The sequence below is a fragment of the Heterodontus francisci genome, chromosome 9 (assembly GCF_036365525.1).
Source record: "Heterodontus francisci isolate sHetFra1 chromosome 9, sHetFra1.hap1, whole genome shotgun sequence".
In the NCBI taxonomy this organism is placed as follows: Eukaryota; Metazoa; Chordata; class Chondrichthyes; order Heterodontiformes; family Heterodontidae; genus Heterodontus; species Heterodontus francisci.
In genome coordinates this window covers 52924125-53035862 of record NC_090379.1, presented here as the reverse complement: position 1 = coordinate 53035862, position 111738 = coordinate 52924125, and the positions used below count along the sequence as shown (strand labels likewise).

General features: G+C 41.2%; 3 protein-coding genes across 9 annotated transcripts; 2 read left to right on the top strand and 1 right to left on the bottom strand.

Moving 5' to 3' along the window:
* The first annotated feature begins 3524 nt into the window (after positions 1–3524).
* cdkl1 (cyclin dependent kinase like 1 (CDC2 related kinase)) lies at positions 3525–44285 on the top strand. 2 transcript variants are annotated; one of them, XM_068039082.1, is made up of 9 exons: positions 3525–3887; positions 21208–21329; positions 22492–22564; positions 23549–23639; positions 34297–34497; positions 38393–38475; positions 39585–39641; positions 40904–41053; positions 42890–44285. In XM_068039082.1, the coding sequence occupies exons 1-9, from the start codon at positions 3720–3722 to the stop codon at positions 42989–42991; spliced, it is 1047 nt and encodes a 348-aa protein (XP_067895183.1). In that variant the 5' UTR covers positions 3525–3719; the 3' UTR covers positions 42992–44285. The 2 variants fall into 2 exon arrangements, with proteins under 2 accessions (XP_067895183.1, XP_067895185.1); XM_068039084.1 differs by lacking the exon at positions 39585–39641.
* Positions 44286–44462: 177 nt separating this feature from the next.
* Positions 44463–58712, bottom strand: dmac2l (distal membrane arm assembly component 2 like). 4 transcript variants are annotated; one of them, XR_010975687.1, is made up of 6 exons: positions 58613–58712; positions 58151–58267; positions 57862–58070; positions 52800–52971; positions 50526–50810; positions 44679–44848 (listed from the first exon to the last, which is right to left on the bottom strand). XR_010975687.1 is itself a non-coding variant. In XM_068039085.1 (5 exons), exons 1-5 carry the CDS (start codon positions 58681–58683, stop codon positions 44734–44736), a joined length of 684 nt encoding a protein of 227 aa, XP_067895186.1. In that variant the 5' UTR covers positions 58684–58712; the 3' UTR covers positions 44463–44733. The 4 variants fall into 4 exon arrangements, 1 of the variants encoding a protein (XP_067895186.1); XR_010975688.1 differs by having other exon boundaries at positions 58411–58699; XR_010975689.1 differs by having other exon boundaries at positions 58515–58699.
* Positions 58713–58746: 34 nt separating this feature from the next.
* l2hgdh (L-2-hydroxyglutarate dehydrogenase) lies at positions 58747–104181 on the top strand. Of its 3 annotated transcripts, XM_068039080.1 has the most exons (11): positions 58747–58898; positions 61102–61217; positions 62819–62970; positions 68767–68898; positions 78687–78849; positions 80322–80356; positions 82509–82676; positions 88877–89034; positions 89605–89736; positions 93550–93621; positions 103612–103686. In XM_068039080.1, exons 1-10 carry the CDS (start codon positions 58804–58806, stop codon positions 93614–93616), a joined length of 1218 nt encoding a protein of 405 aa, XP_067895181.1. In that variant the 5' UTR covers positions 58747–58803; the 3' UTR covers positions 93617–93621; positions 103612–103686. The 3 variants fall into 3 exon arrangements, with proteins under 3 accessions (XP_067895181.1, XP_067895180.1, XP_067895182.1); XM_068039079.1 differs by lacking the exon at positions 93550–93621 and having other exon boundaries at positions 103612–104181; XM_068039081.1 differs by lacking the exons at positions 58747–58898; positions 61102–61217; positions 62819–62970; positions 93550–93621 and having other exon boundaries at positions 68777–68893; positions 103612–104181.
* Positions 104182–111738: the final 7557 nt, after the last annotated feature.

Genomic DNA, 111738 nt, shown 5'->3' with positions numbered 1-111738 from the left:
CTCTGCATCTGCTTGAATCTGAGCTGAGTTTCAATCCCCAAATCCATTCTAACATCAACACTCAATTTTCATTGTAGTATTGCAGGAATGCTAAACACTCAGCTGCAGTCTTTTGGATGCTATGTTAAACCAAGGCCCCATCTCTCCTCTCAACTGGATGTAAAAGATTCCACATCACTATTCATAGAAGAGCAGGGAAATTTTCCCTGTGTCCTTGCCAACATTTATACATCAACCATTACCTAAATCAGATTATTCTTTGCTTGCTATGTGCAAACTGGGTGCTGCATTTCCTACATTACGATAGTGATACCACTACAAAGGCACTAGATTGGCTGTAAAGTGCATTGGGACATCCGGAGGTTGTGAAAGGCACTATATAAAGGACGTAATTGCACTAGAGAGGGTACAGAGGAGATTTACAAGGATGTTGCCAGGACTGGTAAAATGCAGCTGTGAGGAAAGATTGGATAGGCTGGGGTTGTTCTCCTTGGATCAGAGAAGGCTGAGGGGAGATCTGATTGAAATGTACAAAATTTGGAGGGGCCTGGATAAAGTGGAGGTGAAGAGCCCATTTACCTTCGCAGAGAGGTCAGTGACAAGGGGGCATAGATTGAAAGTGATTGGTAGAAAAATTAGAGGGGAGGTGAAAGAAAATTTCACCCAGAGGGTGGTGGGGGTCTGGAACTCTCTGCCTGAAAGGGAGGAGGAAACTCTCAACTCATTCAAAAAGGAGTCTGGATATGCACCTCAAGTGCCATAATCTGCAGGGCTACGGACCAAATGCTGGAAGGTGGGATTAGAATGGTGGATTGTTTTTCGGTCTGCACAGAACAATGGGCCAAGTGGCCTCTTTCCGTGCCTTAAACTTTCTATGATTCTATACAAGTGCAAGTGTTTCATTTATTTTCAACTCCAAAATACAATCTGCCGTCAGCCTCCCCTCCCCCATTGCTGCCAGAAACCTTCATCTATACTTTTGTCACCTCTCCAATATCTTCTCAAGCTGCATGTTGCACAAATCCAACTTCAACCAAAACTTTGCCAAACGCATCTTATCCTACATCCTTTTCTGCATTACAACAGTGACTACACTTCAAAAGTACTTAATTGGCTGTAAAACACTTTAGGATGTCCCGAGGTCATGAAAAGGGCTATGGAAATACAGTTTTTCCCCCCTTTGTACCAATTCCTCCCTCCTGTCCCACCCTGCCTCAGTCCATCATCCCCTCAATGGCTCCTTTCTCCAGCACATTAACTTAAAAATCCTCTTGCTCATTTATAAATTCTTCCATTTTCAATTTCATGCTATATCTGCAACATCATCCAGTTCTGTATCTCAGCTCATACTCTCCACTCTTCAGAGCCTACATTACAGTATATGCTCTTTCCCTCTGCTCTCTCAATAGTGGTAGATCCTTCAGCCATCACAAACCTACACTCCAAGAACTTTCTTTCACCGCCTCACCCCACCTCTCCCCAACTTGAAAAGCCTCCCTGAAAGCATGCTCTTTGACCATACCCTGTGCCACTGCTTCAACCCTTCCCCAATTTACATGCAGTGTCATATTTCCTCCCCCCAACAAAAAAAAAGTATCTTGCTGTTTCATACCTTGCAAGGATTTAAAAAACACAATAAGACCATAACATTTCTGGTTTAAATAGTAGTTGGGTGAACAAAATCATGGAATTTACAATGTCAGAGCTTGTCTGGCCTTGGAGTTAGACCTTCACCACTGGCGAGGTGCAGCCTATATAAATACACTATCATAGGTTGAGACATTCAGTATCTTCTTTGGCAGATATGGAGTACCACCCTATGCCTGTCCTGGAAGTGCTTTTTTTTTTTAGAGATACAGCACTGGATACACAAAATGGGAAAAGAACATTTTCATAGAACTGGTATGATATACTTTGCATGCATGAACAGTTTTCTTTTTCAAACACATGTTTTTCGTTTCAAAGACGTTTTGAGGTTGAAAGGTATGTAACAACTATTAAAATGTCAGGTAACTTTCAATTTAAAACACCAATCCGTTTTACCATAAGCCTTATATCACTGCCCCCCCCCCACCTTGTTCTTGACTCCTCAACTACTGAATGCAGTCTGCTTCAATATACCCTGTCCCATCATTTCATCATTTTAAACACTTATAGGCATCTGCGAATCATCTGCACAAGATTTCAAGCAAGCCAAGATATACTAACTTGGGCAGGAGATTGAATCTAATAAGACTATATATAAATACATGAGGGATAAAGGAATAGGTTATGCTGATGGGGTTAGATAAAGAGTGGTGGGTGGAGGCTCGTGTAGAGCAGATAACCAGCATAGACCAGTTAGGCTGAATGGCCTGTTTTGCTGTACATTCTATGCAACGTCAGCCCATAATCCATGTTATAAATATTTTTGGTATTTGTATTTCCTCATATCAAGCAAAATCCTAGTGAATCTGCATTGTACTCTTTAAGGCCCCAATATCCTTCCTATAGCATGGAGCTCAATACTACATATAGTACTACCTACCTCAGCTCAACTGCTGCTGAAATAGTCATCCTTGCCTTTGTTACCTCTAGACTTGCCTATTCCAATGCACTTCTGGCTGCCTCCCATCTTCCACTCCATAAACTTCAGCTTACTCAAAACTCTACTGCCCATCTTGTGCTAAGTCCCATTCACCCATTACCACTGTGCTTGCTGACCTACATTGCCTCCCACTCTGACAATGCCTTAATTTTAAAATTCTCAACTTTGTTTTTAAAAACCCTCCATGGCCTTAGCCCTCCTATCGCTAACTTCCTTTGCCCTGTAACCTTCCTAGATTTTTGTGCTCATCTAATACCGGCCTCTTGAGCATTGCCGATTTTAATTGCTTCACCATTGGTGACCTTGCCAAGGCCCTAGGCTCTGGAATTCACTTCCTAAATCTTTCTTTCCTCCTTTAAACCGTTCCTTAAGACCAAGCTTTTGGTCTTCTGGCTTAACATTTCCTTAAGTGACTTAGTGTCAGTTGTTTTTTATAACATTCCTGTGAAGTGCTTTGGGACATTTTAATATCTTAAAGGCACTTTATAAATAGTTATAGGATCATAGAATGTTTCCGGCACAGAAGGAGGGCATTCGGCCCGTTATGTCCATGCCGACTCAGCCTAGTCCTACTCCAATGCCCTTTCCCCGTATTCCTGGGCTGATTTCTGAAACGCGTTGATTCTGCCGTTGGCGATCTTATCTCTCAGAAGTATGCATCAGGAAAAGGCTCAAATGTACAAGCACAGATATTGAAATGAATGAACCGCTGGATGAGCACCTGCTGCACTGTCACTCTGAAGCGGAGGCGGCTCCGCCCGGGTAAAGGGGGATTGACGGCTCCTGCTTCAGCCAAGCTGCTGTTCACACGCGACAGGGAACTCCTCCGACTGGGGGGTTAAAACACGGGAGCAGGTGAGATTCCCATCGCCCCTTGGCAAAGGGCAACAACAGCAATTCCCCGCTGGGTGAGGGGCAGCCACTCTGCCCAGGAGCCGCAGGCTCGGCTCGGCTAGGCTAGCCCCGGACACGGCTACAATTCCCGGGCAGCCCCGCCTTTTCCAGGAGGCTGCCCGCCGCCCTTTCCAACACTTCAATCACTCACTGGGCGGCGAACGCGCCATTTTACCCACCTTCAGCGTTGAGCTTCAGGTGGAAGTAGCAGAAAGTAGCGGCGGGGGGACCTGCCGGCATGGAGAAATACGATAAAATTGCCAAGATCGGCGAGGGCTCTTACGGTGTTGTGTTCAAATGCAGAAATAAAGACACCGGCCAAATAGTGGCGATTAAAAAGTTTGTGGAGTCTGAGGATGATCCTGTTATTAAGAAGATCGCGCTCAGGGAGATCCGGATGCTGAAGGTAATTCAGTCAGTGCTGTTTGATGATACACAATCTTAACACAACATTGAGTGCGAAGCCCTTTTCACATAAATAAATAACAACATGTCATTATCTTGCGTTGGACAAATACTTTTTTTTTTAAGATGTTCGGGATTGCCCACGGTCGGGAGGTTTTTTTTTACAGGTTGAAATCAAAGTCGCTTCACATCACTAAAAGTAAAATGCAGACATTGTGTGTATAAATAGAAATGTGTTGCTTTGTTGAAGTAGCGATGAACAACTGGACTCTCTGGTTTTCTCCGGCCTCTCTGAGATGCAGGGAATTGAGCTTCTTGTCCTGTTTAAAGTTTGTTTTCATTAAGTTGTGTGAACAGCTGCAACTTGCTGTACCGCGCCTGCTGCTCTCCACTGGAAACCTGAGAGTCCCGTGTGGGAACCGAAGCTCTGTCATTAAATCACATCGCTGCGGGGCTCGCTGTTATCAGTCAATGATTATTAACATTCACCTCTCAACAAAATACATTTTTAACGACTTCCCAATCGGCAGAATACGTGCACCATACTACTCTCACTGTGTGATGTTTTATTTGGCTGTTTATGTTCAAAGATCAGATCGCTTCTTGACATTGACCTACGGTACACAACAAAAATTGTCATATGTGCTTAAATAACGTAAGCAAATCATCTGCTTCTAATTTTTTTTCAGTTCAAATCCTTCAACCATAAACTGCCTTGACAGCAAGTTCCAAATGATTACGTGTTTGAAGGCGTTCCCAAGCTGTTTGTAGCCAATCAAATGCTCTACTTTTTGTTGTAATGCCAATTTGTACACAGCAAGCTCCCACAAACAGCAGTGAGAGAAATGACGAGATCTTCTGCTTTTAGATGTTGGTTAAGGCGAATTACACTGCTCTTATTCGATCTCATCTGAAACAGGGCAAATGAAACATTCCCATCACTGCAGCAGTGTCAGGTTAGATTATGTGCTCAAGTCTCTGAAATGGCACTTGAACCCAAGACCTTCTGACTCAGGCGAGACTGCAACCACTGAGCCAAGACTGACAGGTATTTTTGGTGTTGGATGTGTCCAAGTAGTTCTCCTTCATGGTTTAGAACTGCTAGTCACAGAGAAAGAACGTTTGTGAGATCCAGGCCTAAGTTGTGAGGTGGATTTGTGGCAAAAAGGAGATATCTGGACTCTGCTAACAAGTGACATAATATCCTGGAAGGAAAATCGGTTTCATTTCAAGCATGCCTTTTTGTAAAACCCCTCATGTGACCTGGCTTAAACTGTTGATGAGTAAACCTGGTATGCAGCACTGGACGTGGAAATCTGGAACAAGCTAATCTATACATTCTTCCATCGTGCTGTACGTCATGTAACTAATGAGGAAACTGAGAATTGGGTTGATAGCTGCTGGGAAACACCATCTGTAGGCCATGTTCAAGACCCTGCTCATATATCCAGGGATTGGAGCCTACCATGATTCGGTCACAGAAACTGTACTGCCAAATGGTGGAACCACCAACCAGTGGGGTATGGTGTGTTCAGGAGGATGCTGGCAATGCTTTCATACATGGTGACATTTATGAGGACATACTGGTTCCTACTGTCCACTTAGCTTGGATCAAACCTATGTTTGTCACGCATTTAATGACCAATATGTAACTGACTTTTCTAGCAGGGAGGTTAAGCTCCTTGGACTCAAAGTGGCTACATGATCGCATACCTGGCAGTGGAGGTTTGCAACCAAGTTAATGTCTGTGGCAGAATCAGTGCAGGAGAGCATGCCAGGAGCACCACCAGACATACCTAAAATGAGGTATCACCCTGGTGAAGCTACAACATAGGACTATGTGCTTGCTAAACAGTGCAAGCAGCAGGTAATAGAGCTAAGCAATCTCACAACCAATGGACCAGATTAAAGCTCCGCAGTCTTGTCACATCCAGTTGTGAATGGTGGTGGACAACTAAACAACTAACCAGAGGAGGAGGCTCCACAAACATCCCTGTCCTCAATGATAGGGAAGCCCAGCATGTCAGTGCAAAAGACATTTGCAACCATCTTCAGCCAGAAGTGCCGAGTGGATGATCCATCTCAGCCTTCTCCTGAGGTCCCCAGCATCACATGCCAGTCTTCAGCCAATTCAATTCACTCTACATGATATTAAGAAATGGCTGAAGGCACTGGATACAGCAAAGGCTATGGGCCCTGGCAACATGCTGGCAGTGGTACTGAAGATTTGTGCTCCAAAATTAACTACGCCCTTAGCCAAGCTGTTCCAGTACAGCTACAACACTGGCGTCTACCCTAAAATGTGGGAAATTGCCCAGTTATGTCCTATCCACAAAAAGCAGAACAAATCCAACCTGGCCAATTACTGCCCCGTCGGTCAACTCTCGCTCATCAGCAAGTCATGGAAGGTGTAGTCGACAGTGCTATCAAGCAGCGCATACACAGAAATATGCTGCTCAGTTTGGGTTCTGCCAGGGCAACTCGGATCCAGACCTCATTACAGCCTTGGTCCAATCATGGACAAAAGAGCTGAATTCAAGGGGTGAGTTGACAGTGACTGACTGCCCTTGACATCAAAGCAGCATTTGACTGAGTGTGGCATCAAAGAGCCCTAGTGAAATTGAAGACAATCACCACACTATAGGAAGGATGTGATTGCACTGGAGAGGGTGCAGAGGAGATTCACCAGGATGTTGCCTGGGCTGGAGCATTTCAGCTACGAAGAGAGACTGAAAGGCTAGGGTTGTTTTCCTTAAAGCAGAGAAGGCTGAGGGGAGATATGATTGAGGTATATAAAATTATAAGGGGCGTAGATAGGATAGATAGGATGGAACTTTTTCCCTTAGCAGAGGGGTCAGTAACCAGGGGGCATAGATTTAAGATAAGGTGCAGGAGGTTTAGAGGGGATTTGAGGAAAAAAATTTTCACCCAGAGGGTGATTGGAATCTGGAACGCACTGCCTGAAGAGATGGTAGAGGCAGGACCCCTCACAACATTTAAGAAGTATTTAGATGAGCACTTGAAACGTCATAGCATACAAGGCTACGGGTCAAGTGCTGGAAAATGGGATTAGAATAGTTAGGTTCTTGATGGCCAGCACAGACATGATGGGCCTAAGGGCCTGTTTCTGTGCTGTATAACTCTATGACTCTAATGCGAATCGGGGGAAAACTCTCCACTGGTTAGAGTACAAACTCTCCACCTGGTACAAAGGAAGATGGTTCTGGTTGTTGGAGGCCAAACATCTCAGTCCCAGGACATCACTGCGGTAGTTCCTCAGGGTAGTGGCTACAAGGGCAGGTCAAAGGCTGGGAATTATGCGGCAAGTAACTCACCACCTGACTCCCCAATGCCTCTGTCCACCATCGAAAAGGCACAAGTCAGGAGTGTGATGGAATACTCTCCACTTGCCTGGATGAGTGCAGCTCCAACAACACTCAAGAAGCTCCACACCATCCAGGACAAAGCAGCCTGCTTGATTTGTACCCCATCCACCACCCTAAACATTCATTCCCTCCACCACCGGCGCACAGTGGCAGCAGTCTGTACCATATACAAAATGCACTGCAGCAACCTGCTAAGCCTCCTTAGACAGTACCTTCCAAACCCGCGACCTCTACCACCTAGAAGGACAAGGGCAGCAGACATGGGAACACCACCACCTGCAAGTTCCCCTCCAAGTCACGCATCATCCTGACTTGGAACTATGTCGCTGTTCCTTCACTATCACTGGGTCAAAATCCTGGAACTCCCTTCCAACAGCACTGTGGGTGTACTTACAGCAGATGAACTTCAGTTCAAGAAGGCGGCTCACCACCACCTTCTCGAGGGCAATTGAAAGAATAAAAAGTAATCCAATATCTGAGCAGGCAGGCAAGTTGACAGTACTTCAGGGCAACATTGACAGCCTTCTTACTAATGGAACTTGGGGTAATCATTGGAGGCAGGGATTCTTCCCACTTGGCTCCAGATTTTGGCTGGATAAGAAATGGGAAATTTAGAAGTGTTCTGTGCTGACCGGCTGCACGATTTTACCTAGATAAAATCTAGTAATACTCAACACACAATTGGAGGCCCTAAACCTTGTCTGTGTCAACTATGCCAAGCTTTCTGGACTTGGGTAAGTGGGGTTGCCCCTCCAGGGAGAGAGTGTATACTTCGTATCAGGTAATAGAAACACTTCCTGTGTGGATTTCTCAGTAGCTTGGTTTAGAAACTCCTAAATATGGTGATTGGCTTGTATGCATAACAAAAATCCTTTCATGATTGACAATATCAATCAATTCAGCAGCTCCTAATGCTTGATAATTATGGAATAACATTTCATAAATAACTAATAATTTGCTGTAGAATCTGATCAAAAGCATCTGGTTTGAGTATTTCAAGTTGAAGAAATATTATTTGGAAAATTTCTCCCCTCCACCTTAATAGGTGATTACATTATCATTTATTAAGGCAGAGTTGGAATTATAATGGACTGCAAAGGAACACAGTTATTCAGTAAGACATTATTTTAAGTCTAATTAAAATTGCAAATGCTAGCAACATATATTTTACAGAAACAACTTTTTGAACAATTTTTGTTATTTATAACTAGCTCCAATGACAGCCACTATGGGTTTGAGCCAGATATATCAAAGATGGTTTCATTCCCTTGGGCATTGCACTTCTGGAACAATTCAAGTGGTTGGTTGTATATTTCTAGTTACATACATTGCTAACTGAAGTGAGTGTATGCATGCTGCCTAATGTGGTGATGCTCATGGTCATTAAAACTAGATAGGATTCAGAGAAAGGCACCAAAGGATGATTCTCAGATGTAAGCTGTGGGGAGAGAGACAGAGCTGAACTTTGTTTCATTTGAGAAAAGATTAAAAGGGGGAGGAGAGAACATGAATCATGTCCTTAAAATTCTGAGAGGCACTGTTTATGATCTATTTAGACCAAGTGAGACTAGAGGTTGGGAGTTTTTTTTATATAGTGTAGACTTGTAGAATAAACATCTAGCAAAATTAGCTGATGTTCTGTCAACTGACTCATTCAAAAAAGCTGAATAGTTATCTAGTCATTCTGGGATGATCAAACATATCAAACTGTAAATTGTTGCCTGTGGAGAGCAATAAACCAGGACTGAATTGCAAAGATGTGGGAATCAAGTTTGTTTGGTGTTATCTCTCCAAAGCACTGTTTATTAAGAATCATAGAACACCACTTTCTAGCTTGTAAGAAATTGACAAGATGAATTTACAGTCAATAACTATGGCAATAATTGAACAAGGATTTGAACTTCAGAAAGGAGAGGGTAAGGCACTGAAGTAAAGGTGTGAGAAAGGCAGAATTGTAGAAATGTTCTTAACTGAAGCCTGCTTCTGGCTTTGAGGGGAAAAAATCCAGATCACTTGTGTTTTGTTTGTGTCCAAAGATTAAGGTGCTGGTGCATGGAAGATTAAAGCCAGCATGAATTCTGTTTCTATTCACTCTAAATTTACCAAATCAAGTTGCTCAATGGATAATAAAAACCGACCAAAGTTACTTCCGCATTATCAGTAATTTGAGTCAGGTGCGGCTTCATGTGGGGTTTAACAAGAGATTCAATGTTGCTACGACTCTTTGGAAACTAGATTGGAAAATAAGCTTGTTGGAGAGTTCTTTATGTAAGCATAGCTGTGAAGTAATATGTCATTTGGAGCTTGCTGGTAATATGCTCATCCGGCCTCAGAATAATATGGTGCCAGCATGTACTTTTGATAGTGCTCGTTCAGTTTTAACAAGGCAGCTTGAAGGGACAGGCACAAAATAGAGACTAAACATTTTACAGGCAGTAAAATAAAGTCCTATTGAAAGTCACCCTGGGTGCCCCTTGCACACTTCTAACAGCTGTTTTAGCTGCCCCTCCCAATCTCTGTAACCTCCTCCAGCTCTACAAATCACCGAGATCCCTGTGCTCCTCCAATTCTGGCCTCTTGTGCTTCCCTAATTTTCTTCGCTGTGCCTTCAGCTGCCCCGCTCATAGCTCTGGAATTACTCATTAACCTCGCACCCCTCCTTTTTAAGGCATTTCTTAAAACCTACCTCTTTGACCAAGCTTTTGGTCACATATCCTCATATCTCCTCATCTGGCTTGGTGTCAAATTTTGTTTGATAAACAATCCTGTAAAGCGCCTTGGGACGTTTTACTACATTAAAAGTGCAACATAAATACAAGTTGTTGTACATGTCTGTGTCCCATAAAATAGCTTACATTTGTTTTAACTAAGATACAACCATAATTAAATTACAGTAGTTAATAAAATCACCTGGAAGGAAGGCAATAACAAAAATTGGTGCTAGTTAATGGTTACCTGATTATAGCAAGGTGAGAAGGACAGCCATTCAATCCAGCAAGATTGGCCCCTAAATTAAGTCCATATGCAAATCCAACTCATACTAAATTTGTCTCTCTCTCTCCTGTCTTCTTGGTAAACATATATCTGTTTATTGTTTTACCATTTTGTCTCTGTGACATTGTTCTAAGTTAAGGGCACTATATAAAATGCAAATTGTTGTACTGCCTGTTGAATCAGGGATCTGTCCGTTTCTTTAATTGATTATAAACTGAGACCATATTTGCTATGTTTGAGCGCCAACTATTATTTCAAAATTATTATCTTGGACTAGTAAGCCAGAGCCTAAACTAACCCACAGAATTTGAGTTCAAATCCCATTTGAATTCAGTTTAAATAATCTGGAAATAAAAAGCGGGTGTCAGTAAAAGTGATCATGAAGCTGTTTGATTGTACTAAAACCCCATTAGGTTCACCAATGACCATTTTTGAAAGAAACCGTCTATCCTTATTGCTTTGTCCTATAAATCACTACTGAATGTTGCAGACTGGCACATTCCAAGGTCCAGGACTACGTGCTGAGGGACGCACTAAAGCTTGGGGCAGCCGCAGCAAAGGCTCAATGGGGAAAGACCACAGTGTAAGGTTCCCCCACCAAGCTGGACTGAGGGGCTGGATCAATGGGAAACCCCTCGAACTGTATCGTTAATATTCTCAATTGCTGTAAATGTAAAACTGTAATTGACATGACAATTGTGAAACAGAAGGGTTGGGAAGAAACTCATGACCGTATTGAAGGAAACTGATCTCCCTTGCAATGTTTGTATTTTTTGGTGCTGTTTGGAAACTGTTTGGCAATGTAATTTTTACAGATTTTTATGAATAAAGTATATTTTGAAAAAAAAAATAAATCACTCCAGTCCCACACCAAAGTGCTTGACTCTTAACTGCCCTCTGAAGTGGCTTAGTAAGCCACTAGGTTGTATCGAGCTGCTCACAACAGGAGCAGTTCAAAACAGAAATCCACCACCACCTTCTCAAGACAACTAGGAATGGGTAATAAATGCCACATCCTGTGAATGATTTAAAAAAAACTTGAGTGTAACATATTTACTTCAGAAGATATGTTATGCTTATGGTTTTGTTGGATTATAGTTATATCTCCTAGATCACCATAGTGTTCAAAATTCACCTCACTGATTTCCTCAGTGATTTTAATAGTTGGATCATATTTTGCTCTTTAGTCGATTCACAGGAGTGGAAAGTAAGTGTATGTACATGGGTGCCGTGCCTATTCATGTGGAGCAACTATCTTCTTAATTGATGAAAGTTGGACCGCAGGAAGAGATTATTCCTTGTAGGTAACTGAAATTCCACATCCTTCCTCAACTCTTTCCTCCCTTCTCCTTAGTCATAGAGTTTTATCTTAATCTTTATTTTCCTTGGCAAGTCTGCCTTAGCCTCTCCTGTATTGTTTATGTCCCGGCATTATCTTTATTACTCCTCTTTGAACATTTGCCAATGGCTAAGTCTTTTCATGAGTGGACACCACAATTGGACACAGTACTCAGTGTGTCTTTGCCAATGCTTTCTAGAGTGTCAGTCTTGTGTCTCCAGCCCAATAAATTATGGATTTACTTGTATAAGTGAACATTCTGTTGGCATTGGTATTTGTTACTTTATAATGTGATACTTTCAACAGTTTTCCCACTGACCCATTTTAACGACTCTACAAATGTTTTTGCTGTTTTAATGATATGAATGGTCTTAAATTTCTGAATAATTCATGCCATTTACCTCATTGCTAAATGTCTGCAGATGCCTTTGAATAACATATTTCTTTTCCACACCATTTTCCCTATTGGGCTGCTCATTATTAATCTTTTTGTCATCACAATTAAGTATCATCTTTACAGTGATTAGATAATGGATTTTCAAAAGGACTTCATGGAATGCAATACGTGTATCATTTTCTAGGATGGAAAAATCAATCAGCTAATTTTACTTGTATTAGCAAAGGTAATTTTGATACATAATTTTTCTACCAATCCATCGTTTCCTGCATTATTTGTTTTAATGTTAATTTTTCATATCTGTATAGATGTTGACTAGCAACCAAACAACAAAACAGATTTCCAAGTAGTGTAGTCAGTACATGTTTGTCAGTAACTGCCAGTTGCGTTAAATATTGCATTAGTCTGTGTGGATACTGTGAATGTAAACATAATTAATTTTTCTGATCAGGAGATGAATCTGTATTTTTATTAAAGTGCTGAAAAATATTAGAATGTATGATGTATTTTTTGGTTTCATTATCTAATGTGAACAGGAACACCAATCCAGAACTACTTCTAAATAAGCACCACTTTGGAACCTAGTAATGATCTGTTTTCTTAATGCTGCTGTTGCTAAGAATGGGTTGGCATTTGCAGTAAATATGCCAACTTGTAATGAATAAGTTTTTTTTATAGTGTGTTTGAGAACATATTAAAAGTTTATGGGAGTGTCAAACCAAGCCAATTGCTGAACTATTGGTGTGTATCTGACACAAACTATATACTTCCGTGGCACCACCTTTTAATTCAGATATGCGTGGATTGCGCGGTATTATTATATTCAGAAAGTAGGTTAATGGCAAAATTGCAAGCCCACACTACACGTAAATCTTATTTACTGGTAATTTATTCACCGTAGTATATACAACACAATGTAAATAATAACATGCTGTACTCAATTGTTAAATTATGTAGTTTGAAAAGTGCAACACAATCTACATTCAGTGCAAGTCTTGCTGATAAATAGTTACTTTGTACATAGAAAGTATTTGGGAACACTGATTTTTATTTTCTAAATAGGCAAGAAGCATTCCTCTTCTGTAACAACATTCTGATCTTTCCTATTTACACCTGTACAAAGTGTCCTGGCTGATATCTTATGAAGAGCCCAATTGTGATTTTTAAATTTTTTTTTATCTTATCCCATCCAGGTTCCTTTGCGTACTACACTGACACCCAAGTTTCCTTATTCCGTGCACTACTTTATAAACAAAATAATGTGTAATGACTTACTGCCTGAAATTGTCTCAGTGCCACTTTGTAAATAGTCATTCACTAATAGGAGTGTAGCTGAAGATGACACAGCCATGGGGAAAGCACTACATGTTTTGACACTCCGCAATGACCCAGAATGTTGCCCTGTAGAGAATTGTAGTTTTGCACCTATAGGCTCATTCCATTGTACATGTTCAGTTTTAAACTGAATATTTAATATATTTGATCAGAATGAGCAAAATTAAATGTGTTGGCTCTTACTTCAGTCATACTTAGATTGGAGCTATTTTAGCGACTTTGTTTTGCCATCTGTACGCAAATATTTGTGTCAAAATTGAATCCAAGTTCTTATAATTGCCACTAAATAGCTTTTTACATGATATGAAGAGCTGTACTGCAACCAAGTGAGCACATCTAATAATAGAAAATGTGCAATATTTTGATGTTTATTTTACTTTCTATTTGTAGGATTAATTTAAGAAGACTTAATACTGAGTAGCAGTACTTCTTTGGGGAGTTTTACTACAACATTGAACTTTTAATGTGAAGTTAATTTAATATATTATTGGTTAACATACTACAAGAATATTGGTTACCTGTTTAACACTCAAACCTTTGTTTTAGAGAGAAACAAACCTATTTTAATTCAATGTTATGACAGTATTCAGATGTAGTAACCTTTGTACTCAAAGCTTTGGTCAACTCTTCTGGACTTGAGAAGGGCAATTAGGGATGGACAATAAATGCTGTTCTAGCCAGCGACGCCCACATCCCACGAACGAATAAAAAAAACTAGATGAAATATTGGTTATACAATTCTGGAATGTGAAAGGGAGTCAAGTAAAGGCACATCAGGGCAAAGGTAAGTACATCAGAGTACAATTACAATTTATAAATTGTCCTGGAAAATTAAGAGTTATCATGTTTCATGGTGCACATACCAGGCACTGCTCTGCTTGTTGGGATGGAACTAGTGGTCTTGGCTAAGAGTGCCTTGCTTTTAAAAAAAAAAATTCTAGAAAGTCATAATATTTAATATCGATGGCAAATAAATGAAGTAGAGGAACGAAGTGAACAATTATTTTGGGTGGGGAAATCTTAATGCAATATTCTTATATGGATTACAGTGTTATTTGTTGTTCATTGTAGATTTTAATCAAATAGCTGTTTTTAATCAGTAATCTTTTGCCTGCCAAAGAGCTTTTCATTGTAATGTGATGCCTTTAGTCTTTGCTAATCAGCAGTCCTTTCCATTTATCATCTTGTGAAAGGACCTGTGTGGTTCCAAAAGTTCGGAAAAATAATCAGTAACTCAATAGTTCACTGAATAAGTAGTATCACATTTACTACAGAACAACTTATTTATATCAAATAACTAGTACTTCACCTTGTTCACAACCAGTTCAGATTCAGATCTGATGTTTATGTCTTTCAGCAGGTGGGCAACTAGGAAATCTCATTAGAAATAAAAGCACTGATATTTACAAACGGACAAGAGAAGGGAAGTACTTGGATTCTTTACGCAGGAGAAATTAGTTTTTCCTAACAAAAATTAAACTGTTAAGTTTGGAAACTTGAACATATAAACAGTTCAAATTACTGTGTTTCAGTCTGATCATAAGAACTAGGAGCAGGAGTAGGCCGTCCGGCCCCTCGAGCCTGCTCCGCCATTCAATAAGATCATGGCTGATCTTTTCGTGGACTCAGATCCACTTACCCGCGCTCTCACCGTATCCCTTAATTCCTTTATTGTTCAAAAAGATATCTACCTTAGCTTTAAAAACGTTTACTGAAGAAGCGTCAACTACTTCACTGGGCAAGGAATTCCATAGATTAACAACCCTCTGGGTGAAGAAGTTCCTTCTTAATTCAGTCCTAAATCTGCTCCCTCTAATCTTGAGGCTATGCCCTCTTATCCTAGCTTCGCCTGCCAGTGGAAACATCCTCTCTACTTGTATCTTATCTATTCCCTTCATAATTTTATATGTTTCTATAAGATCCCCCCTCACTCTTCTGAATTCCAATGAATATAATCCCAATCTACTCAGTCTCTCCTCATAAGCCAACCCCCTCAACTCCGGAATCAACCTAGTGAACCTCCTCTGCACCCTCTCCAGTGCCAGTACATCCTTTCTCAAGTAAGGAGACCAAAACTGCACACAGTACTCCAGGTGCGGCCTCACCAGTACCTTATACAGCTGCAACATAACCTCTCTGCTTTTAAACTCAATCCCTTTAGCAATGAAGGACAAAATTCCATTTGCCTTCCTAATTACTTGCTGTACCTGGAGACCAACCTTCTGCGATTCATGCACAAGGACACCCAGGTCCCTCTGCATAGCAGCATGCTGCAACTTTTTACCATTCAAGTAATAATCCTTTTTACTGTTACTCCTACCGAAATGAATGACTTCACATTTATTAACATTGTATTCCATCTGCCAGACCTTTGCCCACTCACTCAATGTATCTATGTTCCTCTGCAAAGTTTCACAGTCATCTGCACACTTTGCTCTGCCACTCATCTTAGTGTCATCTGCAAACTTTGACACCCTACACGTGGTCCCCAACTCCAAATCATCTATATAAATTGTAAATAATTGCGGACCCAACACCGATCCCTGAGGCACACCACTAGTGACTGAATGCCACCCAGAATAGCACTCATTTATCCCCACTCTCTGCTTCCTGTTAGTCAACCAATCCTCTATCCATGCTAATACTTTACCCCTAACGCCATGCATCCTTATCTTATGCAGCAGCCTCTTGTGCGGCACCTTGTCGAAGGCCTTTTGGAAATCTAGGTACACCACATTCACTGGGTGCCCATTGTCCACCTTGCTCGTAATGTCATCATAGAATTCCAAAAGATTTGTCAAGCATGACCTGCCCTTCATGAACCCATGCTGCGTCTGCCCAACGGGACAATTTCTATCGAGATGCCCTGCTATTTCTTCCTTGATAATAGACTCAAGCATCTTCCCCACTACAGAGGTTAAGCTAACCGGTCTATAATTCCCCATCTTTTGTCTACCTCCCTTTTTAAACAGTGGCGTCACATCTGCTGTTTTCCAATCTGCTGGGACTACCCCAGAGTCCAGCGAATTTTGGAAAATTACTGCCAGTGCACCTGCTATTTCTCCCGCCATCTCTTTTAGTACCCTGGGATGCATTCCATCAGGGCCAGGAGACTTATCAATCCTTAGCTCCATTAGCTTGCCCAACACTACCTCTTCCGTAATAATGATTGTTTCCAGGTCCTCACCTACGTTTGTCTCTTTGTCAATTACTGGCATGTTATTAATGTCCTCCACTGTGAAGACCGATACAAAATACCTGTTCAATGCCTCGGCCATCTCATCATATCCCATAACTAAATTCCCCTTCTCATCCTCTAAAAGACCAACGTTTACTTTAGCCACTCTTTTTCTTTTTATATATTTATAGAAACTTTTGCTATCAGTCTTTATATTCTGTGCTGGTTTTTTCTCATGTTTTATCTTACTTTTCTTTATAGCTCTTTTTGTGGCTTTCTGTTGACCTTTAAAGTTTTCCCAATCTTCTAGTTTCATGCTGTTTTTGGCCACTTTGTATGCCTTCTCTTTCAATTTGATAGCCTCCCTTATTTCCTTAGACACCCATGGCAGGTTACCCCTTTTCTTCCAGTCCTTCCTTTTCACTGGAATATACTTTTGCTCAGCACTTTGAAAAATTGCTTTGAAAGTCCTCCACTGCTCATCAACTGTCCCACCATAAAATCTTTGTTTCCAGTCTACTTTAGCCAAATCCTCCCTCATTCTATTGTAGTCCCCCTTGTTCAAGCACAGTATTGGATTTTATCTTCACACTCTCCATCTGTATTCTAAATTCAACCATACTGTGATCACTCCTTCCAAGAGGATCCCTAACTATGAGGTCATTAATTATTCCTGTCTCATTACACAGGACTAGATCTAGGATAGCTTGCTCCCTCGTCGGTTCCATTACATACTGTTCAAGGAAACTATCACGGATATACTCAACGAACTCCTCCTCAAGGCTACCCTGACTGAGCTGGTTCAACCAATCTACATGTAGATTAAAATCCCCCATGATAATTGCCATACCATTTTTACAGGCATTAGTTATTTCTTTGTTTATTGCCCGCCCCAATGTGATATTATTTGGTGGCCTATAGACTACGCCTATCAATGACTTTTTCTTCTTAGAGTTTATAATTTCCACCCAAATGGATTCAACCTCATTCTCCATAGAACCTATATCATCTCTCAGCACCGCCCTGATGTCGTCCTTGAATATCAGAGCTACACCACCTCCCTTACCTTCCTGTCTGTCCTTCCAAATAGTCTGGTACCCCTGGATATTTAACTCCCAGTCGTGACCAACCTGCAACCGTAATGTCTCCGTAATGGCTACCAAATCATATTCATTCGCGATGATTTGTGCCGTTAACTCAACAACCTTGTTATGAATGCTACGAGCATTCAGGTAAAGTGCCTTTATGCTAGCTTTCTTACCCTCATGATTTCCAACATCTCTAATAATAACTCCTGAGTTATCCTTCCTTTCTGCTTCTTTCATAGTCTGCCTTGAACTTAAACCCTCCTGCACACATGTTAACCTGCTGCTTACCTTTTTATTTACCATCATACTCCCTGTCGTTTTCCCTTTCCCTTCCCCCCGAGTCACTAGTTTAAAGTCCTAGAGACCACCCTATTTATCCGTTTCGCTAGAACACTGGTTCCAGATCGGTTCAGGTGGAGACCGTCCCATCGGTACAGATCCCCCCGGTTCCAAAACTGATGCCAATGCCCCATGAAATGGAACCCCTCTTTCCCACTCCACTCCCTTAGCCACGTGTTTACTTCCCTAATATTCTTATCCCTAAACCAATTTGCACGTGGCTCGGGCAGTAATCCGGAGATTATGACCCTCGAGGACCTGTTCCTTAATTTCGTTCCTAGTGCTTTATAATTCCCAAACAGGTCCTCCATCCTAGCCTTGCCTATGTTGTTAGGCCCAACGTGGACCACAACAACTGGATCCTCCCTCTCCCGCTCCAATATCCTTTCAAGCTGGTCAGAGATGTCCTGCACCCAGGCACCGGGCAGGCAACACACCATGCGGGACTCCCGATCCGGCTTGCAAAGGATACTATCTATTCCCCCTAATTATAGAATCCCCTATAACTACCACTTGTCTTTTTGCTCCCCCCTCTTGAATGGCCTTCTGCACCATGGTGCCATGGTCAGTTGGCTCATCCTTCCTGCAGCCCTTTTCCTCATCCACACAGGGAGCAAGTATCTCGTACCTGTTGGATAAGGTCAAAGGCTGAGGCTCCTCCACTCCTGAACTCAGGATCCCCCTACCTGCCTCACTTGCAATCACACCCTGTTGTCCCTGATCACTAACTGAATTTGAATTACTTAATCTACCAGGTGTGACTGCCTCCTGAAACAAAACGTCCAGGTAACTCTCCCCCTCCCGGATGTGCCGCAGTGTTTGAAGCTCAGATTCCAGATCATCAACTCTGAGCCGGAGTTCTTCCAGCAACCAACACTTGCTGCAGATGTGGTCCCTGCCGTTCACAATGGGGTCAGCCAGCTCCCACATCATACAGCTACAGCACATCACCTGCCCAGCCATCTCTACTTAGTTAATTACTTTATTACTTTATATAAATTTATGAGTTAAATACTTTCTGATACTTCTGTGCTATGGTCTTTTTCAAATAACCAATTAATAGATAAATCAAAAAAAGAAAGTAAAAAAAAAAGTAAATTTTTAACCAATCACACGATACAGGAGAAATAAAAAAGCTTACCTTATCAACACACCAGAGTTATTTTTTTTTGGTTAGAGGAGGAGAGCGGGTGGGAGACACTATACGTGTAGTGTCTCGGGTTCAGCCACTGCCCAAATATATAGGTTGTTGCTTTGGTATTTTGAAGTGCTCTCCAACAAAGTTTCTTGTTCAAAATGTAATAAGACCCTCACTGTGCAAAGGAGTGGCTGAAGTGGAAATTGAGTTGGTTCCATTCCCAACTGAATAACATTGGGAGTATTCATTCAGCAAATATACTGAACATTGATGTTGAAAATTGGATCTCAGCTAAAAGATTTTTCAGAATTACAGTTTCATTTGGGTTGCTAATTGGTGTCAGTATTGATCAAAGTGAAATGTACCATGCGTCCTCCATTTCTATATTTTTATATTTAGTTTACATACTTGAGCTAAATTGAACCTTTTTGGTCTGTTTTGTACTGAGCTTATCCAGGGGATCGTCCAGCTTCGGACAAAGAAAGGTTTGTTCTTTATTTTTTTAAATAGGATAATGTACAATAGAATTTGTATGTTTGAGGTAGTTTGTAATGACAAAATAAGTTCCAATATTAATGAAATTACTCTTTATTTTTATTTTCAATAATTTAACACAATAATAGCAAAGCAGCGCTTAGTGTTGTTTATTATCCCCTTAGTCCTCGTCTGAGGAGTAACAACTGGTGTACCGTCCCACTCTGACACCTCATCCAAATATTAATTTGGACAATGAAGTCAGCAGGCTATTCACAGCTGAGATAATCCTTGTCCACATGTACATATTTCAGTACAGGTCACTGACTAGTGATCAGAACTATTACCACTGTTCCCTTTCCAGAAACTCTGCTCCAGCTGAAATTAGCTATCTCTGCACAAACCAGAAATTGAACTTGAAATCCTCCTATGTAGCTTTAGTATTGCAATACACAGTGCATTACCCACAAAGGCACCAGGAAGCAGAATCTTGTTAAATTATTGGTATATTGCTAAAATGTAAGCAGTCAACTTTGTTGTGCTTTTGTAACGTAATGCTTCAGTTGTCATGAATATTTCGGTATTTCTTAAAAAAAAGACATAAAGATTGATTTGAAACATAAGATATGGTCAACTGTGGCCATTATTGCCACATTCTGTGATGATCCACGCCTTTCAAGTCAATCAACAACATTTCTCTAACTATGAATTTAATTGATTATCCATCCAGGACTCAATAAACAGCTTTAAGCAACTACCAATGCTAATAAGACTACTCTGTGTTTGTAATCCAGACCATTCTTTATTCTGCATTGCCCAGAACTGGGTTTGGAAAAGTATCTGTCTTAAGGGCATTTTTGCCAAAGTTTTTTAACTGCATTCCAAGAGGCCTTTGCCTTTAAATAGTCTAACTGGGTGGTGCAGAGTAGTTTTGTCACACCATGAACAAAGGCTGATAAAGGGGAACCAGCTTGCTGTTAGTTATTGATTTTTCATATGCCAAAGATTTTTTGGCTAAGCGAAGCAATTTTCCTGACTGTTAGTGTTACCTTTAATATTTATTTTCAATTCTGACTAGGGAAATAGTTAATTTACATTGTATACAGACTGTGATTGATGAAAGCGCCTTGGGACATTTTATTACATTATATATGTCACATCTGTAGAAAAATTAATATTTGTATTAAAAATACAGTAATTTACTTATCAAGAACAGCTTCCCCTTAACGATTTACAGCTTGTGCTCTTTTAAACTGTACTATGGTAGCAGGTAGGACTGATTAAACTGATGCAATGACGACATTAAGAAGAGCACTAGAAATCTAAAGGAATGAAGACTCTAAGGTGTAATTTTTATTACTGTGTATCTGTAATATTCTTTCCTCCTCCTCCTCCCACCTTGATGACTTTATGAATGTACAAAGATACTCTGCCAAGCTCCAAGTATATCTGTAATTAGACAAGTGTCATTGATGTATAATCATTAATCACATGATCCCTATATCCACAACTGCAATTGGCTCATGATTACATTTAACAAAATCTATTTTATTATTACGAAAGGGGAGAATTACCAATAAAGGTCAAGTGACAGAGTTTAGATAACCTTGTGCATACATAACTCTAAAAGTTAAATAATATTTTATTTTTCAGCAACTCAAACATGCCAATCTTGTCAACTTGATTGAAGTATTCAGAAGAAAACGAAGGCTTCATCTAGTTTTTGAATACTGTGACCACACTGTGTTAGATGAACTGGACCGATACCCTACAGGGTAAGTAACATTGCCTGTGGTATACACAGTAGACCTGACATGTGAACAGAAGCGGAATGTGGAATTCTAAATTTGAAAACTAGACCTTTATTAGCCAGTGGCCTGATTTTTGAGATCTGTGGCACTGATTTCTTCTCATCACTAATTGTACTGACCAGTCTGAAATCATTAATAGCAGTTAATAGCAAGAGGAGAGTAGGAGCAATATAGTAATAAATTTACCACAATGTCAGCTTAAAAACTATTTTCCAATGTGAGCTAGTTAAACTTCCCTCACTTTTCTTCAAAACCATGCTAATAAAAAAAATGGATTAATAATGCATAACTCTTCAGGCAAAATAATTTTGTGTACTATTAATCACAGATGTTCTCAGCAAAGCTTGCTTAGTAGTTAGTTACAGTTTGCTTAGCAAATCTTTTTAACACTCCAAAGCATTACATTCAATGAATTACTTTTTGAAGTATAATAACTGTTATGTAGGCAAACATAGCTAATTTATGTCACAAAATCCCACAAACAACAAATGTAAATTGTTTGTTTATTTTGTATTTTCAAGTACTGACTTCACTGAACAGAAAAAGATTATCAGTTCTTTTCTACTACATGTTCGCATATTTAATGTATGTGGTCAAAATCACTTCTCGGTTATATGCATTTCAGTCTAGAAAATCTTACAAGTTTGAGTCACTAAGTTTGTGGTAAACATCAATTCTGCAGGACTTATTGGTTTCCAGCATCTTTTTGCAGGTTTCACTTTATCTGATCTTGACTTACTATTGCGATCTATGTCTTTACTGTGAATATTTCATTGAACCCGTAATTAATAATGCATGTTATCTGAAGGAATCTATGCAAACCACAGAGGACAGAGAATAATATCATCCATTTTTAAGCACTTGTTCCTCCCTTTCCAGGCTTTTTGTTAGATTTATGTGTACTTCCATTCCTGACGATCTTATAAAAGCTAATTAAATCACAGTTCCTTTATTCTCATGCTTATTAAAGTGGAACATGGGTTCTTTAATAAATGGTTGTTTACGAGTGTGGTTTTACTTTGTGTACTTTCATTATTAAAACTCTCTGTGCCAAATTTAAAGTCACTATAGTAAGTAGAAAGGGAAGAAAAATGTCTGATTTGTATGATGTTTTTCTTTTTCTTAGGGTACCAGATCACTTGGTGAGGCGAATTACTTGGCAAACACTACAAGCTGTGAACTTTTGCCATAAGCACAATGTAAGTTCACACATACTTTTGTATATATGAAGTATTTTACAACTCATCAAGTGGTGCACTTAGTGTACTATTTTTACAATGCTGATTCATTTTGAGAATGTTTAAAGCTTTTATTTAGATTCAAATGCTACAATTAAATAAATATGAAGATCCTAGAATGTGCAATTCCTCATTTAGACCAAAGCCTGATGTAAAAAATTACATACTCAATTTGCTAAACTATTAAATTACTGCTGATTGTTTACTTTCAACTAATAATTGCAGTGCTTTGTATAAGTGTATAAAAATAATAAAAATAACCAGGCCACTCATTGATTTTGTCTAAGCAATATAAATCTTGCATCATATAATATGATAAGTAGTTCAGGTATAAGTGACTTTTTAAATGGAAGGCATATATTTATGTCACAAAGCTTGCAGAACAAATTTGTGTCCTCCATTTTTGTCAGCTGAAACAAAACGTTTTACTCAATAAAATAAAACTACCTGCAGTATACCATAATATAAAGATGGGTAAACATACAGAGTCTGTTAGGAAAATCTTTTTAGTGCAATACTATCAAATGTTCTATTCTACTAGCTTGAGGTCAAATTTTGCAAATGGCTGAAAGCCCAATCCAATTCCTTTTGCATCATTTGGATTGACTTTCAACCTTCAAGATGAATCAAGTGGTAAAACATAACAAGAGTAGTAGAAAATAGATTGTAAACCCAAATGCAAAATGTATTAAAATAACAAACTTCTGAGAAGAAGTTATGGAGATATAATTAAAAATTGGTTGTAAGATCAATATCTGTAATGTTATCAGAATTCCCCAATTAAATTAAAGCTTTTCAACACCCTCCAGGATTTTAAAAAAATGGTATTGAGCAGTTACTTGATCTACACTTTATTTATAGCCTGGCATATTCTTGCCATTCATGCAACTGTTTAGTATCCTTGATGTAATCACTTTTTGATTATATTTACTTATATTTTTACAGTGTATACATAGGGATGTAAAACCGGAAAATATCTTAATTACAAAACATCACGTCATTAAGCTTTGTGATTTTGGTTTTGCCAGGATATTGAGTAAGTGAAAGTCCTATATTTTCAACAGATAATCGTTGGTTATTTGTTAATTTTCCCATTTTTGCAATGAAAATAAGATTTATGGCAACTATTTAGCAATTTTTTAGTAATATTACAGTACTGTTAAAAGCAGAGAATTGTGTGATTGAATGGACAGTATACATAAAACTGAGGATAACAGTTGAGTTGCTATATTTCACAATTGATTACGAGTTCATTACAATACCAACAACAACTTGCATTTTTATAGTGCCTTTAATGTAGTAAAAGTCCCAAGGCGCTTTATAGAATTATTATCAGACATTAATGAACACCGAACCACATAAGGGGATAGTAGGATAGATGACCAGGAGCTTGGTCAAGAAGTAGGCTTTAAGCAGCTTCTTAGAGGAGAGAGGTTTAGGATGGGGATTCCTTAGCTTCGGGCCTAGACAGCTGAGGGAAAACAACAACTACTTGCATTTATATAGCATCTTTAACATAGAAAGATGTCCCAAGGTGCTTCACAAGAGTGATTTCAATAAAAACATCTTTGACACTGAGCCACAGAGGGAGATATCAGCACAGATGACCAAAAGCTTGGTTAAAGAAGTAGATTTTAAAGAGCATCTTAAAGGAGGAGAGAGAGGCAAATAGGTTTATGGAGGGGATTCTAGAGCTTAGGGCCAAGATAGCTGAAAGCACAGCCCCCAACAGTGGGGTGAAGAATAGCGGGGATGCACAAGAGGCCAGAATTGGAGAAAGCAGAATTCTCGTAAGGTTGTAGGGCTTGAGGTGCAAGAGATAAGGAGGGGACAAAGCCATGGAGGGATTTGAATACCAGGATGAAAAATTTAAATTTGAGGCGTTGCTGGACCAGGATCCACTGTAGGTCAGCAACCACACGGGTGATGGGTGAACAGTACTTGATGTGAGTTGGGATACAGGCTGCAGAATTTTGGATGAGCTAAAGTTTATGGAGCGTGAACGATGAGAGACCAGCCTGGAGAGCATTGGACTAGTCGAGTCTGGAGATAACAAAAGCATGGATGAAGGTTTCAGCAGCAAATGGGCTGAAGCAGGGAATGAGATAGACAACATTATAGAGGTGGAAGTAGAGGGTCTTGGTGATAGGGAAGATATAAAGTTGGAAGCTCAGATCAGAATCAAATAGGACGCCAAAGTTGTGAACAATCTGGTTCAGCCTCAGATTGTGGTCATGAGGAGAATGGAATCAGTGACCAGAGAATGGAGTTTGTGGCGGTGGCCAAAGACAATGGCTTCAGTCTTCCCAATATTTAATTGGGGATATTTCTGTGTTGGATATCAGACAAACAGAGTGTTAAATTGGATGCAATGGAGCAGTTGAGATAGATTGTGATGAAAACAAAAAAGCTGTTAATGCAGCAGTCCATTTGTGCCACCTTGTCCAAGTACTTACTTATTATTTTTCTTTTTTTACATTCCTTGTGTAAAGCACCATTTAAACAGTGAAAATTCACACTCACGTAATGCTGTTCAGGTTAGTCCTGTGTAGCTTGGTGCTGTGTGTGCAACCAAAGTAAAGTGTGTCGTCCGTGTACATGTGGAATTGGACAATGCGTTTTTTGGATAATATCGCTGAGGGGCATGTAGATGAGCAATAGGAGGGGCGGCCAAGGATAGATCCTTGGGGGAACTTCAGAAGTAGCGGTATGGGTACAGGAAGAGAAGCCATTACAAGGAGGTTTTTTTACCCTTCCTTCAAACTATGGTCTGATCACTAATAATACATGGTTTACTATTCCATGAAGGTGCCCAAAATGTAAGCATATTGTCAATATTAAATTTGTTTTTCTTCTTGAAATATATTTGACTCCTTGTTTCTATAAAAGGTGGAGCAATACTGTATTTCATCCCATTGCAATAGCACCTTGCTAGAAATATACTATGATTCTGTAAGTTATTGTCATATTGCAACTGGGCGAAACCAGTTTTCATGGAATTGAATCATAAAAATTTACAATACAGAAGGAGGTCATTTGGCCCATTGTATCTGCGCCAACCAAGAAACAGCCATTCAAAAAAGAGCCAGCCAGCCTAATTCCACTTTCCAAATCTTGGCCCATTACCTTGTAGGTTATGGCACTTCAAGTGTATATTCAAGTCTTTTTTAAATGCAATGAGGGTTTCTGCCTCTACCACCCTTTCAGACAGTGAGTTCCAGACCCTGACCACCACCTGGGTGAAAACAATTCTCAACTTCACTCTAATCCTTCTACCAATTATTTTAAATCTATGGCCCCTGGTTATTGACCTCTCTCTAAGGCTCTGATGAGAGTAAGGAACTTAAAATAATTAATATTGGTAAAGTACTATTACTTACTAAATTAATAAACTAGACAGAATTATTTATATAAGTCTTTAGTTAATTTCTGTTACATTCAGTTAGTCTAATAAATAGAGGCATGGCAGGGCACCACATTTGGACTGGTTTTAGGGAAGTGGGACCTTTACAAGCCGGACTCGTTGCATCTCAACAGAGCTGGGAGCAATGTTCTCACGGGGTGGTTTGCTAGTGCTGTTGGGGGAGGTTTAAACAAACCTGGCGAGGAACAGGAACCAGGATGTAGCATTAGAAATAGGAAACAAGGTACACAAAGGATTGGGAGAGACATAGCACCAGAGTAGAAATAGCAAGGTATTAGGTGGAGTCAGAGTAAGAGGGAATGAAATAAGGTCTAAATTAGGTTTGCAGTGCATGTATGCAAATGTATAAAGTTTGGTAAATAAGGTTGGTGAGCTGAAGGTGCAGATAGCCACATTAGAATATGATGCCTGGGCGATATTGGAGACCTGGCTCAAATAAGAACAGGACTGGGTACTGAATATTCCTGGATACAAGGTGTTCAGGAAAGATACGGCAGGGAAGAAAGGAGGAGGTGTGGCAGTATTGATGAAGGAAAATATTACAGTGCTGGAAAGAGAGGTCTTGGAGCAGTCAAAGGCTGAATCTATTTGGTTAGAGTTAAGAAACAAGAAAGATATTATACTACTAGGTGTATTCTATAGGTCAACAAGTGGGAAAGATAGAGGAGCAAATTTGTGAGGAACTTACAGAGAGGTGGAAAAACTAGAGAGTTGTGATATTGGGGAACTTTAATTATCTGAATATAAACTGGGATAGTAATTAGTGTAAAGGGCAGAGTTTTTGAAGTGTGTTCAGGAGAATTTTCTTCATCAGTATATTTCTGGCCCAATGGGGAAAGAGGTATTGCTGGATCTGGTTCTGGGGAATGAGGTGGATCAAGTGCATCACGTGTCAGTAGGGGAACATTTGGAGAACAGTGATCGTAGTATCATAACGTTTAGGTTCACTATGAAGAAGGACAAGGAACAATCCAGAGTAAAAATAGTTAATTGGAGGAGGGCCAATTTCAATGGGATGAGAACAGATCTATCCCAGGCAGACTGGAATCAAGGTTTTGTAGGAAAAACTGTAATAGAACAATGGTCTGACTTTAAAGAGAAGACGATTCAGGTACTGTCGAGATACAGTCCTACGGGGGAGAAAACAAGGCAAACAAAGCCAGAGCTCCCTAGATCATGAAAGAGTTAGAGAGTAAGATGAAGCAGAAAAAGAATGCATATGACAGATGTCAGGTTGATAATCCAAGTGAGAACCAGGCTGAATATAGAAAGTTCAGAGAGTAATAAAAGATGTGATGAGACCAGAAATGAGATCTACACATGAAGGTCGAGGACATGGCTGAGGTCCTAAATGAGTACTTTGCATCTGTCTTTACGAAGGAAGAAAATGCTACTGAAATCATAGTGAAAAAAGAGGTAGTTGAGACATTGCGCTGAATTTTAATTGCGTGCCGTGTTCCTTGGCAGCACGCTTTCAGCTTGGTAGCCTTCTGACACGGAAGGGCTGCCAAGGAGCCCCGCAATATTTCGCGCGAGGGCTTATTTAAATAGTGGGGGCAGAGCGGCCGCCCCGATGACATGTAGGGGCAGCCACAGAGTCCCCGGCAAAGGAGTCCGGTGCCATTTTTAAAGGGCTTCAAGCCCTTGTAAAATTTAAAGGTCCCAATCTCCGGGAGTTAAAAATAAAATGTATGTCAGGTATCAATCACGTATCCCACCCCACAAAGGGTAAATCATACATTAATTGCCCTCTAAAATCTTATTAGTATCATGAACATCCCCCACCCAACATTTGTTTCCTTTGACCCTCAGCCCCTTCCCACCATCCCCACAGCCAATAATAAATGTTTACCCGATCCTCCAGCCCTCCCACCCTGAAAATTTTATTCCTCCCCCACCCCCTTCCCATCAGGTTCTCGCCTCGGAACTCCGTGCGGAGTTCCAAAGGCCGGATGAAGGCCGTAAAATCGGTGTGGGACGTCCGCCGCCTGCAGGTAAGTTTATTAGCATCTCATTTATTTTTCTTTGAATATGCAGATGAAGGGCCCACCGCCAAGTGGCAGGTAGGCAGCACCGAAGTTCCACCGCCGCCGGTAATATGCGGCAGGCCCTTCTCAACGTCATAGGTCGAGGCAGGCATCTCCCCGCAAAGTTTTACTAGCCCCGTGCCGTGGTTTTTTAAAATTCATTCATGGGATGTGGGCGTCGCTGGCCAGGCCAGCACTTATTGCCCATCCCTAATTGCCCTTGAGAAGGTGGTGGTGAGCTGCCTTCTTGAACCGCTGCAGTCCATGTGAGGTAGGTACACCCACAGTGCTGTTAGGAAGGGAGTTCCAGGATTTTTACCCAGCGACAGTGAAGGAATGCAATATAGTTCCAAGTCAGGATGGTGTGTGACTTGGAGGGGAACTTGCAGGTGATGGTGTTCCCATGCATTTGCTGCCCTTGTCCTTCTAGTTGGTAGAGGTCGCGGGTTTGGAAGGTGCTGTCTAAGGAGCCTTGGTGCATTGCTGCAGTGCATCTTGTAGATGGTACACACTGCTGCCACTGTGTTGAGGGGCCGGTAAAATTCAGCCCATTGGATGGGCTAAAAATTGATAACGAGGAAGTTTTAAAAAGGCTGACTGTACTTAAAGTAGATAAGTCAGCAGAACTGGATAGGATGCATCTGTGGATACTGAGAGAAGTAAGGGAGGAAATTGCAGAGGCACTGACCATAATCTTCCAATCCTCCTTACATACAAGGGTAGTGCCAGAGGACTGGAGAATTGCATGTGTTACACCCTTGTTCAACAAAGGTGTAAGGATTAACCCAGAAACTATAGGCCTGTCAATTTAACCTCAGTGGTGGGACAGCTTTTAGAAACGACACTCTGGGACAGAATAACAGTCACTTGGACAAGCACTGATTAGTTAAGGAAAGCTGGCACAGATTTGTTAAAGGCAAATCATGTTTAACTAACTTAATTGAGTTTTTGATGAGGTAACAGAGGGTTGATGAAGGTAATCTGTTTGATGTGGTGTACATGAACTTCCAAAAGGTGTTTGATAAAGTACCACATAATAGGCTTGCCAGCATACTTGAAGTCCATGGAATAAAAGGGACAGTGGCAGCACGGATATGAAGTTGGCTGAGTGACAGGAAGCAGAGAATAGTGGTGAATTGTTGTTTTTTTAGACTGGATGAAGGTATATAGTGGGGTTCTCCAGGGGTCGGTACTAGAGCCACTGCTTTTCTTGATGTAAGTTAATGACCTAGACTCGGGTGTGCAGAGCACAATTACAAAATTTGCAGACAACCTAAAACTTGGAAATATTGTGAATCATGAAGAGGATAGTAACAGACCTCAAGAGGATAGAGACAGGCTGGTGGAATGGGCGGACACATGGCAGATGAAATTTAATGCAGAGACATGCTCAATGCTCACATGTGAAGTGATACATTTTGATAGGAAGAATGGGCAGAGGCAATATAAAGTAAAGGATACAATTCTAAAGGGGGTACATGAACAGAGAGACCTGTAGTTGCAGAGATCTGGAGGTATATGTGCACAAATTGTTGAAGGTGGCAGGGCAGGTTGAGAATGTGGTTAAAAAGGCATACAGGTTCCTGGGCTTTATAAATAGAGCACAAAAACAAAGAAGTTATGATGCACTTTTATGAAACCCTTGCTTGGCCTCAACTGGAGTATTGTGTCCAGTTCTGGGCACCACACTTTAGGAAGGATGTGAAGGCTTTAGCGAAGGTGCATAAAAGAATTATGAGAATGGTTCCCGGAATGAGGGATTTCAGTTATCTGGATAGATTGGAGAAGCTGGAGTTTTTCTTCTTAGAGAAAAGGTGGAGAGGAGATTTGATAGAGGTGTTCAAAATCATGAGGGATCTAGACAGAATAGATAGAGTTCCTATTGGTGGAAGGTCCAAGAACCAAAGGACATCGATATGAGGTGAATGGCAAAAGAACCAACGGTAACATGAGGAAAAACATTTTTACGCAGCGAGTGGTTAGAATGCACTGAGAGTGTGGTGGAGGCAGATTAAATCATGGCTTTCAAAAGGGAATTGGATAAACAGCTGAGGAGAGAAAATTTACAGGGCTATGGTGAAAATGTTACTCTATAGAAAGCTGGCACGGACACGATGGGCCAAATGCCCTCCTTCTGTGCTGTAACCGTTCTATGATTCTATACGGGAGAAACCAATGCGACTGAAAACCCTGGATCTGATGGTCTACATTCGAGGGTTCTAAAAGAGGTGGCAGCAAAGATAATGGATGCACTGGATGTGATCGTCCAAAAAATCTCTAGATTCTGGAACAGTTCCTGTGGATTGGAAAGTAATAAATATGACACCGCTATTCAAGAAAGGAGTCAAAGAGAAAACGGCCAGTTAGTCTGACATCAGTCTTTGGGAAAACGCCAAAATCCATTATTAGGGATGTGGTAGCAGGGCAGTTAGAAAATCATAATTTTTTTTGTTATTCATTCATGGGATGTGGGCGACGCCGGCCAGGCCAGCATTTATTGCCCATCCCTAATTGCCCTTGAGAAGGTGGAGGTGAGCTACCTTCTTGAACCGCTGCAGTCCATTTGGGGTAGGTATACCCACAGTGCTGTTAGGCAGAGTCAACATGACCAATCTATTTGAATATTTTGAGGATGTAACTAGCCATGTACATAAAGGAGGAACCAGTGGATGTAGTATACTTGGATTACACGAAAGGTTGTTGCACAAGATAAGGGCCCCTGGGGTTCAGATAATATATTAGCTTGGATAGAGGTTGATTAAAGGACAGAAAACAGAGTAGGAATAAACAGGTCATTTACACGGGTTGGCAGGCTGTTACCAGTGGGGTACCGCAAGAGTCAGTGCTGGGACCTCAGCTAATTACAATATATATTAATGGCTTCGATGAAGGGACCAAGTGTAATGTGTCCAGGTTTGCTGACAAGACAAAGCTAGGTAGGAACGAGTCTGCAAAGGGATATAGATAAGTTAAGTGAGTGTGCAAGGAAGTGGTAGATGGAGTACAGTGTAGGGAAATGTGAGGTTTTTACTTTGGTAGTAAAAATTAATTTTTTTCAAATGGTGAGAAAATATTAAATGTTGGCATTCAGAGGGATTTTGGTGTCCTTGTACAAGAAATGCAGAAAGCTGTCATGCAGGTACAGCAAGCAATTAGGAAGGCAAAAGGTATGTCTTTATTGCGAGAGAATTGGAATACATGAGTAAGAAAGTCTTGCTGCAATTGCACAGGACTTTGGTGAGACCACACCTGGAATTCTGTGTACAGTTTTTGTCTCCATACCTAGGGAAGGACACACTTGCCTTAGTGTGGGTACAACAAAGATTCACTAGATTGATTCTGGGGATGAGAGGGTTGTCCTATGAAGAAAGATTGAGTAGAATGGGCCATATTCTCTGGAGTTTAACATGCAAACATATGAATTAGGAGCAGGAGTAGGCCACTAGGCCCCTCGAGTCTGCTGTGCCATTCAACAAGATCATGGCTGTTCTGATTGTAACCTCAACTCCACATTCCCACCTACCCCCAATAATCTTTCACCCCCTTGCTTATCAAGAATCTATCCACCTCTGCCTACCACCGCCTTTTGAGGAAGAGAGTTCCAAAGACTCACGACCCTCTGAGAGAAAAAATTTCTCCTCACCTCTGTCTTAAATGGGCAACCTCTTATTTTTAAACAGCGACCCCGAGTTGTAGATTCTCCCATAAGAGGAAACATCCTTTCCACATCCACCCTGTCAAGACCCCTCAGACGGAGAGGTGATCTCATTGAAACATATAAGATTCTGAGAGGGCTTGACAGGGTAGCTACTGACAGCTGCTTTCCCTGGCTGGAGAGTTGAGAACTAAGGGGCATAGTCTCCGGATAAGGAGTCAGCCATTTAAGACTGAGAGGAGGAGAAGCTTCTTCACTCAGAAGGTTGCAAATCTTTGGAATTCTCTACCCCAGAAGACTATGGGCTGAATTTTACAGACCCCCCCGACATCAGGGTGCATGGTGAGTGGGGGCGGGGCGCTGGAAAACGCCTCCGGGAGAGGGCTGCTATGCACCCCAAAGCTAGGAGGGCCCGGCTTGATATCGCCGGCGGCGGCGAGGCCTCGTGTGGCCCCCCTGCCGCTCGGCAATGGGACCCCCATTAACATATTTAAATAAATTAAAATGAATTAATTAATCATACCTACGCCCTCGCCTTCCATCCTGCTGCGATCTTCCTGCCACAGGCCGGCACTCCCGTGCCTTCGGATCCCTGTCCAGGGAAATGAGGCGGAACACTTGTGTGAGGAGGTAAGTTTCTCAGTGTCGGGGGTGGGGTGGGAACGGGGTCAAAGTAACATTATTGCTGTAGGGGTTGGTGAGAAGAGTTTGAGGTGAAAGTTTATGCACTTTGTGGGGGTGGGGAGGGAAGGTCAGGTTGTCAAGGTAAGTGTTTTGGGGGGAGAGGGCAAGTAATTAATTTTATGGTTATTGGGGGGGGTGGGAGAGGGGCAGAGTAAATGTATTTTTTTTTTATTCACTGAATCTTTAAATATTTAAATTTAATGGTATGGTTCAAAGCCCTTTAAAAATGGTGTCAGCACCTGCGCACAGGCAGCTGACGCCATTGCCGGGGATGGCCAGCCTGCCCCCGCCACGTAATTGGGGGATCGCAGCTCTGCAATGTGCGGCCTGTGCGGGCGGGCTGCTGGCAGCGGACTTGTAAATTCAGCCTGATTGCTGCTCAGTCGTTGAGTATATTCAAGGCTGAGATTGATAGATTTTTGGACTCCAAGGGAATCAAGGGACTTGGGGATCAGGCAGGAAAGCAGAATTGAGGCCACGGTTCAGCCATGTTCTTGTTAAATGGCAGAGCAGACTCGAGGGGCCGTTTGGCCTATTCCTGCTTCTGTTTGTTCTGTTCCTAAGGGATAGAGATCCTTCCTATCATTCTAAATAGGTCATTCATAAGTTTATACGCCTGAACTAATTTTCTTCTAATGGTATAATCCCAAGTCTACAGTAATACAAAGTAGACAAAAATTCCCCTACACTCTGTTCCCTCAACAATGTGCTTTAATTCTAATCTCAAGGAAGAACCACTTATTAACACTAATGTAAGTTATCATTATTTCACATACCAAGTTTAATGCTGAGAATGGTAAATGTGTTTTTTTTTAACAGTCTGTTTTGATTTGGATCCAGGTGCCAAGTTCTAAACTCCTCCTATGCCAGCTAGTCCCCGGTGTATATAACTTTCCAAATTCACAGGTCAAAAAGCTTCCTAGCTACTTTAGAACAAGAGAGTTGCTATGAAGTTTATTTTCAAAAAGAGATTCACTATTGGCAACTATATTTATGTACTGTTCTGCCTTCAGTTTAGATTTTAAAAGGTCTTGATATGGAGAATGAAAAGATTCAAAACTGCTTTGAATTAGAAATTTCTCAGTTGGCCAGTTCCAAAGTTAAATAGTGGACAGTTGCACAGTAGTGGTTTTAAGTATCACTCAAAGGTTTTTGTCCAATTTCATATATAGAATATATGTTTTTCCACAATGTGATATAGTATTTCTTTAGAAAATTACCCTTTGATAAATTAATTCAAATACATACCAGATATGGAAGAAGAAAGCACTGATTAGGGATGTTAGATTTTGGAAAAGTATCTTGATTAATTGATATCACATTTGTCAGTGAGTTAGAAGATTGTGAGGTTAGATCCCAGTCCAGAAATTGAGCAGATAAAATCTAGGCTGACATTTCAAGTGCAATGCTGGGCTATTGCTGTACTTTGAGGTGCTCTCCTTTTCATGAAATGTTAACCTGAGGACTCTTCTAATTGTTCAGGTGAACATACAGGGCCCAATTTTAACTGTGTAAGTGGATGGGTTTTGAATGGGTTAAAATTGGGCCCTTTAAAAGGTCCCTTGGCAGTATTCAACCAGCAAAGAATTCTTTAAATGTCTTGGTTAATATTCTGTCTTCATTCAACATCATCAAACCAGATTAACTGGTCATTCATTTTAGTGCTGTTTGTGCAACTTAATACTGTTCAAAATAAAGCTACTGTGCACACCTACACCACTAAAGTAACTGCAGTTCAAAAATAATTCATTACATTGATGCATTTGGGGACATGCTGAGAGATGTGATAAGGCTCTGAAGGAACACTGTGTCTTCCCATAAAAGCAGTCATTCAGCATTTTCTAGTTTCATGTTAAGGGTCTTTACATAATATTTGAAATATAGTCTTTGTTTTATTCTCTAGCTGGTCCAGGAGATTACTATACAGATTATGTAGCAACCCGGTGGTACCGTGCTCCAGAGCTGTTGGTTGGAGACACTCAATATGGCCCTCCAGTGGACGTTTGGGCAATAGGCTGCCTTTTTGCAGAATTGTTATTTGGAGCCCCCTTGTGGCCAGGAAAATCAGACGTTGATCAGCTCTATCTGATTAGAAAAACACTGGGTAAGTACTGTATTCAAAATATTAGAAAATTACACTACTTTTGCTCCAGTTGAAGTAAACTTCTAAGAGATTAAAATTATTAGTAAAGTTTGCAAAAAAGCTAATTTCTGAAATCCAGGTTTCTTTGACATGTTTAGCTGTCAGCCATGGCTCAGTTGGTAGCATTCTCAACTCTGAGTCAGAAGATTGTGGGTTCAATTTCCACTCCAGAGTCTTGAGCACAAAAATCAAAAGCTGACACTCCAGTGCAGTACTGAGGGAGTGCTGCACAGTCGGAAGTGCTGTTTTTCAGATAAACATTAAAGCGAGGATCCATCTGCCCTCTCAGGTGGATGTATAAGATCCCATGGCACAATTTTGAAGAGCAGGGGAGTTCTCCCTGGTGTCATCGCCAATATTTATACCTCAATCAACATCAACAAAATAAACAGATTATCTCGTCACTATCTCACTGTTTGTGGGAGCTTGCTGTGCACAAATTGGCTGCTGCATTTCCTACATTACAACAACGGCTACACTTCAAAAGTACTTCACTGGCTGTAAAATATTTTGAGATGTCCTGAGGTCATGAAAGGTACTATATTAATGCAAGTTTTTTTTTGATTGCATAATTCTGTGTAGGTTTAAATGACTTATGAACTATGGCATACAAAGCTATTTAAATTTATCTAAACAACAGCTTATATCTTTATCGTAGGAAAATGATCCAAGGCACTTCACAGCAGAATAGGAAGACAAAAATTGACACTGAGTCACAGGAGGTATTAAGAGGGTAACTAAAAGTATATTCAAAGAGGCAGATTTTAAGGAGAATGTTAAAAGAGTAGAGATTGAGAGGTTTAAGGAGTGAATTCCAGTGCGTGGGGTGTAGGCGGCTGAAGGCCTGGTGAGGCAAAGCTGAAGGGGATGCATTGAGGCCAGAACTAGAGAAACATGAGTTCTCTGATGATTGTAGGGCTGGAGGAGGTTAGAGAGATGGGGAAAGGCGAGGCCATGGATGGATTTGAACACTAGGATGAGAATTTTAAAGTTAAGGCGTTGGTGGACCAAGAGCCAACATAGGTCAATGAACTCAGGGATAATGGATGAGTGCAATCTGGTGCTGGTTTGGATACAGACAGCAGGAGTTTTAATGAGCTCAAGTTTATGGAGTGTGTAAGATGGAAGGCTGGCCAGCAGAACATTGAAATATTCGTGTCTAAACGAAACAAAAGCAAAAATGAAAATTTTAGCAGCAGATGGCATGGATTGATGATGTTACAGAGGTGGAAGTAAGCAGTCTTTGTGATGGAAAAGTTATGGATTGGAAACTCAAGCTTGGCGGCAAATAGGATTGTGAGGTTGTGTGGTTCAACCTGACAATGGCCAAGGAGTGAGATGGAAAAGGTGGCAAGTAAACGGAGTTTGTGGCGGGGGCTGAAGACAGTGGCTTCGGCTTTTCCAATTATTTTTACTTTTCACAGTCCTTTACAACTTGTAACTCACAATTAGGTGCAGTAAAACAACTTGGGATTTAAAATGGGGATAGAATTTGGTATACATAATCTTAATCTCAAGCACAACAATATTGAATGCAAAATAAAAGCAAAATACTGCAGATGCTGGAATTCTGAAATAAAAACAGAAAGTGCTGGTAATACTTAGCAGGTCTGGCAGCATCTGTGATGAAAGCTCACAGACCTGAAATGTTAATATTGAATGCATCTGCTTTGAAAACATATCTGAATAGAATATCACTAGACCAAAGTACATTACATTTACAAGTTACAAATATCCTTGCAACACAGCAACATTTTAGAAAATGAATCCTGTATTCATAATAATTTTTTAAAAAGTTCTTTCTGTCTAACCTTTTTTTCCCCCCCATCATAGGTTATCCTAAGCTTGAGGACCATTTTAACTGCCAAAAGGTGTGCATGTGATTTGCTCTGAGGCTACCATTAGTGCCCTCTACAAACAGCACCAAGGCTGTCCAGGCACATTGTTTTCTTTTTTTTCCCTTCCTCCTTGAGGCTCACCCTTTTCCCCACATAACTCAAACTCCTTTGGGAGATGTTGCAGTCTCTGTTAAGTGACTTGGGTTAGGAGCTGAACAGAGCAAGACTCATATTTGTCACATTCCATGGCAGTAAGTGTCAATGCTCCTGTATTCAGCTCCACTTTGCTACCTGGAATATTTTAAGTAATAACAGCTGAAGAAAAATGATATTCCAGAAAAATAGTTGACTGTACTTATATATCTTTAGGCATGTCTAAGATTATGAGGAAAGCTAAAACCACCAGTGCCATTGTTAGTTAAAATACTGCACAGTAAAAACAGTGAGGAATAATTGTGTACAGGCAATATTATCACATTTGAATATCTGTTAGAAAGACTAGAAATATGAATAACTTTTTACATAACAACAATTGGGTTAAAGCTGGGAGTTAGCTGTTTTGATCAATTATGTTTGTATAGCAGTGCCTTCTGGTAACTAGATTTCCAAAATACAATGTAGCTATTTCTTCCATTTTATTACTGGTACCCACAATCTATAACTACAATATACATGAACTTCTCACGAACTTCGTCCTTTATAAGTCCATATGTCTGCATTTACAAAAGGAAACAGTCTACATAATCTTATAATGCTGTAATTATTTCTTCCTCTTCAGTGGGGGAATTTATATGCAAATATAAAAATGACAGGATATAGTATTTTTAAAATGGGCACTCCTAACCCCATCTCACCTCTGAAGACTATGGCCGGAATTTTACCCCCCCCCCCCCCCCCCCCAAAGAGTGGGATGGTGGCCGGGGGTGGGGGGTGTAAAATGGAGTGGGAGCCTCGGGGGGCCCTCCCCGACCTGCTGCCATTTTAAGCGGAGCGGCAGGAAACAGCCTGCCCACCCCAGGTCAATCAAGGATTTTACCCTTGGCCGGTCGGGTGGCCCAGGCCTGAGAAAAGCCACCTGACAAAAGCAGGCAGCTCTCTGATGGCCTGGGGGGACGGTCCTGATCAGGCACCCTGTGCCCGACGGAGGGCCGCCCCCGATGCCACAACCACCCCCAACATCCAGCACGCCCCTTGCCCCCAATTGACCACCCTTGCTCACCGAGGCCCGACCAATCATCCCTGGCGAGACACCAAAAACTTACCTTTTCCCGGAGCCGTCCTTCCTCTTCTTTGCGAAGCTGGGCTGCAGTCCCAGCAGTGGCCATTGCTCCCGGTGGTGCTGCTGGGACTAAGAGCTGCTGGCCCACTGATTGGCCGGCAGCTCCATTAGGTGGGATTTCCTGCCTCAATGAGGTGGATGTCCCACCTCAGATCTATTAAGGGCCTGGGGACTGTAAAATCCAGTCTGGATCCCCAGGGCAGGTGGAGTCAGGATCGCCACCGACTTTTCAGTCGGAGGACGGCTCCTGTCCGATGAGGGTAAAATTGAGCCCTATATTTGGTTTTCATTCCTTGTGTTTAAAGCCACAGGAGATTGACTATATTTACTAGAGGAGCTGTATTGCAATTGTATGCCACAGGGTACACTTCCTTATAATTTCAGAAGTATTAAACACAAATGTTGCCAAAGTGTGTGTCTCATTTTAAGGCTACAAGGTGTAATTGCTCTGCATTGTTGAACTGCATGCTTGGATTAAACACAGTTCAAATTGGCTTCCTTTCTCTTTGAATCCAACTATTAAGCAAACATAGACTAAGAGTTCATTCAGAGTTTAATTGTTGGATGGTTATACCTGTGGAGATTGAACTGTGATTGGTAGTTTCACATTGTAGCTAAGAAACGCAATGTTTTATTCTTAGCATTGTTCAGTGCAACTTCATGCACTGACTGACACATTGTAAATTTAATATATTCAATATGGATTTACTAATTACTATTGCATCTTGTTTGCCTACAGGTGATTTGATTCCTCGGCACCAACAAGTCTTCAGTTCAAACCAGTTCTTTAGTGGAGTGAGCATACCAGTGCCAGATCATGTGGTATGGCATTGGATTAATCTAGTAGTCATTTGGGAAATGTAACATTTAATACAAATGGGTTATTCACAATACTCTAGACTTTCCAGTCCCTTTAATTGGGACACATCTCTCCACCATGGAAATGGACCCTTGACTCAGGCTGAACTTCCCACCTGAGGGATCATTTAAATAAAAATGGCAAGCTCTCCTATCTCCTCTGGGATTTCCACCAAAAAGGAGGCAGAATTTGGCTTTGGTGGATCGAGGAGGCCTGCCACAGCCATTGGAGTGCCAGCTGCTTTATTTTATTTGCCACATTTTATTTACTTTTATTTCCTCTTGGGCCTATACAGGGCAACACTCTGAACAGGAAAAAATAATCAGCTCAAATGATCTTTGAACACTGGATGTTTGGAGTCTGTTCAGCATTCAAATAGTGGAAATATGCCAAGGTTGCATTTCCTTTGTTTTCATATCCTTTCCATACAATCACCACATGTAGGTGGGCTCATATTGCATCATCCAGGCACTTAGAAATTGGGGTGGAGGTGCAAGGAGTTGAGTACACATTGACAAAACCAGTCCCACAATGAAATTAATATAAACTACAAGGTGCATTGGAAAATCTGTTTACCTTTGAATTTTGACAACTATTTCAGTTTATCTTTCTCGTGTAATTGGTCTCTCTCGTTATACTGTCAGATGTATACAAGCATTATGACAACTGAAATGATACTAATGGAGCGGACTAGTAATTTAAGTATCTAAATCAGCCAGAAGGTATTAAAGTTTTAATTCTAATATCGCTGCCTGCGGTGTAACAAGCTGCATGCAGTGTGAGCAATTGTGTACAAATTAATTTCAACATTCTCTCAGTGACAGTGGACATTGAGACAATCAGTCATTTGTTGCCATTTTCGCTATAGGATAGGAATTGGCACATACAGAAACATGAGGAAAACAACCATTTTGTGGAAAAACTTAACATTTAAAGTTGGAATGCCAATTACTACTACTGATCACCTGTTCGCTAAATTTGTTTCTTTAATGAAAGATGCCTTTTGCAAATTAAATTTTTCTGCACTTTGTGGACAGTATGCTGGTATCACTAGAATTTATTTTCTGTACAGGAATCTTTGGAAATGAAATTTGCAAATATTTCCCAGCATGCTCTTGGACTAATGAAGGTGAGTGCTTTTTGAGGCTTGCACATTAATTACCAAGCGTTATCAGATAAGCGTTGTGGTACATGGAGTAGTAGAAAGTGGCTTATACCCTCTGAGACTGATTGCATAATTGATTAAAAGGTGATTATTTCTAATTTTCCTTCCTAAGAATATGTTTCAAACTGCTAAAATTCACTTCATCTGCACTCATGAAACTCTTGATTTATAACTTACTGGCTCCTAATCTGTTTTGTTATAGCGATCGTAACACAAGGTTCAAAATAATGATTCAGAAAGACATAAATAAGACAAAGATCAAAGTAATAGGTTGAAACTATTAGGAAGATAAACTGGAAAAAGACTTTGACAAGGATAGAACAGCAGTGTTAAATATTTATAACAGTGATCAAGGGAGTTCAGGAGGAATATATTCTGCTTAAGAAAAAAGGACAAACTAGCCAGTAATGAAACACCATGGCTGAATAAAGAGATATGGGTAACATAGAAACTGAAGAAAAAGGTATACACTAAATACATAGACAATAAAGGACAGGTTGACAAAAGGGATTATAAAGCAGTTAGGAAAGAAATCAAAAGAACAATTAAAACACAAAAAAGAACTATTATTAAGGAATATAAAAAATAGTAAAAAAATTTACAGACACATAAATAACAAAAGAAAAATCAGGATACGGATAGGGCCACTAAATCCACAGGTAATGACATTGAATAGTTATTTTGTCTCAGTATTTACCAGGGAAACTGACAAGGTGGAAACGACATTGTTAGAATGTGACAAAATAAACTTAATAAGCTTGCAGAATGGGCGTGTAATTGGCAAATGAACTTCAATGTGGTTAAGTGTAAGGTGGTACATCTTGGTAGGAAGATTAGGGAGACCACAGACTGCTTGGATAATAAAAACAATGAATGTGGTAGAGGAGCAAAGGGATTTAAAAGTAGATACACAAATCACTAAAAGTAATGAACTCCTGCCGTTTAAGATACCAAAATCAAATCCTAGAGTTAGTTAATATTTATAGTATGTCTCCTCTTAAGGGTAGGTTCGTCACTCTTAAGGTCACCTAGGGGAGAAATTCCTCCAGTCTGCCTTCTGCACCAGTTAAGTACACCAAGAATAGATGACGTTGTCTGAAGACAGGTCTTTTCGACTCTTGAAATTAAGGTGGATGTAGGAAGAAAAACTTGGAGGATGAAAAACTGATGGCATTTGTAAAATATCTGTATAAGGAAACAATGTTCACTTTGATTTGTATACATAGGGTTGTTTACATATGGATCCTGCTGCTCGTCTAAATTGTGAACAGTTGCTGGATCATCCATACTTTGATAGCCTTAGGAAAGAACTGGAAATGGGCAAGCAAAAAGCTCTCAAAAGACATGCAAGACCACCACGCAGAAATGTACCAGCAGTAAGTGAGATGTCTACATGTTAAACTGAATTTAGGAAATAATGACCTGCTTTTAAGTAACATTTTGTCATTCAGAAACTAAACACACTGAATTACTTTTGAAGCACTGTGATTGTTATCTAGGCAATATTGGTAGCCATTTTATGCACAGCAAAATCCCACAATTATAAATTGTACCATGGGATCTTTAATGTCCATTTGAACAAGCCAATGAAACCTCAGTTTAGTTTCTTGTGCAAAGGATGAATTCATTGACTGCAGCCTTCCCTCAGAACTGCAGTGAAGTGTTGGCTTAGATAATGGGCCTGATTTCACTGGAGCGGGACATCTCGTGGCATGCCCCATTAATTAGACTTGTTGCTGATAGTGGCACAGAGAGGACAACAAGACATCTTGGACCTTGCTGAACAATGAAACATCTCCCTTAACCAATGAGATTTAAGGATCGAGAAATAAACAGAGAAGGGACAAAGGAGGGTGAATTGGAGTGGGTGAATTCTATGTCAAATTAGGTACCAAAAGAGAAATAGAGAAGGAAAGAAAAATTGGATTGAGAGAAAGAGACAGAAAGGAAAAGTAATTATTTTAAAAAGTTACATTTTTAAAATTTGAAAATCACAACCTGTGTGAATGAGACTTCACATTTATAATTGTTCATTTCTGAGCGAGAGAGGTTGATTGGCAGTCATTAACAATTTTCACATGTTAAAGGGGTATTTGCACTGTTCATTACTGACAACTTTGTGGCGAGTCTAATGGGTAATTAACGTGCAAATGCACAACTTTCTTGAAAATCAGGGGGAGGTTAAGTGTGAGATATCGTTTTCTGGAAGCTTACGGCGGAGCAACATAAATCAGGCAGCTACTTATGAGGATTTGCGGTTCACAGGGTGTCTCTTCCTCGCTACAAGTTTCTGGCCAATTTGTGTATTAATAACAGTGTGCATCATTCAGGCACCATTATTTTTTCAAAAAAAAGATCTGTCCCAACATGCGCAAGTGCTGGAGGTGATTTTGAACTTTCTGACTCAGAACGCAAATCTACTAGTTTTTCCAGTCTATAACTAAGGTATAGGGTTATGGCTAGGATATATGGTCATGCTTCAGGATATTTTGATCATTTTTCCATGGAAAGGATTTGGGGAGAAAGTTACTTTCAAATATTGGGCTTTCAAAGCAATTTTCTTTTTAAATGGCACTGAAATAGAAAATGGTTAAACTTCTAATAACTTAAGCTGTGTTGCTTAAGTAAATACTATAAATGGTAGGCAATTTGTTAGCCTGTCTTTGTAATCAGAATAGACATGTTATACCCTGTATGTGTGGTGTTTACTGATCATGTGTTTGATTCTTAACAAGCTCTCTGCAGTGGCTTAGCAAGCCAAGGCATTACTGCAGTATGGTAATTTTACATTCCTCAACCACCGTTTCTACCTCAAAACATCCCCCCTTCCCTTTTCTAGAAATTGGCTTTAGTTCTATTTGAGTGCTAGGGGTTTACAGCTCCTGTCGGCAAATTCTATATCAGGTGAAAGAGATGCATCACTTTTTGCTCCATCCCTGTGAACCAATGAGCCTAAGGTCCACCATGAAAAGCAGTTAGAAAATTATGTTTCAAGTGAACTGGTGATTTTTCAGGAATCGCTATAAAAATGGGTTTTTAGCATGTTATACTGTTTGAAGCTGTTAAATAAAACAAAAATGAGCTGAAGATTTCTCCTTCTCAAGTATCAGTTTGATAAAAGGGTTCTATTGTTAACTAATGTACCAGAAATTAGTTACTATTTTTATATTAATTCCAATTATTGTACTTTGATTATATTTCATTTTGTATAGTTGCAGCACTTACCGCAGCTTACCAGCAATAATATACCTCCATCCATGGAAAGCAAGAAGTATTTCAAGCAGAAATATAATTACCATCTACCTAACATTTGACTAAATGGCAGTAACACCATAAAATTACAGAAGATGCGTACCTGATTTTCTTTTTTTAAAAGAGCATACACGTAAATGGAAATTACTATAAATCAGGAAACACTTGGTCAGAGGTTTTGCTTTAAATGTGTACAATGTTTGTATAAAGAAATAGCACTAAATTTTATGCACTATTACCTGCTTGAAAAATGTTTTAAACTGTAGTCCCACTTGCTGGAGAGAACCCAAATCATGTCAGCAGTCGGTGTCCGAACTTAGCCGAGAAGTGCAATGGTTTATTACATGTATACCTAACAAAAGTTGACTGTTGAGTCAAGAATACTGCCAACACTACTATTCCACAGCTATAGGAACACCAGGCCAAAGATTCTGTTTAGTCTTTTTAAAAATAACCTCTTATTTCCATTTCATAGGCTGAAAGCAGCATGTGAAGGGGCAGAAAGGGGCCCAATAGATAACCAAAATATTTGTTAGGTTTTTAGTCATGAATTTGATTTTGAATAGTTTGGTTTGCATTTCTGATCAGTTCTAAGACTGCCCAATTCAGCCAGTTCTGTAAGATACCCTGCTGTTGAATGGAGTTTTCACTTCTTTAACACTGTTGCCCAGTTCAGATTCCCAACTCTAGCCCAGTACGCAATGTAGTAAAATACAGTTTTAGTCTAGCAGATAACATAAATTTAAAGTAATTCAGTTTGGTTGCTCAGCAAATATTTGATTGTCGATCTGTCAATCATTAGATCAAAAGCTGTACAAATAAATGACAGTTCTTGACATGCAAAACTCAGTGTTCTGCTTACTATGTATTTGTACACATTAGTGATTATGCTTCTCAAGACAATATTGATATTAATGAAAATGGATAGAGCTACAAGTTATTCATTTTTTCTGAAAATACACAGGAACTGATATCCTAACAAAGGATTGTAACGTTGACAAGTTGATCTGGCGTATTTAAATCAGACATCTGAAAAAAAATGCAGCAGGTGTGAATACTAAAAGATCATAACTTTTATAAAAATGTTAGTTTAAATTTTGATACGGTATAACTTTACTTTACAGTTTTAAATATATACTGTTATAAACATTTGCAATTGTTACCCACAAATAGATTATAAAAGCTGCAATATTTATGATATCTTGCTTTGATTTAAAGATCTCTATTTATATATTTTATATTCAATCATGCATCTGTTAGTACTGGGATAACTTAAGCATCCAGTTTATCTATATATAACAGCAACAAGTGAATGCTGCACCATATCAGAATGCTGTACTCGATAATTACAAATAAAGTGATAAAATAATAGTGTCCTGGTAATTGTATGCATGTCTAAGACCAAGGTATTTTCATGTAATAACCAGCAGGAAAATAATTTCTCATACTACAAAGATGTAAAGCATTAATGCTTGAACATTTTCAGAATTCTAATTTATGCATGTACTTCCAACACTATCACCACTTTTACAATCTTGATTCATGGATGGTTTATTATGCATGTGTCAGGACTATAAGGTTCTGTAAATCAACATACATTCTCAATTTAGAAGCTCAAATCCAATTGCACAGATGAGTTTAAAACACCTTGGGCAGCTTTTGTGGCTAACACAATCTCATTTCTAAATACTGCAAAATCATATGCTTTTTTGCAGTTAATTGCACGTAGTCACATCTGTCACCATCCTGTTATTTGCAAAGTATCATTTTATTTAGACTATACATAAATTTCCAAATTGTAGTTTCACTCAAGATCAACTTTAACCTCACAGGCAGGTAGAGCTCTTCGTAAAACCTGAAGAGTTTTTTCTTTTTCTTCTATGCCAGGAAGATCACTTAGAAACAAGCACCTTAAGTTTCTGCAGTAAGATGAGGAAAACAAGATTTTACACTTTGCAGATTTAAAAAAATGACATTTAAACATTTCATTGTACTTCAAATCAAAACTGGTTAGCTCTAAAATGAAACATTGCATTAAAATAGCTTCTAAGTAGCATTTTCATGGTATAGCAAATAGATTATCACTCATTTGCACATTATGTTGCACTACAATTTTCATACTTAATTTACACACTTATCAACATACATGCACCAAAATTTTAATCCACTTTAGCTACAGAGGCTGTGAAATGCCTTACCAGAGTTCGTGATTGAAGCAGAAACCATATTCTTTTAAGAACAGATGGATAGTTGACGAAAGGGGAATCATGAGATATGGCAGCAGGCTTAGCACGTTATTAGGATGACTGTTAGTGTACAGGATAGACATCAACATAAACAGATTGGGCCAAATGGCCTTTTTTTCCTGTCGTAATTTCTACATAAAACCTAAAGTGCTCGCCTGGCAATGGTGTGACTATGTACCAGCCCCACTGTAACACCTGGAGTGGATACAACACCCAGGATCCAATGAATGTACATTACAGCAATTATTTACTCAACTACTAGCATTAACAGACCACGCAACCTGTTGCATAACAAGTGTAACTACTGTGTGGCCACATTAGGCAGGCCGTGACAGCTGTGCTTGAATTTAGTCCAAAACTTGGATCGTCTCAGGGACAGAAGAAATAAATGACTCAAAGGAAACAAGACCACTGGATATAGTTGAGCAGAATTAAAGTAGTCTTATGTTACATGCGTCACTTGCACCAAGAGATGTGCAGGAATGGCTTGAATTGATCTACTCTACTTAAGGGGAGGCGGTGGCGTAGTGGTATTATCACTGGACTAGTAACCCAGAGACCCAGGGAATTTCTCTGGGAACATAGGTTCGAATCCCACCACAGCAGAAGGTGGAATTTGAATTTAATTAATAAATCTGGAATTAAAAAAGCTAGTCTAATGATGGCCATGAAGCCATTGTCGATTGTTGTAAAAGCCCATCTGGTTCACTAATGTCCTTTAGGGAAGGAAATCTGCTATCCTTACCTGGTCTGGCCTACATGTGACTCCAGACCCACAGCAATGTGGTTGACTCTTACATGCCCTCTGAAATGGCCTAGCAAGCTACGAAGTCACTAAAAAGGAATGAAACCAGATGGACCACCGGCATCGACCTAGACACCGGAACGACAATGGCAAACCCAGCCCTGTCGACCCTGCAAAGTCCTCCTTACGAACATCTGGGGGCTTGTGCCAAAGTTGGGAGAGCTGTCCCACAGACTAGTCAAGCCTGACATAGTCATACTCATGGAATCATACCTTACAGACAATATCCCAGACACTGCCATCACCATCCCCGGGTATGTCTTGTCCCACCGGCAGGACAGACCCACCAGAGGTGGTGGCACAGTGGTATACAGTAGGGAGGGAGTTGCCCTGGGAGTCCGCAACATCGACTCCGGACCCCATGAAGTCTCATGGCTTCAGGTCAAACATGGGCACGGTAATCTCCTACTGATCACCACCTACCGCCCTCCCTCAGCTGATGACTCAGAACTCCTCCATGTTGAACACCACTTGGAGGGAGCACTGAGGGTGGCAAGGGCACAAAATGTACTCTGGGTGGGGGACTTCAATGTCTATCACCAAGAGTGGCTCGGTAGCACCACTACTGACCAAGCTGGCTGAGTCCTAAAGGACATAGCTGCTAGACTAGGTATGCAGCAGGTGGTGGGGGAACCAACACGAGGGAAAAACATACTTGACCTCGTCCTCACTAATCTGCCTGCCGCAGATGCTTCTGTCCATGACTGTATTGGTAGGAGTGACCACCGCACAGTCCTTGTGGAGACGAAGACCCGCCTTCACATTGACGATACCGTCCGTCGTGTAGCGTGGCACTATGACCGTGCTAAATGGGATAGATTACGAACAAATCTAGCAATGCAAAACTGGGCATCCATGAGGCGCTGTAGGCCATCAGCGGCAGCAGAATTGTACTCAACCACAATCTGTAACCTCATGGCCCGGCATATCCCCCCACTCTACCATTACCATCAAGCCAGGAGACCAACCCTGGTTCAATGAAGAGTGCAGGAGGGCATGCCTGGAGCAGCACCAGGCATACCTCAAAATGAGGTGTCAACCTGGTGAAGCTACAACACAGGACTATCTGCGTGCCAAACTGCGTAAGCAGCATGCGATAGACAGAGCTAAGCGATCCCATAACCAATGGATCAGATCTAAGCTCTGCAGTTCTGCCACATCCAGCCATGAATGGTGGTGGACAATTAAACAACTAACTGGAGGAGGTGGCTCCACAAATATCCCCATCCTCAATGATGGGGGAGCCCAGCACATCAGTGCGAAAGATAAGGCTGAAGCATTTGCAACAATCTTCAGCCAGAAGCGCCAAGTTGATGATCCATCTCGGCCTCCTCCTGAAGTCCCCAGCATCACAGATGCCAGACTTCAGACAATTTGATTCACTCCGTGTGATATCAAGAAACATTTAAAGGCACTGGATACTGCAAAAGCTATGGGCCCTGACAATATTCCGGCAATAGCACTGAAGACCTGTGCTCCAGAACTTGCCGCGCCCCTAGCCAAGCTGTTCCAGTACAGCTACAACACTGGCATCTACCCTGTAATGTGGAAAATTACCCAGGTATGACCTGTACACAAAAAGCAGGACAAGTCCAACCCGGCCAATTACCGCCTACTCTCAATCATCAGTAAAGTGATGGAAGGTGTCATCAACAGTGCCATCAAGCGGCATTTGCTGAGCAATAACCTACTCAGTGACACACAGTTTGGGTTCCACCAGGGCCACTCAGCTCCTGACCTCATTACAGCCTTGGTTCAAACATGGACAAAAGAGCTGAACTCAAGAGGTGAGGTGAGAGTGACTGCCCTTGACATCAAGGCAGCATTTGACCGAGTATGGCATCAAGGAGCCCTAGCAAAACTGAGGTCAATGGGAATCAGGGAATACCCTCCGTTGGCTGGAGTCATACCTAGCACAAAGAAAGATGGTTGTGGTTGTTGGAGGTCAATCATCTGAGCTCCAGGACATCACTGCAAGAGTTCCTCAGGGTAGTGTCCTAGGCCCAACCATCTTTAGCTGCTTCATCAATGACCTTCCTTCAATCAGAAGGTCAGAAGTGGGGATGTTCGCTGATGATTGCACAATGTTCAGCACCATTCGTGACTCCTCAGATACTGAAGCAGTCCGTGTAGAAATGCAGCAAGACCTGGACAATATTCTGTGAGGGCGGCACAGTGGCGCAGTGGTTAGCACTGCAGCCTCACAGCTCCAGGGACCCGGGTTCGATTCCGGGTACTGCCTGTGTGGAGTTTGCAAGTTCTCCCTGTGTCTGCGTGGGTTTTCTCCGGGTGCTCCGGTTTCCTCCCACAAGCCAAAAGACTTGCAGGTTGATAGGTAAATTGGCCATTATAAATTGTCACTAGTATAGGTAGGTGGTAGGGAAATATAGGGACAGGTGGGGATGTTTGGTAGGAATATGGGATTAGTGTAGGATTAGTATAAATGGGTGGTTGATGTTCGGCACAGACTCGGTGGGCCGAAGGGCCTGTTTCAGTGCTGTATCTCTAATCTAATCTAATCTAAAATTCAGGCTTGGGCTGAGAAGTGGCAAGTAACATTCACGCCACACAAGTGCCAGGCAATGACCATCTCCAACGAGAGAATCTAACCATTTCCCCTTGACATTCAATGGCATTACCATCGCTGAATCCCCCACATTCAACATCCATGGGGCTACCATTAACCAGAAACTGAACTGGAGTAGCCATATAAATACCGTGGCTACAAGAGCAGGTCAGAGGCTAGGAATCCTGAGGCGAGTAACTAACCTCCTGACTCCCCAAAGCCTGTCCACCATCTACAAGGCACAAGTCAGGAGTGTGAAGGAATACTCTCCACTTGCCTGGATGGGTGCAGCTCCAACAACACTTAAGAAGCTCGACACCATCCAGGACAAAGCAGCTCGCTTGATTGGCACCCCATCTACAAACAGTCACTCCCTCCACCACCGACACACAGTGACAGCAGTGTGTACCATCTACAAGATGCACTGCAGCAATACACCAAGGCTTCTTGGACAGCACCTTCCAAACCCGCGGCCTCTACCAACAAGGACAAGGGCAGCAAATACATGGGAACACCACCACCTGCAAGTTCCCCTCCAAGTCACACACCATCCTGATTTGGAACTATATCGCCGTTCCTTCACTGTCGCTGGATCAAAATTCTGGATCTCCCTTCCTAACAGCACTGTGGGTATACCTACCCCACATGGACTGCAGCGGTTCAAGAAGGCAGCTCACCACCAGCTTCTCAAGGGCAATTAGGGATGGGCAATAAATGCTGGCCTGGCCAGTGACCCCCACATCCCATGAATGAATAAAAAAAAACTCTCGGGATTTTCCACATTGCGAATGGTCAGAGGGTTTAAATCTAAGCCAATAAATACAAACAAATATCACTGCCATTTTGATCAGGTGAGTGCAAGGAATTGAGACCATGTGCAGGATTTACGTCTCGATATGGGGGCTGGATCTGAGGCGGGCAGAAGCATGATTTCACGCCATCGGCCAGTGTGCTAGTATACCAGCACCATCACGCTCCAGAGCCATTTTTGGCGAAGCCAGATCAGGGTCGGAATGGCTCCCTGCCTGCAAGCTGCGAGAAGCTGGTAAAGTGATTAAAATGCAGCTGCCTGGAGGTGACCTCACAGCAGCAGACTAGGGAGCCAACGCTCCAGGATACCTTTGAGCCACCACCCGCCTACTGCTCCACAGCTGCAGTCACAAAGCCACCCAGTGGTGGAACGGCAGCTGTGGCTATTTTTTAGTTGAAATCGTTTACAAATTCTGAGAGCGCGCTTCAAATGGCGGGAGGGCCATCTGGCCACTAATTAGCCAACCAAGGCAAAATCGATGATCGATGTCGGGTTGCTGCTCCTGACACAGTGCGGGATCGGGACCTGCATTTAACCCCAATGTCGGGGTCCCAACCCAAAATGTAAAATGAAGCAGAGAAAGGCTAACATGCCAACAGAGATAAGCACAGTATCCTTTCATCAACAAAAGTTAAGAGGTAAGCCAGTTTATTTTAACAATTTGATGTTATTTATACGCAGCTTTGAACTTAGAACTAATCTAAATTATAAAATGGGCATCATCTTTTTCCCCAATTAACTTAATGTAGTGGGGATTTTAATCTTTTGAGTCTTCAATAATGACACTTGTAAATACAATAGGCTAGAAATTCCATACGCCTGTGATTTCAGTGTAAATGCCGCTGCCCCCATCCCCACCAGAATAACCAAGGTCAAGAGGTTTCCTATTATTTAATATTACTGATGGGAACTCATATTGTTCTAGAAACATTTTGAAAGCCTGCCAGATCAGTGGAGATGGGTAACATGGTGCTGGCCAGTTCCCCAACTGCCCTGTCCCAAGGTTTCAAACAACTTAGAGGCCATCTTGACCCAATAGTTGGCTGAGTTCTTTGAGGGTCTAGACTAAGATGCGGGCCTGGACCCTCTAGTGGTTCCATCTCAAGTTGGTTAGAAGGCCATTATGCCACCCTCTGTACCCCAGGCTAGGGCCAAGGAAATTACTAACCTGAGAATTCCCTCTACCGGCAAGGCCCACTCCGATGTAAAGGCCATGTTTAGATCAGAAAAAGGTTCTGCTCCCAATTGGACCTCCAGAAGCTCTAAATGAAGATTGTGATCCAGCATATCCGAATCCTAGCCTAAATCCTGGGCCTTCTGCCACATTCCCGGCAGGCTTGTACCAGATGAGTCCCAGAATAGCTCGTCGATATATTGGGGCCAATATTTCCAATAGTCTTTATATTGTGATGATGTAATTCTATACTGTGCAATTCCACATGAATGTGTAAATCTAAAGTACTCAGACAAAAACACAACTTAGATTTTTATGAGGTCCTTAAATGCCATGTTGAGTCACTACAGGATATAGATTAAAAAATACCTTGAGGGTTATTCTTTAGTTTTTTCCCTTTCCTGACATTCGCTGCTTCAAAACATCTCTTATGGCATATTCTGTTGCTTTTTGCTTCTTCCAAATAAATTCAGTCCACAATTACATTTTTAAATACATTTCTACAGGGAAGAAGGTAACATCTGCCACATCCCTAAATCGTATATGACAGTGAAAATATTTTCAATTTAGTCTCATGATTCTAATCAATGGAAGAGTGGCTGTGGATTTCTGGTTTCCATAATTATGGTGCTTTACAATTTATAGTCCAGCAAAACACCGAGGACATTGGCAAATTAATTTACACACTGACTGAAGAAGCTTCAGTTGGATCAGAGTTAAAAACAAAAACAAAACTACACATTACAAAATATAGTCTAAAGTTACTGATGGCAATGCGCATTATTTTTTCTTGTGTACACATATTCAAAATATTTTTTCAAATGTACACATATTCAAAAGATTTAGCTACTCTCTGCTATTGATCTCAGTATCGCCAGGCCAAGGAAAGAGGATCTGCTATCTAGTGATTCCAACTGAAACCAGACATGTAGACGTTGGGTAAGAATTGGACTTGGCCATAATGCCACCCACTGCAAAACAGCCTGATACTTATAAGCATTGGGGGCTTGGTTGAGGTATGAAGGGCTGCCGGCATGTGTTGAACTTCAGAAGAGAAGGTCTGTGCTGTCAAGACTATTTGTCCAACATCCAGTCTTGGATGAGATGCACTTTCCTCCAGCTAAACATTCAGTGGACCAATGCCATCATCTCTGCACACCACCACAAGCTTCATACCCTCGACACCAATGCCAGCCCCTCCCTGGACATTGTTGCAGGCTCAACCAGCCTGTTTGCAACCTTTGTATGCTATTTTATCCTAAGAAGTGTTTCCAACCCTACATCTTTTCCATCACCAGGATTTCCTGCTCCCATCTAGATCTTCACCCATCTCAAGTCACTTTCTCTTCTCATCATCTGCTGAAACACTCATCCATGCCTTTGTGACCGTGAATACACTCGAGTATTCCAAAGTTTTCTTGTCCAGCCTCCCATTCTCCGTGATCTGTAAACTTCAGTTGCCTTTCCTGTGCCTGTCCATACTGAGCTACAATTGCTCATTTCCCGAAGCCTCAAATTTAAAATTTCCACCCTTGCATTTACCTCCCTTCATGGCTTGGCCCTCCCTAGCTCTGTAACCTTCTCTAGCACTACAACCCCTCCCCTAACTCTCTGTTCCTCTGATTCTGACCTTATATGCATACTTTTTTTTCCTGTGCCCCACTATTGATGAGCCTTCAATTTTCTAGATGCCAAGGTGTTGAACTCTCTCTCCCTAAACCCATCTGCCTCTACACCTCCCACTCCCTTTCCCCCTTTAAGACCCTGCTTAAACCTCACCTCTTTGACCAAGCTTTCGGTCTCCCCTCCTAACTTATTCTGCCTTGGTTTGGAAATCCACTTTATTACTCATACCTTGGCGAAGCACCTTGAAATATTCTTCATCATAAAGGTGCTCCATATTATAAAAGAAAGCCAGTGCTGTTGAACTAAATGGGGGGGTGGGGAGGAGAAGGAAGGATGAGGTTTAATTGTGTTTTCATGTATTTCAACCAGAGTTTCAGTAACTGGAACTCCAAATTCAAATACTATAATGAGTTTAGGGTTAGGCACAATATGGTAAATTGACTAACAAAAACAATTCTTACTCCTAGTATTGTTGACTCAATTATCTAACTGCACATCAAGCAGTTATTATAACTTCAACAGCATTAGTTAGCTAACTGCCGTAAACGGTCTTGTTGTGAAGACATGATGCCAGTATGTTCAACTTTGTAATGTTACCACTATCCTTTTCACAGTATCTTATTTCTTTCCTAAAATGCTTACTTAAGAAGATGAAGAGTTATGATTCCCCGGTCTGTGACATTTCCACAAGAAATAATTTCCAGCCACTGCAGGCTCTTTTGCAAATTTTCTATCTTGCATAGTCTCTCAAGACATTCATCTTGAATGTATATACACTTCTGGAATTTAATTTCTTCAACATGTTCTAGATAATCTGCAATAAAATGTACAAATGAGAACTCTTTTAAAAGGTCATTAACTCATCTTCCAAAAAAATCTTTCTTCATATTATAAATTTTTTTTCAGCACAAGGATTGATTTTAAAATATCAGACATACAATTCTATTAATATCCTTTCCCTACTTGTTTAAGTATATTAAAAGTGACTGCTGGCCTCCGGCAGTACTCAAGGCAGGGGAGGGGCTGGGACGTGGAAGTTCTTGTACTGTGAAGTAAGAGGCCTGGCAACACCAGCAGGAAGGAGCAGCCAGGATAAGGGGAGCTCTCAGGAGTTTGAAGGTTTGAGTAAACTGGAAGAATGCAGCAATTTTGGGGAACTAAGAAATTGGTGGCATTTGTGTCAGAGTAATTCAAGGGAGTAGAGTGGGAACAATTGAAATTGTGGTCTGAGGGTAGATGGGCATAGAAGGAATGATTGGGGGCTGCTGGGGCACAGGAAAAATAGGGTGGCTAGAGTGGCAACACTAGGTGTAAGCACTGAATGTGGAGTGGGTTGTAAACATATCAAGGGGCAGTTGAGAGAATGGGGGACTGTGGATAGTGGGAAGGACAGGCGGCAGGATAGTGGGAAGGACGGGCGGCAGGATAGTGGGAAGGACGGGTGGTGACTGTGTGTACTGAATGTGTTTCTGAACACTGAGGGACTAGGGCTGGAAGCAACTTAGGACAGATTTCCAAGTCCCAAGTACAGGTTTAGTTCTGGTTAGGCTGCTGAACTGACCACATATACCACTAAAATAAAAGCAAAATACTGCGGATGCTGGAAATCTGAAACAAAAACAAGAAATGCTGGATTCAGCATTCAATGTCAGTTCCGAAGAAGGGTCACTGACCCGAAACGTTAACTCTGCTTCTCTTTCTACAGATGCTGCCAGACCTGCTGAGTGAATCCAGCATTTCTTGTTTTTGACCACATATACCACATGGAAACAGGTTTTGGAAAAGTGGTGGCAAGTATTAGAAGCAGTAAACAAGAAGAACTACAAAGACAGTGATGATGTTTTTGGATCGGGAGCCAGTCAAAGGAGGGGAGTCAGTACAATTAATGATCACTATATTTCTTAGACGTGGCGGGGTTGAGAACAACTAAACTTGTTGAAGCAAAATCTTAATAATGATATATTTTGGGCCACTCAGTTTACTTAAGCAACGTGCCTATCTTTGATAATAAATAGCACCAAAAACAATTTAATTCAGTAGTTCAATGTAAAAGTAAGTTATTTTATGTTCAAGTTCTCAACATTTTAGGCCAGTGCTAGCAAAAAACTCTTCATACTCCACTTCTCTTGAGTCTTTCTGCTCTTCCACATCGACCTTTCTTCCCTACTCTTTTACATCTCACACTACTTCTTGTTCATTTTCCTGCTTCACTTAACGCTCTCTAATTCTCCTTCACTTCGTGCATTCTTACAATCTTCAGTTCTGGCTTTCTTAACCCATTGTTGCACTCTATTCCACTTGACTTTCACATCTCATCAGGCTGGCGAGCACAGGGGCAAGCTGACAAGATTGAAAGCATTCAGGACAAGAGGGCAGAGGACCAACTGGGCTGAACAGATGGGTCAGAGAATAGTTGAGACCAATGGGTAAGTTGGGAAACACAGCGAAAGCTGAAAAACATTTGGGGTGGCAAGTTAGACAGAATGCACAAAGGACGAATGGGTAAGGAAGCATTTGAGCTGGGAAAATGAACAGGCAGCCAAAGTATGCAAAATGGATGGGCCAGGAATCACTTGAACCAAGCAAGTGAGCATACCAGCTAAGAAGTACTCAGACAGGGAGAAAACACAACATTTCTTATTAGCTGATGCAGAGTTCAGTCCTTTGACTTTAATTACCAATTATATTTGCAATCATCATCCATGCAGCATGAACTGCAAAGCTGGAAATCATGGGGCAGGTGGACCAGACTGTGAAGGAGTCTTGGTAGGTCAGATCAGATTGCTGATATGAGCATGAGGAACAAGTCAGATGTGTCAGGCTCAGTAGAACTGGTGGCTGCAGCCAAAACAAAGGAGGATAGGCTTTTTTTTTTTTAGAGATACAGCACTGAAACAGGCCCTTCGACCCACCGAGTCTGTGCCGACCATCAACCACCCATTTATACTAATCCTACACTAATTCCATATTCCTACCACATCCCCACCTGTTCCAATATTTTCCCTCCCACCTACCTATACTAGGGACAATTTCTAATGGCCAATTTACTTATCAACCTGCAAGTCTTTGGCATGTGGGAGGAAACCGGAGCACCCAGAGGAAACCCACGCAGACACAAGGAGAACTTGCAAACTCCACACAGGCAGTACCCGGAATTGAACCCAGGTCGCTGGAGCTGTGAGGCTGCGGTGCTAACCACTGCGCCACCGTGCCGCTTGTTGTGATTGACATGACTGTAGTTAACAGGGAAAAAAATCAAGGCTTCTGCAAAGAAGTTGCTAACAACCTATGACCCAATAATCAAATCTCCAAACAAGCATTCCAAATTGAGCTCCCGACACAGAAGTAGGCCTCTCTGGAAAAACACTTTCCTGGGCCTTGCAAGATGCTACAAGCAAATGCAATAAGGATTTTATTCAGAATTGTTTATTTTTGATAGGTTTCTTGTCTTATACATTTTATGTTTACCTGTATATTTTCAGCTGGAGGGAAAATTCAAGATAACAACTTGAGCTAATCACAACAGTTTTGGAGTGATTTTCTTGATTGCTTCCTACTACAAGTCAGTTTAAGATTGGTACTTTTCAAAAAAGGAGTTATTTATTCCTGAGTTTTTTTTTGCTAATTACAGATTCCTCACTGGTATTGACTGAATCGATCTGCCTATAATTTGTTCATGTTTATTCATTCAATGCCTTTGTTACTTCTAGACTTGACTATTTCAACACACTCCTAGCTGGCCTCCCACATTCAACCTCCGTAAACTCGAGGTCACCCAAAACTCTGCTATTCACGTCCTTACTCACATCAAGACCCGTTTGCTTATCACCCCTGTTACCGCTGACCCACACAAACTCCCTGTCAAGCAACACCTCAGTTTTAAAATTCTCATCCTTATTTTCAAACCCTTCCATGGTCTCGTCCCTCCCTATCTCTGTAATATGCTGCAGCCCCAGAACTCTCCGGGATATCTGTGCACATTTAATTCTGGCCTCTTGGGCATCCCTGGCTTTAATTGTTCCACCATTGGTGGCCGTGCCATAAGCTGCCTAGGCCCTAAGCTCTGAAATTCCCTCTGTAAACCTTTTTGCCTCTGTTTCTTCCTTCAAGATGCTCCTTAAAACCTACCTCTTTGACCAAGCTTTTGGCCATCTGCCTTATGTGACTCAGTATCTAATTTTGCTTTATAACATTCCTGTGAAGCACTTTGGGATCTTTTATTACCTTAAAGGCGGTATATAATTTGTTGTTTAGTCAGTTGATTTAACAGAGAAGTTATCATTTCAGCCAATTAACCATTTTGCCCAATAGATCAATGTCCTGAGGTCTCATGCTTTTGAAAGGCTCAACTTGACAAAGACTTACAGATGCACGACTTTTAATTATATATAGATAGATTTTCAGAATAAAGTATATGCAACAAAATCAGCCATGCAAAGATTAGAAAAAAATAATTAAAATCATATCATAGAATGCAGGAGGGCTTATGTAAAACTTAAAATGGCATGGGAGATTTTCTTCCAATACCCAAAGAACCACGGTGAGAAACATGGTTGCGGACAAGTATATACTTTGCTTGAAATAAGCAGCTGAAACAGCATTTCAAACCATGCAGATTGTGTTGGTAATTGTATGTCACCAGAGGGTCAGCAGGCAATGTTAAACCTATTGAATTTCATATGGAAGCTATTCCATAATATAATCCAGTTCCCTTGCTGCTCTTTATCTGCCTTGTTTATACTGTAGGATTGTTTAAGTTTTGTACGTGTCCACTTTCATTAGTCCAACCATGACATTTCCCAAAGTGAAAACCAAAACTGTTCTGTAAATTTGGCTAAAATCATCCTGCTAACAACCAAATTTAAAATGGAAGACATAACCTAGGTGCTGCTCGTAGCAACGAATGGCTGAAGAAACCTAGAAAAGCTGTGTCCGAAAAAGAGTATGTTTACATCAGATTGTTGACTCTAACAACATGCTTGTCATCAGAAGTTATCCTGAGAACAAAATGAATTAGAAAACATGGTTATTAACTCATGGTCCTGCAGAGATTGACACTTCTAGAATGTATATTAATTCAAATCTTTTGAGCACAGCAACTCCAAGTGTCCCCTCAATGATACCATCAGCAGTTAAATATTTAAACCCTATTCTTTTAAATTAATGAAATCAAAACAAAACAAGGATAATGAAGTTAATCATGATTCTTTTGGTTTCTCTCTTTAATTAAATACTAGTCAATGTCCCATGGTGTGGCATATAGGGAGTCAAGACTACATGTACTTTTTAGTTACAAAAGTGTTACAGGGAAGGAATTAATTGGGCTAATGTGCACAGTTATAATCCAGTTTTAAAGTTATGCATTGTGTCCTTATTTTTATACTTACATTATAAATTCCTATGTCCATATGTAAAACTTGTCACTGTAATTACACTCTCCTGTCAATGGTGTGCTGCATTGCCTCTATTATTGGGTGCAATTATAGGCTGACATGTTTACATGGAGTTCCCATTATAACTGTGGATGTAGGAATTTATAATGAAAAAAGTTGACGGTATGTGCAGCGTAACATTTTATCTGTAGAACTGAGTCTTTGATCTTTTCACTTTATTACAAAAGGTATTAGAAATTTTGTTCAAATCATGAACAGAAAATGTTATAGAAGTACTAATAAATATTACTGAAGATAATGTAATACTGTACCCAGGTAGTCAAATCCTTTGAACATAATGCATGATTCTGTAGCATCAATTCCTTCAATTTTGAATTTTTCCAATGGACCAGTTGGTAGGTGATTATAATCTTTTTGCCACTTATCAAAACCTTTATAACGCACACTAGCACCACAACGAAGCAGCCACTCTGATGCTGCTCTGTCTGGACCAACAGCTTTTATACGATCATAATCCACCCTATTTGAAATAAAATGTAATCTTGTTATATGCATTTTTAAAATATTTAAACCTTGTAAATTCATTTAATTTACCCTTACTTGTTGAAAACGGCATTCAACCATCCCCAGAAACTCCTATGGCCAACATGAGAATGTAAGATCCGCAAAGACTTCAAGGACCCCATTGTTTTTGAAAACAGCATCTTGATAGATTTTCTGAAATTATATGAAAGAAATGCGGATTAGTACAGCCAAACGTCACTATATTCTGTGTCCAGTAGGATCAAGGTTTATGCTTGCAATTGCTCGTATGACAGGCTTAGTGCCGTTGTGAGCGAACAGACCAAACACAGACTCACGTTGCTTCCTTTTTTTGAGAAAGCAAGTAAAACTTGCTCTTGGACCAAGCATTAGAAAAACAGCCCATCAGACTGTACAGTGGATTTACATATTGCTCAGTCACCTCCAAAACGTAAATCTGAAATTAGCCTCAACTGTTGGGTTAACCTCCTTTCTGCCAGCCGTAAAATCACAACAGGTAATAGATTGAATGATAATCACATTGAGAAAAGGCCTTCCAGCCTAATTTGTGGCTCTACCCCCACCTCCCCGGCCTGGTGGGCCGTCGACATCAGAGCGCAGGCCTGTCATTTGCCGCGCAGGCGCGCCCGCTTCGAGCCAGGGTCAAAGGTGAGGGGCGATACCGGCGCTCGCTGGCTGGCGGTCGGTGGGTGGGTCGGATTTTGACAGATATGGTTGCTCCTGTAAGGCTTGGTTGCGCAGCTTTGCTGCTCCTCAGGAGACTCAACGGGTTCCGAGTGGATTACGTTGTACGAAGGAAGCATAGGTAAGTAGTGGAGTTGGTAGGGATGAAATTGGCTGGCCTCGGATAGGTGCGGGGTGTTTACTGAGAGGTTATTATGGTAACACGGATAGTCAGAAGGATGGTGGATCTGAATTTGTGGGGGGAGGAAGGATGGTGATTTTAAAGAATGGGAATACTGTCCTTCTTTCTGTGACCTTGGTTTGTGTCCACTCCAGATTTGTGCAGTAATGTTCTTGGATGAAATTACTTGTTTTTACCTCGTACAATAGTTTTGAGAGGGTGGCAGGAAGGAGTTCGCAGTTTGGCATGATTGTTAATCCTGGATGTTATGCTCCATGTGGGGTGGAAGTGTGAAAATTAAGGCATCAAGCCTTCTGACTATCATTGTACATCAGGCACAGTATGTTTAAGAATGTGCAATTGTGGAAGTTTTTCAATCTATAATAATACTCAGTTTTTTGTCTGTCCAGACTGTTTTGATTAGTCAGTTTAAGGGGTGCATGCATTGCTGGTTTTATTTGATAGTGTCTGGCACACATGTGGGCATATGGAGGTCTGGAGCATGTGACACAAGTGCAGCTTGTGGGGTGGGTGGAGAACAAAAGCAATGGAAGGTAAGGGGTGCCCAAAAACAAAGTTACCTGGACTGGAGCATTTGTTTCCATGAGGGATGGGATGGAATGACATAGGATAGGGATGGCATGGAGGGGTGGGTGAGAAGAAGGAATTAGCTAAGTGTGGAAAAATGGTGGGGATGTTTATTTGAAACAGCTTATTATTTGAAAGCTATTTGTGCTAAAAATGAAGATTCACTAGATTTGAATGAAAAAGTTTTAGAAAATCTATCCCTTGAATTTAAAAAAATCAGCATTGATTCTGTAGATGAAGATGATAAATACAGTCTATACCCTTCAGAGTCCCTACACAGTTTAACTCCAATGGACATGCCACCGCACAATCTTAGACTCCAGGAAGGAGCAGTTGTAATGTTGCTATGAAACTTAAACAAGGACTTTGTCATGGAACAAAATTGGTAGTTAGGATACTGTTTTCTTTGCTTAAAAAAAAACAGATGCTAAAATAACGAGCAGATTTCAAGGGAATAGAGTTTTTATTCCTTGAATAATATTGAGCCCATCAGATGTAAACCTGTCTTTTCAATTCAGGGGAAATCAGTTCTCAAATAAACTTTCATATTCTATGACTATAAACAAGTCACAAGGCAAGATTCTTCACAACATTTGTATTTGTATTCCTAGGCCTGTTTTTACACATGGACAGCTTTACGTAGCTTTTTCTGGAGTGAGAAGTTTTGATTCTGTTAAAGTCTTTGGTGAAGAAAAAAATAGAAATCCTGTATTTAGAGAAATACTATTGCACTAACGATACTAATTTGACTGCAGATGTTTTGCGGATCTGTAGTTTTTAATGTGACTTCTTATGCTATGAAAATGCACTCAAGGAAACAAAAAATACCATGCAGGTTTCTGAGATTAAATTTTTTAAAATTGCTCAGAAATAGTAAAACATCAGAAACATGATTTTGATTTCTGCTGCGTTTCATATTACAGGCTTAATTTACATACCTTGTAATTACAGGAGGTTCATGCAGACAACTCTTTTAACATGGAGTGGAGCCACTGAAATCAGCCGAGAGGCATTCAGGTGCAGCGAAAGAGCAGGGAATGTGCATATAGTGTAATTATGTCCATAATACACTTGTGCCCGAATTTATTTGAACTTTTATTCTGTGTATTTGCTTTACGTGCAAATTACATGTAAATGGGTGTAAATAAAGAGGAAATTCCATGGTTCTTTTTCAGACTGGAGGAAGGTATACAATGGGGTAGAGGCATTTTTTATTTTTATTTTATTAGTTTTCCAGTATCCACAGTATTTTGCTTTTGTTTTAGAAATGGGTTATATGTTAAAGATTTAATCTAAGTAAAAATGTTTGCATCAGTGAACCCTCAATAATGGATTTAAATTACTTCTATATTTGAAAAGTTGGGAATCATTTACCAGAACTTGCCAATTAGGGTTTAGCAAAGGTATTTTCAGTACATTTGCAGATATCTATGTTTTTGCATGTTTCATGAAAAATATTTTCATCAAACCAAGTCTGTTGTGCAAGCATCTTACATATTTAGGCTTGAGTTTAGAACCAGTTTGGACTTGCAAAATTTGAATGTTCGTTTTTTTTTATTGTACTTCCTTCCTCTAGTTCTTATGATGTGGCCATCGTTGGAGGAGGAATTGTTGGACTGGCGTCTGCTAGAGAGCTCATACAGCGGCATCCTAAGTTGAACTACATCCTACTGGAAAAGGAAAAAGAACTGGGTACACCCTGGGAATAAAACGTTAAAAATGCTAAACTAAATAATTATGCAAATTACTGAAAATGTCCTGTGCCATAAATTTCAGCACTAAAGTATTTTGAAATATTTGGCTTGAGTGGGGGATGCGACACTGTTTCAAGTGGTTGAGTCAGAGATCGTAACAAAAGTGGAAGTGAATTGAGTATCTCAACAAAGGCACCAACTGTTCCCTCTCCTTCTCCTTCCTGCACGCACCCCCCCCCCCCCCCCCACCCCCCAGCAAAAAAGAATCCCTTCATTCCTTAAAAAGTTGACTCTCAACCCATTCATCTTTGCAAACTGCCATCACGTCTTCAACCTCTTCTTTCTCTCACAAGTTTGGGAACATGTCATTGCAAAGCAACTTGCTGTCCACCTCGCCCCATTTTGAATGATGAGTGGAGAACCAGGGAAGTGAATTTGGAGCTAATTTTCTGCAGGTGAAGTACAATAGTGAAGTGTTTGGAGGCAATTAGGCAAATATCAATAACAAGGAAATGATTTTATCAGTAATTGAGACTTGGGAAGTAGTCTTGTGTATTGCAGTGATCAGTATGGGTGGGAGAGTTACTATGCAGCACGAGGTTGAGTGAGGACAAAAGACCAAATACGTCAGAATGGAGAAGCAAAGGAAGTTTATCTGTAAGTTGAAGTCAAGGATAAGGAGTAACTGGCTGATTTTGATATAAATATATCTTTTACAAGTGCTTTTTAAAAAATAGCAAAGTGAAAGGAGCATCTTTTAATTTGCAATCCATTGGCAGTGATAATGTTAGAAACAATTAGCATTTTTAAGTCATTACGAAAGTTTGAGGAATTGTTTGATGGTAAATAATAATTGTGTAGGCATTTTGAGATCTCAGTCTAAAAGTTATCGAGCAGACTGGAGCAATAACTCTTGTTACTCGCCAGAAACTATATTATCCATTTATTCAAATTTCAGTATGAGAAGAGTATCTAGGATCCTATAAATATCTGTTTTATCTTTTTTCCCCTTCCCATCACCGCTACAACTACATAATGATAAGATGGTCAAGATCACTCGGGGGAAGTTGGTTCAATGCTCTACAGCAATGGTTTTGAGTACGAGTGTACCTTGCCACCAAATGGCCTAAGCTGTACCATGGTGTTAGCTTTATGCGTCAATGTAAAGAGCAGGGTCAGTGTTGTTACCCTTATAATACTGAGTATGTTTACAATACAATTCACTTATTTTCATTAATACTACAGTAACTAGTTTATAATTGCCAGCATTCGCCAGAGCTGGCGGGCAGCCATAAAGACAGGGCTAAATTGTGGCGAGTCGAAGAGACTTAGTAGTTGGCAGGAAAAAAGACAGAGGCGCAAGGGGAGAGCCAACTGTGCAACAGCCCCAACAAACAAATTTCTCTGCAGCACCTGTGGAAGAGCCTGTCACTCCAGAATTGGCCTTTATAGCCACTCCAGGCGCTGCTTCACAAACCACTGACCACCTCCAGGCGCGTATCCATTGTCTCTCGAGATAAGGAGGCCCAAAAGAAAGAAGTTTATAATAAATGTAACCATTTGTTTTCTGCCACAATAATTATTTTTCATCTTGTTCAGCTTTCCATCAGAGTGGTCACAATAGTGGGGTTATTCACAGTGGAATTTACTATACACCAGGGTCTTTAAAGGCCAAACTATGTGTGCGGGGCGCTGAACTAAGCTATGCTTATTGTGAGAAGAAAGGTATCCCTTACAAAAGATGCGGCAAAGTGAGTATTCCTATTGCAGTATGCATGTTGATCACTTCTTTTTCTAATTCATACAATGACTATATGAATGCACCTGCAAATTATTTGTACGATTTTAGCAGTTTAGTTAACTCTGATTTGAAAATAGGCTGCCAAAATTTTACCTGTGGAAATCGAGATACAACTCTACCATCTATCGTTTCACAGTTACTGAATTAGAACATTTTTTTTTAAGTTGTGGAACCTGGCACATTTATTTCCTACAGTATACTGATGGCTATCAACAATGTTATGATTGTACACTTTGTACAGTGACAGTAAATTAAAGTCTATGGATGCATTTTTCTAATATGCAGTCCTAGTGTGCACCAGGAACGCTGTTTGTGAGTTTGCTAGCTTTATAACCTTAAATAAAATAATCAAGATCAAAATTGATTATTTATGCAGTTTCTAAATTCTCATGTGTTTTTAAAAAACTTAAACATGCTTCAGCAAAAATTTTTCAACTGAACATATACAAGCAAGTGAGATGACTGGACTTTGTTTTAAGTCATTTTCTAGAAACAGTATTTTATTCAACCAATAACAAAGAACTCTCAATAGCATCTATTACTGTTGGTAAATGCGGCATCTTTTGGGAGTTCATGACAAACCCACAACTGTAATGTATTTATATAAATCTATCACTTGGCTGAAATAAATTTATGAAAATTCAATTTGTTTCTTTTTAAGTGTTTTCAAAAAGCACAGTATCTTTCATCCTCACAGATTAAGAGGACTTTCCCTCTACCTTTCAACTCCTGTTGCACACATGGCATGCTGGGATTTACCTCCGTAAACTTGGGGTCATCCAAAACTCTGCTGCCCATGTCCTAATTCGCACCAAGTCCCATTCACCCATCACCCCTGTGCTCACCGAACTACACTGACTCCCAATTAAGCAACGCTTTTTTGTACATTCTCATGCTTGTTTTCAAATCCCTCCATGGTTCACCTTTCTGTAACTCTGTAATCTCCTCCAGCCGCACAACCCTCTGAGATCTCTGCGCTGCTCCTAATTCTGGTCTCTTGAATGTCCCTGAGTTTTTTAATTGCTGCACAATTGCCGGCCATGCCTTTAGCTACCTTGGCCCTAAGCTCTGGAATTCCCTCCCTAAACCTCTCCATCTCTACCTCTTTTTCTTCCTTTTAAGATGCTCCTTAGCCTCTTTGACCAAGCTTTTGGTCATCTACCTTAATAACTCCCTATGTGGCTTGGTGTCAAATTTTGCTTTATAAAGCCTCTGCCAAGCACCTTGGGAAGTTTTACTACATTAAAGGTGCTACATAAATGCAAGATGTTGGGAAATTCTGCTAAGTACAGTTGCAATTGAAAGCTTACAGCAGCTGTTAAGGAAAATGTCTCGTTTTAACCCAGCCTTTTGAGAGAAGCTGAGGCCTTCAAGTAAAAGCACTTTTGCCAGATCCTGTTTTATTATATTGAAATCGGCCTTCCCCCATTTCAGTACCTTTATTTCTGGTTCATCTTTGTCCTTTTCCATAACTACCTTAAATCTTAGAGTTATGGTCACTATCCCCGAATGACACTTCTACCACTTGTCCGGCTTCATTCCCTAAGGTCCAGTACCGCCCCTTCTCTTGTAGGACTTTCTACGTGCTGGCTCAAAAAGCTCTCCTGGATGAGCTTTAATAATTCTGCCCCCTTTAAGTCTTTTGCGCTAAGACTATCCCAGTTAATATTGGGGAAGTTGAAATCCCCTACTATTATTACCCTATTATTTTTACACTTCTCTGAGATTTGCCTACATATCTGCTCCTCTATCTCTCCCTGACTGTTTGGAGGCCTGTGATACACTCCCAGCCAAGTGATTGCCCCCTTTTTGTTTTTAAGTTCTACCCATATGGCCTCATTTGAGGAACCTTCTAAGATATCATCCCTCCTTCTCCTTACTGCAGTAATTGACTCCTTGATCAATAGTGCAATGCACCTCTTTTTACACCCCCACCCCCCAGCCCATCATGCCTGAAGATTCTATACCCTGGAATATTAAGCTGCCAATCCTGCCCTTCCCTTAACCAATCTCTGTGATCGCAATAATATCATATTCCCATGTGTTAATCAACTCCTTCAATTCCTCGAAAATAAAAGCAAAATATTGCAGATGCTGGAAATCTGAAATAAAAACAAAAAATGATGGAAATACTCAGCAGGTCTGGCAGCATCTGTGGAGAGAGAAGCAGAGTTAATGTTTCAGGTCAGTGACCCTTCACCAGAACTGGCAAATAAATCAATTCATCTGCCTTGTAAGACTCCTTGCGTTAAAATTGATGCAATCCAGCCTCTTGCAGGGGAGGAAAGGAACAGACATGAAGCACTACCAGTGGTGACAGTTAGGTGCTAGACCTAGGGAAGAATAAATAGAGGCAAAGTACAGGCCAAATAGGCGAAGAAAATATTGGGCATCAAGCAACCCTACAATGGGCCGAGGAGGTGAAAATAACATTAGGCAAAGATCAGCCCAAGAACGGGAAGAACATCTGGAAAGATAGAAAAATAAATGCCAATAAAAAGAATTTTAAATATGTTAAATAGCTGTTAATTTGCTTGTTGCTTTACCTTCTTCAAACAAAAACTAATATGACTGTCAGATTGAGCTTTTGATGGAAGAAATTGTTCTGCATGGACACCCGGTGACTAGAGCCTGCAGCTACTTACAGATTCCAAGCTTTTTTTTAACCATATACATTCACTATAATATAACAATTACTGTTTGACAGTGGGCATGATTCATTGTGACAGGCAAATGGTAATGCCATTAACATTAGAAACCCCTATCCCCATTCCACCTACAGTTGTAACAAACATTGTTGGTAAATTTGGACTTTTTTTTAAATGGGAATTTCCGTTAGACCAGGATGGTGGAGGAACTTTTCAATGTAATGTGTGCTCCATGTATCAAATCAAATATACAGTAGATAAATAGAGAATTCCACTCCCCGTTAAAGTTGATTGTTAACTTCCTTGACCTCTTTGAATAAGTCTCATCCTAAGTGAAGTGTGATGATCCCTATGTTGTGTTGTACCTAAACCTCCAGAAGTCGTCTGGCAAAGTTCGACAGGAAACGCTATCAGTGAAGATCTAAGCTGTGGTGATTGAGAGTAAATCTTGCGTATGGTTAAGAAATTGGCTGAAAGGTAGAAAATACAAGCACTTGTTCAAAGAATTAGAGTGGCATGGGATGGACTGGAGTTGGGATGTTTTTAGTTTACATCAATCATTAGGGCGGCGCAGTGGTTAGCACCGCAGCCTCACAGCTCCAGTGACCGGGTTCCGTTCTGGGTACTCCCTGTGCGGAGTTTGCAAGTTCTCCCTGTGTCTGCGTGGGTTTCCGCCGGGTGCACCGGTTTCCTCCCACAGCCAAAGACTTGCAGGTTGATAGGTAAATTGGCCATTGTAAATTGCCCCTAGTTTAGGTAGGTGGTAGGAGAATGGTGGGGATGTGGTAGAGAATATGGGGTTCATGTTGGATTAGTACGAATGGGTGGTTGTCGGTCGGCACAGACTCGGTGGGCCGAAGGGCCTGTTTCAGTGCTGTATCTCTAAATAAAATAAAATAAAATTTGGACCCTGTTACAAGGTTTTTATTTTTGTACTAAAAACTTAGAATTCTTTGTGTTTTTAAAAAAAAATGTCAGTGGACATTGAGGCACCTGCAAATAGCTGAAAATTTTGCAATGTTTTGAAAGGTGAATTTTATGGTGGTTTGAAAGGAAGCCAAAATTGTATACAAGAACAGGAAAGCAAGCAATTTCAAGGAAACCAGCAAGGGGTTTGAACTCCTCAGAGCAACTTTGATTGTCAAGGGAGATGCTACGTCTGGACATATGACCTGCTCAGGAAGGTTTTGTTTGCACTTTGGACCCTTTTTTATAAAAAAAACAGTGAGTTGGACAAAGAGAAGGCATTTGACCTGGGTTCGACCTGCCTGAAGATCGGAGAGGAAGAACCAGAAAAAGTGTTAGTTCTCGTTCTTTCTCTCTCTAGAGGAAATTTGCATCTCTTGAAAAGAAACCCCTGTATGTCAGAGGTAGCAGATTCCTATTGCCTCCTGACTCTGCAGAATCGCTGCATCAAGTGTAGTTTCTGTTGCCTCCGGTGTTTTAAGAAATCCTGAAATCTGAAGAAAACTTCTACTGCTATACTGCTGCTGTAAGATCTAAGCAGACCTGTTGCTACATCCCTGCTGAAAGACCTATGTAAAACCTGCTGCAGTCGAATTGCCTTGAGCACCTACCCATCACACACTGTTCATCAACTCACCTGGAGAGACGTCGAGTGGCATCCGACTATTTGACTCTGGAATATCACACCAAACTGAAGAATTTCCTACCGGAACATGACAAACTGATTTATTTTATTATTTCTTCTGTTCCTAAGAAACAGCTGTAAACCAAAAAATCCTTTTTCCCCAGTTAAACATTTTTTTTAATGTATGTATGTATGCATGAGGAAATAAGGAGTTTTTTGTATATAGATTTATCTCATTACTGGTTAAGACTTAGTTTATGAATAAATAGTTGGTTTTCTTGTTAATTAAAGAAACCTAGTTGGTGTGCTTTACTCTGGGGGACACATTGTGTATAAATTGGCTGGTGTTCGATAGGAAAATTTATTGATGTGCTGTGACCCGTGGAGAAGTGTGACTGAATTAACAGTGCATTCCTCCCACCTTGATGATAACGACCCAAAACCTTAATATAAAAATTTGGTTAGATTGTCAGATGACACCAAAGTAGGAATTGGCAGAGTTTTGAAATTACAGAATAAGCTGCTCAAAATATGTAACCAGGCAGAGCAATGTCAGATGATGTTTAATGCAGACAAATGTATAGGACTACATATTGGAAGGCAAAATGGCCAAGACATGGCCTCCTGATGTAAGAAGTAGCTAAGGAAGTTGGAAAAAGATCAAGGAGTCTTGGTATACTTGACTGTCAAACCATTCAACTAATGCAAAATTGCTATCAACAAAACACATGGAATGTTGAACTATGTAGCCAAAATAGTAGAATACAAGTCAGAGGAGTCAATCAAACTGTGTAGTGCTCTGGTCAGACCAGACCTTGTACTGTGTCCAGTGTTTTGTCACCAAGACACAAGGGAGACATTCAAGCATTTAAGGCAAGCAGAAGAGAGTTTTTAAAAATTCTTTCCCAGGATGTGGGCATCTCTGGCAGGGCCAGCATGTATTGCCCATCCCAAATTGTCCTTCAGCAGGTGCTGATGAGCTTAAACTGCTACAGTCAGTATGATGAAGGTACTCACATAATATTAGATTGGGAGTTCCAGGTATTTGGAGTCAGAGCTAATCCCTCGCCTAAAGATTAATTTGTTGGGAAAGACTGCAGAAATTTAAGCTTTTAAGCTTATAGAGGGATACAAAATTGTAAATTGTGTGGTAAATGTTAATGTTAAATTAAACTGCGAGAATAGAACAAGGAATTAAAGTTTCAATTTAGTAAAGGGAGATTTAGGACTGATTGGAAATTGTTTACCTTCAAAAAGTGATCAACACCTGCAGTAGACCCCCAGAAGGTTAAGAGCGAAAATCTAATAAAAATCAACTGGCAGTTTTTATATAGAAAAATCAAAAATAAACTATTGTGGATGATCTTATGTTTTCCATTAAATACAGAAAGTTAACTTTGAAAAATTCAGTGATTTAAGTATTGAATTTATAATCAGCCAGTAGTTCAACTTGTAGGTTTTATTGTTCCAAGTACTATACTTGATTTGTAACTTTTTTTTATTAAAGCTTATTGTTGCTGTTGAGCAAGAAGAAATCTCAAGACTAAAGGCATTGTATGAACGTGGACTGCAGAACAATGTCCGAGATCTGAGACTTATTGATGCAAAAGAAATCCAAAAGCGAGAGCCCTATTGTAGGGTAAAGTTTTCTAAAAGTTTTAACTTCCTCTTACTCCAAATTTCTTGAATCCCTGAATGTGCAGGTTCATGCCAGTGTACAATTCCAGAATGCTGGGCACCCTCTGGCCGTTTACCCAAGTGACCATTTTTCATATGTGGCGAGACAGTGATTGTTGAGGCTTTCTTTTAATCATTGGTGATATTATCATCAAGTAATATCGGTCTTTTCCCCAACGTCGACATTCATGCTTTTCACCAAAATCGCTGGTTAACCATTTAGAGTAAAAACCCTGACTTATTTTTGTGTCCTCTATGCTAGGGTGCTGTGGTAACTATGGTGCACCAACTATTGCCGTGGCTCAGATTAGCTAACTCAGCACAGACTGGCAATTGACCATGCAACATTTTTGTTTGTATGACTCAATTACTCACTGCCTTTTCCAACTGGGCAGTTAAAGGAATATTGGTATTTAAAGCATGTTGTAGATGCTTACTTTGTTTCTGCTCCTTTAAAGTATTTTAATGCGATTTATAGTGAAAAACACAATTTAGGACCAGGTCCCTTTTTGGGATTTAAACATTTTTTTACATCAAAATATAAACCATAGCTAATTGTAATACTTTAGCGTGATATGCATATGACAAGGCTATTGAATAATTTTGCATTTTACTTGATATCAACTGTTTAAAAACAAAGTGAAGGATTGCCTTTTTCTAAAGATAACTCATCAAATTACAGAAGTATTTTTCATGGATCTAAATCTTTTTAAAAATTGTATCTGCTGTAATAAAAACTAAAAATCAACTTGAACTCATGAAATATGGAGTCTTGACCTTGGTAGAGATATCTCACAGTGGAAGGTGATTTGAGTCTATATAATTTGTGATGCATTGACAGATTAGTCCGAGACGAGTTGCTATGGAAGTAGCTCCTGTCAGGCAGTTCCAAAATTTATAATACCTGGTTTCCAATATAATTCTGACCGCTAAGAGAGAGCTCCCATGGGTGTGTTTATGTACATGCCAAGAACTTTCCTCCTAGCCATTACATTTGAAATCCTGTGACAGCATTCATTTTCCAAAACATTCAAACAACTCTTAAAGTATTGATGATCTGTGCACATAATACTTTTTAAACTAGGTTTGACAGGAACTGCCACTGCATTCCTCCCCTCCTGTAATATTTGAGGTGTGTTCAGGAGAGCTTCCTTGATCAGTATGTTCTCGACCCAACTAGAAAGGAGGCATGAGAACAAAGTGCTGGAAATACTCAGCAGGTCAGGCAGCATCTGTGGAGAGAGAAGCAGAGTTAATGTTTCTGGTCTGTGACCTTTCATCAGAACACCAACCTGAAACGTTAACTCTGCTTCTCTCCACAGATGTTGCCTGACCTGCTGAGTATTTCCAGCACTTTCTGTTTTTATTTCAGATTTCCAGCATCTGCAGTATTTTGCTTTTATAGGAAGGAGGCATTGCTGGATCTGGTGCTGGGAAATGATGTGGGCCAAGTGAACCAAGTATCTGTGGGTACTTGGCTAAGAGTGATCATCGTATCATAAGGTTTAGACTAGTAATGCAGAAAAGCAAAGAACAAAATAAGGTAGACAGTCCAGAAGAGGGCTAATTTCAACGCAATGAGAAGCAATCTAGCCAGGATAAAATGCAACCAAAGACTGACTAGAAAAACTGTACAGGCTAGGTACATTCCAACAAGGACAAAAGGTCAGGAAATTAAAAACAAGGCTCCTTGGATGACGAGGGAGATAGAGATTATGATGAAACAAAAAAAAGTGTAATGATGCATGTCAGGTGAATTCTTTGAGAACCAGGTCAAAGACAGTAAATTGAGATGGGGGGTGAAGAGGAAAATAAGACTGACAGAGAGAATATGAGAATAGAATGTCAGTTAACATAAAAGGGAACCCAAAAATCTTCTACCGGCATGTAAATAGTAAGTGGGTAGTAAGAGGTGGAGTGGGGCCTATTAAGGACAAAGACTGTAATATATACTTTGAGGCACAGAACAAGGCTAGACTACGTAATGACTATTTTTTATTGCTGTTTACGAAGGAAACTAGGATACTGACAGAATATTGGTAGAAGTAGAGTGTAGAGGCAATGAATAGGGTAAAAATTGAAAGACTGGAGGTGCTGAGCTGGCTATGCTTAGGGTACGTAAGTCAACTGGTTCAGATGGCTTGCAGCCCAGCTTGTTAAAGGAATGGGGGTGGAGATAGTGGAAGTGCTTGCCATAATCTTGCAAACTTCCCTAGATGTGGGGGAAGTGCAAGAGGATTGGAGAATGGCAGATGTGACACCCTTATTCAAGAAAGGCTGTAAGGACAGTCCTAGCAACTACAGGCCAGTTAGTTTAGCATCAGTCGTGGATAAGGTTTTAGAAATAATAACTAGGGAAAAAAACCAACAGGCACTTGGAGAGGTTTGTTAATTAAGGATAGCCAGCGTGGATTTGTAAAAGGCAGATCATGACTAATCTACTTTAATTTTTTAATGAAGTAACGGAGAAGGTTGATGAAGGGAGTATGGTGGATGTTGTCTACATGGATTTTGAGAAAGCATTTGATAAAGTACCACATAAAAGGCTGGTTAGCAAAATTAAGGCTCATGGAATAGGAGAGTCACTGTCCAACTGGATGATAAAAATTTGCTTAAGGATAGAAAACAGCGAGTCGTAGTAAGTGTTTTCTTTTCCAGACTGGAGGATGGTAGACAGTGGTGTTTCCCAAGGGTCAGTACTCAGACCACTGCAATATATAAATGACTTGGATATTGTAATACAGAGTAGAATTTCAAATTTTGGAGATGATACCAAACTTGGAGGAGTGGCAAACAGTGAGGATGCTACGAATTGCCTGCAACTGGACATAGATAGGCTAGCAGAACGGGAAGACAAGTGGCAGATGGGATTTAATACAGAGAAGTGTGAGGTAATGCATTTTGGCAGAAATGATAAGGTGAGGCAATATAGACTTAATGGCGCAGTTCTAAAGAGTGCAGGAATAGAGGCACCTGGAGGGTGTATGTGCATCGATCTTTGAAGGCAGGACATATTGAGAGTGGTTTGCAAAGCATATGAGATCTTGGGCTTCTTAAATGGAGGAATTGAGTACAAAAGCAGGGATGTTATGCTGAACCTTTATAAAGCTCTGGTTAGGCCTCAACTGGAGTATTGCATCCAGTTCTGGTCACCACCTGGATGTCAGGGTCCTTGAGAGTTATAGAGTCATAGAGTCGTACAGCATAGAAACAGGCCCTTCGGCCCACCACATCCATGCCGACCATAATGCCTATCTATACTAATCCCACCTGCCTGTATTAATTCCATATCCCTCTATGCCTTGCTCATTCAAGTACCTGTCCAGATGCCTCTTAAATGTCGCTACTGTTCCTGCCTCCACCATCTCCTCAGGCAGCTCATTCCAGATACCCACTATTCTTTGTGAAAAATTTACCCCTTTGATCTCCTTTAAACCTCCTCCCTCTCACCTTAAATCTATGCCCTCTACTTTTCGTCACCCCTACCATGGGAAACAGACTCTGGCTATCTACCCTACCTATGCCTCTCTCAATTTTATATACCTCTATCATGTCCCCTCTCAGCCTCCTTCGCTCCAGGGAAAACAGACCCAGCCTATCCAATCTCTCTTTTTAAACTCAAGCTCTCCAAACCAGGTAACATCTTTATGAATCTTTTCTGCACCGTCTCTAGCTTAATCACATCTTTCCTGTAGTGCAGCGACCAGAACTGCACACAGTACTCCAAATGCGGCCTAACCAAACTTATGTACAACTGTAACATGACGTCCCAACTCTTGTAATCAGTGCCTCGTCCGATGAAGGCAAGCATGCCATACGCCGTCTTCACCACCCTGTCTACCTGTGTTGCCACTTTCAGGGAACTATGTACTTGCACCCCAAGGTCTCTCTGCTCAACAACACTCCCCAGGGCCCTGCCATTCACTGTCCATGTCCTGCCCTGGTTTAACTTCCCAAAATGCATCACTTCGCGTTAAATTCCATTTGCCACTCCCTTGCCCACTTTCCCAGTTGATCTATATCCTGTTGTAACCTTAGACAGCCTTCTTCACTGTCCACTATACCACCAATTTTGGTGTCATCTGCAAACTTGCTAATCATGTCCCCTACATTTACATCCAAGTCATTAATATATACGGTCACCGGCCTCCAATCTGAAAAACAACCCTCCACTACCACCCTCTGTCTCCTATCACCAAGCCAATTTTGTATCCAATTTGCTAGCTCACCCTGGATCCCATGTGCTGAAGAGGAGATTTACCAGAATGGTTCCAGGGATGGAAGATTTTAATTAAAAGGTTAGGTTGAGAAAGCTGCGGTTGTTCTCCCTGGAGCCAAAGGCGATTTGAGAGATATTTATTAGAGATGTCCAAGATTACAAGATGGATCAGCCATGATCTCATTGAATGGCGGGACAGGCTCAAGGGGCTGAAGGGTCTACTCGTGTTCCTATATTCCTATTATGACAGGCTTAGATAAGATAGACAAGGAAAAACTGTTCCCATTAACTGTACAAGGACGAGGGGACACAGATGGAAAATTTGGGGCAAGAGATGCAGGAGGAATGTGAGGAAGAACTTTTTTACACAGCGAGTGGTAATGATTGGAACCCGGTGCCTACGAGTATGGTGGAAGCAGAAACAATTAATGATTTGAAAATCAAATTTGATGGGCACTTGAAGGAAATAAACTTGCAGGACTACAGAGATCAAGTGGGGGAGTGGGTCTGACTGGATTGCTCCACAGAGAGCGGCATGGACTCGATGGGTTGAATGCCCTCCTTCTGTGCTGTAAATAGATAAATAAATGACTCTCTGTGTAGTATCAAACTCGAGGGGAAACCTCCAGGACGTTTCACACTGCTTTCCTCTGGAGTTGGATTGAAACCTCACTCTGAAGTTAGAATCTTGAAGTATCAGTGTAATTTGGTCTCCAGCAAACTTAGAGAAGGCCAAAACCCCACCATTGGCAGCTGTGTCTTCCGGCATCTGGGCCCAAAACACACTGTTCCTGTTAAGACGCTCCTCAAAATCTGCTCCTCTGACCAAGCTTTTGGTCACCTGCCTAATGCCTTTGGCTTGGTATCAGTTTTTGTCTGAACTGGGAAGTGACTGAATTCTCTTATCAAACTGGATCCACTTCATTGTTTTCTTGGGCTCCCTATGGCGGCCTTCTTGGATCCTGTTAATCATTTTACTGCTTAACCTCTTGCTTTTTATGTAGTCCACTAACATCTTGTTGAGATTCACCTAACTTAATACCTTGTAGCTAACTGCCTATTTGAAGATAATTATATTGTGACGGAAACCCCACATACCAAATGGAAATATTAATTTGATCGTGTGGATCTTTGCCTGAAATTTTTGCTGGACATTGTTACAAATAACTTTTAAAACAGAACAACTAGCAGCCAAGATGGCCTCACACAATTTGCATATGAAAAAACCAAAGAACCAGGCTGGAGACAGATGTGATTACTCAGCCTACCCAAAACAATGTAGTGCTCTCTGATTCTGCTTATCAATGAGGGGCTCATCAAAAGCCATCTACACCCATTGACTTTGAAAGAGCCAAAGCCTCCCCGACCAAGTATGTCTGAACAGCTAGGGGGAGAGCCTTGAATTTCAAAGACCATTTTAGAAGATGCTGATTCAAACACAAAGAGGTGGTCACATCACATGTCTTCTTGGGCCTTTCTGGAGATTCTTGCATGTTTTTCTGATTAAAATCCACAGCAAGCTCTTCAATGCACTTTCCTTCCCTCCATCTTCACCCTCACACAACGTAATATTTATCTTTCATTCCGCCTTAAAACTGCACTCTTCTCCTCCAGCCTGCCCTTTCCATTTCTCTCTTCTCTTTCTCCTTCCGATTCCTCTGCTTCTTTCCCCTACCTCGCCTGTCAATTTCCTTCTTCCCACTTTGTTTTTCTTCTTTCTTGTCCTCATCTTCCCTGAGAGCATAATATAGATAATGCTGATTACTGGTTATCATTTCTTAATAGTCTCAACCATAAAGGATTCCACTATCCCCTCCTGTTCTTCCTCCTGACTACTCTTCAATTATGCCACAATACAATTAATCTCCATAAATCATTGGAACTTCATAGGTTGATAACTGTATAGGCTTATTTTATCTCAACGTGCAGATAATCTGAGGTAGCAAGCTAATCATTCTCCTGATAAATACCACATTCCCTGTAGCCTTTATCTTTTAAATCCTCTATCACCAAACTTCATTGACCCATGAGCTAATGCCAACAATCAGATACTTTACCTTGGATCTTTTGCTCTTCTGTTTTCATATGTTGTGTTCTCAATGTAATTTTGTAATTATTTTTTGTTTATTCGATTCATGGCATGTGGGCATCCATGGCAAGGCCAGCATTTGTTGCCCATGAGAAGGTGGTAGTGAGCTGCCTTCTTGAATCACTGTAGTCCATCTGGTGCGGGTATGCCCAGAGTACTGATAGGGAGGGAGGTGCAGGATTTTGATCCAGTGACAGTGAAGGAACGGTGATATATTTCCCAGTCAGGATGCAGTATGGCTTGGAAGGGAACTTGCAGATCATGGTGTTCCCAAGCATTTGTTGCCCTTGTCCTTCTAGGTGGAAGAGGTCATGGGTATGGAAGGTGCTGTCGAAGGAGTCTTGGAGTTGCTGCAGTGCATCTTGTATATGGTACACACTGCTGGCATTGCACGTTAGCGGTAGAGGGAGTGAATGTTTAAGGTGGTTGATGGGGTACCGATCAAGGTGTCCTGGATGGTGTCAAGCTTCCTTAATGTTGGAGCTGCACTCATCTAGGCAAATGGAGAGTATTCCATCACACTCGTGAATTGTGCCTTGTAGATGGTGGTCAGGCTTTGGGGAGTCAGGAGGTGAGTTACTCGCCACAGAATTCACACCCTCTGATCTGCTCTTGTAGCCACTGCACTTAGATGGTTGCTCCAGTTCAGTTTCTAGTCAATGGTAAGCTCCCAAGATGTTGATAATGGGAGATTTTTCAATAGTAATGCCATTGAATGTCAAGGGGAGATGATCATTGGCTGGCATTTGTGTGGTGCAAATATTACTTGCCACTTATCAGCCCAAGTCTGAATGTTGTCTAAGTCTCGCTGCATATGGACATGGACTGCTTCAGTATCTGAGGAGTTCCGAATAGTACTGAACGTTGTGCAATCATCAGTGAACATGCCCACTTCTTATGATGAAGGGAAGGTCATCGATGAAGCAGCTGAAGACAAACTCCTGCAGCGATGTCCTGGGGCTGAGATAATTGGCCTCCAACAGCCACAACCATCTCCCTTTGTGCTAGGTATGACTCCAACCAGTCTAGAGTTCCCTACACTCCCCCGATTCCCATTGACATCAGTTTGGTTAGGGCTCCTTGATGCCACGCTTGGTCAAATGCTGCCTTGATATCAAGGGCAATCACTCTCCCCTTACCTCTTGAGTTCAGCTCTTTTGTCCATGTTTGGCCCAAGTTTGTAATAAGGTCAGGAGCCGGGTGGTCCTGGCAGAACACAATTGAGCATCAGTGAGCAGGTTGTTGCTGTTTAAGTGGCGCTTGATAGCACTGTCAACAATACCTTTCATCATGTCGCTGATGATCGAGAGTAGACTAATGGGGCAGTAATTGGTAGGATTAGATTTGTCCTGTTTTTTGTGGACAGGACATACTTGGGCAAATTCCACATTGTCAGATCGATGCTAGCATTCTAGCTGTCCGGAACAGCTTGGCTAGGGGCACGACTAGTTCTGCAGCACAAGTCTTCAGTACTATGGCTAGGATGTTATCGGGGCCCGTAGCCTTTGCTTCAGCCGTTTCTTGATATCACGTGGAGTGAATTGAATTGGCTGATGACTGGCATCTATGATTGTGGGAATGTTAGGAGGAGGCCAAGATGGTTCATTCACTCGGTATTTTTGGCTGAAGATGGTCGCAAATGCTTCAGCCTTTCTTTTTGCACTGTTGTGCTGGGCTCCTCCATCACTTGAGGGTGGGGATATTTGTGTGGAGCCTTCTCCTCCAATTAGTTGTTTAATTGTCCACCACCATTCACAACTGGATGTGGCAGCACAGCAGAGTTTTGATATATCTGTTGGGTGTGGGATTGCTTAGCTCTGTCTATTGCATGCTACTTCTGCTGTTTGGCATGCAAGTAGTCCTGTGTTGTAGCTTCACCAGGTTTACATCTCATTTTCGGTATTCCATTGTTGGTCCTGCCATGCTCTCATGAGCTCTTTATTGAACCAGGGTTGATCCCGGCTTAATAATGGTAGAGTGAGGGATATGCAGGGCCATTAGGTTACAGATTGTGGTTGAATACATTTCTGCTGCTGTTGATGGTCCACAGCACCTAATGGATGTTCAGTTTTGAGCTGCCAGATCTGTTCTGGATCTGAATCTAAATTTAGCATGGTGGTAGTTCCACGATGGTATCCTCAGTATGAAATCGGGTCTTCGTCTTCTGAAGGACTGTGCAGTGGTTACTCCTACCAGAACTGTCATGTACAAATGCACCTGCAGCAGATAGATTGGTGAGGACAAGGTCAAGTAGGTTTTTCTCTCGTTGGTCCCTCACTACCTGCCGCAGGCCCAGTCTAGCTGATATGTCCTTCAGCTTTCAGCCAGCTCGGTCAGTATTGGACATTGAAGACCCCCACCCAGAGCACATTCTCTGCCCTTGCTATCGTCAGTGCTTCTTCCAAGTGGTGGTCAACATGGAGGAGTATTGATTCATCAGCTGAGGGAGGGTGGTAGGTGGTAATCAGCAGGAGGTTTCCTTGCTAATGTTTGTCCTGATGCCACGAGACTTCATGGGGTCCGGCGCCAATGTTGAGGACTCCTAGGGCAACTACCTCCCGACTGTATCACTGTGCTACCACTCTGGTGAATCGATCTTGACGGTGAGACAGGACATAACCCAGGAATGGTGGTGGTGGTGTCTGGGACGTTGGATGTAAGGTATGTTTCTGTGAATATGACTGTTAGGCTGTTGCTTGACTAGTCTGTGGGACAGCTCACCCAGTTTTGGCATAAACCTCCAGAAGTTAGTAAGGAGGACTTTGCAGGGTCAATAGGGCTGGGTTTGCTATTGTTCCCAGTGCCACGGTCAATGTCGGGCGTTCCCTCCGGTTTTATTTCTTTTCAACTTTTGCATAACGGGTTTTGTACAACTGGCTTGCTAGGCCACTTCAGAGGGCAGTTAAGAGTCAACCACATTATGGGTCTAGAGTCACATGTAGGCCAGACAAGGTAAGGATGGCAGATTTCCTTCCCTGAAGGACATTAGTGAACCAGTTGTGTTTTTACGACAATCGATAGTTTCATGGCACTATTACTGAAACCAACTTTCAATTCCAGATTTTTAAAAAATTAATTAATTGAATTTAAATTCCACCAGCTGCCATAGTGGGATTTGAACCCATGTGCTCGGAGTATTAACCAGGGTCTCTGGATTTACCACAACATCACTGTCTCCCTCTTGGAAATAGACTTTATTTTGCTTTAAATTTGATGAATTTCAGATTTAGTTTTCTAAAAAGAAAATTATCTATTGTCATTAAATATTAACCTATGATTTACTGGCTCAAACAAGCAAACTGCTCTGCTTTAAAGGAAAAAGCTATTTTTAATAAGAATGTACATAAGCTATGGAATGAAAGTTGCTCTTAGAACAAACAAAAATGTTAATTTGTACTGAATTTTCATGTATAACCATTTCTTCTACTTCATTATAATGTAGGGTTTGATGGCTTTGGATTCTCCAAACACGGGCATTGTAGATTGGAGAGAGGTGGCTCTCTCATATGCAAAAGATTTTTGTGAAATGGGTGGGACTATTAAAACGCAGTTTGAGGCAACTGACTTTTGGTTAACTAAGGAAGGTCCTGAAGGCTGCACAGAAGGTAAGGACAATCCACAATTCCTGGTGTTGTGTCATTAAACAGATTAAGTTGTTTTTGAAGTTTGAGACCACTTAGGCACAGTTGTTACAATGGAAGTAAACTAATACACTCATAAAGGAGACCGTACACCTCTTTTAATTGAAGTAGGAAAATGATGAGATCTCAACTAGCCTCTCAAAAGTTAATAAAATAGTAATTTACAGTAAGAAGTGTGCAGTTAAAGGGCTTCCTGATGATTCTAACACATTTGTAATGGTGAACCACTTTTTCCGTAGTAGCATCAAGTTGCAACATGCTCAGACTCAAAAGTTGGCTATTTACATTGTGGCATCAATCCAGAGCACTGACAGCAACACTTAAATGCATGTGCGATCTTATGAAAATGCAGTTGATCAAAAGTCATATTCATGACTTTATTGTTCTGGCCATGGAACTTCCCTAATGTCAGAGAAAGGCCTGTATGGGGTCAACACTGCATAAACTTTGTAACTAGTTTGTACAGTTGGGCTAGAGCTTGGTCTGTCTGGTGACCAATATTTAAGTTTGCTATTGGCAATGTTTTGCCTCCAGAGGCATGGAATAACACAACATTTATGAATTGGGGTTCTGTGCCTTTGGAGACATTTATGTCATCTCATTATAATTTACATCATCAAAGTGCCTCTGACAAAATGGTTGCTGTCAGAAGTGGTTTCATATATATGTAATATATATGGATGTTGTATGCAATACAAGAATATTAGACACAAATGGAAGTTAATGTTGACACAAGAAAACTTCATAAAATTGTATAACATTTTAGACAAATGGGTGCCTGACACAGTAAGTTAGCATGATGTCCTTTTATGTCTGATAAGATGAAATTGCTCATGTTTGCACTTTCTTACAAACTTAACCTCATGACAGTATAAAATTGTGCACAAGTTATTTCTACAATTTGTAGTCTTAGTGGATGTCTGGTGTGGAAATTGGGATGGAAAATATCAATCTCTTCCAGTTGGGAATGCTCTTCTAAGAGTGGGTTTGATGTTGGGATGAAGTAGAGTCAATATAGTCTGCATCTGTTCTGTGCAATACCTGACCTAGAAGTACTAGATGTCCAGAAATGGAAAATGAAACCAGAGGATGAATATTCTTTAATAAGTAAAATACTTGATGCCTATTTTTCTTCTTGATGAGTATAACATTCACCAAACTTAAATTTGAAATAGACTTAAGTTTTGCTTGGCAATCATATGCATTTTAAATAATTTCCATTTAACTTGATTATCAGTATAACTTGCCATACAAAATGTGCTAAAGCTATTTTTAGTTGATAAACTTGTGCTTTCAGATGTACAACTGTTGTTCATAAAGTTTTGCCTCTTAATAAGCATAACTAAAAACCATACACAGTTCAGCGTTGGTAATATCGTCCAAAGTAGCCAATTATTCCTATACTTTAATTAGAGAGATTTTTTTTTTTGTTCTAGGTCTAAAATATCCAATAACAATCAGGAGTTCAAAGGTAAAGAGTTTATATTATCTAAAATTGAGCAAGATTTTCTCAGCTTAATCTATAACAAATTAAAAACTTCCTTTTTTTTTATTTAGTAATTAACCCAAACTGTATGTTAACTTAAGAACAAGAGAAATAGGGATTGGGGTTTTGGACATTGAGACCCTGATATGAATGCAGCTCATGATTAGGTACAGACTCTTTCCTCTGCTGGCTGCAAAGGTTTGCATGAAGTTATTTAGGGCAGTCTCAATTCAGTTCTCAGAGAACAGAGGACCAAAACCTGAAACCATTCATAATTCAGTTTGAGTTGTCCATCTCACTGCAAAAGCAAGGAGAATGGATATTGTAGGAAGTGAAAAAATTCATACAGCTGAGATTGGAGTTGAGGCAAAATAGAGGCAACTTTACATCTAATTATACTTGGCATACCCATTGGGAATGCTGCATGCTGACACCGATTGACAAAAATTGGAAAATATTTCATTCCTGATCATAAATATTTGGGCATGTCTGACCTTAATCATATTTTTTTGGTGAATTTCTGTGTGATGTTACAGTAGCTTATATTTATAGAGCCTTTAATATAGCAAAACACCCCAAGTTGCTTCACAGTGCGTGGGTGGTAACCAAAGGCAAGGGCAAAAAGGCAGGTTTGAGGGGTTATTTGATGATGGGAGAAAAATGATGCCAGAGTAGAAGTATTTTGGGAGAGAATTCCAGAAAGAAGACACATGCTTGCTAATACTCTGCCATAGACAGTGGGCTGACAAGCATACAAAAGAGACACCTAGCAGTCCAGATTCTAAAGAGCAAGGGCATTCTGGATGAAATGGAGGTTGGAGAGGGCAGATCTCATGACTTCAGGAAGGAGATCCTTGGGAAAAAAAATATCAGTGGACTGGAGGGGACAAAGGCATAAGTGAGTATTTCGGCAGTGATGGTCCTAAGTTCAGTACTGAAGTGGTTGACTTTGGTTGGTATCTGCCTTGTACAACTGCCATTTCATCCAGAATTCCACTGCCCGCATCCTACTGTATACCAAGTCATGCTCACCTATCATCCTTCCCCTCAGCAATTATCACTGCCTTTACAGCCTCCAATGCAATGAATTCAAAATTATTTTCCTAGTGTAGAAACCCCTGTATGGTCTCCGTTAACTCTACCCCTGCAGATCTCAACATCCCTTAATTGAAACTTGCAACCTTTCTCTTTAGAATCTGGGACTAGATGGTCTTGGTAACGGAATGGATATGGGGTTGAAGCTCCATTCAGAATTGCACTGAACATTGGATTTGAAATTCAGGGAAGAACAAGACATGAAGTTTGTGTACCATCGGCTTTAGTCTTATTGAGCAGCGCATTTGTCTGTGGTTTATTTAGGTTCAATAGTTTGCTTATGCTCACTGTATAGGTTCACACATGAGGCATTACTAATTTTTGAAGATCCTGGAGGACTATTGGCACTTACTCTAGGACTGATAACGATGAAAGAGATGGAGAGTAGTGCAATTTTTTTATCGTGTGTCCCTCTCACTTTTATGCCATTTGTGGGATGTGTGTCCCCTCTGCTCAATGGTTTCCTGGACAGGTCAATCTGTGTTTCCTTATGAAAAATCTGCATTTTGAGCCAAAGTTCTACCATTGTATTCAATTTTGTTTTCTTCCAAATTTCTCCCCCATATACCACCACCACCTTTTTTGTTGCAGTCTGTTCCACCTGAATGAGCTTTTATAATTTTGAATCCAGACAGTAGGTGTTGGGCAATTAAATCATGGAAAGCTTTGTAGCAATCTCTATCCTGCCATTCCATGACATCCAAAAATACACATTTTCATATGAAATAAGAGGGCAGGAACCTTGCCTGTGTTTTCTCCCCCAGGATCCTGAGTCCAATTGTAATGTCTCTAATACCCCATTTTGGTTTTACACAGACCTAAGTTCAAAGCTGGGACCTTACTGCTCTGTATGGCGCAGCTGCTCACTTCCTCAATCAACTGTGTTTACTTTTAAAGAATTTGTTATTTTATATTTCAGATCTAACTGAAATAACCACATAGGATTAGCTTTTATTGCTAACTTTTCCTAACACCTCTTCACTTGATGCACGCTTATTCTGTTTGTTGGTATGTATGTGATTCTGTTTATGTTTTTTAAAAGGAAACTGCAATACAATGCAGCTATGTTGTGACATGTGGAGGTCTGTATGCAGACAGGCTGTCCCAGAAATCGGGCTGTAGTAGTGACCCACGTGTAGTGCCTTTTCGGGGAGATTACCTGGTGCTAAAACCAGAAAAGCACTATTTAGTCAAAGGCAACATTTATCCTGTAAGTATTTGGAGAGTATGTGATAAGTTTATTTTGCACTGAACAACCACACAGGAGATTGTATATTTTGTTTTCTTTTCTAATAGAATGCAGAACTTAATAATTGGGTACAAATATTCAAATATTGAAATACATGTTTGGGGGGGGGGGGAGGGGAAAGAGAGGGAAAGTTGAGGGAGAAAATGGACAGGGTGGCCAGTTGCTTTGCAATCAGCAAATCCTAGCCACAAGGAGAAGCTCCAAAGTTTCATGTTTCATGATGCCCTTACCTCGTTTGGACGTAAACTCTAATTTTTGTCCAGCTGACTAGATGGAACAGTGGTGAGATTTTATTCTCGGTGAGATAAGAATGCATTCCCCTCAAACAATTGCTGCAGTTCTAGTTTCTCCTGAACAGTCACAAAATTGAGTTAAATTACGATATTTCTCACCCAGCTCCATTTTCTAATTTAGGTGCATTCTCAACGTGTAAATGTACTTTGTGGTCAGTTTTGTACAGTCTATTCCTGTTACCTAGTTCTCTGTTCTGATTAACAACGATTCTTGGCACTTGAAATATATACACTTGTTCAAATTATATATTGAACTTCTTACATATTTGGATTACTACTGTTCATGATCATAAATTTATTATTGTAAGTAAGCATTTTATTAATGCTTTCCTCAACAATGCTCTTCAAACTGTTGCCTGCTGAGTTAATTCTGTGTATTTTTCATATTGACTGTGGTTGACATAAATTTGAGAGTGTTTTATTTTCAAACATAAAGCTCAGTCTTTATTGGCTGTTGTGGCAACTGGCCTACAAAGACATGGAAAAGGGAGAAAGTCTCTGGAAAAATCCCAAAATCTAAATTCTATTTTGATAAAAGTTGAGGCTTGCTATTATCGTTTTCGATCCTGGAAAAAAACACAAAATATTAATACTGTGAATAAAATAAAAATAATTGTTTAGGCACATTTTAGTTACTCTGAAATTAATATTTAATTAATATTTAAAGATCTTAACAACGATTCTTCCTTATGAAATAAAGCAGTATTCTAGACTTGAACACTCTTTCAAACAGAATCATTGGGCTGAATTTTACGAGCCCCTCGACACCATGGGTCGTGGTGGGGGGGACCTGTGAAATTCTGCAGGGAGAGGCCCGCCGTGACCCCCGACATCGATAAGGGCCTGCCGCGTATTACCGGCGGTGGGGGGGTACCTCGGTGCGCCCCCGTGGGGACTTCATCTAAATATATAAATTAGATGTAAATTATCTTACCTGCTGGTGGCGGCCATCCCATGCCACTTTTATTGCTGCTGTTCACACCTCATGTGCCTTTGAGGTGAGAACCTGGTGGGGAGGGGGGAGGAATAACATTTTCAGAGTGGGGGAGTGGGGAAAACAATTTTTATTGGCTGTGGGGTTGGTGGGAAGGGGTTGAGGGTCAAGCGAACAAATGTCGGGGGGGAAAGTTCAGGAAATTAATAAAAGTTTATTATTGGGGGAGAGGGCATTTTATTACCCATTGTGGGGGTGGGAGATGGGATTTACATTTGAAATAAACTTTTTATTTCCTGGAGACTGGGACCTTTTAAACATTAAAATGCTACTGAAGGGCTTGGAGCCCTTTAAAAATGGCACTGGCGATTGCACGATGACGCCAGGGTCGTGGCAGCCGCCTCCTCCATTTAAATTAGCCCTCACCCGTAATATTGCAGGGCCTGTGTGGCGGCACTTCCATGTCGGAAGGCCACCGAGTTCAAAACGCGCTGCCATGGATCGCGGCATGCAAATAAAATCCAGCCCACTCATGTTCTTAGCAATTTGTCTTCTGATTTGCTGGAATAACTCTTGTAGAAAATAATACAAAGTCCTCGGAGTTTTAAAAAAAAAGTAAACTGAATACATAGGTCCTAAAATGCTCTAACTGGCAAAGGGTGCAAAGGAAGCTTTCCACCGATTAACAAGGAAAGATTGGGAAGACAGAAGCCATTGTCTTCGGTTCCCACCACAAACTCCATTCCCTAGCCACCAATGACCTGGCAAACTGTGCGACTGAACCAGACTGTTCGCAGCCTTGGTTTCATATTTGATCCCGAGATGAGCTTCCGACTACACATCCGTGCCATTAAGACTGCCCATTTCCACCTCTGACATCACCTGACTCCACCCCTACCTCAGCTCATGTGCTGAAACCTTCATTCATGCCATTGTTACCTCTAAACGTGACTATTCCAATGCACTCCTGGCTGGCCTTTCCTGTTCTTTCTCTGTAAATTAGAGGTCAACCAACCTCTACTGCCCTTGTCCTAACTTGCACTACGTTCCGTTCATTCATCACCCCTATGTTCACTGACCTACATGGACTGTTGGTTAAGCATCATCTCTTTTTTTTTTATTCTCATCCTTTCTGCAAAGTCTCACCTCTCCCTATTTCTCTGATCCCCTCTAACCCTACAACTCTCCAAGATGTCTGTGCACCTCCAATTCTGGCTTCTTGAGCATTCCTGATTTTAATTGTTCCACCATTGGCAATCATGCTTTCAGTTGGGAAGGCCCTAGGCTCTAGAATTTGCTTCCTAAAACCTTTCAGCCTCTCTTCCTTTTTCCTCCTTTACAACGCTTCTTAACACCTACTCTGGTGTCTCTTCATCTGGTTTGGGTTAAATATTGTTTTGTAACATCAACTTAAGATTTATATAGCGCTTTTAATGTAATGAAACGTCCCAAGGCACTTTACAGGAGCATTATAAAACAAAATGTGACACCAAACCACAAAAGGAGAGATTGGGTCAGATGGCCAAAAGCTTGGTCAAAGAAGTAGGTTTTAAGGAGTGTCTTAAAGGAGGAAAGTGAGGTGGAGAGGTGAAGATGTTTATGGAGGGCATTCCAAAGCTTGGGGCCTAAGCAACTGAAAGCATAGCCAACAATGGTAGAGCGATTAAAGTTGGGGATGTACAAGGCCAGAATTAGAGGAGTGCAGATATCTTGGAGGGTTGTGGGGCTGGAGAAGATTACAGAGATAGGGAGGGCGAGGCCATGGAGGGGTTTGAAAACAAGGATGAGAATTTTGAAATCAAGACTTTGCTTGGCTGGGAGCCAATGTAAGTCAACGAGCACAGGAGTGACGGGAACGGAACTTGGTGCGAGTTAAGACACGAGCACCAGAGTTTTGTGTGACCTCAAGTTTACGGACAGTAGAATGTGGGAGACCAGCCAGGAGTATGTTGGAATAGTCAAGATGAGGTAGTGAAGGCAGCAGATGAGCTGAAACGGGGCTAAGTCGTGCAATGTTACGGAGGTGGAAATAGGAAGCCTTAGTGATGGTATGAATAGGAGGTCGAAAGCTCATCTCCGAGTCAAATGTGACACCAAGATTGCAAACGGACTGACTTAATCTCAGTCTGTTGCCAGGTCGAGGAATGGAGTCTGCAGTTAGGGAATGGAGTTTGGAGCTTTTGTGAAGCACCTTGGGACATTTTACTACGTTAAAGGTATGACTCAAATAAAAGTTGTTGTTGGAACTAGATTGTGCAAGGATTCCAATGACGCGATGAGTGGATCTTCCTCCTGTCGACTGAGTGCATGTGGGAATTCTACCCATTATGCCCTCAGCAGGTCTCAATAGAACTCTGGCCAGCTGAAGCCAGTGCGAGTACTATTGGAGACTGTAAAAAGCCACAAATATTTACTAGACTAAGGTCAGCAATTAGCTTTTGTCTGCTGGGACAAAAGCTCGGCTGGCAGTTTTTTAAACAAAAATTTGAAAACGTTTATGACCCAGAAGTATATTGGAGCAACTCAAGCAGAGTGGTAAGGCAGGTGTCACTGAAGGGTTCTGGCAGAAGCACCGTGCACACCCTTTCCATGTAAATTGGGAACTGGGCTGACCAATCCTTTGTCCCCTTCACCGTCAGGTCTGACTACCTGAAAGTGCTGGGGATATGGTTCGGCAGGGCCGGGGCGTGCACCAAAACTTGGGAGGAGCGAGTAGCCAAGGTACGACAAAAGTTGGGCATGTGGGGGCAGCGATCTCTCTGCATTGTGGGTAAGAACCTGGTCATCAGGTGCGAGGCGCTCATGTAGTTGCTGTACGTGGCGCAGGTCTGGCCCATACCCCACTCCTGCACTGTGGCAGTCACCCGAGCCATTTTCCGCTTCATCTGGGGATCCAAAATGGACCGGGTCCGGAGAGACACGATGTTCAAACCTCTGGACAAGGGCGGGAAAAATGTACCCAACGTGGCCCTCATCCTGATGACCACCTTTGTGTGTGGCTGCATCAAGCTGTGTGTAGATCTCCAGTACGCAAACTCCAAGTGTCACGACGTGCTGAGGTTCTATCTGTCCCCGGTGTTGCGAAGGATGGGCCTGGTCAAAAACCACATTGCTGCGGAACACTCCATGCAGTTGGACCGTGCCGTACCACCTATCCTTCGTGGAGCAGTTTCTGCAGGAAAACACCTTTGACCACCGATCCATCAGGTAGTGGTCTGCACGGAACGTCCTCAAGGCCCTACGGGAAAAGGAGACGGGGGATCCTGTCGGATGGTTCCCCGAGCAGACTGCCAAAGTCATTTGGCGGAATGCCTCATCACCAGAACTTTCAAACAAGCACCAAGATGTAGCTTGGCTGGTGGTGAGAAGGGCCCTCCCCGTCAGATTCTTCATGCACGTTCGAAGTCTCGCCCCCTCCGCGCAATGCCCCCGCGGTGGCTGTGGTGGGGAAGAGACAGTCGCCCACCTCCTCCTGGAATGTGTCTTTGCAAAGCAGGTGTGGAAAGAGATGCTGTGGTTTTTGTCGAGGTTTATCCCAAGCAGCTCTGTAACACGAGTCTGTGCTCTACGGGCTGTTCCCAGGGACGCCCACCGAGACAAACATCAACTGCTGCTGGAGGACTATCAATTCGGTGAAAGACGCCCTTTGGTCTGCCCGAAACTTGCTGGTCTTCCAGCGCAAAGAGTTGTCCACCACCGCATGTTGCAGACTGGCACATTCCAAGGTCCAGGACTACGTGCTGAGGGACGCACTAAAGCTTGGGGCAGCCGCAGCAAAGGCTCAATGGGGAAAGACCACAGTGTAAGGTCCCCCCACCAAGCTGAACTGAGGGGCTGGATCCATGGGAAACCCCTCGAACTGTATCGGGAAAATTTTGTATGCTGTAAATGTAAAAATGTATATGGCATGACAATGAAATGGAAGGGTTGTGAGGCAACTCATGATTGTATAGAAGGAAACTGATCTTTGCACTGTTTGTATTTTTTGACTTGATGCTGTTTGAAACTGTTTGGGAATGTGATTTTTATGAATAAAGTATATTTTGGAAAAAAAGTAAATTGCCTTATCCCTGTGGAACAGTCCCCAGGAATTTCAAGGCCATAGAGAATATTAGAAGGCTCTGAATAAATTTCAATAATTTATTGAATAAATAATGGGTTCAGGTAACATTATACATGAGGCTAATTGATTATACTTTAGTTTGGATGTTGGCTGATTGACTATATATGATAATTAATTTTCTTTTTCTTAATAGTGCAGTTTGTTGCTGTAGATGTTCTTTAATATGTTTAAAGTTCAAATAGTGCTGTGTGTCTTTGTACTTGACACTTTTGCAGTGTGTTGGTCTTGTGGTTTGACTAAATTATTATTGTTTTTTAATTGCCTCCCCTCTCATGAAGGCAATTAAAGAGCTCTTTTTAAACTTGGTTTTTCAACTGGGTTTTTGTAGGTTACTGTTGAAGTGTAAACATGTGAAAAACAAGGCAGTCAGAGACATGTCAAACCGCTTATTTTGTTGAAGTTCTGCTTATCTTTTGCTGTAAATTGCTTCATAGCGATGCAAAATGTGAGGCATACAAGTGCTATGAGTGCTATTTTTTTATACATTGATTTTTATATATATATATTTTATATATATATATAAAAATCAATGAGAATTTCATTCTAATTTAGCAAGCCAAGTAGAATGGCACTGAGATAAGTGCTTCCCTTTCTATAGATGGAAAACTGTAGCCAGTGTGATTGTATTGTTTATGGATAGGCCATGTCATCGCACTACAGTAGACCAAACTGCATATCATCTAATCAACAAAGCCTTTTGTTAGAAATTGTGTCTGATCCTTTTAGTTTTTGAATAGTTGATTAAACAATTAGAATGAAAAGTGTTTCTTCAATGGGATCCTTTTAAACTGTCTGTCTTTCACTTTTGTAGGTTCCTGACCCAAAGTTTCCTTTCCTTGGCGTGCACTTTACACCCAGAATGAATGGTAGTGTCTGGCTTGGGCCCAATGCAGTTTTGGCATTTAAACGAGAAGGTTACAATGTTTTTGACTTTGACATGCGCGATTTTACAGATGCTGTATGCTATAGGTATGCACTAGATTTCAGACTTGAATCTCTGCAATATATTAATGGATTACTGAATAATTTTAAAATTGTATCTTTCAACATTGACTAAACTGTTAAATCTCTAGTATGCCCTTTTAATTAGACTTGCTCGTTAGCTGTAAACTGTAAATTACTTACAATGAAAACTAATATTGCCGTTCAAAACACACCTGATAGCATTTTTAATCACTAAAATTAAACTGCTTTAAGAACTTTGTCTTTGCCTTGATACCTACTCGTGATTTTAAAAAAATCTGAAACTTGCTAACTTTTATAAGAAAAGTACATACTTGAAAGGCAATTCATCTTGTTACAGATCTTGGGGTTCATATCATATACTTCCTTCTAGAACTGTTTTTGATGTATGTGATATACACATACATTTGTATGAAAATGTAACTTTTAAATAAGAACGATTTGATTGTTCAAATTTTTATAAAAATAACTTAATTCATAGTATGTTAAAGTTTGGAAGTGGGTTCCAGTTTATATCTGCAATTAATTTGAGATTGTCCGAAGCATAGAAAAATTTCTCCACCTTGTCTTTACCAGTGGCGTTCAAAAACTTGTACTGAAAAATGTAGCATTTGGCCTCAACGAAATGTACAGAGGGATCGTTATCAGTGCCCAAGTGAAACAGCTTCAGCGGTACATCCCAAACTTGACTGTCAATGATGTCACGAGGTGAGTAGTAAGAGTGTATGTACATTGAATCTCGATAGTTTTCACCTCCACTTCTGATTTACTTTTTCTCTAGCTGCCTTCTGTTTGTTGCCACCACCAAAATGGTTTTACTGTTACTTCATTAGATCCCTCTATAGATCAGTTTGTAGTTGTCAGAGAAAATGTTGACTTTAATTTTTACTAACCTCCAAATAAAGTAGAAAATGTTAATGGAGACCATGCCATCAGTCTGTTGCTTGATCAATTAATTATTACAACAACACAAAAAATAAAACAAATACTGGAAATCTGAAATAAAACAGAAAATATTCAAAATACTCAGCAGTCAGCCAGCATCTATGGAAAGAGAAACAGTTAATATTTCAGGTTAAATACCATTCATCAGAACTGGGAAAAAAATAGATATGTAACAGATTTTAAGCAAGCACAGAGGCAAAGAAGGGAGCATAGACCAAAAGGAAAGTTCTGCATTAGGCTGGAAGGCAGGAGAGATTAAATGCCAAAAGAGATAGGGGTGAAAAAGTGGGATGGTAATAAGATAAATGAAGTAACAAAAGATGGGTCTAGGAGGTATAAATGGCAATAGCAGAGTCATGACCAATAGCTGCTGTCTGAAATGGGAGCAGTGATTATGATCTGAAATTGTTGAATTCACTTGATTCCAGAAAGCTGTAAAGTGCCTAATTGAAAGATGAGATGCTGTGCCTTGAGCTTTGTTGAGCTTCATTTGAACAGTGTAGGAGGCCAAGGACAGAGGGGTCAGTGTGGGAGTGGCGCAGAGAATTAAAATGACAGGTGACCGAAAACTCAAGGTCATGTATGCAAACAGAAAGGAAGTATTCCATAAAGTGGTTACCCAAACTGTGTTTCATCTCCCTAATGTATAGAGGACTGCATTGTGAACAATGATTACAGTATACTAAATTGAAAGAAGCACAAATAAATCGCTATTTCATCTGGAAGGGGTGTTTGGGGCTACAGCATTCCTATGGGGAAAAGACCACTTCTAAATTCAGTACACTGCGTTTTTTCTTAATCAGATTATTTAAGTTGGTTGTGATGGCTAAATATTGAGGGTCTGATTTGTTCTTTTTAAATGCAAAATTTGTATACTACTTGTGCTTCAATGCTGTTCTCCAATCTGTTGGAATTAAATTTAGTTCAGAGTTTTGGGAGTCTTGGTGGGTTGATGCTTAACATGTCCAACCAATATAGATCAACAATTAACAAAGCTTAACTGCATAGCCAGAACAATAAGAAGTCAGAAGATATTATGATCAAAATGTACAGAGCTCTGATTGGACTGCTCAGCTGTGCTTGCTGAGAACCTAGGGAGATCTTCACGTGCAGGAGACAGTGCAGATTAGGCTGATCCCTAACGTAAACTGTCTAAGTTATAAGGAAATACTGGAGAAACTTGGGCTTCTCAATCTGAGGGATGATTTTCTAGAAGTCTGCAAGATAGTTAATGATATAGGAAAGGTAAGTCCGAAGTAGTACTTTAAAATAATTTGAGAGAGTAGGAGAAGGGGAGAAAAGTTCAAACTAGTAAAAGGTAAATTTAATACTCATACCAGAAAGTATGATCAGCACACAGAATAGCCTTTCAGATGATGATGTAGAGGTGAGAACCTTGGAACTGTTTAAGAAACTATTAAATGTATCATCATGCAGGGTTGCATGCTCAAGATTGCCAAGTGGCAGAAGGGTTATAAGTGCATGAATCATTAAAGATCCAGGTCCAGTATCTCAGGATATTACAAAAGCAAGTGGAATGTTCGGATACATTGCCAGGACAACTGAATAAAAAGAAATACTATCCTTACTCTGTATAAGGCCTTTGCCAGGCTACATCTAGAATACTGTATCCAGTTTTGGTCCCCTCAAGTGGGGAATATCAAAGCTCTAGAAAAGGTTCAGAGAAAATCCACTAAAGTGATAACTGAGGACCCTTAAACTAGCTATTGGAATAGTGTCATGCTAGGTCCCCAGCTGCCAAGAATGATTTTGTCATGAACATTGATTTTAAACTGTTACTACAGTGAAGAAAGGACTTGTTAATCAGATCAGCCGTGGCTGGAAAAGACATTTGTATATTAACAGACAGTGTTTGGAAGGACAAAGCAGCCATTCCCTGACACATTCAACCCACAATGGACTTTTGATCACCAGACGTTGAAGGTGGGGGAGCTCGCATTCCAGGTTGACTGCTAAGATGGCTGAATGCACAAACTGACATGGTCAAACCAGCTAATCACATGATTAACCTGCTGGGCAACCTGAGGTTTTTGAATTTGTACAAACAGTTTGGGCAGAAAGTCTGTTTGCTCTTGGACTAAGAAGATCTCTCTCCTGTCTGCTCCCATCTCTTTCTCGCAAGCCTCTGAATCAACATGAACCCCAAGAGAGAAAAGTCTCCTACAGCGAACAAGGTTTAAGAAGAATGCTGGGCCCCAACGAAAAGCAAGATCTACCTACAATCAAGGACTCTACAGTGAGCTCGAAGAACTGGAACAAAAACTCTTTAGATATTGCCTCAAACCTTTCCACTTTATTTATTTTTTCTTCTCTTTTCTGCCTCTATTTGCATGTGTATATCGCTTATGCATGCCAGTGTGGCGTGTATCCGTAGGCATTAACTGAATTAAAGTTTAAATTTAATAAATTTCAACTTTTCTTCTTTAAACCTAAGAACGCATGTTTGTGCTGGTTTCTTTGCCTTATAATTGGAAACAAGGATTCACCAAGGGGTTTAAAATTAAACCCTGTTACAGTAAGAAAGACCAGGTGAAGGCTGAAAGGGAACCCTAGATCTCTTTCTCACTTGGTCATAACAATAGCCTAAGAGAGCTGGGGCCTTTTTACTTTTGAAAGCATAGTTTTTGAGAAGATTTAGTTGAGGTGTTTAATATAACGATAAGTATTAGACTCAGTCCAAGTGATAAACTGTGCAAACTAGGTAGATTAGGAGGGTCGGGGACACAATTGTATATTATTAAAGCAAGTAACTAGATTAGATCAGAAAATGCTGGAAATACTCAGCAGGTCTGGCAGCATTTGTGAAGAGAGAAACCGAATTAACATTTCAGGTCTGTGACCTTGCATTGCAAAGGAGTTCCAATGAAAGGTCACAGACCTGAAACATTAACTCTTTTTCTCTCCACAGATGCTGCCAAACCTGCTGAGTTTTTCTGAAATGTTGTGCTTTTATTTCAGATTTCCAGCATCCACAGTATTTTGCTTTTGAACTAGATTAGATGTTAGGTACTACTAAAACAGCAACAATTTGCAGTTATATGGTGCCTTCAAAATAGAAAAATTTCCAAAGGCATTTCACGGAGACCAAATAAGACATAAGAACATAAATAGGAGCAGGAGTGAGCCATTTGGCCTTTGAGCCTGTACCGCTATTCACCAAGATCATGGCTGATCTACCTCAAATCCACTTTCCCATACAATTCCCATAGGCCTTAATACCCCTAGCGCCCAAAAATCTATCGACCTCTGTCTTTACTTGACGAATGAGTATCCACAGCTCTCTGGGGTAGAGAATTCCAAAGATTCACAACCCTTTGAGTTAAGAAATTTCTCCTACGTCCTAAATGGCCAACCCCTTGTTCTAAGACTGTGATCTTGTGTTCTAAATTCCCTAGCCAGAGGATACATTATCTCTGTATCTACCCTGTCAAGCTCCTTAAGAATTTTATATGTTTCAATTAGATCACCCCTCATTCTTCTGAAGTCCAGGGATTATTGGCCTAGTCTACTCAATATCTCCTCACTGTCATTCCACCTTTGTTGCACTCCCTTTAGGGCAAGTACGTCCTTCCTTAGGCAAAACTGCACACGGTACATGTGGCCTCACCAATGCCTTGTATAATTGTGGTAAGACTTCTTTACTCTTATACTCCAATCCTTCTGTAGCAAAAGCTGTTTGCTTTCCAAATTGCTAGCTGTAACTGCATGTTAACTTTGTGATTCATGTACAAGGACACCTAGGTCCCCCTGAATGCAAACATTTCCTAGTCTCTCACCATTGAAAAAGTATTTTATTTTTCTTATCAATGTGGATAGTTCACACTTTGCCTTATTGTATCCCTTCTGCCATGTTCTCTCTAAGTCAAAGAGATATTAGGAACGGTAACTAAAAACTTGGTCAGCGCAGACACAATGGGCTGAATGGCCTCCTTCTCTGCCATAACTTTTCTATGATTCTATGGTCAAAGTGGTTTTAAGGAGGAAAGGGAGGCGGAGAGATGGAGGGACTTCCAAAGCATATAGCCTAGACATTTGAAGGCACAGCCACATCAATGGTGGGACAAAAGATGTGTGATATGCACAAAATGCTATATTGTAGTAACAATTCTCACAGGATTCTATGGTTGTCAAGTGTTAGAGATAGGGAAGGGAGAGACCTGAGGTAATTTAAATATGAAGATGAGAATTTTAAATTTGAGGCATTGAGCAATTGGGAGCCAAATACAGGTCAACAAGGACAAAAATGATCAGGACTCGGTGCAGGAAGGATGTAGTCACCAGAGTTTTGGATGAGCTGAAATGAGCAGGACAAATTCAATCCAGCCAAATATCACCCCATTGGTCTATTCATGATCATCAGAAAAGTGATGGAAGGTGTTGTCAACAGTGCTGTCAAGTGACAGGTACTCAGAAACATCCTACTCACCAATGTTGGGTTTGGGTTCCGCCAGGGCCATTCAGCTCCAGACCTCATTACAGCCTTGGTCCAAACGTGGACAAAAGAGCTGAATTCAAGAGGTGAGGTGAGAGTGACCGCCCTTGAAATCAAGGCAGCATTTGACAGAGTGTGGCATCAAGGAGCCCTAGCAAAACTGAAATCAGTGGAAATCGGGGAGGAAAACTCTCCACTGGTTGGAGTCATACCTGGCACAAAGGAAAATGGTTGTGGTTGTTGAAAGCCAAACATCTAAGCCCTAGGACATCACTGCAGGAGTTCCTCAGGGTACTGTCCTATGCTCAACTATCTAAGCTGCTTCATCAATGACCTTCCCTCCATCATAAGGTCAGAAGTGGGGATGTTCACTGATGATTGCACAGTGGTCCGTACCATTCATGCCACCTCAGATACTGAAGCAGTCCGTATCCACATGCAGCAAAACCTGGACAACGTACAGGCTTGAGCTGACAAGTGGCAAGTAACATCCATGCCACACAAGTGCCAGGCAATGACCATCTCCAACAAGAGAGAATCTAACCATCTCTCCTTGACATTCTACGGATTACCATTGCTGAATCCCCCGCCATCAACATCCTGGGGGGTTACCATTGACCGGAAACTTAACTGGACCAGCCATATCAATACTGTGGCTACAAGAGAAGGTCAGAGGCTGGGAATTCTGTGGCGAGTAACTTACCTCCTGTTTTCCCCAAAGCTTGTCCATTATCTACAAAGCACAAGCCCTGAGTGTGATGGAATACTCTCCACTTGCTTGGATGAGTGCAGCTCCAACAGCATTCAAGAAGTTTAACACCATCCAACACAAAGCAGCCCACTTAATCAGCAGCCCATCCACCACCTTAAACATTCACTTCCTCCACCACCAGTAGCAATGTACATCATTTACAAGATGCACTGCAGCAACTTACCAAGCCTCTTTCAACAGCACCTTTCAAACCCACGATCTCTACCACCCAGAAGGACATGGGCAGCAGATGCATGGGAACACACCACCTGCAAGTTCCCCGCCAAGCCACACACCATCCTGACTTGGAACTATATCACCATTCCTTGACTGTTGCCGGGTCAAAAACCTGGAACTCCCACCCTAACAGCACTGCGGGTGTACCTACACCAGATGGATGGCAGTAGTTCAAGAAAGTGGCTCACCACCATCTTCTCTAGGGCAATTGGGGATGGGCAACAAGTGCTGGTGTTGCCAACGACGTTCACATCCCATGAAAAAAAATGTTAAAAATTCTAGAGGATGAATACACAGTTGATCAGGAGAGCAACGGAATAGTTGAGTCTGAATGCGACAATGACATTGATGAATGTTTCTGCAGCAGATAGGTAAGGCAGGAGGTATGTGGGTAATGGTACAAAGGTAGGAGTAGGCAGTCTTTAACAAACAAAATATAGGGTTGAAAGCTCAGCTCCAGTTCAAGCTGAAAGCTCCGCTTGCAGATAATCTGGCTCAACAGAGGCAATTTGCTTGAAGGGATGGAATCGGTGATTGGGGCACTGAGTTTGTGGCAGGGGCTGAAAATGCTGGCTTTGGCCTTCGAAGTGTTTAACTGGAGAAAACTGTGGCTCATCCAGAATTGTACATTGGACAAGCAGTCTGACAACACAGAGGCAATGAAAGATGATGGAGAGATGGAGCTGCGCATTGCCAGCATACATGGGGAAACTGCCCCCATATCTTTGGATGATGATGTCGAGAGGCAGATGAGCCAAGGATAGGTCCTTGGGGGACTCCAGTGATAAACAATGCAGGGTGGGAAGGGTGCTGAAGATCTCCAGCCATAGTTGAATAGGCAAGAGTGGAACCGAATGACTGAATTTTATTGAGCTGGACAGTAGAAGAGAGGCATTGCAGGAGCTGTGGTCCACCATGTCAAAGGATGCAGAGAGGTCAAGAAGGATAAGAAGGGATATTGCATTGTAGTCACAGTTACAGAGATTGTAATTTGTGACTTTGATTATGGCTAGTTCATTGGCGTGGTAGGGCCGGAAGCCTGAGTTTGGATTTCTGTTAACATTCTGATCCACCTAAAGAAAGGACATGCATTTAGGTCGGATCCTATCACATTGCTCTAAAATATCCCAAAACGTTGTGAATAAATTATTTTGAAGTGCAATTACTGATTGTTGTTTAAGTTAACATGGAAACCTTTTTGTGCATAGTAAGGTTTCATAAACCGCAATTTACATTTGGTAGTGTTCACTGAGAGGAATTTTGCCTCGGCTGTGGGAACTTCCATGCCTTTCTTCAAATAGCATAATGAAATTTTTACTGCACCTCTGAACCACTGTAACAGGCAGACCAGACCTTGGTTTAATTTCTCATCTGAAGTACTCTAGTTCTCACTACTTCATTGAAGTGTTAACCTTGGTTTTATACTTAAATCCTGGCATGGGGCTCAAACCCACAATCTCTGACTGAGGCACGAGTAAATAAACTTGACTTTCTCCTGAACCATTGTAACTTTTGAAGCAAGGATTACAATAATGGACAGGGGAACATCTATGGATGTTACTTATATGGACTTCCAGAAGGCAGTAGATAAAAACCCTGATAAACTGTTAGCTAAAGTTGAAGTTTATGGAATTGAAGGCAAATTATTGACCTGGTTAGGAAGTTGGGTGAGCGGCAGGAGATAGACAGCAGGGATATTGGGCAGGTAGTCTCTATTTGGCAGGATGTGACTAGTGGTTTCCCACAGGGATCTGTGTTGGGGCCTCAACTATTCACTGAATTTATTAATGACTTAAATAATGGGATAGTGAACCACATATCCAAGTTTGCCAATGACACAGAGAGGCGGCATTGCAAGCAGTGTAGGTGGAAGCATAAAATTAAAAGGAGATGGTCGTATGAGTATTGATCACCCTGGATGTCCAATCACTCTACATCTCCATCCCCCACCAGGATGGTCTAAGAGCTCTCCAATTCTTCCTAGAACAGAGGCCCAGCCAGTCTCCATCCACAACTGCCCTGCTCCGTCTGGCTGAACTTGTTCTCACATTGAACATCTTCTCCTTTAACTCACTCACTTTCTTCAAATAAAAGGTGTTGCTATGGGTACCCACAAGAGTCCTAGCTATGTCTGTCTTTTTGTGGGATATGTGGAACATTCCTTCCAGTCCTATTCAGACCCCCCTCCCTCACCAGCTTTTCTGGTAAATTGATGACTGTATCGGTGCCGTTTCCCACTCTCACCCTGAACTCAAATTTCATCAACATTGCTTCCAATTTCCACCCTTCTCTCAGGGATTTTAGCTTAGGATTTTAGCTAACAAGGTTAGGTTGGAGAATCTGGGATTGTTCTCCTTGGAGCAAAGGAGATTAAGGGGAGACTTGAATACAAGATTATGGCAGGTTTAGGTAAGGTGGTCACAGAAAAGCTGTTCTCATTACCTGATTGTACAAGGATTAGGGGATGCAGAATTTGGATTTTGGACAAGAGATGTAAGGAAGAACTTTTTTTAACGCAGTTAGTGGTAATGACCTGGATCACTCTGCCTGTGAGGATGGTGGAAGCAGAGATGATCATTGATTGCAGAAGGAAATTGGATGGGCACTTGAAGGAAATAAACTTGCAGGGCAATGGGTATAGAATGAGTTCATGGGACTGATTGGATTGCTCTAAGAGACTTGAGGGGCAGAAGGTCCTCCTTCTGTGCCGTAACGACTCTGACACACTGATAACTAAGTGAATGGCCAAAACTGTCACAGAAAATTTCAGTGTTGACCAGTGTGCGATCATCCACATTAGACCTGAAAGGGATAGATCAGGGTCTGCAGTGCTGCCACATCTGTGAATGATGATGGATAATTAAACAACCAACAGGAGGAGAAGGCTCCATGGACAGCTCTAGCCTGAATGATGACAGAGCCCAACATGACTGCAAAAGGCTGAAATGTTTGCAGTCATCTTCAGCCAAAGGTATTGAGTGAATGATCCATCTCAGCCTCCTCCTGAGGCCCCCACCATCACAGAATCCAGTCTCCAGCCAATTTGATTCACTCCACATGATAACTAAGCAGCTGAGCTCACTGGATACAGCAAAGGCTATAAGCCTGACAACATCCCTCCTGTGGTGCTGAAGTATTGTGCTCCAGAACTAGCCATGCCTTTAGCCAAGCTGTTCCAGTACAGCTACAACACTGACAAAGTGTAAAATTGCCCCAGTATATTCTGTCCACAAAAAGCAAGGCAAATCCAATTTTGCCAATTACTGTCCCATCAGCCCTTTGTGAATCAGCAGCAAAGTGATGGAAGGTGTCATTGACAGTGGTATTAAGTGGCTCTTACTCACTAAAAGCTGCTCACCAATGCTCAGTTTAGGTTCAGCCAGGACTGCTTGGCACCAGACCTCATTACAGTCCTGTTCCATAATGATCTGAATTCCAGAGTTGAAGTGAGAGTGACTGCTCTTAACATCAAGGCAGCATTTGACTGAGTATGGCAACAAGGAGCCCTAGTAAAGTTGAGGCTGCATTTGCCAACAGAGCAACCACAAGGTGGCGCTGTACTGGCACATGCGCAAATCTAGCCTGTTCCACTAAAACGTCACAGTCTGCGATGTTCTGGCAGCTGCCAGGACTAAAAATGGCGCAGCTCAAGTAATCACAGAAAGGCAAAGTAAACCCATGGCAGCACACAATGGCCGGAGAGAGCAGGGGGGGAGCAGGCAGTGAGCGGCCGGAGAGAGGAGGTGGGGAGTGGGCAATGAGCGGGGGGGAGACGCAGGGAGCGAGTGGCCGGAGAGAGCAGGCGGTGGGTAGGGGGGGTTGGTAAGTGGGGAGTGAGCGGCCTGCAGTTAGTGGCTGGGGGGTGGGGGGCTTCCTCCACCTCCTGCTCCACCACCACCCTGCGTTACGTGATGACGCATGCACCAACCTGTCCTAGCAATGTGGAACGCCGTGCATGCGCAGAAGGCATGAGCCGGTTTGCGCATGTGCACAGCTTGGCGTAGTTTTATGTTGTCCGTGGCCGGCTGCATTGTTAGGAATCACTTTGTAAAATTAAAGTCAATGGAAATCTGGGAAAATTCTCCATTGGCTGGACCCATAACTAGCACAAAGGAAAATGGTTATGGTTGTTGAAGGCCAGTCACCTCAGCCTCAGGACATCGCTGCAGGAGTTCCTCAGAGTAGTGTCCTAGGCCCAACCAGCTTCACCAATAGCCTTCCCTCTATCATAAGGTCAGAAGTAGGGAGGTTGCCTGATTGCGCAATGCTTGGTCCCATTCACAACTCCCCAGATATTGAAGTCGTCTGCGACTGCTTCCTCTCCACCCCGCTCTCTCCCCACTTCCCTGCGTTACGTGATGATGTGAAGGCAAATAGTATGTTGGCCTTCATAGCGAGAGGATTCGAGTACAGGAGCAGGGATGTCTTGCTGCAATTGGTGAGGCCACACCTGGAATATTGTGTGCAGTTTTGGTCTCCTTATCTGAGGAAGGATGTTCTTGCTTTAGAGGGAGTGCAGTGAAGGTTTACCAAACTGATTCCTGGGATGGTGGGACTGATGCATGAGGAGAGATTGAGTCGGTTAGGATTATATTCACTAGTGATCAGAAGAGTGAGGGGGGATCTCATAGAAACCTATAAAATTCTAACAGGACTTGACAGGGTAGATGCAGGAAGGATGTTCCCGATGGTGGGGGAGTCCAGAACCAGGGGTCATAGTCAAAGGATAAGGGGTAAACCTTTCAGGACTGAGATGAGGAGAAATTTCTTCATCCAGAGAGTGGTGAGCCTGTGGAATTCGCTACCACAGAAAGCAGTTGAGGCCAAAACATTGTATGTTTTCAAGAAGGAATTAGATATAGCTCTTGGGTCTAAAGGGATCAAAGGGTATGGGGCGAAAGCGGGAACAGGTTACTGAGTTGGATGATCAGCAATGATAATGAATGGCGGAGCAGGCTCGAATGGCCTGCTCCTGCTTCTATTTTCTAATTTTCTATGCCTACAGCAAGAGCTGGACGACAAAGTTAGTTGGGAAAGTAAGTGATGCAGAGGATGCAAAGAGGCTGCAGAGGGATATAGACAGGTTGGGTGAGTGGGAAAAGAACATGGTAGATGGAATATAATGTGGTGAAGTGTGAAGCTATCCACTTTGGTAGGAAATATAAAAAGGCTGAATTTTGTTTTGAATTGTGAGGGCTGGGAAATGTTTGCATTCAGAGGGACCTGGGTGTCCTTGTACATGAATTATCATAAAGTAAACATGCAAGTACAGCAAAGAATTAGGAATAAATGATATGTTGTGTTATAAAGGGATTGGAGTATAAGAACAAAGAAGTTTATTACAGTTATACAGGGCATAGGAGAGGCCATACCTAGAGGGAGTGCAAAGAAGGTTCACTGGACTGGTTCCCGGGATGACTGGATTGTCCTATGAGGAGGGATTGAGTAGACTAGGCCTATATTTCCTGGAGTTTAGAAGAATGGCAGTTGATCTAATTGAAACATATAAAATTCTTTAGGGGCTTGACAGGGTAGATGCTGAGAAAATGTTTCCTCTGGTTGGGGAATCTAGCATACGGGGTCACAGAATTGGAATAAGGGGATGGCTATTTAGGACCGATGAGAAATTTATTTGCTCAAGTGGTTGTGAATCTTTGGAATTCTGTACCCTAAAGAGCTGTGAATGCTCAGTCATTGAGTGTTAAGCGATATGGAGGTAGTGCAGGAAGGTGGAGTTGAGGTAGAAGATCATCCATGATTTTGTACGGTGGAGCAGACTCAAAGGGTCAAATGGCCTACTCCAACTCCTGTTTCTTATGTTCTTATATTCTTGTATTTAAGTTTGAGCTGTCAACTAATGTCCACACCACACAATGCCAGGCAATGACCATCTCCAATAAGAGAGTCTAACCACTTACCCTTGACATTCAAAGCCATCTCTGTATATCACCCCATTAACATCCTGGTGGTCGACATTGACCAGAAACTTAAATGGACAAGCCACATAAATACTGTGGCTACAAGAGCAGGTCAGAGGCTGGGTATTCTGCAGTGAGTAACTCACTCTCTGACTCTTTCCACCATCCCGAAGGCACAAATCAGGAGTGTAATAGAATACCCTTCATTTGCCTGGATGAGTGCAGCTCCATCAACACTCGAAGCTTGACACCATCCAAGACAAAGAACCATACTTTATTGACACCCCATCCACCATGTTAAACATTCACACCATCCACCACCGGCACATTGTGGCTGTATTGTGTACCATCTACAAGATGTACTGTAGCAGTGCACCAAGGCGTCTCTGACAGCACCTCCCAAACCTGCAACATCTACCACTTAGAAGGACAAGGATAGCAGGCACATGGGAACTCCATCACCTGCAAGTTCACCTGCAAGTCACAAACTATCCTGACTTGGAAATATCATCATTCCTTCAGCATTGGTGGGTCAAAAACCTGACACTTCCTCCCTTACACCAGTGTGGGAGTACCATCACCATGTGGATTGCAGCAGTTCAGGCAGGTGACTCACTAGCACCTTCTCTAAGGCAATTAAGAATGGGCAGTAAATGGTGACCTTTCCAGCAATGCCTATATCCCATGAATGCGTAAGAAAGTGCATTGTAATGGTGAAAAGCTAGAAATGGTGGAGGTCCAAAGAGACTTGGGGGATCCATGTACATAGTTCATTAAAATGTCATGGATAGGTACAGAAAATAATTTTTTAAAAGGCTAATAGAATGCTGGGTTTTATATCCAGAGGACTAGAGTACAAGATTATGCTACAGCTATACAAAGCCCTGGTTAGACCACACCTGTAGTAATGTGTTCAATTCTGGGCACCACACTTCAGGAAGGGTATCTTGGCCTTAAAGTGAATGCAGCACTGATTTACCAAACTGATACCTGGACTCAGAGGGTTAAATTACAAGGAGAGATTACACAAACTAGGGTTGTATTCCTTGGAATTCCCCAGGTGAGCAATACCTCCAATTTTCAAATTTATATCCTTGTTTTCAAATCCCTCTGTGGCCTGGCCACTCCCTATCTCTCTAATCTCCTCCAGCCCAACAACCCTCAGCTATCTGCCCTCCTCTAATTGCAATCTCTTGAGCATCCCCAATTTTAATCGTTCCACCATAGTGGCCATGCCTTCAGCTGCCAAGGTCCTAAGCTCTGGAATTCCTTCCCTAAACCTCTCCGCCTCTGTACTGATCTGCCCCTAATATCTTATGTGGCTCGGTATCATATCTTGTTTAATTATGTCTCTATGAATCACCTTGGGACGTTTAATTTATTATGTTAAAGGTGCTATATAAATACAAGTTGTTGGAATTTAGAAAGTTAAAGGGTGATTCGATTTGAAATTGAAGGTTAAGGTGAGCTGATAAGGTAGATAGAGAGAAACTATTTCTGATTATTAAGTAGTCTAGTACAAGAGGAAGTAGACTTAAAAATTAGTGCCAGATGTGTGAGATCTGAGGTTAGGGAACATTTTCACATGCAAAGAGTGGTAGAAATTTGGAATTCTCTTCCAGAAAGAGCAGTTGATGCTACATCAATTAATTCTAAATCTGAGATTGATCATACATTTGGTCAACAAAAATTTGAGGAATATGGGGCAAAGGCAGGTATGTGGAGTTAGGTCATAGATCAGCTTGGACCACAGCTGTTCACAATCTATATAAATGATTTGGATGTGGGGACCAAATGTAGTAGTTCCAAATTTGCTGATGACACAAAACTAGGTGGGAATGTAAGTTGTGAGGAGGACGCAAGGAGGCTTCAAGGAGATTTGGACAGGCTAAGTGAATGGGCAAGAGCATGGCAGATGCACTATAAAGTGAATAAATGCGAAATGATCCACTTTGGTAGAAAAAGCAGAAAGGCAAAGTATTTCTTAAATGGTGAGTGGTTGAGAAGTGTTGATGTACAAAGGGACCTGGGTGTCCTTGTTCATGATTCACTAAAAGTTTGTGCACAAACAAGAGATGCTGAAAATACAGAGAAGCAGAGTTAACGTTTCAGGTTAGTGACCCTTCATCAGAACAGTTCTGATTAGAACACTGTATAATTTAAATTAGAAATAAATGTAATCTCTCCACATAAAAGGATTTAAAAAATTTTGTTATCCTCATTATTTTGTATACTGATATAATTTAAATAACCTCTAGTGTAATGCTATATTTCTGCAGAGGGCCATCTGGAGTAAGAGCCCAAGCCTTGGACAAAGATGGCAATCTCGTGGATGACTTTGTGTTTGATGGAGGCTTTGGAGCTATTGGGAGCCGTGTTCTTCATGTTCGAAACGCCCCTTCTCCTGCAGCAACTTCATCCTTAGCTATTGGTGAAATTATTGCTGATGAAGCAGAAAAAAAATTTAATTTGTAATATTTTACATTTTTTATGTTTCAAACAATGTTAAATTACACGCACAACAAAATATGGCAACATATTAAAACTCAGGATGTAAACTGGGCAAGTCAGAGTAATATCTGAATTACCTGTTTGTACATGTGCTTCCTCTTTTTATACTTCTACAGCATTGAGTCCTACTGAAGACTGTTGCACTGAAATTTGATGATAGTAGGATGTTTTTTTTTGCAAACTAGTTCAGACACACCTTATTTGAATATATGAAAGGTTCCAATAACTAATCATTATGATGTATTCTGTTACCTCGGCTTAAATGGTTACAAAATGAAAACTGTAAAACTTATGTATGAAAATAAATTTAATTTACAAATAAATCATACTTCAAACAATTAGCTCACTCTATTTGAGTTTTGTGTTAAAAAAGTGTTTAATAGTTCTTTACTCGACGGTGAGAATGTGGAACTCACTGCCACACGGAGTGGTTGAGGTAAATAGTATAGATGCATTAAAGGGAAGCTAGATAAATACATGAGGGAGAAAGGAATAGAAGGACATGTTAATAGGGTGAGAGGAAGAAAGAATGGGAGGAGGCTTGTGTGGAGCATTGACGTGTTGCACAACAAATGATACGTATATTCAGTGCAGAGAAACTGAAATTTAGAAATGAATAGTACATTCTTAAAAAAAACAAGTTTCCAGTTTAATTCCTTGTATCTTGAAGCTTTTGATACCAAACTTGTAGGCTACCCACCTAGTTCCTTGCCCAAGTGATTCATTGCCTTTCCTCATCAGGCATGCATACGTGTACATCCACCAAATGGTGCTGAATAGCATTTCAAAGTGAGAATCCTGAGGAATTTCCCCTCTGTAGCTTAAGGGCACTGAAGACAATTGTAGTATCCATACCGCTGTTCCAGCTGAAGCAAAATAAATCAACACCAAGTGGGAAATCAAACCTTGGGGCAGTCCTGATCAGTATGATTCAGCTACATCCCAGATAACTCTTTATTCATTTGGGGGATGTGGGCGTTGCTGGCTAGGACAACTTTTATTGCACATCCCTAATTGCCCTTGAAAAGGTGGTGGTGAGCTGCCTTCTTGACCTGCTGCAGTCCATGTGGGGTAGGTATACCCACAGTGCTGTTAGGAAAGGAGTTCCAGGATTTTGACCCAGCGACAGTGAAGGAATGGCAATATGGTTCCAAGTCAGGGTGGTGTGTGACTTGGAGGGGAACTTGCAGGTGGTGATGGTTCCATGCATCTGCTGCCTTTGTCCTTCTAAGTGGTAGAGATCGCAGGTTTGGAAGGTTCTGTCTAAGGAGCCGTGGAAATGTGGGGACAGTTACCCTTTTCAGCTGGAAACTCATCGATGCAGTCACACCGGGAAGAGGCTGTTCACCTGCTCTGTGTGTGGAAAGGGATTCACTTAGTCAAACAACCTGCTGACACATCAGCGAGTTCACACAGTGGAGAGACCATTCACTTGCTCCGAATGTGGAAAAGGATTTACTAATTCAACCAACCTGCTGACACACCAGTGGGTTCTCACTGGTGAGAGACCATTCACCTGCTCAGGGTGTGGGAAGGGATTCACTCAGTCATCCCACCTGCTGACACACCAACGAGTTCACACTGGGGTGAGGCCGTTCACCTGCTCCGTGTGTGGGAAGGGATTCACTCAGTCATCCAACCTACTGAAACACCAGTGACTTCACAAGTAACTACAGTGGTTGGATTCTGCTGTTAATCACATCCAGTACTGAACTAAGTTTATTGAGGTTTGTTTATGCTGATGTTAATGAACTCCAGTCGTAGGGGCTAATATTATGGGATTAAAAAGTCAAATAAATCAGTTTTGGGTTTAAACAAAAACGACTAGCCATGACCTTTTTTGAATGGCGGAGCAGGCCCGAGGGGCCAAATGGCCTATTCCTGCTATTTTTCTATGCTTCTATGAGCCTTGGTGCATTGCTGCAGTGTATCTTGTAGGTGGCACACACTGCTGCCACTGTGCGTTGGTGGTGGAGGGAGTGAATGTTGAAGGTGGTGGATGGGGTGCCAATCAAGTGGGCTGCTTTGTCCTGGATGGTGTCGAGCTACTTGAGTGTTGTTGGAGCTGCATCTATCCAGGCAAGTGGAGAGTATTCTATCACTCTCCTGACGTCAGCCTTGTGGATGGTGGACTGGCTTTGGGGAGTCAGGAGGTGAGTTGCTCACCACAGGATTCCTAGCCTATGACCTCCTCTTGTAGCCATTGTATTTATATGGCTACTCCGGTTCAGTTTTTGGTCAATAGTAACCCCTAGGATGTTGATAGTTAATTTAGTGATCGTAATGCCATTGAATGTCAAGAGAGATGGTTAGATTCTCTCTTGCTTGAAATAGTCATTGCCCGTCATTGTGTGGCGTGAATGTTATTTGCTACTTATCAGCTCAAGCCTGGATATTGTCCAGGTCTCGCTGCATCTCATCATGGACTGCTTGCTACACAATTGCACAGTTCCACTTTTTATAAAGATTCAAATGTATTTGTTTGCAAGTGTTAGGTACAAAAACCAGGATGAGGGCCCATTACATCTGCTGCTCAGCGATTTGATGGGTAGTGCAATGAACAATTCAATGCAGGTGAGTGTCAAGAGATATTTTTAAATTTTACACTAGCATAAAAGTTCAAGCCATTGATAACTTGAAACTTTAATGTCCAAGTATTTGAAATAATCTTAAAAAGCCCATTTATAACAATGCACTGAATTATGTATTTTCAGCAATGTTAATGATCTTTTCAATTAAAAATAATCCTGAGGTGGCTCATTATCAGAACCTTTCTCCAATCGCCTAAGAGTATTTGCAGTATATGGTTTAAGTAGTAGGTGAGGTTATTTGGTCTGTCCTTCATATCAGAAATAGAATTGTGATGGTGGAAATTAATTCTTCACCGATCAACAGATAATGTCAAAGATCATATTCATCCACACAGCAAAGTTATCCTCATCACGTTGTAGGTCAGTAACCAGATTATACACCACTCTGATAGAGTTAGTCTTACAATTTTGAGGGGGCCTCTATGTAAAGCTAGTCATGATGGACATCTATGCATTTTGTCCCTTTCCAATCCACACTTGGAATTTTTAAAGCACACCAACACATCATGGCTACTTAAAGGATGTATCAAATTGCATTACATTCATTTGAGATTAAAAACAGAATTTTATTTTAATTGGATTAGCAATTCAGTCATTTGGATATTTTCCTGATAAATTCTTCAGTTATGCTGTCGTACTGAAGCTCACTGGCCAATTTGTATGAAATGGCAACCATAGCTAATGTAGATAGGTTTTGATCAGTTTCCATTTACTGTAGTTCTTTTGTTGGCTCTAAATAATCAAAGTCTGAGAGTTATTTGCCTTGTCTGTTAATTTTTATTCCCAATGTTCCACATTGCTAATTACTCTGCTGAAATATTGGGGAGGTGGGAGGAATTCAACATTTTGCCTAGATTCTTGACAAATTCTGAAAGCAGTCATCAAATAACAGCATTATGGCATCAAACAAAGTATTTCTGGCACATTTCAACTATCTTTGTGATAAAAATGTATTTTGTCAAGAATTAGCTTGGCGTTGGCTTCTTTATATCATTGTGCTTGAGGAGTTAAAAAACAACTTTACTTGCACAAATCATCTCAAGTTTAGTTCAATGTGATAATTGGTAACTAGGCAGTTTGTTTGAGGGAGGAACTAAACTACTTGTTTCAAACATAAAATATAACAGATTTGTCCAAATATGTATCTGGTAGTTCTTTTTAATGTAACAAAGGTTCTTTTTAATGTAACAAAGTTGTTTAACTTTTTGGATCCAGTTGCTGTTTTGGGATATTTATTATCCTGTACTTAAATCTATGAGTTTGATCAAGTGACTGTCTTGACTGGAACCTCTGGAAAGAATAAGCTAAGCCAAACAATTTCTATAGAGGAAATGGCTGAAGTCAAAACAGCTACATAAAAATGTTGTAGTTTTAGCAAAGGTTTAGTCACAATTACACAATGCTAGTAAAGTTTAAGAACCACTATAAATGTTATGATTCTCTTACTTGCCAAATATTTATAAACAGTAAAGTCCTAAAACAAGGTGTAGTGTTCTGTCATTTTTGAAGATAATACTGTTGAAGCAGTAGTTGAAACATTCTTAAAGGGATTTCTGTTTGTTTATCCTCAGTGTGATATCTTTTTTACCTAGGTTACAGGGCAAATGAAAATATTCTAGTAAATAGGGAGTGGGAGTAGGAAGCCAGACCTTAAATACTGATCTACCAAGGTCTCCGAGATCTTCATAGTATGCTGCAAGTTCCACGATTTTGACATCCAAAAAGACATAAGCATGGAGTTGGTGGAGGAGGCTGCTGAAGACAATGGGGAGCCAGAAATTCCTCCCCAACCATCTTTTCAGCTTTGAAAGCCATATGGCAAGCCTATATTAGGCCTTCACCAATGTGTCCCATCTATCCAATAAATTAACAGTCCTCCATATGTACACAGTGGTGATATGCATCTTCACCAACTTTGGCTTCTGCAGTAATTCAAGCTTCCATGGATCAAATTAATTTCATTTGTTTTTACTATATTCCATACTAACCCAAAAAAAACACAACAGTTGAAATAAACTGCAACCAGATGTTATGCCTTACTAGTGATTTGTCTTGTGTTTGTTGCCAGGATGCTTCCCCTTGGTGACAGTGTCATGCTTTGTGCTCCTTCTACGTATTTCCCCAGTGGCAGGAATAAGAGACATGGCTAGCTATTGAATGTCAGTGGAAGCATCTTGGAATTAAGATAGTCTTTTGTTTCCTTGCGCTAAATCATGTAACCTTGCAATTAGCTACACTATAGTGTTGCAATTGTTATCTGGTCCAATGCATTTTTGCCACAGCTTCTGTCATTTGAGGGAGAGACTAGGTGGGCTATCAACTTGAGTGGCAGCAGCTTTCTCTCTGTCTGCTCCAGTCTTGCCTTTGCTGCTCAGCATGCTTGCTGCTCTCCAGGGTAGCAGCATTCTAAGCAACAATGATTGCAGTAAAGTCCTGTATAATAGCTGTTTCCATTCAAATCCCCTGCATATTCAAACCAGACAAGATAGTGTCTTAGAGATTGGAAGCTAAGAACTCTGCAGCAGTAGTCTGAGCATTCATGAGAGATAATCGCAGAAGGCTTAGGACTTCTGTCATTGGGGCCCTAAAGAAAAAAATTCTTGCATTTATATAGAACTTTTTATAACCTCAGGCCATCTCAAAGTGCTTTACAGACAACAAAGAACTTTTGAAGTGTAGTCACTGTTATGAAGTAGGAAATGCGTCAGCAAATTTGCACACAGCAAGCTCCCACAAACAGCAATGCGATAAGGAGCAGACAATCTGCTTTTTAATGATATTGATTGAGGGACAAATATTGTCAAGTACACCAGGGATAACGCCTGCTCTTCTTCACAATAGTGCTATGAAATCTTTTATATCCTCCTGAAAGAGCAGACAGGGTCTCAGTTTAATGTCTCATCCAAAAGATGGCACCTCCAACAGTTCAGTACTTCATCAATGCTACTACACTGGAGGGTCAGCTGAGATTTTTGTGCTCAAACCTCTGGAGTGGGACTTGAATCCACAACTTTCTGGTCTCAGATGCAAGAGTGCTATCAACTGAGACATTATTGGCACCAAAACTGGGCTGCTGTTCTGAGTGAGTGAGTGAAAGAAAGAAAGAAAGAAGGACAGGAACAGCATGATGCTAGTTCTGAGTTCTGGGGAGACATCCAGCTTCTCTATAGCCCATCCTGTTGTGTTCTAATGTTCCCTACCATGTACAGCATAGCCTGTTCATATTGACTGAGGGGACTAAACTAAAAAGGACCTCATCCACATCTGGCCTGCTCCTCCTGTTATACACCACAGTGTCCTGCAAACAGAAAAGTAATGCTGAAATGTTAGAAGTTTTTAGACACATAGATGAGTGACAGCCAGATGGCCATCCTGCATTTTAACTTGTGTCACTGTGATTGAATACGCATCGTGTAGAGTATACGTTGAGGTCACCTTTTTAAAATGTCATGCCACAAAAGCCTGGCTACCCGACCCGAACCCGACTAGACCCAACTACATGCGTCGGGTTCGGGTCGGGTCAGGTCGAAATCCCGAGTCCAGCATTAGGGCTCGGGTCGGGTGGGGCTGGACACTGCTTCCGGGAAGTCATGGGATCAGGCTTACACATGATTCCCCACAACTCCAGCTGCAGGAATAGGCTGCTGGAACAGATGAACGATATTCGTGTCGGGTTGGGTCAGGCACGAAAAATAATTAGAGGACTCGGGCCCGGGCGGTGTTCAGGTTGGCTCTGGTCGGGTTGGGCCCTGGTTGGGTTTTATTTTATATCTGAGCCAGACTTTACATGCAAAACAGATTCAGTTTTAAATGGCAGTAAGATAGTGTGCCCTGCTGTAGTATGGATAGGCATGAGAAGGTTAGAAAGAGGTGTTTTGTGATAGTTAGATTACAGACATGCCAATTCTCACAAATTGATTGCGAGAGATGCAATTTCTCAGCTAAATCCAGCCTTACCTGTCATACAGTCATAGAGTTATACAGCACAGATGCAGGCCCTTCGGCCCATCGTGTCTGTGACGGCCATCAAGCACCTAACTATTCTAGTCCCATTTTCCAGCACTTGGCCCGTAGCCTTGTATGCTATGGTGTTTCAAGTGCTCATCTAAATACTTCTTAAATGTTATGAGGGTTCCTGCCTCTACCACCACTTCAGGCAGTGTACTCCAGATTCCAACCACCCTCTGGGTAAAAAAAAATGTCCTCAGATCCCCTCTAAACCTTCTGTTCCTTACCTTAAATCTATAAGACAGCACCTCCAACATTGCAGCACTCCCTCAGTGTTGCACTGGAAGTGTCAGCCTGGATTTTAGTCCTCAAGTCCTCGTGTGGGACTTGAAGCCACAATCTTCTAACTTACAGGTGAGTGTGCTACCCACTGAACCAAAACTGGCAGTACTTGTGATCTCGCAGGATCACTGTGAAATCTTACAATTTTTCTGCTGCTGACATTTGCTCAGGTAGCCAGGTTGGGACCGGGTTGCTGACTGTCTGCTGACTTGGTTACAGACAGTAGCGCTGTAAAGGCCTCGAAGCTGTCGCTGGCTTTTTTTATTGAAAAAACTAAGTATCTCATGGGGGAAAGGCTAATGATAGTGAGCTGGCAAGGAGTATAGTGCTAATGCTGCCTTTCTTTCTCAGGCACTCTGATAATCCTAGGGAGTTGACTTAAATTTTTGGTCCAATTTTCAAATTCCTGCTACCTCTACTCCACAATACCAAGCTTCTTACTGTTTTTCACTTCTACACTATTGATGGCCCTCCTTTAGCCCCTACAGTCCTACCCTCTTCTATTCAGTTCTCTCCACTCTTTGCTTAAAAAAAAACTCCCTAAAACACTTACCTTCTATTGTGCCTTTCATTTCCCATCCTACTCTTTATTAAACTGTCCCCTCCTGCTTATCACCCACTGTTCCGTACTCTTCAATGTGAAGCATTTTTGAGGTGTATCCCTGCCTAAGCAGTACTGTAGAATTGTTGTTTATTGGTACTAAACGAGCAGCATAATTGTACTGTTCACTAAGGATCTATTATTCTACATGGCCATGTTCATTTGTTGTATTACATTATTTCCAGTTTTTGCACACGAAAATAGTAATTCAAACTGATCATTGAAACTGATAGTTCAAATCTTTACAATTTATGGGTGGGAAGCATATATATAGTGTTACAACCACTTGGTGTGACGTGGGTGGTTCCCACTGTTCAACTCCCCACCTGACCACAGCAAGTGCATTTGCATCAGAGTTTAGCCCCTTGGTGTTTTATTTTTCAAATAAACAGACAGTGACAGGTTTTCTTGTA

What these genes read in the sequence shown, in the direction of transcription:
- cdkl1 (XM_068039082.1), top strand. Translation starts at nt 3,720, where the DNA reads ATGGAGAAATACGATAAAATTGCCAAGATCGGCGAGGGCTCTTACGGT. An exon ending in TGGTTTTGCCAGGATATTGA is followed by an intron (nt 23,640 to 34,296) that starts GTAAGTGAAAGT and finishes TTTATTCTCTAG; the next exon opens with CTGGTCCAGGAGATTACTAT. An exon ending in TCTGATTAGAAAAACACTGG is followed by an intron (nt 34,498 to 38,392) that starts GTAAGTACTGTA and finishes GTTTGCCTACAG; the next exon opens with GTGATTTGATTCCTCGGCAC.
- dmac2l (XM_068039085.1), bottom strand. Translation starts at nt 58,683, where the DNA reads ATGTCGACGGCCCACCAGGCCGGGGAGGTGGGGGTAGAGCCACAAATT. An exon ending in TTGAATGCCGTTTTCAACAA is followed by an intron (nt 58,071 to 58,150) that starts GTAAGGGTAAAT and finishes TATTTCAAATAG; the next exon opens with GGTGGATTATGATCGTATAA. An exon ending in CAAAGGATTTGACTACCTGG is followed by an intron (nt 52,972 to 57,861) that starts GTACAGTATTAC and finishes ATTTTATTGCAG; the next exon opens with ATTATCTAGAACATGTTGAA.
- l2hgdh (XM_068039079.1), top strand. Translation starts at nt 58,804, where the DNA reads ATGGTTGCTCCTGTAAGGCTTGGTTGCGCAGCTTTGCTGCTCCTCAGG. An exon ending in GGAAAAGGAAAAAGAACTGG is followed by an intron (nt 61,218 to 62,818) that starts GTACACCCTGGG and finishes CATCTTGTTCAG; the next exon opens with CTTTCCATCAGAGTGGTCAC. An exon ending in ACTGTCAATGATGTCACGAG is followed by an intron (nt 89,737 to 103,611) that starts GTGAGTAGTAAG and finishes ATATTTCTGCAG; the next exon opens with AGGGCCATCTGGAGTAAGAG.